Source organism: Uranotaenia lowii, chromosome 3 (assembly GCF_029784155.1).
Source record: "Uranotaenia lowii strain MFRU-FL chromosome 3, ASM2978415v1, whole genome shotgun sequence".
Taxonomy (NCBI): domain Eukaryota; kingdom Metazoa; phylum Arthropoda; class Insecta; order Diptera; family Culicidae; genus Uranotaenia; species Uranotaenia lowii.
Window position 1 is genome coordinate 264,945,370 of NC_073693.1, and position 144,179 is coordinate 265,089,548.

The following is a 144,179-nucleotide window of genomic DNA, read 5'->3' on the forward strand; positions in this document are numbered from 1 at the left end:
GTAAGAGGTCCTTTTAATTGCAATATCTCCCTGAGCAAAGTTCAGATGTTTCTCACAAAGCAAGCTGTATAAGATGTTGTTCAATAGAGGAGGCAGACCCCGGGAGTGCAACTTGTCTGACAACACCTCTATTGAAACTGCATCAAAAGCTCCCTTTATGTCTAGAAACACTGAAGCCATTTGCTCACGTTTTGCGTACGCCATTTGTATCTCTGAAGACAGCAAAGCAAGACAATCGTTTGTCCCTTTGCCCCTTCGAAACCCAAATTGAGTATCTGAAAGGAGACCATTTGCTTCTACCCATTTATCCAAACGAAACAAAATCATTTTCTCCATCAATTTTCGTATACAAGACAACATCGCTATAGGACGGTACGAATTCGCATCGGACGCTGGTTTTCCGGGCTTTTGGATAGCGATAACCCTCACTTGTCTCCACTCTTGGGGAACAATGTTATTCTCCAAGAATTGATTAAATAAATTTAACAAGCGAAATTTTGCGGCGTCCGGAAGGTTTTTCAACAAGTTAAATTTGATTTTATCAACTCCCGGAGCTGAATTGTTGCAAGAGAGGAGAGCAAGTGAAAATTCGACCATCGAGAAGCTGGAATCCAGACCACACCTATCAGGAGGCACGTTCCGGATTATTTTTTGCACAAGTGTAAAATCTGGACAGACTTTCCGTGCGAAGTTGAATATCCATCTATGTGTATGTTCTCCACTTTCATTTGTAGATGATCGATTACGCATGCTTCGTGCCACTTTCCATAAGGTACTCAAGGAAGTTTCCCGTGATAAACCACCCACAAAATTCCGCCAATACGCCTTCTTTTTCCCTTTGATTAATTTTTTGAACTGATTTTCAAGGGAAATATAAGCATCAAAAAGGACGAGAGTTCCATAATTCCGAAAATCTTTGAATGCTTTTGATTTGTCCTTATAAAGCTTGGAACACTGCTGATCCCACCATGGGTTTGGAGGCCTTCGAGGAACTGATGAATCTGGGATGGGTTTTGTTTGTGGGCAAAGAGCACTTTTATGTATCAAACGTGAGAGAAAGTGGTACTCCTCTAAAGGAGGCAAAACATTCATAGAATCGATGGCTGTTGTTATTTCGTCCGAGTACTTTTTCCAGTCGATGTGTCTTGTAAGGTCATATGTCATATTAGTAGAATTCGAAGAGCTGACCCCATTGGTGATTGTAATTTTGATAGGCAAATGATCACTACCATTGGGATCAGGGATTACCTTCCACTGGCAATCCAATGATAGTGAATTTGAGCAGAGCGAGAGGTCAATTGCGCTTTGTCTTGCAGGAGGTTTAGGTACTCGTGTTTTTTCACCCGTGTTCAAAATTGTTAAATTGAAACTATCACAAATATCATAGATAAGAGTAGAACGACTGTCGTCAATTTGTTCTCCCCAGACAGTTCCATGTGAATTGAAGTCACCCAGGATCAACCTTGGCTCAGGGAGCACTGAGCACAGGTCCTCTAGGTTACTTCGATCCACTGCAACTCTATGAGGCCAGTACAAACTGACAACACATAAATCCTTACCTCTTATAGTTGTATGACATGCAACAGCTTCAATTCCTCCTGATAAAGGGAGGTGGATTCTATAAAAAGAGTGGCGCTTATTGATCCCCAAAAGCACCCCTCCATAAGAATCGTTGCGATCCAAACGGATAATGTTAAAATCGTGGAATGAGATGTTTGATTGAGAAGAAAGCCATGTTTCTGAAAGGGCAAAAATATCGCAACTAGTTTCATGAAGAAGAAATTTGAACGGATCCAGTTTAGGAACTAAACTACGACAATTCCACTGTATAACAGTGATATCTCCGACCTCTCGGCGTAAATTAGCCATCGAGAGAGATAAACATTGAAATGAGGGGCCAAGTTTGCATCAATTGCTTCAAAAATGTCTTTAATACAGGAAGCATTGTTGTTATAATGCTTTTGATGGATTCAGAAACGTTGAAAAACGAAAAAAATCCATTCAGAATGTCAGTCAACTTAAACAATCCTGGCTGGGAAGTTGATTCTGGAAAAACTGCATTCGTCATAGGGGCCTTTGAGGTCCCTGCTGGTGTTGAATGGTTTTGTGGTGAAAACATCGTGCGGAATCCAGGAGGATTTTGTTTTTGTTGTTCTGCAGCATTCGGCTTTTTAGGGACACTGATTGGAGGGCTCATTGTAGGGATTTTCTTTGGTATTTTGGGTGTCTTGGGAGTTGTTTTAGCACGTTTCCGGGAGTTCGCAACGAAAACAAAAGGGTTTTCCTCATCCGTTGTTTCTTCGTTGTCAACTGGCAACACAGAAAAGATGTTACTTGAATGAGGTTGGGCCAGTGGAGAAGCGCTCTTTAAGATAGAGGCATAAGAACGTCTCGATCGTTCTTTTAAAGAGCGCTTCTGTTTATCCCAGCAACTCTTGAATGCCTCGCACGAAGAGATTTCATGGGGTGAGCCCCCGCAGTAGACACATTTCTGCTCTATTGCTGAGCATGCTCCAGCCCCATGATTCTCCCCGCATTGGGGACAGCGTGGCTTATTGCAACAGTGCGACGCTGTGTGCCCCAACTTGATGCAATTTTGACAATGCATGGGTCGAGGCACGAAGAGTCGCACAGGAAGCCTTAAAACTCCGTCAATCAAGACGTAGTGAGGGAGGGCGGTACCCGCGAAGGTCACACGAAATGAAGCTGAAGGCGAGTACTTTGTAACTCCATTTACGACGTTGGCAGTATTGAGTTGACGGCAATCCACGATTTCGACAGAAGTCGAATCGAGGCTCTTGAACTTACCAATGCCGTTGGATTTAACGTACTTCGCATACAGACTCATTTCTGTGATCACGCCCTCAATCTCTACGTCTCGAGACGGGATGTAAACGTGATACTCTAGAATTAGAAAATTGCTAGCCACAATCTCGTTTGCAGCTTTCGAGTTAGCCACAACAACGCGCAGCTTGTTCGCACGTAATTTTGTAACACTGGTTACAGAGGTCCACCTCGCCAGATCTTTGGTGATCTGTACCACATTAAGAGGTTTACCGTTCTTTTTGGGCCGGATGAAAACCACCCATGGCCCAGAGGAAGATGAGCCTTCAGCATATTTTCGGAGCCGGGTTGTTCTACTCTCAGCTGGTAAAGATGATGAACCACTTTCCGTCTGAGGAACGTGAGCATTTGAGGGACCAGCAGCATCGGGATCCTCCAGATGCTCTTCATTCTCGTAGGTCATATTCTCATCATTACAAGTTGAGGGGTTTAACCCCCCGCCTTCGTTCATATTTCCGCACGGGGGCACGAATGCCTTCCGTGTTAGAAATATGAACGAAGCTATCAATTATCGAAATATAAATAGGGAAATAAAAATAGAAAAAGTAAAGGGAAAAAGAATAAAAAAGTACTCACAATTGTTTTTTTTTATCAAAATTTTTTCCTGAGTGCCTGTTAATTGACTCGAGCACGTGGTTCTCCTTAGGAAAAAGATGGCGACGTCAATCGGGGAGCAACCAAACACCGAATCGACCCGTAGCGTAGCTCTGCAACTCGGTCACGGTAATTAAATTTGAGGTTTCCAAGTCCACACTCCGACGGTAGAAAAATCCGGATTCTTGGGTGAATAGGGGGGCGCTATCTGATGATGGATATTGCCGTTGATGGTGATGGTAAATATTTGCTGTAGCGAACCAATTTGGCGATGGCTGATTTTTGCCAATTATTGTTGCGCGCGAGTCTCGGCAATTGACAACCGAGCGGGATGAGCGGGAAAATCACTCCGGGCGAACAAACTGCACTTTCGCAAATAGCACTCCGACTTGGTAAAAAATTCGACACTGCGGTGAGAAAAAGCGTCCGAACTGGTCGAGCGATTGGAACAGAATGAACTTCACCTTGTTTATCAAAAACGTTGTACCACGTTATACGGTTCCTCAGAAAATGTCAACTGAAATGAAGAACGGGAGTTTGCTCAAAAGAAAGACAAGAGCTCTTCTGCTGACTCAGATGGTGTTTGGTTACTGAATTTTGTAAAATCTTAGAAAAATAAGATCACTTAAAAACTATCAATCGACTTTAGGAGGACAGTGGAATCACTGATGGTTGGAAAAATGGTTTGGTAAATCCCATGGCTGAAAAGAGACTTCATTTCTACCTCCAAAATAACTAATAAGACCTATTTATTTGTCTGCTTCTGAAATATCATAGATCATGGATCATCAAGTTCAATCTATTATCAATTTTCCCAACATTAGACTGGCTAATCTTCAAGCTGACTTGAAGTGGTGGCTCCAGAGATTCCTTTAAAAGGCTTTAAATAAGTTAGGACCTTGAAAGCACAAAAAAAATCTTTACATCTGGGCTGCCTGGGGCTTGGAATACGTCGCATGTTCTTTGTAAAACCAATTTCGATTTTTCCAAATCATCAGATGATACAATTGAATGTCCTGAATTCCTGCATCGTAAAAACAAAAAAAAACATATACGTTACCTTTTATTTTTTTATTTGGTTGTAATTAAATTCAAACTACTTTCATGCTTGTTAATTTACACCTTACTGTTAAGTAACGTTTTGTACTACTTTTTTTTTATTTTCAGGTTCAACCAATGCTACGGACTTTTCGGTTGGTGGGACACCCTCCACGGCACGAACGAAGAGTTCCGGAAGAAGAAGCAATACCTTCGCCACAAGAGAATATTCTCGCTCAAATCGGCTCGCGAATTGGTACCAGACGAGGAATAGACTCTTGTTGGCTAAGCGAACAAAAAAAAATCTATCACAAAACATCCCTAGATGGCTTACTTTAGAGGTAGCTAGTTACTTGAACATATTGGTCACTTTTTGGTGGACTCGTTAGACTTGATACATAAATACATGTGTAGAGCAAGTTGGACGGGATAATTTTTACTGTGGATCTTCAATTCCTGATACGAAAAGACTAGTCTGTAAGCTGTAATTAGATTCTCCTGTAAGTGATGGTGTAGCGCAAGTTCCAGTGAAGAGATAATTTTATCGAGTGAATTGCAAAAATTGATCCTATAAGGGTTTTAGCTGTTCCATGTGAAATCCGATCTGTGGATTTGAGAATGTAAGTTTTAAAGAGAGGAACACAAATCGCGCACCTGTTATTTCTAGCAAACTGCTATTGTACATTCTCTATTCTATAATTGTTGTAGCTCTACGCCAAAATTTTAAACTTCTTGCAGGTCAAACCTGCTGTTACCATTTACATCTAACTGGTGGAGAGTTAATAGTTCTAATTTCTCAATTTCACCGAACAACTGATTACCAATTAGGATTTCCCTTGTGTCTGACACTAATCGAGCTTGTTAAAGCATACGCCTAGAATGTACCGAAACAATTGCTCAAAAGAAAAATTTAAATAATCACTAAGTGTCTTTCAAATATTTATATAAGATATGCCCAATAAATTCCTATCTACAACTATCTTATCAGCTTTAATCATTATTTAGAAAGAATTTTCCCTTCTGAACGAGCTTTTTGAATCCTGGAGTTCACAAACATTCTATCACAACGTGTTGATATGGTCAGTATCCATCAATTCTTGTTCTGTTTTGTTTAGATTGACAGGTCTAATTAAAAAAAACCAGTTAACCTTATTGCCGTTTATCAACCCAGCAAGATAAAAGTAAGATCCTTTAGTTCAAAATGCATTCAGCTCAAAAATTGGCAAACAACTAATCCGTTAAGATTGGCCAAATTTCAGAACGTTGCTCCCTAATCCGCCTTGCCAGGTAAATTTTTTGACGTTTCGGAGTTAGGACAAATGTATGGCCGTTTTCAAAAGCTTTCCAAAAGCTCCCTAACTAATCGAAACTTTTCTATGGAGGACATGGTGTCGCTAGTGTTTGCTTAATAACTCCCATCGGGAAATCGGTTTGACGGTTTCTCACGAAAGCAATCATTGACCGACTGACTCAGCTGGAGATAACCTTGTTTGGAGTTTGTAGCGTTTTTTTTTGGAGAATCAGGTATCCAATGATTTTTGACTAGCATATTGATTCTGAATGCTGCCCGCTGTATCAAAAATGCATCGTCCAATGTCAGGAAGTAAGAAGAGGAAGTAGGTACCTGTAGAATCGAATACTTATCATATGTTGTGCAACAAATTTGATGGTTTGATAATCATGAATTTTGTTTTGGAAGCCTGAAATGTCATTTTAAAACCGCTGATGTGGTTTAATGAAGAAAACAATATTTCAAGTTTATTCTTCTTGATTTTGACCAAATTTGCCCGGTTATTGCCCGGATTTTGGGTTGAACATTTTGAAATCAATTGCCCGGATTTTGTCAGTTTTTCGATAAAATTGCACAGATTTGTCCGGTTCTTATACGTCCGGAAAATAATCTCTTAACCTTATTTTAAACCCACAATTCTTTAGGGAGCTTGAAAAGATTTACCTTTTTTTATCATAATACGATAAGAATGTATTTTTTCTCTTTTCCATGTGTTATCTAATGAAAATCCAGTAAGTATCTTAAGTTTGTTAACATATGCGAACGACCTCTTTTAAAAATTATGGATTATTTATCCCACTTTTCAAGATGGATGATCTCCTTGTAGATTTAATTTACTAAGAAATTCCTTAAAAGTCGCTGCATCTATGCTGAAAACTGACTCTGTATGTTTTTAATAAATTGTGAGTGCTTTTTTCGTTGTTTAATTTAGTTTTTCGAATTGGGTACCTTGTTAAACATTTTTTATTTCTGAATATTGACGAAATTCACTAAAGTTTAGCAATGAACTCTGCAAACGATTTTAGATTTTTTTTATCAACATGAATCAGCCGGTGTCAAAGCTACCGACAATAGTTATTAGTTTTTGATAAAAACAAATGAATTTATTGATTATCAATGCCTATAAAGACTGCTCCTGTAAAACAACTGATAACATTTTTGACTAATAAGATACAAAATTAAAGACTTCGACAAAGTTGTTCAGCGAAAATTTTCCTTTGGAAAATTTTTTAATTGACATAACAACCACAGAAGAAACAAAACTGATGATGATTTTTCAGTACAAAATATTCAATTTTCCCAAACAAACCAAAAAGTTAAAACGAAGCTTTTTAGGCCCCAGGTTTGAAAAATACAAAAATGACCCCAAATCGACTCAGTCTAATGTGGTAAGCTCAAGAAGATTTTTAAATTACTTCGACGAATAGTAGTACCATCGGTTTTAATAGGAAAGTTGAAAGTTGTAAGCACGAATTTTTTTTAAGGTTTATTTATGACACTTTACCACCTTGTGGTAAGCACGAATGTTCGCCAAAAAATACTATTAAAAAATTGATATAATTTGAAAAATGACTAAGGCCGCGTTTTCACAAAACTAACTATTCCTGTAAACGTATTGATGCGTTCATCTTTAAAATTTTATACGTAATCTTCACACTTTTCAAGATAATTTAGAGTTTCAAAATATCAGAATATTTTTTTAAAAATGAAATTAACTTGTTTTTATACTCATAGAAGTTAAGCCGCCGGTAGTGGCCTAGAGGATAGCGTTCCAGTCTTCTAAGCCAGAGTCCATGAGATCGAATCCCGATCACGGCACACATAGTACTCTTTCTGTGGTCTGGTGGTTTTAGCATTTGTAAGATGCTAGCCATAATATCCTTGAAAGATGTACGCCTTAGAGTTAAGTAAATTACCATCAAGTCACCATTCACCGCCCAGACACCATTTACCGCCCAAAATCACCCTTTTGTGTGTATTTCGAAAATTACCGGTTTGTGTGGGTTCCTAATTACCGGTCACGCACAATTTCTTTGTTTTTAACGCATGTATTGTGTCAAAAGTGTAAATTGTAAGAAGCATTTAGTTTAATTACGTTAGAAAATGATGTTTTATCGCTGAAAGTAACCGATTACTTGAAGCTGTTTGCCGGGAATCATCATTTTGTCAGTCAACGCACTTTGTTAAAATTTGTACAAAATTTGCGGGAAAGATTTCACAAAATGAATTCTCTCAAGATCCAAAATATGGTTTTGACAGCTCGTTACATGGACAATATTAAAAAGAACAGTTTCCGTGTTGTTGGATAGTTTTTCCTTAAGAAAACATTATCGATACCCGAAAAAGTCGAGTGGGCGGTAATAGGGCCAGTTGAACACCTCAACGTTTAGTTAATTATTTGTAAAAGCGTACATTTTTCGCATTCCACTAATTTTTTTTATTTAAAATAGAGCAGTTTTGAGATGTATTGGAAAAGAAAGCGAATAAAAATCTGCCGTCGTTTTTTTATTACACATGTTTGAAGTTGAAAAACCGCTTAACTGGGCGGTAGATGGTGACATGATGGTAGATCTCTTCAAAGAAACATGAAGTTTCACTGAGATCCTATATGTGTGTGTTCGTTTTACAAAAAAACACTGTATTCAATGATTTTTAAAATCATAATTTAAGTGCATTTAATGCACTCATCAATAGAAAAAGCCCCTAGATGTAGACTTTTGATGTCTGTATAACAGTTGAAGGCTCTGCTGGAGCTTTCAAATGAGCTGTCAAATCTGACAAAAATTATGCTTCTCTTTCCACCATAGGTGAATTTAGGCTAGGGAGACAAAGAGAGACAAAAGCTCTAACTGCTCGTTTTTTCGACTGTTATAATGTTTGCAACATTTAATTTATGCACGCATCAATAAGAAATTTTGTGAAAACGAGGCCTAAGATTCAGTGATGTACCGTTTCAATATCGGGTTATTTAAAAAGTCGTGTAATATTTCTGTTTTAAACACATGAATTCGTTTTATCTTTCCTTTTTCAGATTTGTTTTCGCTAAAAATTTGTGATTATAAAAAATGATATGAAGCTCTGCTTCATTAGGCCAAAACAAATATCCAATTCTTCTTTTGCCACCCCCCTTAAAAAATTTCGGAAAACCGGAAGGGGGAATTAAGGGTCAGGGCATCCTGAATTAAGGATCAAGTCTCCTTTAGTTAATGATCAAGTCTCTTCCCGCATAATCTAATACCGTTCACCTAATCGTCTAAATTATTTGGTTCTGATTACATTAATCGTCACGATTCGTTTTGCGACTTCGCTGATGGTGCCTTTGCTGCGAACGATAAAAAAGGATTTATGAAAGATACGGTTAATGATCTTAAAAAAATTGATATTTTGGCGCATATGAATGTAGTGTGTGTCTCGAGTGAGCGTCAGCGTCAGTGTGTCTCAACTTCTCGACGATATTGCATCATTTTGTGACCAAACAAAAATATTTTTAAAAGAAGTGTTTTTTGAATGTTAAAAACCGTGGATACCAATGAAAAATGCCTGCTCAAACTACATCGATCGGTAGAGAAAACTATGTCCCCAGAAAACATTCCTATGCACCTGGAATCGCAGTACCTGAGAAGCAGGTGCTTCAAGCAGCGAAATATCAATGGCGGAGGTAGCAGTTTATGATTGTTTGTTCCGGATGTTAGTCCGATTGTTCCATTTCGGCCGAAAGAAAATCGCGAAATATAATTTGCACGCCGGTCGCTTGAAGACTTTAAAAAACATCAGCTTTCTTCAGAACCGCACTCGCACCATAGGGTCCAGCTCGGAAGGAATCATGTTGCCTGTAGGATAACTAAATGTGCACATTTATAGTTATTGCTTAAATTATTTTGTTTTTAGGTTAAGCATTCGGATCTGGTTTTCAGTTTCTCGTAACGATGTCGGACATCCAGACGTTACAGGACATGAGTTTACCAAAAGAGAAAACGTACGGATAATGGTCAATATTCTGAGTAGAATTAATCATACCTATCTATGTTTTCTACATTAAAAGAACCAGCTCCCACGAGGTAATTTTGTTGGACAGTTGACGTTGTGCTAGCTGCAACTTCGAAGGAGGGTAAACCACCGGTGGCCAAATCACTGTCTAGGCCAAGTCGTTTAAAGCAGTGAGCCATTTGGGGCTACCTTTCTCTTCCATTCTTCATATACGTAACTATTTTTAAACAATTTTTACTCGTTCTAGTCTTTATCATCCATCATCTCCATCTGCAATCACCTCGATGTAAACAAACTTGAATCATCAAAAAGTGAAAGGAAATGTTTTTAGCGATCTGCATTTAATATTTAATTATAGCAGTTTTTCAACAATGATTCAAATTACGGCAACGCTGGTTTGTGTACAAAGTGCCGTTTTCCTTTGTAGCGAGGTAGTAGTAGTTGAATGCTTGACTACGTTTTCCAATCCGTCGCATCCGGAGCATCGAATATCACAGAGTAAGTTAAGCAATCAACCAATAGTTTACCTTCGAAAACTAAATAAACTCTTGTATTTAATTCACGTTCTAGGAAATATAGCCTGAAAAACCGTCCATATATACTCTCGAGAAACGTAGTGCAGGTAGAGTTGGAACCGTAGACGGGATTGATGGCAGTGGACTTTACAGTTCAAATAGTGCCACGGTAACCGCGCTGGCAATCGACAAAAACATAAGCAGCGAATCGACATCGCTGAATACCAACAATCAACTCAAGGGTGAGGTGATTCGTTGCAAATGGTGTTCCGTTCTTTGATAAGATTGTAATAAACGTTACCCATTTCAGTATTTTTTGTGAGTCCCTGACCACAAATACCCCGCCCACTTACCGCGGAGTTATGGTTAAGTACTGCTACAAAATTACCGCCACCACCCAACGAGCTGTTTCCACAGTGCAGGCCCTGCATGCCCCGTTACGAGTACTTCAATTGCCACCGATTAACTACAGTGACGAAACAATCACCCTGAACGACTTAACTAACGAGGAGCTCGCCCCGAGAAATTTTTTCCTGGGCAAAAAAACCCTATCAAACATTGAGTATGGTTTACAGTACAGAGCATAACCGCCAGAAGACGATCGAACTTCTGAACGTGATTTCAAACTAACTCGGCAAAGTGGGTAGGAACATTACACTCCAGCTGTGGCACTATAAAACGCGTGCACCTTTCGATAAATTTACTATGTGAAGAACGAGAAATACCAAACTCCACATCTACAAACAAACACACAGGAGAAAGATGTACCAAGCGGAAGTAGAAGTAGGAAAAATCTTCCCAAAATAATCGATTGCACTGCGATGAACAGATCCGGATAACCAGCAGTACAAAAACCAATGGCGCAATGCAAACTGAATTGTTTGGACTGTTTCGAATCACGATATGTCGGTAATGTTTCTGTAAATTAAGAAATTTATATATTTTAATTTTTTCTTGTTATTTCAGGTTAAATATTCTGATAGGAACCCCTGCTTCTGAATTTTGCACATTGTTCGAAGTTGTCGGTATGCTGAAGGCTTGCCTCCCATAGTGTGAATAAAAGACGGAAAGGCAAACCCTGCCAAAAACTCATAAGTACATCTTTCCGATACCACTTTTTAACAGGAAATGCCGTCTAGAAGTCGTCCCAGTCAGATGCCATCAAGTCATCATCTCACCTGCTATTTTCTTTCTTCGAACATACCAACGATGCGAGTAGAAAATATCATAATATTTACTGATGCAACAGTAGGGTCACATTATAAAGGATTACAATAAGTTGTTTATCAATTGACCGTTTTTGTTATAACATAAATGTTAAAAATTAATTAGTGTTTTTCATAGGAGCAATTGCAATTTTTCATTTCATAGTTGAATTCAAGAGACACGAACGCCACAAACGTGGTAAAGTCTATAATTGGAGAAAAACAAAATAGTTGAATTCAAAATCAGGATTAATTTAAGATTTCAGGATGTTCAATTCAGGTTTGGAAGATAATTTTCTAATTAATTAAATTTCTAATTCCTTAATCAAAATCCGTAGACAAATCAATATCCAATGTTGCTTGTCCAACATTTGAATTTATTGATCCGTTGTTTTTTTTGTATACAAAATTGTGATATGGATCAGTTCTCTTTAAAATGTTTTTGGAAATTGATAGATAAAAAAATTGACTAGGAAGTGCAGATTTAATTTCCAAACATTACTAAAAGTTTATGTAAAACATTGCAGGAAAAGTTTATGAACGTATAAATAATGCAAACGAGTTTTCTAGGCCGATCTATTCATGCACGTTTGCATCTCATGAAGCTCTCAAATGTTAACCAAATTTTAAAATATTTACTACTTATAAAACGAAAGGAAATAAGAATGTAGAATTAAAAAATGACTATTATAATAAAAGTTTAAAAAAAATACAAATATTCTAATTTTTTATTTATATTTCTATCAATTACCAATCATACCACGAATCGTCCCGCCTAGATTATTTTTTGTCTTTTTATTATTGTTTAAAGATACGTACTATCGTCATTATTTTCTAAAAAGATCATAAAGTAAAGATTACGCGTATCGTATGACCCGGGCCACGGCTGTTTTGGAAAAGAAAAAAGCCAAAAAAATGAATCGTTTATTTACTTAACAACCCGTTCCCTGTATCGTTATTTGTGTCTAAACGATTCCATTTCATGAAAAAACGATTCGTATAATCGTTCTTTAATAATCCAAAACTATAAGGAGAATCTTTTGGGTGTCTTGGGAAGAAGATAATGGGTATCGTTATTGTATGATACTGCTCCATGCGGGTTGTAACTTAAAAACATTACAATTTTTTTAGTCTCACGAATATTCTTCTAGTTTATCTACAAGCTTATGTATCGTTCTAACTTTTGGAGCATATAAACTTGAAATTACACGCTATCAGAAAATGCAAAAGACGGTAGTTTGCAACATTTTCTCAAAAAGATATGGTGTAAATAAAAATAGGGGATCAAATATCCCCATTCTCCCCTACTTTTTTGCAATAATTTAGAAGGTTACACATCGATAGATTCGCAAATTTATCGTAAAGTAGCTGACTCTTGATGACAAACTCTAGATTTAAACAACCCTTGCATTCAAAATAACAAGTTAGGAAAACAAACGGTGGTTAATATTGAAAAAAATGGATTTTTTACAAAATACTTAAAATTAGTTTCAAAACCCTACCTGGGGTATGTGAGGACGACTTTATATTGATGTTATAACATTTTTTAAATTTTCTTTAAGTTCTCCTGATTTTTTGAAGATTTTTTAAAGTTGAACTATACGAAAAACTGTCCCCACTTATCCCGGCGTACCTTATAGTAAAATACATTTTTACATAAAAAGCTTATATTTCAATTTTTATAGATTCTTGGAATGGCAATTATGACACGAAAGGTTTTTTTTTAAACTTTATAGACTTTGAGCCAACAAAGATAATCATTTCACATTTAATTGGCAAAGCTTACGCCAAAAGGAATTACAATCGTTTTGCGCTGGTAGTACACGGAATCCAGCAGAACCTTACGAACAAAATCTTCCGTAACCTTTCCGTACAATCCGCCAGGCACAATCTGTAGTCGATTTTCGGCATTGTAGTTCTCAATCTTATAGGGGCTGCTGATCATCTCATAATGTACATTTTTCTCATTTGTAACAAACGAACGGAGTTGATTTCCAAACTGGGATGTTGGTTTTCCCAAATCGTTAAGAGCTCGCTTATTATCCTCGAAAGAGTTGGCTGGGTTCACCGATGAAGGTACGAAGACTGATTTGACTATTTTCTCGCATAGGGCGTATTCGGACCCATAACTGTAGTCATGCTGACGGAAAGAATATGGTAAAGCTGGATTGAACACAGCATGGCAATTGACCCAAACACTTTGGGCGGCTACAGCATAGGCGGTCTCTAGGGAAAGTGACAATTCCTCGGTCCATAAACTTACTGATCCGCCGTTACTCTTGTTGGCTAGGCTAATGGCTTCCTTCGCAGTTCTGAAAACGTTCAGTACCACGATTGGGGTGGGTTCTACAGAATCCTTCTCCAGGAAGAAATCAATGCTCGAACCGAACACGACAACTGGTTTAAGATATTTAGAGTCCGTTGAGCCGTGAATCAGTCTCAATCCAGTTGCGAAGGCTTTTTTAACGGCTGTCTTCAATTCTTTTTCGAAAGCCACATTTTCCGTGAATGGTTTCAGCTTAGATTCCAGCAGCTGAATGAATTTTTCCTGAACAGTTTCCTGTACGAGAACATTTCTTATTACCCATGGAACTCGAGAGTTAACCCATGCTTTGCTCAGTACATCGGTGGCAGACTCCAGATCACTTGAATCATAAACGATCATAGTTGTATAGGCCAACGATGGATTGCTTGATCTCGGAACAGTCAGCTTAGGCTCTCCACTTTTTAGATTACCAAATTCCAGCAACTTTTTTACAAAAGCATCTTTGCCTGAATCACCGCCAATGAAGTACAGATCGAAGCCTCGACCCGTTACTCGCATAGCCGAGTGCAGATCCAGCAGAATTTCGAACACAGATTTCCGAGTGTCGATAACAACGTGCTGGATCGAATCATTTGCCTCAGGCAGTGAATCGGTGCTCTGATCCATGTAGAATTGCATGAATTTTAGGGCCAACTCAATCTGATAATTGACCTCCTCGGTCGGGATGCTGGCAATCGAACCGGCGAGGACATTTTTCTGCTGCGAAACAAACTGCAGGAAGGTACAATCGGGATTGACACGGTACACGGCACTGTGGCTGACCTGAAAGGAAAGAGAAACGGGTTACAAAGGAAAAATCAAAACTTATATTCCGAACTCCGAAAACAGATTTGGAATTCAGATTTAGAACTCCAGGATAAATTTTTCTGTTTCCATTTTTAATATGTATACCGAAGCCATAAAGGTATTTATTAAATGTTCCAACGTTTCAATCCATCGTTTGAAATTTCATACAAAACTTAGAATTCTGAATCCATAATTAGAATTCATAGTTCAGAATTTATATAATGCAGAATTTAGATTAAGAATTTTAAGATATGGAATTCCGAATTCCGATTCAGAGAAAGGTAGGATGCATAATTCAGATTAGAGTTCAGATTCCAATAACCGGAATTAGAAATGGCATTCATAATAAAATTTGAAATTAAGAATTCAGATTCATACTTATGACACTTTTCGAAATTCGGGAACAGTTCATCAGCTTTTCAGAAACGAAGAATTACGCGAACTACACGTAAGATTCTGCAACAAATGTTAATTTTATTAAAACGGATGACACAAAGAAATAAAAGTGTCTCAAATAAATTTGAAAAGAAAGGAATCATATTAAAATTCAGAATTTAGATTCGAAGTCCAGATTCATAAATATATATTAAAAGCTTATACTCAGCCAGCAGATCGAGAATCAAGAGTCCGAAATACGATTTAGTTTTTGATTACAGAAACAAGCTCCGTGTTTCAGGATTCAGATGCAAGAGTCCAAATTCAACAGCTAGAACTAGAATTTCCAATGCCATTTGAAATGGTATCCAAACGAAAACATTTATCAATCCGAAAAATGTTAACATACTTATAGACAAAAATTGACGATCAACTTCATCATTTTAGTCAAATAATTTCCAATTTATTAGTTAGTGACGTGACGTATACTGTTACCAAAAGGTTATCACATTTTTGTGTCTAAAGCGATAGTGAAATTTTGTAAGCTCTCTCCTCATTAGCTGTGTACTTACGGTGTTTTCAAAGTTGGAACCCATTTCGATGTCGAGGTAATTAAGCACTTCGATGTTCCTGAAAGTCAATTGATGGAATTAGGATAATCTGTTTTATTGTGACTAGTAACTAATTGTCTGAATCCTACCTTCCCAAAACTTAACAATGATAACGTGTTAACGATGGGATCGATGCTAGTATACTAACACCAGAGAGCACACACCGGTTTTCATACAGATCCCTGCAACGTTACACGTTTTCATATCACTATCACTTCTAATTAGTGTGGTGCTGGTGGTGAGTTAAGGATGTAAAAAGCTGATAGTGGAAGAATGTGCCACATTCTTCTTCAAAAAATTACAAGACATCAAATGGGATAAATTTTCATAAAAATCTTATTTTCATCAAATTTTCAAATCAATTTTAGCTTCAAAGCGTAAAAATGACAAACTTTTTTAAAATAAACTTACTCCCTGAATTGATTATAAAAGCAAACGAGAAAATAGATGATCAAAAATGTAACCTAATGAATAGTTTGAATTAAGAATATCATTATCAGATGTTACTTAATATTTTATCATGTCGATTTTTCATAAATATGATTAAATTAAATCTAAAATTTTTTAATTTGACTTCCTGTCGTGACGGCGCCCATGCTATCGTTGTTTTTCCAGTGGGCGAAGTAAACAGCACAGCCAGAGGTGCCAGGTGTCCAGATAAGTCAGAATTAGTCCTAATTTTATCAATCCAGAAAATATCCTGATTTTTGAAACATGCATGGAAAATGATATTATTTTATTGTTATTGCATTTATAGGTCAATTATCAGGATATTGAACAAATATGTGATAAAATGGTTCAACGCGATGCTTCTTCGGGTTAGATGATATTTAAATTGTGTTTTTCCATAAAAATTGCAGGCCAGCCGAGATTCTGCTCGTCTCAGTTGTATAAATCAAAGCTTCTACAGTATAGAGTTGTTTTTGACATTTCCTACGCACACTTGCTGAGCGTGTACAGATTAGACGGGACAATTAACCTCAAAAACTCTCGGTACAAAAAACAGGCAGCCGGACGACACACATGGTCGTTTTTGAGGTTAATTGTCCCAAAACTGGAAAGTGTTGGTGAAACAACCAGCATAATATCACGAACACTACCAGCGGCAAATAGGACTATACCTGTATTTCGCTTTTGTTTATTCCATTCAAGTATAGAATGGTGTCCTGAAAAATCCTGAGTGGGTTTTCCATGTTCTGATTATTGACAATACTACCTGGCATCCTTGAACACAGCTGACCAAAACGCCAGATGGCACTGAACGAAATATAGCTTCAATTTTCAATAAAAAGTACAGACTGTTTTTTTGGAAATGTTCTTACCGGAAAAATTAAAGTTTAGATTGATAACTAAATTATTTTGTTCACAACAAGTTTGAAATATCTGCATGATAGTATACATGACTTAAGATTTGTTCCTTTTAGTCTGTTTCTTTCACCTTGTTCTATAAAAAAAAATTTAAATGTTAATTGCACTTCCATAAAGCTTTAAAGGAAAGATTACTTTCAGTGCAAGAATAACATTTACAGAAAATTTCGCAACCAGTCATTTAAATGTGAAATTCCGTGCTTTTTTCGAAAAACATCATTAATTAAACATTACTTTTCCAACGTTTACTGGAAACCAAAAAAAAACGCAACCATGTTTAACTGCCTCCGATTGACGTCGTGCGCAATCCGGTCTTCCGGTTCCGGTTTTTCAAATCTCGCACTGCGCGGTTTCAGCCGTTCGTTTATGGGAACAAAATCAGGCATCACAACCGGCAGAATTTTACAAAATGTTAACAAGGTAAGATTTTTTTTCCGATTTTGAACTTACGCGAAGCAAAAATCGTCCCTTTGTTTTAGGCCAACATTCTTCCGACCGGGCGAATTCTGCAGACCACCCTCACCCGATACTGCACCAAACCGGATGTGGCAGAGAAGGGCCGCAAAGCCGTCGGCTACTGGCTGCTCGGTTGCAGCGGAATGGTTTTCGTGGCCGTCGTACTAGGTGGGACCATTGCTTATGGGGTTGTAGTGTACTGTGTATGCGTTGTCATAACGGAAGTTATCTATAAGACTGTTAAATAGGAAAATAAATTTTTAAGTAGGTACTTTTTGAATAATGTTGTTTTTTAATTCTTCAATTCCTCTTTTTAAAGGTGGTGTTACTCGATTGACTGAATCGGGACTCTCGATGGTAACCTGGAAGTTGCTTGGAGAAAAGATGCCTCGGACCGACCAGGAGTGGCAGGAAGAATTTGAAAGGTATCAGCAGTTCCCGGAGTTCAAAATGTAAGTTGTTCCTGATGTTCCTGACTTTAAAAAAAATATTGAAAACTGAATATCTTACAGAAAAAACAAAGACATCACACTCGGAGAGTTTAAGATGATCTGGTTCATGGAATATGGACACCGCATGTGGGGACGGCTTATTGGAGCATTCTACGCCCTTCCTGCAGCCTACTTTTGGTCCAGAGGTTATTTCGACCGAGGTATGAAAATTCGTACCCTCCTTTTTGGTGCCCTTATCGGAGCCCAAGGACTGATGGGATGGTATATGGTCAAATCGGGCCTAGAAGATCGCTTTCATCAAGAGAGCGATGTACCTCGCGTGTCGCAGTATCGCTTGGCATCCCATCTAGGATTTGCATTTGCCCTGTACACTTTGTTCCTTTGGTCAGCTTTAGATAAACTGTTGCCTGCCCAGAAGCTATTGGGACAGATTCCGGCAGCGACCCTTAAGTTCAAACGATTGGTTCACTTTTCAAAGGCGGCCGTTTTCGTAACGGCTATGTCCGGAGCATTTGTAGCGGGTTTAGATGCCGGACTGATTTACAACTCATTCCCAAAAATGGCCGACCGATGGATACCCAGCGACATCCTAGCCATGTCACCAGCATTGAAAAATTTCACCGAGAATCCCACGACAGTTCAATTCGATCACCGGATTCTAGGAACCGGTACCCTAACACTCATCACCGGACTTTTCCTGCTGTCACGTAGAAGGGTTCTTCCTCCGCGAGCTTACACGGCCACCGCTGCGCTTGCTGCCATGGGTTGGCTCCAGGTTGCCCTGGGAATTACTACACTGTTGACCTACGTACCGGTGCCATTGGCCGCTAGTCATCAATCGGGATCGCTGATACTACTTTCCTTGGCCATATGGTTGTCACACGAGATGAAACTTATTCGAAGACTACCAAAGTAAATCGATAATAGGAAAAAATGTTCAAATGCTTAGAGTAATCGACAGTGTAAGCGTAGGCATGAGCTTGATGAAATACGTTGCGATTAAATGAACGTAGAGTATTTTCTTTTTGTAGCGTTTAAATAGCTGTGAGAAGCTGACGCAACCCTTTCCTTCCCATAGTAGCACTCAGGTGATCCACAATTTTGCACAGCTCGCATTTTAAGTGGGCACCTTGGATCAACACCATTTCAGACTGAAGAATGAAAGCAATATATGAAGAAGCATTATACAAAATTTGAAGAAAATCGATTCACTAAGTTTTGGCTCGGCATGTCAAAAGTTGTGTAAAAGTCGAAATTTAAATCAACTGGTTTTATATGTTCATAATTCGACATATTTTCAAAACTATGCTCAGAGGAACTTTTGAGTTTGTGATCATTAAAGGTAATGAGAATTGCATTTTGTCGTTATTTCTTGTTTTTTTATTTGGAGACTTTGTGTTGTTATCTTCTCAATGAAGCATATATGATCGACTTCAAAAACTAACTTTATCGACTGAATCTTTAAGTAACTTAGGCATTTTTCGTTATAGAACTTAAGTTGTATTATTTCTATTTTTAAAACGTGGAAACCTTTTGGGAAGGAAAGGGTTAAAAAGAAATGAAAGTGGAAAAACACATAAATCTAGGATGCTAGTCCCTCGACCACTGGTGAGCGTCATTAAATGAACGTCAAGTAATAAAACAAAATTGCGAGGAAAACATGCAAATTCAAACGTAGAACATTGGCAATGGTTGTAGCCAGAAACGTACTTCATCGACAAGCTCAGGTATAAGTTAGTTTTTAACTTGTTTAAAATAAATTGGTTCCTTACTCAAATATATTGCATTTGAACATTAATGTTGTACTCACTAGAATTTACATTTATTTTTACCATAAAAAAAATACCATAATGCATTTTCAAAAGGCAATCAACCGAATGATGAAAAAAAAGTGAGGCAACAGAAGATTCAAACGTTTTTAAACCACACTTTGCTGACTTGCGTTCAACGGAACTTTGAAATACGTTTCAAAAAGCTGTCAAAACTAAAAAATCACATTGAACGGCCAGCTATCAAAGACTTTAAGGCATAATGCAAATTAAACAAAATTTTGAAAAAAAAATCACCTTTCTTGCAGAAGCATACTTTTCGCCGGGTCTAGCCAGCATTTCAATCGTTTGAATGGGAGCGGAGATCATGGAACTCGCTGAAATTATGAAGTCGTCTTTACGAAAATATGTGAAGGAAATGGGTTTTTCGCACGTAGGGAAGCACCAAAAACTAATGGTTTCTCTGCTAGTGCTTAAGTCGGACAAGTATCAGTAGCTAGGAAAGATGTTTCAGGAGCTGATCGAGATGGACTCACACAAACAAACAATTTTGTTTCCGAAAGGTCACTCTGTCATTGAAACAGCGGACAAACTCAGGCTAACCACAAAGGAGAGGGAACCAACAAGTCGTTTGGAAAGCGATAGCGTCTCCGCTCACTTGTATGACTGTCCCGACATATCTTTGTTGACTGTTGTCACAGCAGGTGTTTCACAAGAGTCAATACTTACTCCGGTTCTATAGAACATAACGTACGGCAAACTACTAACGATAAGCCTCCACGTATAAGACAAATTAGTGGGCTTAGCGGACGACGTTATTCTTTTGGCGATCGGCTTTGCCGCAAAGTAGGATAAACAGGAAGTACAGCTACCTGCTATCCTACCAATTGGGAGAGTGCGAAGCCGTTCCGAAAGACTACGTTTGACTCTCCATAAACACGAAATGCTATAAACTGATTTCAGGCGGGGAACATTTTGGCACGTACCTCTTCAAATCTTGGACAATAGAATATCCCGTGTTCGTGCCAAGATGTGCCCCTTGGTTTCACCCTATGATCAAGAGGTAGGCTGTGCTCATGCACTTATACATCTCACCCTTTTTCTCTTTCTCCTTGATCATCGCTCTGCTTTATCCTCTTTCTCCTTTTTCCTTCTTCTCCTTTTCCTCTATCGCCAACTTCAGACTGGTACGGAAGACCCCGAGACGTGTGCCGGTTAGGTAACGCTTTCATCGTAACTCACGCCCGTCACAGCAACCACTCCCGCAGGATTTCTTACCACCAAGGCATGGTCGATTGAGAAACTACCAAGCTAGAATCCCGTCACGACCACCCCGAATGGTATCTCTGCTTCCTTTTGCTGCGGGAAAGATCGTAGCTGAGTACGTGAGACCTTTTAAGTCCCACCACACGGATGAGTCCAGATAAGGGTTATACCGCGCCCTAAGATCGCGTTGCTTTTGAATTGAAGTGTCATACGAGGCCCAAGACCTTCCATTAGTTTGTCAAATTTGGTTGACTATCTGGCTCTCTCCGTTCATCATCTTTCCTGATTCTTATCAGATCGCGCATGATTTGCGAGATTTCGTCGAATATAGCACGCCACGACTGTTCGTCGCGACACATTTCACTCACAATATTTTCAGCGTTCAAATTTTGAAGCTGTTGACGCCTAGAAATGAACCTGGGATAGACAAAGATAGCATGTTCTGCCGATTCCTCCGTATCTACGCATTCCGGGCAATAAAGCGAGCTGATAAGCTTAAACCCATGAAGTTATTGCTTAAAGCACCTTTGACCTGAAAGGAACTGCGTCAGGTAGAAGTTGACCTCTCCATTCTTCCGATTTACCCAGTTTGAAAGTCACGGGATTAGCCTATGCGTCCATCTTACGTTGTTCGATGCGTCCCATTGCTCCTGCCACTTGAGCATTGACGCTGCTCGTTGAATTTTACGCACTCCTCTAACAGCTCTTGCTTTGTAACACTCCATATCCTCCGCCAGAGTTATTTCGATGGTAACCATGCCCTCGATGACAAAAGCTGCATCTGCTGATATGGTCCTGTACGCACAGGAAACTCGCATGGCTATCAGCCGATGTGTGCTCCGTAATTTGGATCTGTTGCGCTCTACCTCTAGCGGAGCTCCAGGCCGCTCCTCCGTATCTTAGTTTCGACAGTGCTACGCTTGCAAGGAGACGTCTCTTGCTACTCTTTGGACCATGGCAGTTCCGCATAATCCAGGCCAATGAATCTATGACTTTCGATGCACTTTCACAACAGTATTTGATGTACGCACCAAAACTTAAGCGATGGTCGACCATTACTTCAAGGTATTTCAGCTTAACTCCCTCCATCCAGATAATAACCCTTTCTGCGGACACCGTTGCAAGGTCTTCTAACTCCTCGATTGTTTCGCCAGTGATCATGAGCACGATATCGTCAGCAAATCCGACTATCTGCACGCCTGCTGGTAGTTTCAGCGTTAACGTCTCATTATATATGGCATTCCAAAGCACAGGTCTGAGTATGGAACCCTGTGGAACACCCGCTGTTAGGGCAGTAGATCGTAACCCAGTTTCGGTTTCGTACGTCAGGATTCGATTTTCGAAGAAGCTTCCTATTATCCTGCAGAGGGTATTGGGAACACGCGTCCTGTGAAGCGCTTTGGCCATCGCTTCCTAATTTAATAGCTCGCTTAAGTGCCACCCTGGCTGCTCGGTTCTCTCGTTTCTCTGTCGGCTTCGTTTCTCGTCCGTTGAGCTCGTCGCCTGGCTTTTAGACAGCTAGTACGAAGCTCAGCTATTTCTGAGGTCCACCAGTAAGCTGGTCGTCGCCACCACTTCGGTGTATTCCTTCTGGGCATGATCATGTCGCACACCGCTACCATCATTTTCGTCAGCTGCTCAGCATTATGGACCATGACCAGTCAGTAATTGCGTCATGTAGTAACCCAGTTCGCTATGTTTTCTCTTTTAAATTACCCGTTATATACTTCGGTTGTAAGGCAGCTTGGTCCGCGTATTACACGTTCAATGAAATGCGATCTTAGGTCTCGACTATACCCCAATCTGAATGAAGTAGTTAAAGAGTTCCACTTACTTAGCTACGAACATTCTCATGACTGGATGCATGCTTTGAAAACTGTCGATTCTCTAGCCGGTCAAGTCTCGGTTGTTTGCCACCCTACGGGAGTGTACCGTCTTCTGCACCAGCCTGAAATAGAAGGGTGAGAAATTTAATGTTAAAAAGGGATTTCGGATGACCAACAGGCGCCTCAAAGCTATGTTTATGGAAAACTTTATTAGGTACATACTTCTTATTACACAAATCAACATAAGGTTGCCAAGGTTTGGTTTCACCTTACAAGAGCAAGCGCGTAATCGACTTTGCATCGATGTTAGGATATCTCAATGTTATCTGCAGGTTATCACCCCATACTTTGTTTGCTTATCATAGAACTTTATAATTTATGGTTTCATGGATTCTATTTGTGTCTATAATTTGAAGTGAGGGTAAAATTCTCAAAAAAATCCTTGAAACAGAAAGAAACTATTTTGCTTTGTCTTTCAGCCGTGCACAATAGTTGCGCTAAGATTAAATTACAGAAAATATCTTTTTATTGAACTACTTGCTACCTTCAAACACAGTTTTTGATTTTAAAAAATAGTTTAAAAGTAACGAGTCTATAAGGGCGTAGCTAAACTTAACCATTGATGTTTTCTAGATACTCAGTTTTCTGTTTTCAAATAATTCTATGTACCTTTGGGATAGGGATTAAGGAGAAATGTCTACCGGATAGTTGTGAAAAATAGCACAATATCATCAATATCAACGACTGACTTTAATCTATTTTCTCGAAATAGCTTCGACACACATTGGTTGTCAAATTGTTCTTCTTAAACTTTGTTTTTGTAATGTGCGTGCAGCGTACATTACCATTAGTTATACCATCTACATAGAGCTTGCGCCTCGTGCAGGTTTGGGATGCCGGATCACCGGTAACCGAAGGTATAGTTAGGGCGGGGCAGTTTTCTTTTATTTCCGGGTCATCCACATGAAGGTTTTGAGCAACAGATATGCCAACCCGGCGGCGTAGATGAGCTTTTCCCGTTGCTGCCGCTGTTCGAAGTTTAGCTCCAGCGTCAGCAGTCTTCGGTTCATTTTGGTCACCTGCCGGCGTAGATGGGTCAGCTCTTCTGAGGGTGCCAGATTTTCTACACTGCCACCAAAGGTAGGCGTTTCATCCCGGAAGCTGCTGCGATAGAAATGAACAAATTTAGGGCAACGTTAATATTAAACGGTCTCGTGGGATATCATTGTTTTATATCGTTATAAAAACGAACTTGGATTAATCGTTCTCAAAACTGTCAAACAAACCTACCTTCTGCCAACGATCAGCTCCGAGTTATTTTTCGCAAAAGTGGCCCGCTTCTGCGTTTCTCCACCCCGTCCGGCATTCCCGAACCGTTGCTTGTTTCCTACAACGAAACTACCATTTGCGTCCGCTTCGATCGAATCCAGCGATCGAGGTTCGTAATCGTCATAGGTTGCCTCCTGTTCCAGGGATCCCTTCTCGCGGGCACCACCGTATCCAGAATCCTTCTCCGGTTCATCGGATGCCGACGGAAAATGGTGCTCGGCCAGCGAGATGACCCGCGGAGGTGTCAACACCCGCACCATGCCCGGATCCTTCGGCAGGATAGAATTCTCCAGCATTATCTCCCGGGGGGCCGATTTGGTGCCTGACGTGAGAACTGATTTCGGTTAGTTCCGGATGGATTATGGGATTTTTATGTGTGTTTGTGTTTTTGGGAGGGAATACCGTTGGACACATGAAGCGTTTGTTAGCGGACATTGTTACGTGATTGTGATATCGTGGAAGAGAAAATAAATTTATTTTGTTGTTAATCATGTGCTATTGATGTTAATAATATAGAGAATTTAAATCGATTTAGTAACTCATCAAAACGATTTTAGTTCTTTTAGAATTAATTATGGTTACCCGAGTTTTTTTTTTCATTTCTTATTAACAATGACATAATAAACTGTGTTAAACAATTGAATAAAAAAAACAGATTAATTAAACATTTGAACAAATCTCAGATAAACAAAAAAAAGAATTACAACTTATAAATGAGACTAGGGATGAATCATCACTAAGAATGAAAATTCGAAATTAAAAAAAAATGCATTTAAGTTTATCAGTATTTACAGGCTTAAATTTGATGTTTTCTAATAGATGGCGTTTATAAACGTACAAATATTGGGTGGTATGAAAAAAACTTAGTAATTGCTTTTGCTAAACTGAATCGAGCAGTCGAGCAGTCGCTTAAAGCAATTGCTTCGGTTGTTATGAATAAAGTTTTTTTGACAGCTGTTTTCTCAGTCAGGAGCTTTTACTTTTAGAACAAGCTAGTTTGGTATGAATAAAGCTCAAATCTGAAGCAATTGCTCGACAAATCTCATAGCAATTGCTTTATTTTCTAAGTATGCTCGGTAGCAGACTTTTCCAATAAAAAATTCTTTAATAACGTCATGAACTTATCAAATTAGCAATATTTCACTTCAAAACAATTCAAAAAGGTATTTTCAACATGGATAAAGAAAAGTCGAAGTGATAACCCAACTTTTTTCATATTCCTGTCGTTGTATAAAATCATTCGTCTAAGACGACAATAAACAAATCAATTAGTAAATATTTCAAATTAAAAAAAAATCCGGCTATAGTGGAAGAAGTCCCAATTGGCTCAAAGTAAGAAATAAATTGTAATAATTTGAAACATTATACAGATCTCTAATTTTTATATAATTTTTAATAATCCTAAGATTTAAAAAAATCTAAATTAAAATGCGCGCCTATTGCCTATTTTTTTATACATCGGATTATCCCGATCCGAATACATGTGGGAGAGCTTATGATAAATATTAAAGTTAGGCCATTTTTTGTTTGACAATATTCGAATATGTATTCATTTTTCTTTAAACATCAACATACGAGCACGCATTAACAAAAAATTCCGGTCGTTCTTACACCCACCACCCGCTTCGTCGACTTCAAGGCTACTTTAGCCGTACTTTTCAATTTTCTGATCGTCTTCTTTCATTTTACTTTAGAAAACTTCAGATTCTGCTGGTTGGATAGCTCTATTTTTCGAAGCAAAAGCTATGTTCTAAGACTTTAGTACACATCCGCTAAGCAAATTTTTATTCATACCAAATTAAGCAAATGCTTTGGACTTTTGCTTTGATTGATTTCGAGCTAAGTAAAAGCTACCGAAGCAATTGCTAAACCTTATTCATACCACTAATTATGTGTACCTGCTATTTGTTAACAGTAACACCAGGCAACAAAATTCGCACATTTTTTTCGAACGAGGTGCCAAGAATTTGTAATTTGCAATGCAATTTCTGGCACAAAGTAAGGTAAATTTTTAGAAAATCAAAACGCAATTGCATAGTGATCATGACGGATTCGTGCGACCTTCACAAGATCACTAGCACCATCTATGAACAAAAAGGAAATTGAGATTACACATTGCACCTGATAGCAGACCAAGCATGAACGAACACAAATTTAAATGTTTTAATGGAATAACGGGTCAGTTTTAAGCTATGTTGAAGCGTACTTTCGAACAGCTGACTCACCTAAATGCTGATCCTGCCCCAGGACCACGATCCGGTCCGGAACGTTCATCTCAATTTTGTCCCGGTAGTTCCAGGAGTTAAGATCCCCGTTCCCATTCGAGAGCAGCTCGTGATCGTCGTAGTAATCGCCGGTGGCCCGGATTCTCTTCGGAACCCGCATCTGTTCTGAAATGTCGTGGGTGAAGGCCGCACCCTGGAATAGTGCGTCGTCCTCGTAGTTCGAGTAGCCGCCGGGACTCATCGAGTGGGCCATTTTTCTTATTGTTACTTCCCTATTCGAGATCTAATAAGGAATGAAAATTGAAGATGTTTATTTCAACTCACCCGAGCAGTGCTTATTGCATAATTTACCTACCAACAACGGCCAGAAATTTTCTGTCGATTGACGGAGAAGCACACTTCCCCGGAGGATAGATCTAATGGAGGAGATTGAATAATTTTTCACTGGAACTTTTACGGGAACACAAAAAAGAAAAGCTGATAATCGTTCCGTTCTGCTGATGGCTGCTTTGCGAAACTTTTTTCAACCTTTTTTTTGCTGTCATCGTTTTCGAATTTTTTTTTTACATATTCGAAATGTATCGTTTTCTCACGGTTAATGAAGTTTGTGCCTTCGCCATCTCAAATTTTTTCGTGAGCTCAGCTGTTAAAAAAATTGAGGGGAATTCGATTAAAAAAGAGGAAAATTAAATATTTGATATTTAATAAACATAAAACGTGATATTTTTTTTTATTTTGTAAAAGGATAATGGAATGTCTGGAAAAACTGTGGATTTCTTTGATATTGTCAAGAATTGGCATGTAATAAATTGGAGAAACAAAATTATGAAAATGACATGAATATCCCGAAAGATAAAAAATATCAAGCAAAAACAAACTTACAAAAAGTTTTAAAGTAACAATAATAAAAAATAACAAAAATTGCAAAATTGAAAAAATCGTAAATAACAAAATTAATATAAAAAAATTGAAATTTTTTTAAAATAAATAATTTTTGTTGTCAATTTGATTATATTTGTCATTTTCGTCATTTTTGCCATTTATCGTTTTAGTCATTTTTATCACTTTTTAATTTTATCTTTTATGTTATTTACAACAATTGTATTACACCAATTACAATCATTTATAAAATTAAATAATTGGTGTAATAGTTGAATTCAAGTTAGTATTACTTTGGTAAATATTTCGAAATATCAAATCATATTTTCTGGAATAAGTCCTTAATTAATTTTTTTTTTTTTTTTTTGTAACATCTTTATTTGAAACGGCTCATACCTTTAGGCTTTAAGGAGCCAAACTCATTTTGTTGGTTTACAAATGTGTGCTTAAATCTAGTTCATCACTTTTTATTAGAATAGAAAAGATGATAGATATAGGGAAATATGAAAATAAAAAGAATTATAGACGAAGATCAATAGCTTTTAGAAAAAGATATATCTCGAACATGTAGTCCAAATCTATCACGGCCAGCACATCTCTCACTGGAACATAGGGTGGTTTTCCTCGGGCCCTAAGGGAGTCTATAAAATTCGTTCTAGCGACAAGATGGACCTCACACGACCAAACAATATGCTCGATGTCATGGTAACCTTGGCCGCAACCACACAAATTGCTGCCAGCAATGTCAAAACGATAGAGTACCGCGTCTAAGGAACAATGATTGGACATGAGACGGGAAAATATACGAATAGAATCCCGACTCAGGTCCAATCTATTGAACCAGGGTTTAAGGCTTACCTTTGGGATAATCGAGTGGAGCCACCGACCATCCTCATCCTCGTCCCATTTGCGCTGCCAGTTAACAAGAGAGTTTCTTCGAACCAGATAGTAAAATTCGTTGAAGACGATTTCACGTTGATACGTGTCGCCTTCCATCGCCCCCACCTTTGCCAGAGAGTCTGCCTTCTCATTGCCCACTATCGAGCAATGAGAGGGAACCCAAACAAAGGTGATGGTAAAGCGACGTTTTGATAAAGCACTCAAATTATTTCGTATCTTCTCGAGGAAGTACGGCGAGTGCTTTCCCGATTTTATCGAATGAATTGCTTCAACAGAGCTCAGACTATCCGTAACAATATAGTAGTGTCCAACTGCCCGTGAAGCGACGCTGTCCAAAGCCCAGTGAATAGCTGCTAGCTCCGCTACATATACAGAGCATGGTGACTGGAGACTGTGAGAGGCGCTAGATATTTCGTTGAACACTCCAAATCCTGTTGATTCCTCTGTAAGTGATCCATCGGTAAAGTACATTTTATCAGCATCGACGTGTCTATATTTAGCTTCGAAAATTCTTGGAATCAGAAGTGGACGATGCGGATCCGGGATTCCACGAATTTCCTGCTGCATAGACAAATCAAACTGGACAGAAGAATTATCGTAGTCTGGGATGAAAACACTAGTTGGAGAGTACGAAGAAGGGTTTACCTGCATTGACATGAGGACATGGTATATAGACATAAATCTAGTTTGAAGATTTTGCTCAAGTAACCTTTCAAAATTCACAATCACCAATGGGTTCATGACCTCACACCTGATGAGGAACCGAAGTGATAGTAAATTGAATCGATCTTTCAGAGGGAGTATGCCTGCCAAAACTTCCAGACTCATGTTATGCGTTGAGGGCATACAGCCCAAGGCGATGCGGAGACAACGGTACTGGATACGCTCGAGTTTGATGAGGTGAGATTTGGCAGCTGACTGAAAACAGAAGCTACCATATTCCATCACTGAGAGAATTGTTGTTCGATACAATTTTAAAAGATCTTCTGGATGAGCTCCCCACCAGGTGCCAGTGATTGATCGGAGAAAATTTATTCTTTGTTGGCATTTTCCTTTCAGATACTCAATATGGGCCCTCCAGGTACACTTGGAATCAAACCAAACCCCAAGATACTTAAAACACCTCGATTGAGTGATCGTTCTGCCTAGGAGTTGAAGCTTAGGTTGAGCAGGTCTATGTTTCTTAGAGAAAACAACCATCTCCGTTTTCTGTGGAGAAAACTCAATCCCAAGCCCCAAAGCCCAGGTTGACAATCTGTCTAAAGTATCTTGTAAAGGTCTGTGCAGAAGAGACTCAGTTGATCCTGTGACAGACACTACGCCATCATCTGCAAGTTGTCTTAGGGTGCAGCCTTCAGAGAGACAACTGTCGATGTCATTTACGTAAAAGTTGTACAAAAGTGGACTCAAACATGAACCCTGTGGGAGGCCCATGTAAGAGGTTCTTCTAACTGCAATATCTCCGTGAGCAAAGTTCAAATGTTTCTCACAAAGCAAGCTGTATAAGATGTTGTTCAATAGAGGAGGCAGACCTCGGGAGTGCAACTTGTCTGACAACACCTCTATTGAGACTGCATCAAAAGCTCCCTTTATGTCAAGAAACACTGAAGCCATTTGCTCACGTTTTGCGTACGCCATTTGTATCTCTGAAGACAGCAAAGCAAGACAATCGTTTGTTCCTTTGCCCCTTCGAAACCCAAATTGAGTATCTGAAAGGAGACCATTTGTTTCTACCCATTTGTCCAAACGAAACAAAATCATTTTCTCCATCAATTTGCGTATACAAGACAACATCGCTATCGGACGGTATGAATTCGGATCGGACGCTGGTTTTCCGGGCTTTTGGATAGCAATGACTCTAACTTGTCTCCACTCTTGAGGAACAATGTTAAACTCCAAGAACCGATTAAATAAATTTAACAAGCGAAATTTTGCGACATCCGGAAGGTTTTTCAACAAGTTAAATTTAATATTATCAATTCCTGGAGCTGAATTGTTGCAAGAGAGGAGAGCAAGTGAAAACTCAACCATTGAAAAGCTGGAATCCAGAAGGCACCTGTCTTGGGACACATTCCGGATAATTTTTTGGTTCGGTGTGGAATCAGGACAGACTTTCCGTGCAAAGTTGAATATCCATCTATGTGAAAATTCCTCACTTTCATTTGTTGATGATCGATTACGCATGCTTCGTGCCACTCTCCACAAGGTACTCAAGGATGTTTCCCGTGACAACCCACCTATAAAAGTCCTCCAATATGCCTTTTTCTTCCCTTTGATCAATTTTTTCAACTGATTTTCAAGGGAAACATATTTTTCGAAAAGGACGAGAGTTCCATGTTTTCTAAAATCTTTGAATGCTTTTGATTTGTCCTTATAAAGCTCAGAACACTGGTTGTCCCACCATGGATTAGGAGGCCTTCGACGTACAGATGAATCTGGGATGGGTTTCGTTTGAGCACGAACTGCGCTATCATGTATCAAACTAGCTAGAAAGTTATACTCTTCCAAAGGAGAAAGGATATTCATTGAATTGATGGCTGTTGTAATCGTGTCCGCATATTTTTTCCAGTCGATGTGTCTTGTAAAGTCATATGCCATATTTGTTTGGTTTGAAGTGCTGGCCCCATTGGTGATTGTAATTTTGATTGGCAAGTGATCACTACCATTGGGATCAGAGATTACCTTCCACTGGCAATCCAATGATAGTGAATTTGAGCAGAGTGAGAGGTCAATTGCGCTTGGTCTTGCAGGAGGTTTAGGTACCCGTGTTTTTTCACCCGTGTTCAAAATTGTTAAATTGAAACTGTCACAAATGTCATAGATAAGAGTAGAACGACTATCGTCAATTTGTTCTCCCCAGACAGTTCCATGTGAATTGAAGTCACCCAGGATCAACCTTGGCTCAGGAAGCACTGAGCACAGGTTCTCTAGGTGACTTCGATCCACTGCAACTCTATGAGGCCAGTACAAACTGACAACGCATAAGTCCTTACCTCTTATAGTTGTATGACATGCAACAGCTTCAATTCCTCCTGATAAAGGGAGGTGGATTCTATAAAAGGAGTGGCGCTTATTGATCCCCAAAAGCACCCCTCCGTAAGAATCGTTGCGATCCAGACGGATAATGTTAAAATCGTGGAATGAGATGTTTGATTGAGAAGAAAGCCATGTTTCAGAAAGGGCAAAAATATCGCAACTAGTATCATGCAGAAGACATTTGAACGGATCCAGTTTAGGAAATAGACTACGACAATTCCACTGTATAACAGTGATATCTCCGACCTCTCGGCGTATATTAGCCATCGAGAGAGATAAGCACTGAAAAAAGGGGCCAAGTTTGCATCAATTGCTTCAAAAATGTCTTTAATACAGGTAGCATTGAGGTTACAATGCCCCTGATTGATTCCGATGCGTTAAAAAACGTAAAAACTCCATTTAAAATATCAGACAATTTAAAAAGTCCCGATTGAGCAGATGGTTCTGACAAAACTTCATTAAGCCTTTGGGTCTTCGAAGTCTCCGGTACTTCTGGTTTATTCTGGGGTACAAAATTCATGGAGAATCCGGGAGGGACATGTTTTCCTTTTCCAGATATTGACGGTTTTTGTGTGACGTTAGTTTGGGAGCTAAATGTGGGAACCTTTTTTTGAACTTTTGGGGTCTTAGGAGCAGGTTTTGCTCGTTTTCGGGAATTACCAACAAAAATTACTGGGTGTTCTTGGTCAGTGGAGTCTGTGTCATCATTGTCCACTGGCAGCACTGAGAAGATGTTTGAGGAGTGAGGTTGGATCGGAGGCGCCGCGCCCTTTAAAATTGCGGCATAAGACCGCTTCGACCGTTCTTTTAAAGAGCGCTTTTGACTATCCCAGCGACTCTTATATGCCTCACACGAGGAGATATCATGGGGTGAGCCCCCGCAATAGACACATTTCTGCGCTATTGCTGAGCATGCTCCTGCCCCATGATTCTCCCCGCATTGGGGACAGCGTTGCTTATTGCAACAGTGCGACGCGGTGTGCCCCAACTTAATGCAATTTTTGCAATCCATGGGTCGAGGCACAAAGAGCCGCACAGGCAGCCTTAACATTCCGTCAATCAAGACGTAGTGAGGGAGGGCGGTACCAGCAAAGGTCACACGAAATGAATCTGAAGGCGAGTACACTTTAACTCCATTTACGACGTTGGCAGTTCGAAGTTGACGACAATCCAGGATTTCGACCGAAGTCGAATCAAGGTTCTTGAACTTGCCAACGCCATTGGATTTTACGTACTCTTCCTTCAGGCTCATTTCCGTGATTACACCCTCAATCTCTACGTCTCGAGATGGAATGTAAACATGGTATTCTAAGTTTATGAAATTGCTAACAGCAATTTCATTGGCAGCTTTCCGGTTGGCCACTAACACGCGCAACTTGTTTGGTCGCACCTTTGTTATACTGGTCACGGAGGTCCACCTCGCCAGATCTTTTGTGATCTGTACCACATTCAATTGTTTTCCGTCTTTTTTGGGCCGGATAAAAACCACCCATGGACCAGTGAAACATGAGCTCTCCGTGTAGGCTCGGAGACGGGTTGCTCTACTTCCAACTGAGGATGATTCCGAATCCATCCGAGAATGAGGAGCATCTGAAGGACCAGCAGCAGCCGAATCCTCCAGATGCTCCTCATTCTCGTAGGTGATACTCTCATCATCCCCAGTTGGCGGGTTTAACCCCCCGCCTTCGCTCATACTTTAAAGCAGGGACACAAGTGCCTTCGCTTTTAAAATATGAGCGAAGTAATCAATTATCTAGATATACAAAAATAGGGAAACAATAGAGGAAGAAACAGAGAAAAAAGATTTAAAAAAAGACTCACTATTTTCTATGTAGTTTTTGCACAGAGTTTTTCTTCAGTGATCGTTAATCTCTCCAACCACGTGGTCCTCCTCCGTTGGTTGAAGATGGCTGCCACACCTCGGCCTTGACGATGATAAGTTTCTGGTCGACAACAATCAACTTAACAATGGCACCAAACAATGGCTGCGGGCCTGGTGGTGACCAAGGTCACAATAATGTTCACTTCCACCAGCACTTGATTTTTTTCTCATCTGCCCTTGTCGATGGCAGGAAAACTGATGTCCTTTGCTACCACACACGGAACAAAACACCGGATATGGGGTAACCGTCCGGACGGTATGAACACCCGAATATAGCGAACGAACAACGGACACTTTTTTTGCACACTACGAATCACGAGGTTAGAGGCACTTGAAACCACGTCTGTACTCGATGAGTGATGCGAAGAGAATGACCTTAATTAATTTTAAAAAAAAAAAAAACAGACCAAACCTAGTCAGAAGTACGCGGACAAATTACCAATAAGTGGAATAACGTTTTTGAGCCAGCTCTGTTTGAAATTCGTCTGGATAAATGTATTAAAATAAAAAGCTATTTAAGAAAAGATTATTTTCAATCTGAATCATAATTTCACGAAGAAACTTGAAAAAAATTAAGAGAAGGAAGCTAGTTTTTCTAATAGCTTTTGGTTCAATGTCAAACAGACTACAAGAACTCAAATTTGGGTTCCCGGTTGCAAAAGATATGTCTGTTCAATGAAGTCTTTTTTTCGATTATATAGTCGTTTTACCAGCTGTCTTTTTCCAATAGACTTCGACCGATCTCTACCAGGTCGAAACTAATCCTGCTGCCGAGCTGGATCGATGTCGACTAATTTTAACTTGCTCCATTGAACAACGACCTGACTAGTTTCGACCAAAACATTGGCTCGTTGAACATCTACCAGTTGACAGAAACCAGTTGAAACCGATTTTTACAAACGATTGAACGAAGCTAAATTCGATCGGTTTCAACCTTTTCAACTTGCTTCGTTGAACAACGACCTGAATAGTACCGACCAAAAACATTGGCTCATTGAACAACTACCGGTAGACAAAATCCAGTAGAAACCATTTTCTACCTACGACTGAACGATGCTAATTTGTTTTGTTGGTCCTATCTTATCGTTTGACTGTCTGTTTTGATGCATTTTCGAAATTCGATGTCCTTCCCGTTCCTTCTCTATAGCGCCATCCTGCTTATGCGTCAGTAAACCGAAACGGGCGAAAGGGAGAACGAAAACAGGTTAAGGCTGTCAGTCGTTCACTGGCTAATGCCGGAAAGAAAGATCCGAAGTAAGTTGCTGCTGGCTGGCTCGCGCGAGTTTAGTTGGTGGCCATCAAAGTCAAAAATTTATTCAAAGAACACGGTCATTCTTTTCAGCAACGCACCATTCATAGTTCAATTCGAGTGAGTAGTTTAACGTTGAATGTGGTGCGTATTGCAGTGAGAAAAGCCTCGTACTGTGAAATCGGTTCCGCGTTCGGGTTTGTGCTAGTTTTGTGGGGCCGCAGGTAGTTCTAAAAACACCTAAAATGGTACTTCCTGTGGTGATAGTGGTGATTGGTGCGATTATGTGAGAAGTTTTCCCCCAGGAATTCCGGTCGATCGCTCCGACGGCGACGGAAAATGCGAATCAATAGCCCTCGACGTAGCCCGATTATTAGCAGGATCTTACCATCTACAGTCATCGTCGCCGAGCTAAGGCGATCATCATCGAGTAGGAAATCATCGAAAGGAATCGAAAGGAATCGAAAGGATCGAAAGGAGATTCTTGAATAACCACTACTACAACCGAAAGAAAAAATCGGCTACACAAGAAAAAGCGAGAAAGAAGCAACAGCAACAAGCAAAAGGCATCATCTCGACATCGACAGGCAAATCGACGACGACGACGACGTTCAGCATCAGCATCGCGGCGGCTCATTATTATGGAAGCGAAGTGGCAAGCCTTGGTTTTCCCCGTTGGTTGTTGCCGCCGTTGTCAAGGCAGCAGCATCAACTTCGCCACCAAGATGGTCAGGGAATTGTTTTCAATCGGTAGAAAAGTTTAGTGATAAACAGTATATCAAAAAATTACGTTGTGCAAAACAAAAAAGTTCCTCTGATCCGCGAGAAAAAAGGTAGAGCAACACAATCTTAAGATTTCAGTAGTGTAGAAAAACGGTGCAACCCGGAAGTGATATATCCTCCGACAAGTGTAAACCGGAAGTGAGAAAAGTTTCTCAAACCTCATTGAAAAGAATATTGAAACGAACAACACAAATCAAAGTGGCCAAATTTCATAAAAGATTTCAATATTCCAAGTCCAAGAAGCAAAAGTTTGTATCCTCATTCAAAAAACCATCGAAGCCTGTTGCAGATACTCCTCCCCAGCTGATCACACCTTGCTGGATGTTTCTACCTGCAACTTTCGATTCCTGGAAAACCGGCAGTCTATCGACGAAACGAAAACAACAAAAATTCCCACAATGGGAAACTGTATCGGAATTAATCGGAACGAGCCCGAAACGCTGGACACCGGATCGTCCAACGTTACTAGACCAGTGACCGGTAAGTTGTTTGAATCTTTGTGATCAATTTTTGATTTTACAGCTGATATTTATCAAAATGTTCAGGCAAATTTTCAGTTTTTGTTGACATGACACCATGGGAGATCGAGTAGCCAAAAATCTGAAATCTCAATCTGAATTTGGAACCTTAATCAGAAATCTCAATCTGAAATCTGAATCCGAAATCTCAATCTGAAATCTGAATTCGAAATCTGAATCTGAAATCTGAATCTTAAATTTGAATTCTGAATCTGAATTCTGAATCTGAATTCTGAATCTGAATTCTGAATCTGAATTCTGAATCTGAATTCTGAATCTGAATTCTGAATCTGAATTCTGAATCTGAATTCTGAATCTGAAATCTGAATTTGAATTCTGAATCTGAAATCTGAATTTGAATTCTGAATCTGAATTCTGAATTCTGAATCTGAATTCTGAATCTGAATTCTGAATCTGAATTCTGAATCTGAATTCTGAATCTGAATTCTGAATCTGAATTCTGAATCTGAATTCTGAATCTGAATTCTGAATCTGAATTCTGAATCTGAATTCTGAATCTGAATTCTGAATCTGAATTCTGAATCTGAATTCTGAATCTGAATTCTGAATCTGAATTCTGAATTCTAAATCTGAATTCTGAATTCTGAATCTGAATTCTTAATCTGAATTCTGAATCTGAATTCTGAATTCTGATTCTGAATTCGGAATTCTGAATCTGAATTCTTAATCTGAATTCTGAATCTGAATTCTGAATCTGAATTCCGAATCTGCATTTTGTATCTGCATTTTGAATCTGCATTTTGAATCTGAAATCTGAATCTGAATCCGAAATCTGAATCTGAATCTGAAATCTGAATCTGAAATCTGAATCTGAAATCTGAATCTGAAATCTGAATCTGAAATCTGAATCTGAAATCTGAATCTGAATCTGAAATCTGAATCTGAAATCTGAATCTGAAATCTGAATCTGAAATCTGAATCTGAATTCTGAATCTGAATTCTGAATCTGAATTCTGAATTCTGAATCTGAATTCGGAATTCTGAATCTGAATTCTGAATCTGAATTCTAAATCTGAATTCTGAATCTGAATTCTGAATCTGAATTCTGAATCTGAATTCCGAATCTGCATTTTGAATCTGAAATCTGAATCTGATACCTGAATATGAATCTGAAATCTGAAATCTGAATCTGAATCTGAAATCTGAATCTGAATCTGAAATCTGAATCGGAATCTGAAATCTGAATCTGAATCTGAATCTGAATCTGAAATCTGAATCTGAAATCTGAAATTTGAATCTGAATCTGGATTCGAAATCTGAATCTGAAATCTGAATCAAAAATCTGAATCTGAAATCAGAATCTAAGTTCTGAAATCTGAATCTTTGTAAATTTATTTTTCGGCATATCGGTAAATGTATATTCTTGAAGAAAGAATATCAGAAATGAAAATTGATAAAAATGGGTAGAGAAGTGAGGAGAAAATATACAGATGTTGAAAAGAGCATTTTTGCGAGGAAAACTTATTAACGTACACCATACTTTACCTCGCAACATTTCATTATTTAGTAGAAGTAGGACCGGGATAGATGTGGCACTACCTTAACCTATACAATGAAATCAGGTTGGCTTTTTTCAAGAATATACATTTCACTGATATGCCGAAAAATAAATTTGAAAAAATTAATGACCGCACACACGTTTTTGCGGTTGATTCTCATCAGGAATTGAATATCACCAAAAAAACTTATAAGAGAAAGTCGGGTAAGACGGACACTTTCAATATTTCAAAAGTTACAATGTTTGTCACAAATATCATGATTAGAATATGTTTGCCCAAGTGAATCAACAGTTTAGAGACCCTTTGTTTATTTACATTAAGCTAGGTTTCATAATAGTAAACAAAACAAACTAAAAATTGGAGGATCCATTATTAAATGTTATTTTCTGTACTCAGAAAATAGTTCAGAACTCGCTACATTTTCGAAAACTTCAACTGTTTTCAAAGGAGGAGTATTTATAAGGCTTCTCTTTAACCATCCAGAAAAAATCAGCGAATGAACAACGAACGTTTTGAAAAAAAAAACGCTTAGGCGGGTAAGAAGGACACCTTGTTCCACCACTTTTCCATTTGAGCGAGTTACTTCATGGTTCTGCCACATTTCTTCAGTTTGCCCTTAACTATTGCCCAATATTTCTCGATGGGACGAAAATCCGGACAGTTTGGTGGATTGATACTTTTTTCAACAAAATCGATCTTGTTCTCCTTATACCACTTAACGACACCCCGGCTGTAGTGGCGTCTTCCAGATCTGACCAGAACTCACCGGACCTTTGTGGGACCGAATGAATGGCAAAACCCTCTTCTGGAGACATTCTTCTTTGTAAACATTTCCATTCATTGTGTCCCCAGTGATGAAAATCTTAGTCTTCTTCCCACAACTACAGATCCCTTGACAAATCATCAACTTACGAGCAAATTTATCTGCGAAAACAAACTTGAATCTACCCGCAACATTCCCTTTACGCTTCGCAAGGTAATATTTGTTACCGGGTATTTGCCTAAAATCCATTTTGACGTAAGTTTCGTCGTCCATCAAAATGCATCCGTTGTACTTGGTCAACACTTTCTCGTACAACTTCCTTGCCCTGGTTTTGGCAACCAGGTTTTGTTTCAGCGTCCTGTTGGGGTGTTTGCTTGCATGATACGACCGCAAGCCTTCTCGCAAATAAATTCGTCGAGCTGTACTGTGGTTCGTCTTGAACTTTTTCGCCAAATCACGCAAGGAGATTCCAGGATTATTTTGAACTGATCGAATTACCTTTGCTCGCAGCTTCCGGTCATATGTTCCACTTTTACGCCTGGTTTGTTTTGCTCGATTCACCGTAAGGGTCTCCCGGTAACGTTGCAGCACCGAATTTACAGTCGATTTTGGATATTTCAGGAATTTCGCGATCTTTACCCCTGACCACGTCGGTTTCTCTACGTGAGTGTGCAGAATTTTCTCTCGCCTTTCGCGTTCCATCGTCGATAACTTTTGACTGACTGCTTCAATCTTGATGAAATTTTCACCACTAATACTGTATTTGTTTTCTCCACTCGTGGAGTGTTCCACCGTATCCGATAAAAACAAACACAAATCGTCGCCAGTGTATTGCTACCTCGCTCACTCACACGCTCTCTCGCAACACTGGCAAAATTATCGGTGGGCCACCGTCCGTAAGCAGCACTCCACCAGGTCAAAACCAGCGCAACGCCGTTCGAATAAACAAACAGTTTGACATTTTGTTTGTTTTTTTGTTTTTCTGGGATTTTAACACTTTCGCGTTATTCATCCCTTCTCCTCCGTGTCTAGTGTTGCCAGAAATGTTTGGCTGATTATATTTGTGATAGGAGTTTACTTTTTCGAAGGAATTCCAAAAGTTTATTTTCTTCCGTGGGGCAGTTAGAAAGAACTTGTCTTAGGCTGATTCCAAGATTTGCTTCTTTGCGGGCTTGTTGATATATTGGACAATATAGGAGGATGTGTTTTATGCTCAGAGGTGTTTGGCAAGCAATGCAAAATGGGGCATCTTCCTTGCCCATCAGGTATCCGTGGGTCAGTCTGGTGTGACCTATGCGAAGACGGGTCAATAGTCGTCTTTCGTGGAAGAGTAAACGATCGTTCCATGTATCGGTTGAGTTCTTGACTTCCCTTAGTTTGTTGTTTTGAATATTATTCCACTCCTGGGACCAAGTTAGAGTGATGTGTCGTTTCAGCCATTGAATGGCATCGCTATGTGGTACTGCCTGATCTGGGGGATCGAGATGCCCACCTGCTGCGGCGAGTAGATCAGCTTGTTCGTTCCCTATTATATTTGAATGCCCGGGAATCCAGCACAGAGTGATGTTTTTCTGCAAGATAACTGCGGAAAGCTCGGCTATCCAAGGGTGCTTAATATTACCGGCAGCAGTAGCTTTCAACACGCTGGCTGAATCAGAGACAATAACTGAACCGCGTGGACATAGATTTTGAGCAGCTGACAATATTGCGAACGCTTCAGAGCTGAAGACAGAGCAGATAGCAGGGAGAGCAAGTGATAAACTTGTGTTTCCGCTGTATACACCACAACCTACTCGGCCGCTAAGGGTTTTTGAACCATCGGTATAAAATTTTGGTGATGTACTGTACTTCTTATTCACTAAGTGATGAAAATGGGGAAGCACTATAGACGGATTTACGCCAGCTTTTATTTTTGAGAGTAAAGATAGGTCGATTTTTGGAGTTGGAGCGTTCCATTTGAGCATTCTTGGATCATAACGAGTACAGATGGGTGGGATTAAGGCATGTATTTCCATGAGGAGTTTTTTGGCACGTAGAACCAGTGGTGCATTTGTACAGCGATCGAGAGATATCCATCTAATTGCTTTTGTGGAGATTATCTTGGTAAGGATAAGTTTAAATGGCAATTGGCCGCTCTCGGCCATAATGGAGGGTATTGGGCTGCTCTTAAAGGCTCCACTGATAGAGCGAACAGCCTGATTGTAAACGGGTTCCAATTTTTTTAGAGTGAAATCATAACTACGGCCATAAAATCCAATACCATGAAGCATCGTTGGTAGGAGCCATCCATGGAGGAAGAGAAGTAAAGTTGAGCGGGATCCTGCTCCATTTGGGGTACATAGTTTCTTTAAGATGTTTAGTTTGTTGTTCGTTGCCTTCCGAACACGATTGATGTGGTTCGTAAACTTGAGTTGATCATCTATCCACACTCCAAGTATCCTGGTTGTGCGGACGAGAGGTATAGTTTTGTTTTGCAGAGTAAGTGGGGGTATTTTACGCAATTTTCTTCTGTTGGGGCCAAAGTGTAATAATTTGGATTTATCGGGGGCGAAAGTAAAACCAACAGAGGGTGCCCAGGCTTCTAGTTTGTTTACAGCTAGTTGCAATTTCTTTCGAGCAAGTCGTGAGTAGGGGGAGGAGGCTAGGATGATGAGGTCGTCAGCATAGGCCAGTGTTTCGACTTGTTCGGGTACTACTCCGAAAACAGATTGCAAGCCTATTAGGAAAAGAGTAGGTGCTATCACAGAGCCTTGGGGTACCCCGTTGCGTATCACACTGGGAGACGAGTATACTCCGTCTATAAAAACCCTGGCTGTTCTATCTGTGAGAAAACTTTGTATGTACTTTCCCATTCTGCCAAGAATTCCCCATTTTTTAATCGTTGAGAGGATTTTCAGGCGACTGACACTATCAAAAGCCTTTGAGATGTCTACAGAGAGACAGCCCACGTGATTTCTTTTGGAGAGAGCTTTTTCCAGATAATTTTCTAAATGTGTCAAGTGGTCATCGGTAGAGAAGCCGGGGCGGAATCCAAATTGTCGACTGTCAAGACGATTGTCTGACTCGATAATAGACACCAACCGACGTTTAACCATGCGTTCAAGGATCTTTCCAGAACAATCCAAAAGTGTTATTGGTCGGTAGCTGTTCAATTGATGCAAATCTTGATTTGGTTTGGGTATGGGGATAACAAGTCCTTCCTTCCACTGTGTAGGTATAGTTCCACTTTGCCAGATCTGATTTAGGATGTTCAGGAGGATGGTCTTACCAAGAGGTGGCAAGTTTTTTAGCAGAGGATATCCGATTTCATCCATTCCGGCTGAGCGACCTTTGACTTTTTCGAGAGCTTTCTCAAGCTCAAACATGTCAAAATCGGTGTTATAATCAAAGTGTTGGAGGGTATGGAAGTCAATGGTCTGAGTTTGAGGGGAGTTGGATTCGGGAGAGGATACAGAGGAAAAGAAATTACAGAATGAGTTAGCTAGTAAGGAAGGGTCATTGGAGTATTGTTGATTGAGCAGTAGATGGAATCGGCTGGATCTATTAGAGCCGTTCAACCGTTTTATTTTGTCCCATATTTTGACGGATGGAGTTGAGGGGTTAATTTCTTCGACAAATTGTTTCCAGCACTCTTGTTTGGCCTGCTTAATGGTAGAGCGAGCTGTGGAGCGTGCAGATTTGAATTCACTCAGTGCAACCTCCTTTCGGGGATCGTTATTAGGGAGTCTTTTCAAGGATCGTAACTTTTTCCTGCGAAGTTTTACTGCGTCTCGAACTTCCGAATTCCACCAGGGAACGGATGCTTTTCCAGGTGTTCCACTGGTTCTGGGGATGTACTGTTTGGCTGTATCGAAGAGCAGCTTCGAAAAAGATGTGATGTTGTGGTTGGCCTCCCTGTGTAGATTTTTCTCAATGTCTATCTGATACCCGATCCAGTCGGCTTCGTCATATTTCCACCTGGGTCTCGTGGAAGCTTGGGGGGTCGAGACCTCAAGGGAGATTGAGATGGGATAATGGTCACTTCCGTAGGTGTCTTCAAATACCTTCCAACTAATTTTTGAGCTCAAATTCCACGAAACCATAGTAAGGTCTAAGGCAGATGTGTTTCCGGTTGAGGGACAGATTCGGGTGGGAAGTGAGTTGTTAAGGATATGCAGGTTATTGTTGGCAGTAAAATTTTCGATAAAAGATCCTCTTCTGTCGGTTTGAGTTGCCCCCCACAAGGTGGAGTGCGCATTGAAATCGCCCATAATTAATACTGGTTCTGGAAGTTGGGTAATTATACTTTCTAATTCCTCGCAAAACTCTACGAATTGAAGTTTTGGGGAAATGTAAATAGATGCTACGGTGATTTCGACGGGAGATCTTAGGCGGACTGCCACTATGTTAAGGGTAGAGTTTATCACTAGAGGTGCATAAGGAAATCCTATTTTTATGGCTAATCCGGTGCCTTGCATGCCCGGATGGTGGTTGAGGTGAAGATGATAGCCTTTTATGAATTCTTTTGGGATGTGTTGTGGTTGTGCCATAGTTTCTTGTAGGGCAAAGATGATTGGAGAATACTGGGTGGAAAGTATTTGTAGGTCGGATGTACGTGCTCGTAAGCCGAAAAGATTCCATTGAATAGCTAAAAGCTGGTTGTTTTTTCTGGTGGGATAGTTATTCGGTCTATTGTTGTTGAGAGAACTATTGCTGTCAGGCGTCATTATGTTGTATGTTTGGGAGTTCATGTATGAAGCCATTAGGAAAGATTAATTGGAACGGACTTACCATTCTCTTGTTGGTTGTGGGGTCGATTTTTCCGGGGGTAGGAGGAGCCTGGTTCACAATCTGGTTCGAGGCACTGTTTCTTAGGAGTTGAGTTTGTTTCGGGAATTTTGTCATCGTTGGACTTGCGGTTGCGACGTCGGCTGCGTTTTGATGATTTTGAGTTTGCATGGCTGCTGACTGTAATAGTTGTGGTTCCAGAATGATCCGAGTTATCAGTTTCGGTTGTCGATTCCAATTCCGGGCTAGCTAGAAGAAGTTGTAGTTGTGTGGTGAGTTGGGCCACTCGCTGTTCCAATTCTTGTATCCGGAGGTCTTTAGCGTTTTCATGTTCGGATGATGTGGTGAGGCGTTGCTGAATTTGGCTGATGTTTTGGGCTGCTTTTTGGCGGTTTCGGTACTCTCGTACTGCTGCACCCTGGGAAATCCCCAAATTCACCCGGATTTTGACGATTTCTTGTTCCTCCTGCTGGACAGGACAGGAGCGACTCATAGCGGAGTGCGTCCCATCACAGTTAAGGCAATGTGGATCCTGGGAACAATCACTATGTGCAGGGGATTCCCCACAATTAAGACATTTTTCTTGTTGTTGACATCTGACCTTAGAGTGTCCGAATTTTCCGCATTTTCGGCAGAGGAGAGGCCTTGGATAGTATGGTCGAGTAGGTATGCGGATGAACCCGAAATAAATATAATCCGGAGCGACAGTTCCACTTATCGTCAAGACCATTGAATTTGTTGGTACTGACTTTCCGTCAACTTTTCTGATGAAACGGTACACCTTGGTAACGCCTTGGTCCGCCAAATTTTCTTGGATCTCTTCGTCGGACAATCCAAGAACTTCTCTACAGGATACCACTCGTTGGCAGGTGTTGAGTGTTGGGTGTGGCGCAATTTTGATTTTGGTTCCGTCAATCAGTTCCGAGAGTTGTTGCAGTTGGTTGAATTGGTGGATGCTTCGAATTTTCAGCAGGTAGGCCTCACCGTTGTTGATAGGATTTGCCCCATCAATTTGTCCGACAGCACGGTCGATGGACTTGGCAACAACAAATGGATTGTTTGGGAGTTTATAGTTTTCTTCAGCTCGCAGCACAAGAAATTGAATATCGCCATGAAGTCCTTTTGGATCCATCCATGAAGGGAGCGTCCTTCTGTGATTTTGTTTCTGATTTTGGGTCCGGTTGGCCCAAGGTGGATTAGGATCCACCATCCTTTTGGTAAGATATCCGAAAAATTCACTCTATTTGTAGGCGGTTTTAATTTTCACGTCGGGAGAACAACCGCCAGAAACGGGATGTTATTTGGATGTCCCTGATAGTGACACCAGGCCAACAAACACACGAGCGTAGAAGAGCGAAATGAAAAACCGTCCGAACTCAGTGACTATCGCCGAGTGAATGAACAGTTTGACAGCACTTAGTGGTGCACTAGTGCAACACTCGGCATAGACAAATACAGTATAAGTAAACAAACGATCCGAATCAAAACACTGTCAATAGATTCGCGATGTGACAACTAGGGGCGCTGCAGTAAATGAAAAGATGTGACCAGATTCTATGTGAAACAGACTTTAGCAAACAACCTTTACTGTTCATCTGCGCAAAAACTGAGATGAGAAAAGCAATATCTAATTTTCTATTGCGATTCTACGGACGACTCGGGATGCAACAGAGATGAAGAGATTGTGGAACAAAAGGGCCGCTGAGGTCAGCGAATAGGGTGTCCCAACTATGATGAGCGGTATTCGATGAAAAGTTCGAAATTTCATCAAAACAACATCGGGATATTTTTTTTTTATTATTTTCCTTTAAAGTGCAATAAAAACCCTACTTTTTGAGTACAAAACATTTTTATTTCGTTTACATAGCTCTGAGATAGACCCTTTCTAATGCGTCCAGATTTTTGGTGACCGTTGCTTTATATTCGTTTTTTGACCTTAAAACTTCAAATTAAGATTTCTCGAAACTTCGACTTGGGATTTTTTTTTAAAAATTTGCCCAGATGTGTAGAATTATCTAAGGAATCGAGCCCTATACTTGGTTTTGACGGTCACTTTTTTTATAATAACGGTCCAGGGGGGCACCGTGCATACTCAAATATAAAAAATGCGGGAAACAAAAAAAAAATTAAATTGAGCTTTCACCATGTTATGTGATTAATTGAAAGTTATGGTGAAAGAAGATAATAAGTTCTAAATTGATTTTAGTATACATTCTGCGCTTTTACTAGTTACCAAATTCATTATAAGATGAAAAATGTTGAAAATTGCAGATCATAAGTGATTGAATTACGGAATCACATTTGAAACTTCGTAATTTTATTCTTTAAAATTTATCCCCCGAATCAGAATTTAAAAAGCAAATTTCTCCTAAGATTTTTTTTTAAATTATCACTTAGATTTCATTTGTGAAGTTCGAATAGAAAAACACGCTAGAAATTTATTCTCAAAATTCGAATGAATAGCCAAATTCATATGATTCGATATTTTTTTTTCAAATACTATTCCAGAGTATACAAAACATTTTAAACGTGTAAAGAAGTCCAGTATAATGTCTTAAAATAGCGTCTGCGTAGAAGATGGTTTCTTTCTGGTATTTGCAAATTAAAATTGTTAATTAATCACGGGCAATCATTGCGGAGGAGTTTAATTTAATTAATTTAATTCTCAATTTTTTTTGAAATATCTTTATAATCAAGTAAATTTCTCTGATTTAGGAAAATGACCGGAAAGTATGTTTTTCATTTCATCGTTGATCGTCTGGTTTGTGCTTCATCCAGAAATATTTACCTAATGACAATTGGAAAGTATCTTGAAGATTTGAAACATAGAATATAAAATTCAAAAAATAAAACAAAATAATTAAATTAAAATTCCATGGAGGTACAGATATAAGAGTTTAAGAATTCAAAACTTAAAATCAAGTTATATTCAGAACCACAATTCAGTGTCTCAAATCTAAATTATAATTTCAAATCAACCTTTAAGAAACAAAATACCAATTAAATTAAAAAAAAAGAGATTCAAAGTTACAATCAGAGCCAAAGCAGGAATTGCACCAATGTGTATTTCAATTTAATATCTTTGAAACACTAAAAAAAAACGTTTTCATGAGATATTCAATATGATTCTCATCAGATGAAAAAAATATTATCAAATTGTTATTCTAAATGCCACAAAAGATTCATTCGATGCCCTCAAAGCCGGGTATAAGTGCGAAAATGATCAATTGAAAAAAAATCAGAATGAGATTAAATGTTTAAAACACAAAATCAGTTATCATTAAAAAAAGTCAGGTAAGAAGTCCAATGAGTTTAGTATCTTAAAGGAAGATCCTGAGTTCTCAAAATTCAGAAAAAAAACCATGAAACTGAACTTCAGTAACTAAAGAGACAACACAAGATTTGAAATTCCCAATAAATTAAATCTGGAAAAAGATAACATTAATAACATAGAAATATTCATGATAAGAAAACCACTCATAGATACTTACTAGCAACTCAACTATGAGATCGTTTCTATAATAAAAATAATTTGAGAATGATGTTATGCTGAGTTCAGGATATTCACTTGAGTAGAGGATAAAATTTTGGTAAAATCAGTTAAAAATGTTTCGATTCGAATTTCAAGTCTAAAACAGAAATTGGGATGGAGATTCAAGTTTTTCAGTTTTTTTTAAATAGATTTTATTTTCAAAAAAGGTGGGAAAAAGGTTTAGAATTTTAAACCAACGGAAATTTTAGTAATAATGGTTGAAAAGTGAAAATGTTTTAACTCGGATATTGCCCGGGTAAAATTCTGAGATGTTTATCATAAAGACTTTAAGTTTAATGGATGATCGGTCAAAATTTGGTCAAGGGACAACGCGTGTAAATCAGTGAAATCGTTTATTTAAAAAATCATATTAAATTGCTTTTTCAGGTTTAATTAGTATGAAATCAGGAAAAATGTGCAGTTAGGCTTCCGCTTTTCCAAATCCGAATTGCCAGGCCTTACGCTTAACCCCTGCCATCAGATTTTGTACAGCTACCTTGTCTACCTTCTTCGCCGCAGAAAGCCAGTTTGCCTTGAACTTGCTCGTCCTTAGCAGTTTTTTTGGTCTTCTTTAGGTTCCGCTTGGCAATAGCCCAGTATTTCTCAATTGGGCGGAGTTCTTGAGTGTTGGGAGGGTTCTTATCCTTGGGAACCACCTGCACGTAGTTTGCGGCGTACCACTCCATGGCCTTTTTATCGTAATGGCAAGAAGCCAAATCCGGCCAAAACAGTACGGAAACCGTGTTTCTTCAGGAAAGGCAGCAGACGTTTATTCAAGCACTCTTTCACGTAAATTTCTTGGTTGACAGTCCCGGAAGCTATGAAAATGCTGCTTTTCAAGCCACAGGTACAGATGGCTTGCCAAACCAGATATTTCTTCGCGAACTTTGACAGTTTCATGTGCTTGAAAATATCTGCTACCTTTCCCCTTCCTTTTGCCGTATAAAACTCCTGTCCCGGAAGCTGCTTGTAGTCGGCTTTGACGTAGGTTTCGTCGTCCATTACCACGCAGTCAAACTTCGTCAGCATCGTCGTGTGCAGCCTCCGGGATCACGCTTTGGCCGTCGTATTTTGTTTATCATCGCGATTTGGAGTCACTGCCTACTTGTAAGTCGATAGTCCGGCTCGTTTTTTGGCTCGATGCATGGTTGTAGACGATACACCTAGCTTATTTGCGGCATCTCGGAGAGAGAGGTTTGAATTTCGCTTGAAACTACTGGCGACTCTCTTTGTCGTGTATTCTAAAATCATATATCAAAATTTGATTTGGAACTTCAAATTCATGGGTTCTGAATTTATAATTGAGTTTATCGAAACAGTTTACTTAAATTCGATTTTCAACCAATCTAAACTGCAAAATTGTAAATTAAAATTGGACCATGCTACTAAATTAAACAAAGAATTTTCCCAATTTTTATTGGTTCAAAAAATACCCAAATCTGTAAATACTAGACTATGGAACTTGTTGTCCATATCATTTTTTAACTTTTGAAATCAAAATTCAAATTTGAGATCGTGTTTTTATAATTCTGCAGTGATAACTTAAAAAAAAAAAACTTTAAAAACTTTAAAAAAAAACAATGTTTGGTCGAATTAGATTTTTTTTTCATGTATTGCCTTTTTCAAAATTAATCAAAACATTATTAAACTTTAAAGGAAATATTTCTCTATTCAAAACTTTTCGGAAAATGGTAGAGTTAACTGAGATAATAATGAGCCGCTACTACTTGTTCATAGACCGAAATATGTAAGTTCCAAATTCTTCTGTTTCTCGAAAACCGAAAGGGGACTTAAATAGTTTAAAGAATTTTATGAAAACAATCGATGAATTAGTACAATATCAAACAATTCCAAAGAGGAAAAAACAAGCGGTGAAAGTTGGGATTAATTTCACCGTTCTTATTCATGATTTTTTCATATATGTACCTATTTGAGCTCAGTTTTTAGATTCTGTTGGTAAAAACATGTTTGGCATGTTTGTGCGGCCCGCGAAGCTTATCTCAAATTAAATTAAATTAAATTAAATTAAATTAAATTAAATTAAATTAAATTAAATTAAATTAAATTAAATTAAATTAAATTAAATTAAATTAAATTAAATTAAATTAAATTAAATTAAATTAAATTAAATTAAATTAAATTAAATTAAATTAAATTAAATTAAATTAAATTAAATTAAATTAAATTAAATTAAATTAAATTAAATTAAATTAAATTAAATTAAATTAAATTAAATTAAATTAAATTAAATTAAATTAAATTAAATTAAATTAAATTAAATTAAATTAAATTAAATTAAATTAAATTAAATTAATTTAAATTAAATTAAACTTAAATTAAATTAAATTAAATTAATTTTTTTGTTTCTTGTGTTATGTGTGATGCTTTTTCAAAAATTTCATTGGCAAATCATGCCAAAGATTGAATAAATTGAGTCATTTAATCTTAAAATTAGCAATCCATCCAGTCATTAGATTTTCATGATACAGCTCTAGAAAGCCTATCCCAGAGGTATCTAAATTAATTTAATAGAATTTATAATATCTGTAAAAAATTTCTAGAATCAAAAATGTAAACTGTAACATTGACAAATCTGGTTAAAAAAATTTTTTTTCTTGATTTTGAAACCTTGCTCAACATCTCAATGCAATGATTTCATACGGAACTTCCAATTAAAAAAAAAACTCGCCGTTTATAGAAAAAAAATTAAGGCTTAACGACAAAACTTAAATAAATTGTGAAAAAACTTTTCGAAAATGCGCAGAGAAAAAATCGCTATGGTTAAGCTCTATGAAACTTTTAAAGGGCAGTAATGATGAAAAATACCATCGCATTGATTCAAAAGAAAGGGTTTTTCTCAGGAAATGGTTCAAATCTTTTTACGAACCATAGAAAGACTTTCACGATTTTTATGTTTTTTTTTAAAAAAAGGGAAACAAAACATGTTTCTTCTTTGTAAAAATAGGAATGTTCACTAAACATTTCAGATAAATGAAAACATTTCAATTATTGTAAAATGATCAAGATTTGGTGATGAACCTATTCAATTTCGGCTGGTTTAATCACCTTTAATTAAAAAAAAAAGTTTATGCAAGTACATGGATTCGTTTTATTTATTCTTTTACAGTTTTTTGTTGCCAAACTTGTCTTAATAAAAACTTACATAAAGCTCGGTCAACTATTATTACCTAAATTTTATTTAAATGTGGCCCGCCGAAAGAATTTCAAATTAAAAGTGGCCCGATGCTTCAAAAGATTACTCACCCCTGATCTAAACAATGCGTCTAGATAAGATTCCAATATTTACCAATGATTATGGGTTATTTCCGTTTTGACATAGGAGAATGGAATCTCCTCTTATAATCTCATGTCTACAGATTTAACAAACTGGTTCATTTTTCCAGGGTGGAAATGCGGGAAATGCGTCCCGTCTTTTTCCCGCATTTCCAAGCGGGAAATGCGGGAAAAAGACGGGATTTGAAATCCAACGGGAAAATAGCGGGAAAAAGCCGGGAATTCTTTCGAAAAGTCGGGAATTTTTGGCTTAGTGATAGTCTGTTCAATGAAGTTTGGTCAAAATAGGTCGAAATAAGTAGAAATGGATTGACAGTTGATCACCAGTCTCTTTCCAATTGACTTCGATGAATTCTACCAGGTTGAAACGGATCTTCCTGCCGAGTTGGATCGGTTTCGACTAGTTTCAACTTGCTTCATTGAACAACCGGAATAACCGTAACGAAATCGTCAATGCAGTAGGCTCGAAATTCCACTCAAGGTATGTCGAGTCCTTAAAAGCAAAAAAAAAAAGAACAATCTGAAAGAAACTATTGCAAAACGGAAGCGAGAGGCAGAAAATAAGGCAAAGGAATTGGAGGCGAAAAAATTGAGTTATCTGACGCTCAGAGAGATGCAAGCTTGATGGACGAACAATTTAAAATACTTAAAAATATCTGAGAAACAAATACAGCGAAAAAAAAACGATTATCACACAGATTTTAATTAATATAAGGTCCACTGGGGTAAGTGTGGACGGTTTTTCGTATAGTTCAACTTGAAAAAAAAAAAAACCATTTAAAAATCAGCAGTGTTTCAATTTTTATAAAATTACGTTCAATTTGATGCAGAACATGTTGTCGCTGATGAGCTGAGCTTGATAGACGCAAAGCAAGAAAAGTTATCTCGTAAAATGTTGCTGGTGACTTCACTTACCCCGCTTTATGGGGTAAGTGGGGAAGGTAAATTTTCCCTTTGATTTCTCAGAAATTTTTTTGTTTTCTTGGATTAATACGTTACTTTATTGTTCGAACCGTCAAAAATTAAAAAAAATGTTCATGGTACTTTTAGTAAGTGTCTTTCAACGATTATTACGAGTAATTTATGTTGGAACACGCGATTTTATCGAAAACATATACTTATTTCAGAACAAACAAGTATTTTACAGAACTTTTAATGATCCGAATGCTAAATATAGCTAAATTGTATTGGATGAAGGAGAGAAAATTGAAAAAAATATGTTATTATCAAGTCTATATAAAGTGCTCCCCACTTACTCCAGGTAGGGTTTGGAGACAAAATTTTAGTTTTTTTAAAATAAAATCTTTTGTCTCCATTTTAAACCGCTGTTTCCGCTAGTTTACGAGAAATTTGCCATTGAAAAAGATGCACATGAACTCGACATCGTAGGTAAAAAAAAAAAAAATTAACAAAAAGTCGTTCTTTTACAGTTTTTGGATAGAATACAAGTAATTTTAACATTCTGCATTCAAAGTTTGAAAAAATAGTGCATAGCATTTTATTTTAACATCCATCGTCTCCACTTACCCCACGTCCACACTTACCCCGGTGTACCTTACCCTTTTTCTTTTATGAACAATCATATTTGTTCAACATTTTCGACTCAAGTGACGTAATCTATATATATAAAAAGCAATTATCTGTATGTTTGTTTGTTTGTTTGTTTGTTTGTTTGTCCTCTATAGACTCAGCCGTCTTTAGAGCTAGAGATCTGAAATTTGGCATGGATGCTCATTAGGACCAGGAATGATGAAAAATGTTTTTAGATTTTTGGACGACCCCTTCTGAAGGGGGTCGTCCATACAAGACAAATATTGTTTTCACGTTATTGACGTTATTTTCCGTCGGATTGTGATGAAAATTTGCACATGAGTGTTTTGAGAGACGAGCAATTGATTACAGTTATCAAACTTAGGGTCAGGGGTCGGCCAAAGGGGTCGTCCATATCAACTGATTATTCTTTTTGCGATATTGGCTTTATTTTACATTGGATTGGGATGAAAATTGGCCCATGAGTGTTTTGAGAGACGAACAATCGATTTCAGTTATCAAATTTAGGGTCAGGCGTCGGCCAAAGGGGTCGTCCATATTCACTGATTAATGTTTTTGCGATATTGGCGTTATTATACATCGGATTGTGATGAAAATTTGCACATGAGTGTTTTGAGAGACGAGCAATCGATTGCAGTTATCAAATTTAGGGTTTGATGTCGGCAAAAGGGGTCGTCCATATTCACTGATTAATGTTTTTGCGATATTGGCTTTATTTTACATTGGATTGTGATGAAAATTTGCACATGAGTGTTTTGAGAGACGAGCAATCGATTACAGTTATCAAATTTAGTGTCAGGCGTCGGTCAAAGGGGTCGTCCATATTCACTGATTAATGTTTTTGCGATATTGGCGTTATTATACATTGGATTGTGATGAAAATTTGCACATGAGTGTTTTGAGAGACGAGCAATCGATTACAGTTATCAAATTTAGGGTTTGAGGTCGGCAAAAGGGGTCGTCCATATTCACTGATTAATGTTTTTGCGTATTGGCTTTATTTTACATTGGATTGTGATGAAAATTTGCACATGAGTGTTTTGAGAGACGAGCAATCGATTACAGTTATCATATTTAGGGTCAGGCGTCGGCCAAAGGGGTCGTCCATATTCACTGATTAATGTTTTTGCGATATTGGTGTTATTATACACTGGATTGTGATGAAAATTTGCACATGAGTGTTTTGAAAGACGAGCAACCGATTTCAAGTTTCGAATTGCAGATCAGAAACTGGCTGAAGGAGTCGTCCATACCCAACTTTAATGTTTTTGCGATTTTGACGTTATTCTACATTGGATTGAGATGAAAATTTCTGCATAGGAGTTTTGAGGGACGCTCTTTTGCTTTCAGGTTTCAAATCTTGACTCAGGGGTCGGCAAAAGGGGTTATTATCTGTTCACTGTTTTTACGATATTCTCTTGATTGAGCATAGAATTGTAATGAAAATTGGCACATGGGAGTTTAACCGAAAAGATAATTGATTTCAGGTGTCAAGTTTTGAATCGTGGTCAAAAAAAAGGCCGTCCATGTTAGTTGCTCACTGTTTTCGCGATATTGTCGTGATCATGCATCGGATTGAGATGAAAATGTTCAGATGAGGGTTATAAACTATGAGCAATTGACTCCAGGTAGCATGTTCCGTGTCAAGGGTCGGCGAAAGGGGCGTCTATATTCACTGATCACTGTTTTAAAGTTCCTGACGTAATTTTACATATAATTTGAAAAGAAAAAATGGCACAAGGGAGTTTTGAGGAACGTAAAATTGGTTTCAATTATCGAATTTCGGGCCATGGGACAGAAAAAGAGGGTTTAATTAAAAGTTCAGTGTTTTGTGCAATAATTTTGTTGGAGGCAGTTAACTGATACCAATTTAAGTGTGAAGGTCAAGCAAAAGAGTCGTGCACACAAACAAATAGTAAATGTTTCTGCCATAATGTCTAGATTTTGCAACCAATCGAGAAGAAAACACTCTCACATAAATTTTAATAAAAAGCCAATCAACAGTTTAATTTGAATTTCAAGTAATAGTAATAGTAGCGACTTTAAACACTGTTGAATTTATTCCCCAAAATTGTCTAAAGAATGTTTCGAATTCATTTTCTAAACCCATTTTGACGTACCAATGATTTAAAGCGAAACGAAGTTCGTACGGGATCAGCTAGTCTATATATATAAAAAGCAATTTCTGTATGTTTGTTTGTTTGTTTGTTTGTTTGTTTGTTTGTTTGTTTGTTTGTCCTCTATAGACTCAGCCGTCTTAAGGGCTAGAGAGCTGAAATTTGGCATGGATGCTCATTAGGACCAGGAAGGATGAAAAAAGTTTTTAGATTTTCGGATGACCCCTTCTGAAGGGGGTCGTCCATAGAAGACAAATATTGTTTTCGCGATATTGACGTTACTTTTCGTCGGATCGTGTTGAAAATTTGCACATGAGTGTTTTGAAAGACGAGCAATCAATTTCAGGTGTCAAGGGGTGTGTAAGGGGTCAGCCAAAGGGGCCGTCCATATTAACTGTTCGCTGTTTTTGCGATATTGACGTTATTATACATCGTATTCAGATGAAAATTGGTACACGATAGTTTTGAGTGACGTGCAATCGATTTGAGGTATCAAATTCAGTGTAAGGGGCCGGCAGAAGGGGTCGTCCATATTAAATTTTCAGTATCTTAGTGATATTGACGTTTTTATACATCGGATTGGGGTGAAAATTTGAACATATGAGTTATTAGGGACAAACAACTGATTTCACTTATCCAAACTAAAATCAGGGGTCGGCCAAAGGGGTCGTTCATATTAACTATTCACTGTTGATGCGATATTGTCGTTATTATACATTGGATTCAGACGAAAATTGGTACACGAGAGTTTTGAGAGATGAGCAATGGATTTCAGGTATTAAATTCTTTGTAAGGGGCCGGCAAAGGGGGTCGTCCATATAAACCTTTCAATATTTTTGCAATATCGTCGTTATTTTACATCGAATTAGGATGAAAATTTGCACACGGTAGTTTTTAGGGACGAGCAACCGATTTCAGATGTTAAATGCTTTGCCAGGGGTCGACAAAAAGGGTCGTCCATATAAATTAATTTTTCATTGTTTTTAGCAATATTGACGTTATTATACAATGGATTGCATTGAAAATTTGCACACGGGAGTTTTGAGGGAAGGGCAATCGATTTCAGTCATCAAAGATTGTATAAGAGCCCCCGAAAGGAGTTTAGCTTTTTGGCAATAATTGCGTTGTTATGCAATGATCGAGTCGAAATTTATAGACGTGGTTTTTTGGCACAGTCAAAGTATTTTTGATTTCAAATTTAGTAGCAGACGACAGAAAAAGTGATCGACCAATATTCTTGCAATTATTACTTAACAATGAACTCAGAAGTGCAACTGGAAAATGCTTGGCAATTGGCTTTGATACAAACTGTTCATGACATATTCCAAGTTGAAAGCGAAACGGAGTTCGTATGGGATCAGCTAGTTTGAAAATAAAAAAAAAAAACTTTGCGTATCAATCTAAGGATTTGTAGTTTAATTGGGAAAAATAACCGTTAAAAATCATTCAAAGATCATTTACCACTGAAAGAAATAAATATTCAAAAAAAATATTCGGAATTTTGCTTGGTTTACTGTTTTACAAAATCGGGAATTTCGTTAGACCATGCGGGAAAAAGACGGGAAAAATGCGGGAAATCAAAAATCGATTTTGAGTGGCCACCCTGTTTTTCGCAAAAAAAGATGCTGTTACTGAATGTGAAACGGTTGAAAACAACAATTCAATTGGATTATCTGTGACGAAGGAGTTACATGATTGTACGCCTCTCACAACTATTGTGGACTTTCAGAGACTTGAATTTTATGAATCGTAATATGTTAATTATTACAATTTTAACTGGTAGTTTATAATTGTATGTTATCAAAAAATGAATATCGCATTTGATTACTGTTTGGTTCCTACCATGACCATAATGACGACTGGTTTATTAAAAAGTTCTCTTCAACACAGCATTTTTATATTTTAATTATTAGAATTCTCAAACTTTCATAAAATATGTTCTAAATTCATTGTAATGAGTCGTTCAATTCAGCTATTTCATAATTTTAGAAAATAATGATGAATTTTAATATGACGATTTTATTCAATTATATGAGTATGATAAAACAACAAAATGAAATAAGTTTAAAATTTTGCTATATTTTGACCTAAGATTTTAAATAGGACGCAGAGCTAGCTTATGACTTGGCCGCTTCGGATAATGATTCTTTCCCTTAACAAATAAATAATTTAATATTTGTTCCCAGGGGCTTGTGATATAGCTCAGTTGGCAAGTCAGTTGCCTCATGAGCCGATATCCGCGAGTTCGAGCCCAAGAGTAAACATCGAACACAGTTGCACCGGATAAGTTTTTCAATAACTGTCCGCCAACTGCAACGTTGATATAAAGTCGCGAATGCCATATAGATGGTGAAACGATAAAAATCGAAACAAAAAATCTGTTTCCGACACATATCACCGTGAAATCGTCTTCAACGAATTTTACTTCTTAGTTCGAAGAAATTCTCTTGTCAACTGGCAGCGCAAATGGGATGAGGATGAGAAGGGTCGGTGGCTCCACTCGATTATCCCAAAGGTAAGCCTCACACCCTGGTTTAATAGATTGGATCTGAGTCGGGCTTTTATTTGTATATTTTCCCGTCTCATGTCCAATCATTATTCCTTAGACGCGGTATTCTATCGTTTTGACATTGCTGGCAGCAATTTGTGTAGTTGCGGCCAAGGTTACCATGACATCGAGCATATTGTCTGGTCGTGTGAGGTCCATCTTGTCGCCAGAACGAATTTAATAGACTCCCTTCGGGCCCGAGGAAAACCACCTAATGTTCCAGTGAGAGATGTACTAGCTGTGTTAGATTTGGACTACATGTTCGAAATCTACCTTTTTCTAATAGCTATCGATCTTCGTCTATAATTCTTTTTTGTTTTCATATTTCCCTTTCCTACCTTCTTTCTCTTTAAAATAAAAGTGTAAGGCTAAGCAAAATATTGTAAAAACAAAAAACGACTTTGGCTCCTTAAAACCTGAAGGTATGAGACGTTTCAAATAAAGATTTACAAAAAAAAATCTGTTCCGACCTAATTTGGAAAATTCAAAAGATAGCTTGTATTAAAATTGAAAATCTGTATGAGAATTTGATAAAAATAAACCATCTTACTATCTGCTGAACAATTCACACACTTCTTGGTCATTCCTTCCAATTTCCGAAATCGATACCAACCGGCTGTCCGGGGATTAAGTGCAGTACAATTTTCGAATCCTTAGGCGCTAGGGCATGCACGTGATTGTTTTGGGACACCATGTGTCAAAATGATATGCACGTGATAGGAGGTACCTCTAGTGGGTAGATAGTTGTTTCGCGCTCAGCGGTCTCTCTGTACGTGTGTTGGGCAAAAAAGTGCATTGAAACCCTGCGATTCGGACCAACCTTCCTTCCTTCCTATCGACTCAATGCTCTACGGTCTCTCTCTCTAGAGGCGAATCGACAAGTTGGTCCGCCGTCGTCCGCAAGTGTTTGTTTATTTTTCGCCTCCTATTTTTGCACAGGGCTTATAGCTAGCGAATTTACCACGTTCTATCGGCTGTTTGTAACCAGAGCAGGTTTAGCTTTTGTTTCCTTCTATTTTTGTTGTTGTGCAAAAGCGCCACTCGACTCGTTTATGTGGAAGTAAATATTGATCGATTGATTAGCGACAGCAGCAGCAGCAGCGTATCAGGAGTGGGTTTGTTGATTAAATTATATTGTATTGGGCTGCTGCCACTACTAATGCAAAAGCGCCAAGCAACGTTACGCATTCGAGAGAGGAAAAAAAAAGAAAAAATATAAATTCACCTGATAGCAGCGGTGTGCTTTTTTTTATGGCGCAGTTTCATCCCTGAAGGAGGTCTGCGGAGAGATTCAAATGGCACATTCAACTATATGTCATCTGAATGTGTAGTAGACAGAAGTGGTTCCTCAGGCTAAACCTATAGTTATTACTAAGTAGCAGTAGTCATTTAGTTTCTGATTCCGTGGAACCGCACCAAAACAGAAATCTGCAAAAGACGAGTTCTGAGAGTGTGTCTGTCTGTGGATGTTGCGAATGGTTTGGTTTGGTTTGGAATTCGACTGTCCATGTTCTGATTATACTGCTACCGCATTAGAACGGTTCAAGGTTTTCCGCAGCTTTAATTTTGCATTTGTTGAAATTATCCATATAAGGGGCCGTTCACAAAATACGTATGCATTCAGTATTCAGTTTAAATTTCCTATACGGTTTCTTAAAAAGGTAGATAGAGGGAGGGGAAGGGATTCCCAAAATCCTACGTGAGAAAACATACATTGGTGATCATTTTTATAACGATACTAGCTGATCCCATACGAACTCCGTTTCGCTTTCAACTTGGAATATGTCATGAACAGTTTGTATGAAAGCCAATTGCCAAGCATTTTCCAGATGTACTTCTGAATTCATTGTTAAGTAATAACTGCAAAAATATTGGTCGATCACTTTGTCTGTCGTCTGCTACTATTTTTGAAGTCAGGAATCCTTTGACCGTAACAAAAAATCACGTGTATAAATTTCGATTCGATCATTGTATAACAACGCAATTATTGCCAAAAAGCCCCTTTCGGGGGCTCTTATACAATCTTTGATGACTGAAATCGATTGCCCTTCCCTCAAAACTCCCGTGTGAAAATTTTCAAAGCAATCCATTGTATAAGAACGTCAATATTGCTAAAAACAGTGAAGAATTAATTTATATGGACGACCCCTTTCGTCGACCCCTGGCAAAACATTTGACATCTGAAATCGATTGCTCGTCCCTTAAAACTACCGTGTGCAAATTTTCATCCCAATCCGATGTAAAATAACGACGATATTGCAAAAATATTGAAATGAACGACTATGATTATATGGACGACCCCCTTTGCTGGCCCCTTACACTGAATTTAATACCTGAAATCCATTGCTCATCTTTCAAAACTCTCGTGTACCAATTTTCGTCTGAATCCGATGTATAATAACGACAATATCGCATCAACAGTGAATAGTTAATATGGACGACCCCCTTGGCTGACCTCTGATTTTAGTTTTGATGAGTGAAATCAGTTGTTTGTCCCTGATAACTCCTATGTGCAAATTTTCACCCCAATCCGATGTATAAAAACGTCAATATCACTAAGATACTGAAAATTTAATATGGACGACCCCTTTTGCCGGCCCCTTACACTGAATTTGATACTTCAAATCGATTGCACGTCACTCAAAACGAACGTGTACCAATTTTCATCTGAATACGATGGATAATAACATCAATATCGCAAAAACAGCGATCAGTTAATATGGATGACCCCATTGGCTGACCCCTTACACAAAATTTGACACCTGAAATCGATTGCTCGTCTTTCAAAACACTCATGTGCAAATTTTCAACACGATCCGACGAAAAGTAACGTCAATATCGCGAAAACCATATTTGTGTTCTATGGACGACCCCCTTCAGAAGGGGTCATCCGAAAATCTGAAAACATTTTTCATCCTTCCTGGTCCTAATGAGCATCCATGCCAAATTTCAGCTCTCTAGCCCTTAAGACGGCTGAGTCTATAGAGAACAAACAAACAAACAAACATACAGAAATTGCTTTTTATATATATATAGACTAGCTGATCCCATACGAACTCCGTTTCGCTTTCAACTTGGAATATGTCATGAACAGTTTGTATGAAAGTCAATTGCCAAGCATTTTCCAGTTACATTGTTAAGTAATAATTGCAAAAATATTGGACGATCACTTCATCTGTCTGCTGCTACTAAATATGAAATCAGGAATCAAAAACCACGTGTATAAATTTCGACTAAATCATTGCATCACAACGCAATTATTGCCAAAAAGCTAAACCCCTTTCGGGGGCCTTTATATAAACTTTGGAATCTGAAATCGATTGCCCTTCCCTCAAAACTCCCGTGTGCAAATTTTCAAAGCAATCCATTGTATAATAACGTCAATATTGCTAAAAATAGTGAAAAATTAATTTATATTGACGACCCCTTTCGTCGACCCCTGGCAAAATATTTGACATCTGAGATCGATTGTCCGTCCCTGAAAACTACCGTGTGGGAATTTTCATCTCAATCCGATGTATAATAACGTCAATATTGCAAAAATGTTAAAAGGTTTATATGGACGACCCACTTTGCCGGGCCCTTAAACTGAATTGAATACCTGAAATCCATTGCTCATCTCTCAAAACCCTCATGTACCAATTTTCGTCTGAATCCGATGTATAATAACGACAATATTGCATCAACAGTGAATAGTTAACATGGATGACCCCTTTGGCCGACCCCTGATTTTAGTTTGGATAAGTGAAATCAATTGTTTGTCCCTATTAATTCCTATGTGCAAATTTTCATCCCAATCCGATGTATAAAAACGACAATATCACTAAGGCACTGAAAATTTAATATGGACGACCCCTTTTGCCGGCCCCTTACACTAAATTGGATACCTCAAATCGATTGCACGTCACTCAAAACTATCGTGTACCAATTTTCATCTGAATACGATGTATAATAACGTAAATATCGCAAAAACAGCGAACAGTTAATATGGACGACCCCTTTGGTTGTCCCCTTACACAAAATTTGACACCTGAAATCGATTGCTCGTCTTCCAAAACACTCATGTGCAAATTTTCAACACAATCCGATGAAAAATAACGTCAATATCGTGAAAATAATATTTGTCTTGTATGGACGACCCCCTTCAGAAGGGGTCATCCGAAAATCTGAAAACATTTTTTATCCTTTCTGGTCCTAATGAGTATCCATGCCAAATTTCAGCTCTCTAGCTCTTAAGACGGCTGAGTCTATAGAGGACAAACAAACAAACAAACAAACAAACAAACAAACAAACAAACAAACATACAGAAATTGCTTTTTATATATATAGATGATTTTTGTTTAAGCAATGCACGAATAATAGAAATAATTTTTTTTACTATTTGTTTATTCAATTTTGAGTTCTTTACATAAACAGATTTTCGTATAAAGTAAAAACTTTTATAAATACATCCTTAAATCTTTGAAATGGTGAGCAAATGTATACATTTAAGAAACCCTTTAGTTAAAAAAAAGAAATCTTTGAGTCGTCTTGCTTGCTTCTCATTTGATTTTAGCATAGAAAAAGATTTTTTTCCAAGGAACCTTGCAACATAAATGAAATTTTCAAAAGTTCAAGTAATAGATTTAAATTTTGTGGCTCAAATCTGATTCTTGTAAACTCATTCCAAGTTTTAAATTTTAGTTTGAAATTTGGCATTTGAAAAAACTGCACCTGCAATGTTAAATAATATACAAAAATATGGGATTCCCTGCAATTTTTTACAGGATGATAACAGAGAATATTTTTCATCGAAAATCAATCCCACAATAAAAACCCTGTAGATGATTTTAAGAAAAATAAAAATCGCATTTTCCTTAACAAATGACAAAACTAACTCGAATTTTACATTAAATTTGTAATTTGAATTCTGTTTTCAAAATGAATTGATGAAGAATTTGATATTTTAAAATCAAACTAACAATTAATTCTTGCAAGATAAATTTCCCAACGAAAAAGTCATTTGGATAATTTTATTTTGATTCTGAAACTCATTAGCTGAATCTGAATGAACATTTTGAATATTAGTTCTAAATTTTTATTCTGCACCTGAACTCAGAATTTGAATTTTGGAGTTGGAGTGTTTTAGAATTTCAATGCGATTTCTGAAATATAAAAAAACTATTCCTGAATTTGGATTCCAAATCAGCATTTCCATTCCAAGCCAAGAATTGGAATTGGTTTTAGACTCTCATCCATGAACCTATAATTTAAATTCTGACGTTTTGGTTTTCAATCAGAATTTATTATTTTTATATTTATTTATAATTATAATTTGCATACGACTTGCAAATCTATATATATATATAAAAAGTAATTTCCGTTTGTTTGTTCGTTTGTATGTTTGTCTTCAATAGGCTCAGCTGCCTTAAGAGCTAGAGAGCTGAAATTTGGCATGGGTGCTCATTAGGACCAGGAATGATGAAAAATGTTTTTAGATTTTCGGATGACCCCTTATGAAGGCGGTCGGCCATACAACAACGGTTTTATTCCCACGAACCAAAAGTCATGGCACCCATTTTGTGAACCGACTTTCGTTTCCGTTCGTTCGTTGGCGGGATTATTTTCACCATCACCATGGGCAGGCTATTAGAAACGACCATCCAGAGCTCACATGTACTGGATAGCAAATCAAAGCTTGCTGAGCATTAAAAATTTGAAAGTGAAAATTTTGGCGGGTGTTTTTTGTACCTTCTACTGTTCAAAGCACATGCTACCGGTACGAGATATTTGGATACAATTATAAGCCTACATTTTGATTGAAAAATACAACTAGCCGGTTAGGAATATATTGACTAAAATAGTAGTGGCTTTCAAGTGCTCTTTACCGGCTTTAAGTGTCAACCATTTTTATATTTTTGGAATTCCTCATGGAGAAAGAAATTATTTTTAGATTTAGAGTTATAAGTTCAAGGCTGCGATTTTAACGCTTCAATTGGAATTTTGATGGGGGATAAGAAAATCGATCAGATAATAAAATTTGAGGTTTGTGTTTTATTTTATACAACTCGATTTCACTGACCAATTTCTAACTTTTGAGTGACCATTGATGACCAATGTGGTCGATTCTACCATTTATTAATGGGATGTTTGTGCCCATGAAAAAAAAACAGATCTCATAAAAAACCTTTTTCATGATATAAAAATGGTGTTTTCGAGATGATTTGTTTTCGATATCTTCAAAAAACTATTAGTAGAACTTCCAACATTTAAGAAAAGCTAATAATAAAACAGTGCGAAATTGAAAAGCGAAAAAAATACACACATGCAATTGAAAACATGCAAAGTGAGTTTCCAACATGCTCAACAAAATCATCCATATTGAAAAGTGGGATAATCTTCAACAGATATTTTCATTAGATAAGGGATGGAAAAAATAAAAAAAAGCAGTTTAATCTTTTGAAGATAAACTATTAGGCCAAATCTATTCAATCTTCCTAAGAAATTATGTTTGTAAAAAAATGAGGTCAAAATAAGGGGCCGGCTAAAGGGGTCCTCTATATAAAGTTTTCAATCTCTTCTTAGTCATTTTTCCGTTTTTATACATCGGATTGGGTTGAAAATAGGCACAAAGGAGTTATTTGGGACAAACAATTGAATTCACTTATCCAAATTAAAGTCAGGGGTCTGCCTAAGGGGTCGTCCATATTAACTATTTACTGTTTTTGCGATATTGTCGTTATTATACATCGGATTTAGATGAAAATTCGTACACGAGAGTTTTGAAAGACGATCAATCGATTTCAGGTATTGAATTCAGCGTAAGGGGCCGGCAATGGGGTCGTCCATATTAACCTTACAATATTTTTGAAATATCGTCTTTATTATACATCGGATTGGGATGAAAATTTGCACACGGTAGTTTTCAGAGACGGACAATCAACTTCAGATATCAAAGATTGTATAAGAGGCCACCAAAAGGAGTTTAACTTTTTGGCAATAATTGCGTTGTTATGCGACAATCGACTCGAAATTTTTACACTGGTTTTTTTTGGCACGGGCAATCAATTTCTGATTTCAAATGAAGTAGCGGACGACAGAAGAGGTGTTCGTCAAATATTTTTGCAATTATTACTGTACAATTAATTCGGAAATGTATCTGGAAAATATTTAGCTATTGACTTTCATACAAACTGTTCATGACATATTCCAAGTTGAAAGCGAAACGGAGTTCGCATGGGATCAGCTAGTTTAAAATAAAATGTGAATAAAAAAATATGAATATTATTCAAGTTTTCAATTCTGGATCGCCAGTTTGAAGCTTATAATGTTTGGATTTTGCAAAAGAAATAATTTCTAACTTTTTATAAAATTGGTCTTCAAGGAATTGAATTTGAAAGCTTTGATTAAAAATCAAACAAAACCTAAGATGGTTTTAATTTCATTTATTTTAAAAAAAAATGAAAATTATCGTCTAAATATTTAAAACGCATATAAGTTTCGAAAATCACGTATCCAATTTTGAATGAAATGCTGGAAAAACTGGTTACAGAATCCGAAATATTAAAACTGAAATGCAATTAAGATTTTAATAATATGGAACTAGAACCTCTGGAATGAGTATAATCTTATTGAAAATTTTATTTTAGGAAACAAATTTCTATCAACAAGCAAGAAAATTTTGATAAACTGAAGCAGAATTCAGAACCGCGGATAAGTTTTCGAGGTTTTCCACCGAATATTAGAAATAAATGCCAGAATTGTTCGAAGTTCTAATTTCAGAATAAAAATTGTGGATTCAGAATTGATTTAGAAAAAATTTGATTAAAAATTCCGGTTCATTATGATATTTGGAATTTAGATTCTAAACACAGATTTCATTCAGAATTCAGAGAAGGTAGAATAAAGCTCTCTGTCCTAAGACTTGAATCATGCATTCAGTCAGAAGCTGGACTGAAAATGCAGATGAATTTTCAAAAAGATTCTGTTATAAGTTTGAGATTTCAAGTTTTTAAATTAAATTTTAAAATGTAAAAATATACCTAAGCTTGAGATTCTTAATTTTCACTCATTATCTGGATTTAACATACTTATTTTAAAACAGAAATAAAACCAAAACTAAAAACTCTTAATCTTAATCCATAATATAGTAACCAGTACACAGTACTATGATTTCGGAAATAATTGTTCAAATTACATTCGAAAATCATATACCCATATTCAGAATTTGAGTTCAACTTTTCAACTCCGAGTTTAAAAGTAAACTTCATTAACAGCATAAAATAAGCTTGTATATTTATCTGAATATACTGACAATTTAAATTTAGTTCATTCTGGCGATTTTTATAAATTTTATGTTCTGAGATTTTTGAGATTGATGAACCCCTTTTCAAATACACATTTATAACTTCATAACTTCCCAAGTGAAATTAAATAATAGCATTAACATTTTTCCAAGTTTTGAATTAAAATATATTAAACTTCTAAATGCGAAATCTAAAAAAATATCTCCTGTATCATCAAATATTCGGTCAAATATAACATTTTTCTGCCCTTTGATGTTGCAGCTTTCACTTCAAGACATCATTATGGGCTTTTCATTCTTTTTAGAGACATGTAGGAAATAATGACAACAAATCTCTACTTTCGCGTCCAACTCTTACAAATCTAACATGGTTTTTCGAAGAATTCATAAAGGTTTTCAATAAAATACCTTAAACTTTTTTAATTCCCCCCGCAGTTTAAAAATGACTAAATATTTGCATTTTAAATATTGTTTAATAATTTTCAAGAAAAAATTTAACCTCAAATGTCTCAAAAAATATATTTTATTCACAATAATTTTCAACATTTTGGAAACCTTTGAACCCCAAAATTGTTTTATTGACAAGTGGAAGTTTCGATTCTGATTAGTTGAACGAACTTTGAAATCTCCTAGAGAATTTCAGATCCGGAACGTCAACCACATTATATCATAATGTGGATTTAAAATGATACAATGCTGTGCTTCAAGATTTCAAAATGACGTCCAAAAATTTTAAATTATAAAAATAAAGAAGTTTCCGTAAAAAAAAAGTTGTCAAAGTTTGAAAAATGTTGTTGTTAAAGACTAAAGGCAGAAACACAATACAGCGTCGGTCGTCGCGTCACGTCAGCGGTCAACGCTGTCGATAAGTACTAAAACGCGGACGCGACGCACCCGACGATTTTTGCATTACAATTCAGCGTCAAGAGACATCTAAGATGTCTAAGACATCTAAGATGTCTCTTGACGCTGAATTGTGATGCAAAAATCGTCGGGTGCGTCGCGTCCGCGTTTTAGTACTTATCGACAGCGTTGACCGCTGACGTGACGCGACGACCGACGCTGTATTGTGTTTCTGCCTTAAGACGAAGGTGACATTTTTCTTTGAACAAATGAAATACTTAAATTACTTTCTTACCCTTTTACATTTCAACATTTAAATACTTTATTATCGGTACGAAATGTAACGAGTTTCACCACTATTGTTGCAGTTGTTAATAATTTTTGAATTAAAAAATTGATTCCCTGAAAATTTTCAGTTTCCATGCACTTTTATTTACAAATATCATAAAATGTCTATTTGTTTGGTCAATAAATGTTGTAAAAAGTACCGTGAAAAACATAACATCTCACAAGAGAAAACCGGGAAAAAACGGGAATTTAGAAGTGGAAACTCGCTGGCCACCCTGCGTTTGCTTAATTAGTTCTCGAATTGTGCGAATATTTGTATGGGGACCCCCCTCCCCGCTTCCTATTTCCTCATTGAAAGGAGGAAGGGGTACCAAATCGTTAAAGGAACATTTCTCGGAATCAAATACAATCCCATACCAAATTTGGTTCCATTTGCATGATCGGTTCTTGAGTTATTGAAACATGTTTCTTCCCCTTCCCCCCTTCCAGAGAATGGGAAGGGTCCCGGAGGCTGTAAAGGGTGATACGGTCGAAATTTGGTCAATATCAACTTGACGTATTTCTTTCAATGTTGCATTTAAAAAACCTGAACACTCCTCATTTTGAAGTTCTGTGTGTGTGTGTAGAATGTTGCTCCTATTTTGATTTTGGAATTCACTTTTTAGTTGTCAAAATGCCGTCCAAGAAAGAAGAGCAGCGTATCAAAATTTTGCTCGCGCATCGCGAAAATCCGAGCTACTCGCACGCAAAGCTGGCAAAATCGCAAAAAGTTGCCAAATCAACCGTTACAAATGTAATTAAAGTGTTTGGGGAACGTTTGTCGATAGCCAGGAAGTCTGGATTTATTCCATTATAAATCATCTGAATTGTTTTTGTCCTGTACAGACATTTGAAGGCCTAGAAAACGTCTTCGAAACTGAACCAGTCCATTGTTAGCTCATTTGAATTGGAATTTATGAATAATCCCGGGACAACATGGGAATGCCGAACCGAACCAAACCGATTCACCGAGATGGTGACGATTGGTTGGTTACTTTGTATGGCAGCTAGTGCGTAAGGTTCTCTTTCTCTCTCTCTATCGATTACGGGCCTAAACGCCACAAAAGAAAATCGATATCCTCAAACAGTCATTCGATTACCTACGCGCAAAACCATATTTACGTATTATTTGTTGATGGTGACATTTGATGCTAATGACATGGCACAACTGATTGGGAAATGCCTTTGATACGTACAATATACGGTTGCCCACCCATAAGACTGCAAATCATTCCTGGATGTCATAATGTGCTGGATTTATGCAAATTAGTCCTCGTGGGATGCTATCGTGTGAACTAATTTCCTACGGACGATACAGCGGATGAAAATACTAATATCATCATTCACGTGAATGTAATCTTTTATTCCTGTAATGTAGTGTTTGAAGATAAATATTAAAACAAATAGATTCAGGCATAACATATTTGGCTTTTGTTTTTTTAACGGCAAACTTCAAAAGAATGGAAGTGTAATTGTGTATGTTACTCAAAGAACCTTTTTGGTAAATTTGAAATATTTGGTTATCGATTCCTAATTTTTCCAGAACAAGAATAAATAAAAAAAATTGACAGTGACCGTCGAGGTCAAAAAAAGGCATGTGTTGCAGCCGTTTCACGTATCAGTCATATGCATTCATTTTTGAATATTTTATGCCACTTGCGTCGATCGGTCGTCCGTCCGTCGTCTGCCCGGCTAGAGCGTTAGCAATAATGGTGATGTGATATTGACAAAAGCTTGTAAACGCACAGTACCGTGACTCAGGCAAGCCGATTGGCAGTGGATAGTTGAAATCGAAAGGCCAAGCGGGGCGCGGAAAGAACAGTTATTTTTCCAAGACCAGGAAGTGCCAGGAAGAATGACGAAAAGTTTCCCCCCAACCAACACCCACTAATGGAATGAAAGTCATTACGCTAAACACCTCGCGCGCGTATAAGGACTGTACTCGAAAAAAACGCGACACTGTCTGTTCGGTCGAATTATTGATAGGTCGAATTGACAACAGGTTTAATGGTTGAAGTCTGAATAGTCGTTAGGCCGATTGGTTTTTACTGTTTTACGGCCAAAATGACGGTAGGCCGAAAAAACATTCTTTAACGCTAGGCCGAATGGATGCTAGGCCAATGGGACATTTTTTGACCCACGCTTGCATGTATGTTTGGAAAAATGACCGTAAGGCCGAAAGGATGTTAGGCCAGATGGGTGTTAAGCCAAATTAGCTATTGTCTTCGGCTGGATAACCTTCGGCCTGAAAATTTATTTGGCATTATAACCAATTCGGCCTAGCATCTATTCGGTCTAACGTCCATTTAGTCTAGCGACCATTCGGCCTAGCATCCATCCTGTCTAACATCTATTCGGTCCAGCATCCATGCAAACTATAGTGTCAAAGGATGTCCAAATCGTGTCAACCCAAGTAACACAGATTAAGCCAACTGGCTTTTTTCTAGTTTTATTATTTTTTTATGAAGACTTTTCTATAGCATCCAATTTTTAAAACTGTTTTATTGTTACATAGAAAATGCTTCATTTATCGTGTGTTTTAAAAGAGCCCGGAAAGTTTTGCTAAAACTTCAATAAAACACTATCTCAAGAGTGTAGCAAAAGTATTGTTAAAGCTTCAATAAAACATACTCTCCTGATTTTATTGGGGCTTTGATACCTGTTTTTATAAAGCACTCAATGCTCTTTTAAAACTGTTTTATTGGAACAGTGGATGTAGGCATGATAAAACTAAATGACAGATAATTGAAAAACGAGAAGAACTTTAACACGCTTTCACTTTTTTACCTCTTTTTGAGGTAGCATAACCTGTTTTAAAAGGATTTTGAGTGATGGTTTTGAGAAAAACGGACTATCAAAGTGATATAAATTAACACAGCTAAAATCATCTGAAAAAAAAACAACTTTGTTGCATCCGCATTCAAATTTCAAAAGAATCGCAAATCAGTCGACATCGTTAATCGCTAAATTCTAAGCGTTCTGATAAAAGCACTAACAGTGAACAATCGTTTTTTGTGATTCGATAAGAATAAATGTATTAGACAATTAATGTGTTCTTGATTGAATAATATTTATTTGTAATTCTGAGTATGCTCTTTCAGTTAAAGAAAAAAGAGTATTTGTAGTTCATATTTGTTTTTTTTTATCTTGATATCATCTGGAAAAGGTGGGTGTCTGAATGAATAAAATAACTGCAACTCACGACAATATCCACAGACTAACAATTGCAATTGAATCCAGTGTGAATGTAGTTTTTATCCTGAAGACATAGTCCTCAGAAAAACCCTCATTCAATGCCAAATAAAGTACTTGTTTTATTTGTCAATCTCTATCTCTCACTGCGAAGTTAATCTGTATTCATGTCATTCAATCAAGAGTTAACAAAATTCTCTCCGGATAAACTGACCTTGAAATTTTCTAGAAGACTGCAGCCATCGGCTTCTCTCCAGCAGAGACGGAGAAATGGAGCTTCATCACAAGCGAAAATGCTCATTCTAGGCTTTTATCAGCCTCAACAAGTTTCAGATGATATAGTCAGAATGAAGACCACTAGCACTGGTCGATCATTGTACATTTTCTACAAGTAAGAATATGTTTCGATTAAATTGAAACATTTGATTACTTGACAAACATGGTAAGGAATTTACATGTGTGCGGAATCCTATTTATAAATGTTAAAATTTGCATTTCAGAATCCACTGTAGATTGGACTATAAAGATAAAAAGTTCAGTTGACATAAGCAACGAAAACACTTTTCGATTACACCATTGCTGAATAATGCGGAAGTCTTGAGGCCTAACGGATTGAGTCTCCTTTTCAGTATTGTGCTATATAACTTATACTGATTGAGTTTTTTTTGTTTAAATAAATTATTGGCTTGAATTGGATACATTTTTATGTTAGAAACACATTTAATATCTGACTTGTATCAAATCAAGAAAATAGTTTTATTAACAATAAATTTTCACTTTTAAACTAGCAACTTTCAGAAACAGTTAATCAAACAAGACCCGTTCTCCTTTATTACCCACTTAATTGAAAACCCAAAACAAAAATTAAACTGATGGATTATTTAGTCCACGGTTCGCTAGTTTCTACAAAAAAACATTAAGAGCAAATACTAACACTGGCTAAGGTAAATCTTCTCAGAACGATGATAATACGAATTATTATTATTTAGCTTTCACGGAGAAAAAAGTAGGGGAGAGTGGGGTATCGTGGGCCATGGGGAAACGTGGGCCACTTTTAATATCTCAGATGTGTGTTGAAATAAAAATCTCAAACCAACTGTCATCGTCGTCGCTTTGCGTGAGCATGTATTCCTATATGTTGTTGACTGAAATACGCATCATATGCTTCTTTTATTTATCAAGCTAAAAAAAGTTCGAAAAATTTACTTGCATAATTAAAAAAAACACCCGCTAATTTTATCGATGTGGAACCTAAAGTGCATAACAAAAATATGCTCATACGGTTATGATCTTATTTTTGTCATGATCTTTCACGTGGAAAAGGAATATTTGATGAAACATCAATAAGTCACACAAACGCAATCCATTTGCAAATCATAGCTTGTGGGGAATCGTGGGCCACACATCTTAAACCACCTATATTTTTATGATTTTACACACATTCTGAACTTAAAATACGTTTTTCCTATCTGTAAAGTTTTCTTATGCCAAATGAAGAGTTATGAAAAATATTTTGTCCATCCTATATAAGAAATTTTGCCAAAACGTTCGCGAGCCAGGTTTTGGAATCTATGCGATCATACACAGCTCTCTTTTTTATTTCATCATCTGAAACTGCTTTAAAATAACGAAATGAATTAATAAATCACAGTTTTGGGTCAACTCATAAACTTTGCATGTCATTTGGTCAATTTGAATTTGGTGGCCCACGATTGCCTACCATTTTTTCAGAATTTGGGGGAAATAACTTATAAATTTAAAAAAAAAACCTTATGATACCTTGAAAATGTAGAAAACCATACCATTTTTTATTTTCATTTTATCTTTTATAATAAAGAAGTTATGGAACAACGAAAAAAAGTGGCCCATGATTCCCCACTCTCCCATATAGTATTTCCAACAATAATATATATAAAAACAATCATATATCTGATTGATTCTCGACCAACTATAATTATCAAAAATAATGTACGATTGATGTTATACATTCAACAATAATTATAGTAGATTCAAATATGATAATCTGATTGATTTGATTGTAAATATTATAAATTCAAATATAATAATATGATTGGTTTAATTATAAATATGGTAGAAGCAACTATGACAATATAATTGATTTAATATTAAATATGATTGATTTAATTATATTTCTATGATTCAATGAGGTAAACTATAAATATTGTAATTTTAATTCTGTTTATATTGGAAGTTATCATATCTTAAGATTCAGAATAATTTTATGGCTGGGTTTTATTTTCTTTTAATTAATCATTTCAGCATTTTGCATCTAGTTCGTTTTAGCCGCCACGATGCTAGAAAAGCTGACCGGAAATCCCGATGTCCGCGTCCTGGTTCCTCCGCTGTTGTTCTTTTTGTATCTTGCCCAGCAAATTGGGCGTCTTAACTAATCGGTCCCGGATGACGTCCTTAGAAGTCCGTGCTTCGGCACCCGGCGAAGATTGACCTTGTAGGGGGAAAGTTCTATTGACATTTACACAATGAAGATCAAAATTGGCCACTTTGAGTTGTATATTGTTTGAAAGGCGATACGTTTCTGATTGCAAAACTGTAAAATATGTAACCGAACTCGTCCGAACTCAGGAGATATAACCAGTTCAAAATGACTATTTTTGTTAAGTATTTTGCAGATATCTCGTTTAAACTTCAAAATTTTTATACAGTATATTAAGCAAAAGTGTAAAACTTTTCTGTCTTCAAAACTCTCTAGAACATATTTTATATAAAAAATCACGCTCAAAAAAGTTATGTTGAAAAAACTGAAAATTGATGTTACTTTTCTAAAAACTGTCATAACTTTGAAACGATTAATGTTACAGCTATGACTTCTTTAGCAAAGTTGCTAGAATTGGTACAAGCTAAAAACTTTTTTCAGACAATACAGCTCTAAAATGGATATTAAAAAAGTTAGTTTTTCTAACTCACTACTAAGTGGATAAATCAATTTTTCCAAAAACTAATTTTTTAGCCCTTGTAATGCTGGTCATTTGTCTCGAAGACACTATAGGTCTAAAACAAACAGTTACGGCAGAAAATAGTTTTGATCGCCTTTTTCATGTTATACCCCTGTGTGCGCTGCAGGGAACACGTTCTGGTCTCACACTTACGATTTTTTTAAATTTTAGCTAAAGAACACGGATGAACACTATAGTATTCAAGTATCACACAATCAATCATAAAAATATATTTTAATTTACTATATCTATAGTTCAATACCTAGGATCAATCAATCATGTTTACAGATGAATCAATTATATCACTACAGTTGAGTCTGTCATATTTATAGTTGAATGCGAGAGGTCATCCAGGAATATATTGTTGAATCTATTATATTTATAGTTGAATGCCTAAAGTCAATCATACATTTGTAGTTGAATCTACCATATGAACAATTATATCAATTATACCATTACAGTTGATTCTATTATATTCATAGTTGATTGTGTTAGGTCAATCAGCAGTTTATAGTTTAATCAAATATATTTATATTTGAATGCTTAAAATCAATTATACAATTGTAGTTGAATCTATCTCATTTATAATTGAATCAATTATACCATTACAGTTGAATCCATTATATTAATAGATGTTTGTCTAAATTCAATCATCAGTTTGTACTTTATTATATTGATAATTGGATGCAAAAAAATCAACTACGCTTTGATGATTGGTATAACCAGCTGAAATAATTAGAACAACTGCAGTCTTTTTTCCGTGTTAAGGCCAGGCTTTTGATGGCAAAAAATGATCTATTCCAAAACAGTCTGAGGTTATTTGAAAACAATACCTACTTGTTATTTATAGCTGATTGACCATCCTTATAGTCAAAAGGAAACAAAACAAATAGTTGCATGAATGCCTTTTGCCAAGCAACAAATCGGAGTGTTCTCATTTATTTCGACAAACTTCTCGTACTCAAAAATGGATAAATTCATCATGAACGTGTATTCCATTTAGAGAAAAGTCAAACGAATCTGTGATTCAAACTCTCTTAAAACTCTCATAAAACTGTTTATTGAAATAGTTTTATTACAACATTTTTCTGACAGGCATAAAACAATTTTATAACTGCTTTAAGATATTCAATATTACCTTAATAAAAGCCATGTTGATTGAGAAACTCAATCGATATTACAGAAGCCATCCTGCTGGAAATAATATTATAAGATTTAAAACTAGACATTTTGCAACAAATTTGACAATGTTTGCGGTACTATTTGTTGTATAGGTAATGAATTTCAATGTTAAAAAATAATTGCAACATTTGAGCAAAAAAATATTTTCCCTTAATTATTATTTTTTAATTACAGAAATGCTTAAAATGTGGTCAACCTTGATTTTTTTAGGCGCGGCGTTTTGATGATATTTCGTATACATTTCATCAGAAAACTTAGGTTGCAGGAAGTTTCATGCCAAGATATAAATAAATGAAAATATTTTTAAAACTATTTGAATGCAATCTTCACCAATCACCATTTGTTTGGGAGAGTAAGTGATAATACGAGAAAAAAAACACGGACCAGAAAGCTCCCACAATAAAATTCCTATCAGATTCCATGACATAGTTTTAAAAGAGCTCTGGGTAGTCTTAAGAGAGCTCTGAATGGTTTCTCAAAGCTATGCTATTCGACCTAATGACTATTCGGCCTAGCGACCATTTTATCGGTGGACGGGTTTTTACCTTGTTGTCGTGAATTCCGGCCTATATGAGCTTCTTTACTTTACCACTCTCCAATCGAAAAGATCCGATTGCGCTTCATAAAATCCCACACCTTCCGTGGAATCAAGGGTTTACGCTTTTATACAAATCTTAGTTCACCGTTAAATCATCTACATCTCACAGAAATATTTTGTCTAATAAACTAAGCTAGATTTTTGGTCGATGCATTTCTTCATAAGAAGGAATCTCAACAACAGATTAGTGTTGCACATGTAAACATTACATTTCTATAGGGAGCTTCATTAAAAATATCCACAATTTCCCTCGATAGTGTTGCATTTTTTTTCGTGTACAGTCTTTATTGACGGACGACGGGCGCTCTTTGCTTGCAGTCAGTCCTTTGGCGGTAAGCAGGCGGCCACAGGCTATTGGCCGGCACTAATCGTTGCCACCCCCGCACTACCACCTACTATTCGCCACAATTACACGTGGCTGGGAACAAACATGGACTGCGCCAGAGTGTATCGTGTGTGTACCTATGTAAAATGGGACACGACAATTGATTTGTTTCGAGATACTATCGCGCCCGTCATTACAACGGTGCTCGGTTCCGGTGTTGATGTGGAGCCAGTCCTTGAGAGAAATGATTGTCCTTTTTTTTCCTCCTGTCCCTTGACAGAAGGTTATTTCTGTACCATTTACGATAATGATTATACGCCCCAGCTTTCGTATTAGGATTTCACAAATGATAAATAATAATATCGGATATTCTCGTTTTTTCTGAATTTTCCAGGAATTATCGCAGGATCGGCCACTGGATATGTCGGTGCGCAACGCAAAAATCATCCGCTGTGTCACGAGACGATCCGCTGGAAGTCGGAGGTGCCCTTGACCGAAGGTCAGTTGCGGAGCAAACGGGACGAATTTTGGGACACGGCTCCGGCTTTCGAGGGGCGCAAAGAAATCTGGGACGCCTTGAGGGCGGCCACCAGTGCAGCAGAGGCTCTTGATTTCCAGCTGGCGCAAGCTATCCTCGATGGGGCCAACATTACCGTACCCAATGGGTACTTAACGGAGTGCTACGATGAGCTCGGATCCCAGTATAAGCTACCAATCTACTGCTTGTCCTATCCGATCAACATCGTCAAAGAAGACTATGGACGTGATTCGCCGGCCGAATATTCGGAACCTGTTGATGGAGGTAAATGTTTTCATTTGTTCCAATTTTAACAGTAGCATAATCTGTTTTTTTTTTTTCTTATTTGCTTTTCTTACAACAGGCACCGAAGTCATTCTCAAGCTGCGGCTTTCGTCCACCTGTACAGATGTTAAATTAGCAGTTTATTCTAAAGACACAATTGGCCAATGTAAAAAGAAGCTACAGGTGAGTGATTTTTCCTGTGATTTACTCTGTAGATCTAAATCAGCGACCGAGAAGGACTTTATTTTAATCAATTGAAGTTTTTTTAAAGACTATTTTACACTTAAAAGGTCAGCAAACGTTCAACAAAGTTGCTGTGTATCATTTCAAATGAATCATCCTGTTTTCGTACCTGATAATACCTAACCTACACAGTAAACGAAAATTACCGAGTTCGGTAATTTTTTTACCGAAATCCTAACATGTGTAAATCGTTAAACTATTCGGTAATTTTTTTCGGTAAAAAATATACGAACATCGGTAAATCGATTCTTCATTTACCGATGTTCTTTTATTTTTTACCGAAAAAATTACCAAACAGTTTAACGATTTGCACATGTTAGGATTTCGGTAAAAAAATTACCGAACTCGGTAATTTTCGTTTATTGTGTACTATAGGGTACAGAAAACAAATGCTGGTTGAAACTTGATTACAAAATGCAATTTACTCACTTAAGGTTTCAGTTTCGATTTTCTGATTCTTATGGTCGAAATAAAACAGGGTGGCCACCCATCCGGGAAAAACGGGAAAAGCGGGAAAAAGACGGGATTTGAAATCCAACGGGAAAAAAGCGGGAAAAAGCCGGGAATTTTTTCGAAAAGTCGGGAATTTTTGGCTCAGAGGAAATCTGTTCAACGAAGTTTAGTCGAAATAGGTCGAAACGTGGAAATGAATTGACAGTTGATCACCAGTCGCTTTCCAATTGATTTCGACCGATTTCAACCAGGTCGAAACGAATCCTCCTGCCGAACTGGATCGGTTTCGATTAGTTTGAACGTGCTTCATTGAACAACAAAATGATGTTCCCGAAGAGCTAGATTGCTTATCGAATAGAAATGGGAAAGAAGCTATTTGATTCCACACGGTATTGCTCTATATTTTTTGAATGAAGTTTTCAATTTACTACAGAATTGCAGCGAGTTCGTTTTAGGATTTGACGAAACGTTAAATAAGATTTTGCATAAGCAAAAAATGGATATTAGTGTGCGCTTCTGGAATCAAAACACAAACCTTGTTGAAGCATGGTATATTGGTTCTACATTCTTATCGCCGACGCGCTCGAATGACCTTCTGAATGGCGTGAAACTATGTTTTTCGAAAAATCCTGATCTACTGAAACGAGTGATCCAGTCTTCTATGGATGGTCCAGCAATTAATTGGAAAATGCTCAAGGAACTCTAGCGAGGTTCGCGAACTTGCTTCGAATCCGGCGAACGAGATTCTTACCATTGTGAGCTGTGAAATTCACACTGTTCATAAGGCGTTCAAGAAGGGACTGAGGAAAAGTGAATGGAATTTGGATGAATTTTTGAGGACGTTGTATAGCCTGTTCAAAAACATTCCACTAAGAAGGGCAGATTATACTGCAGTAACGGGTTCAACTATATTTCCGTTAAAATTTTGTGACGTTCGCTGAGTGGAAAATGAACGCGTTGCAGAATGTGCTGCCAAAATGCTACCGTACCTCAAACGGTTTGTCGACGAGGTAAAAAAAATCAAGAGAAGAAAAAGATTAAGAAAACCATTCAAATTTTAAGCGAACTTTTCAATTGATTTCCCGGTCGAAGGTATTCGACATTGTTACTAAAGCTGTAGATGATAATTTGCTGGGATCAAAAATGAGTTTTTTTTTTTGTTACGGCCACTTCGACTGTTGAGTTCTTTTTACGCGAGTATCAGACAGAAGCACCGATGGTTCCGTTTCTCTTAGATGATTCTACCGGGCTTGTAAGAGATTGATGGAGAAAGTTGTAACGTATAAAAGCCTGAACGACTAAACTTAAAATCAGAAACACTTATTGGAATTGAACTCTATACTCTGACAGCTATAACGATAACAAAATCGTTAATCCAATATGCCCGCAATTTTCACTCGAGATATGTCGAGTCCTTAAAAACAAAAAAAAAATGGAGGAAAATCTGAAAAAAACTAGAGCAAAACGGAAGCGAGAGGCAGAAAAGGAGGCTAAGGAACTGGAAGCAAAAAAAATTGAAGGTGCTTTCCGATGCTCATAGAGAGGCAAGCTTAATGGACAAAAAATTAAAACACTTAAAAATATATGAGATACAAATAAATTTGAAAAATGATAATCATGCGTATTTTAATTGATAAACTCTTTTTCGAATCGAATTATATAGTATTAAAAATTGAAAAAAAAATCCTGCTTACCAATCTAATGATTTTTAAGTTAATTGGTAAACATTACTGAAACAAAAACCATTTAAAGATCATTTACCACTAAAAGAAAGCTTAATCGATTTTCGTTTATATGGTTTCAAAAATGAATATTCGGATTTTTGTTTGGTTTTCTGTTGTATAAAACCGGGAATTTCGTGAGACCATGCGGGAAAAAAAAACGGGAAAAATGCGGGAAATCAAAATTAGATTTTGAGTGGCCACCCTGATAAAAGATCGCTTCCGTTGACGATTCGGAGCCATCGTCTTTAACAGCCAATCAAGATTCCCGTCAACAGTTCTGAACTTAGGATTCTGTGGAATTGCTTTTTCGATATCCAACTGTATTGCAGTCAAGCCTCTCAGCAGATTTTGTTCAGATTTGTTTGCATCGTATGTTCAATTCATCTTCATTTAAACTTTAGAATCTCAACTTTTAAAGCTTTTCATGACATTGGCAATGTAATGGAAATAGTTCCACATCAATTCCATGAGATACAGATTTTCGGTCGTAGAGAGATCAGCCGTTATCGCCAGTAGTTTCGGATCCAAATTCAGATTACCTTCTTGGCACCGTGACCGTAGACTTACGTAGACGAACTATCTTGTACTGTTATGTAGATAGGGATAATCGAACCCCCACTTTCCGTGGTTTTCTTTATCACTTTCTACCGGCCAATCAACGATGCGCACCAGCAAAGGAAACGTTTTGAAATTTGCTGATTTGCTACAGGATTATTTGAACCGATGTGATATGTTCAAAAAACTACCAGGTCAATTTTCAGTAGAATCCTGTTAAAATTCAATTTGCACTGTGTGAAGATCAACGTTAGTCTTCTTTCTTCGGTACCTTTACTCCGCATATAGTCGGTAGTAGAGATGTACCGAATATTCGTTCGGCCGAATATTCCGCGCCAAATATCTCCGTTAAGCCGAATATTCGGCTCACCGAATAGTTGAGCTAATTATTCGGCAGAATAGGCCGAATATTTATTATTTAAATTTATACAATAACAAACTTGACAAATTTTTCAAATGATTATGGATAATTTATGAAATATCCTAAAGTAATGTGGGAAGAGCTACACATTCATCAAAAACTTATGTTTCAGCAATACATATTAGGGGTATCTGTATACTTTTCACTGTAGATCATACAGAAGAATGCTGACGAACATCGCTTGATGCTTTATTTATTGTTTATTCCATATTTTCTTGAAATATCCATTCTAGCCCATGAATCCAGTGAAGAATTCAAGAAAAGTTTAATCTTGCCGAGATGATCAGATATTGTTTAAAACTTTCCGGATTTTGCCCGGGTTCATTTAGATCATCTGCTAAATCAAACAAAAAACTAAAAAATTCTATTTGAAAATTTTTAGATTCTATATTCAAAAAATGAATTCCAAAATGAACATATTTTTTTGTTCAATCCTTCGATACGAATTTTACACTGCTGCTGTGATTCAACAACGAAAACATGAAATTTCAGGTTTTTTTTTTCTTTTTTCTCTTGCATGTTTAAGAATGAAGCCTAGATGTCGTTCAGATTTGCCCTTTTTTTTATTTATTTTTTTTTCAAAAATCGTTCTAAATTTCCGATACGTTGTTTTTAACAACTATTTTGAAAATATCTTACTGAAATTCGATCTTCAACTTATTCGCTATCAAATAAGCAATATCAAATTACTTGGCACCTGTTTCGACATATTTTTGTCCCAGATTTCACAGGAACTCAATCACCTTGTTGATAAATACCCTAGAAGCAACAAGTCATCTGATGTCTTTCCTGTCTTTCCTGGTTGAAAATAATCGACTCAAAACACGAGGGACATTAGAGGAAGAAATAGAAGGAAATGGCAACATTCACTTTTGTTTTTTTCATTAAATATTCAATAGAATATTCGACCGAATATTCGAATTATAGTTTGAATGATAGAAGTCCAAAAAGTCCAATTTTCGTAGAATGACTGTATCTCAGGCCAGCTCATTTTTTGTGATATAATAGTTTGATAGTTGATCTAAATATCGTTCGCGAAAAATTTGATCAAAAAATATCACCAGAGTAAAAAGTTGTGGAAGTTCAAAGTCGAAGTTCTCAACGGTATTCTTGTGTTTTTTCAAACGAACTTTAAATTTACGGCGGGTTTGGCCGATGTGAAACGCCGGGCAACCTTTGCATGAAATTTCGTAATTTCCGAATATATCTCCGCTTGCGGAATCTTGCCTTTGAGACAAGGAGATCCTTCAATGTGTTTCCGCTTTTTTACGCAACCCATGCTGTAGAAGAATCTGACTTATGCCGTTATTTAATCTCGGATAAAACAATAAAATCGTTTTTTGTATCTAAATAACATTACATTACGCTTTATTTGGCTGATAAGTTTTCAAATTATGCCAAATATAATATGAATAAAGACCTGCATCCTTCTTTCCGACTCCACCCAGAAATGATGGAGGGTCTCAAATTAATAGTACACAAGCAACCTCTCTTCCTTTTACTTGTTAAGTTCTCGATTTATGCCAACAAAATTGTATGGAAGCCCTGATTGGTTAAGTTAAACAGTTTTCAAGCTATACAACGCAATTTATGTGGAACTCCCTCTGTCGCTCCCTTCTTCACACTGCAATGCAGAAAGGTTTGTAAATAGAAACATATCTCGTACCCCAATACCTTCCCCTGTTGAAGTCATGTTGATATTTTTTTTCGCTATTTACTAAACTTGTAGACATGACACATTACAACTTGAAGTGTTGCCAAACAGCACTTGTCATGGTATGAAATCTGGCGACTTTTTATACTGCAAATTACTAAATTTTATTTGTTTTAGCAAAAAGTGCAAATTAAATTCATATGAATAATCTGTAACTCAATGAGTCAAGGAATAGAGTGGTTTTTAAATGAGTTAAAATATGATTAAAATTTGTTATTCGGCTGAATCACACCAATTTTTCTTCTGCTAAGGGTCCTTTTTAGACATTTCAAGATTTCAACTTACTGACCTTATCTGTTCATTGACAATCGATTGAAAACAAATTTTAAAAAATTGAATGGGTCCAAAAAAAATTTATGCTTCGACGGTGGTGTGAATATTTTCTAAAAATTAGCATGTAAACATAACACAAAACCTCAAAATGACGATTTTTCGCCGAGAAGGGAAAGTTATCAAAGTTTCTCTTGTTTCTATTTTTTAATTTCAATCTTCAATTCAAATTTCAATTTCAATACAGATACACCGGGGAAAGTGCAAACAGATTTTACCATAGTTGAACCAGTTGAACTATTATAAATCTAAGAAAAATCTGTTATTCTTAAAAACAAAGCAATTTTCGTTTATTGCATAACTAAATCAGTTCTCAACAAAATTTAAATTGCTGGAAAAAACAGCAAACGTTAATGCTGATTTCCAGCAATTCGAATTGCTGGAAAATCAGCAATCCAGATAGCTGGAAACCAGCTATTTCTTCCAACACCATCGGCTGTATTTAGTATCAAATTTATGTTTTAATTCAAAATTATTACTGGCGGTGCATATAATAAACAATAAAAACAATTATTTCCTCCAATTTTCAATAAAGTGATATGTATTTATTACCAGAAACACGATATTTTTTTATAAAGACTCTATAACACCGGCTCTGGGCTGGCAGCTTTGTGCCAAAGTGTTGATCATCTCCCACCTGTAAAAATAGTTTTGTTTAAAATATTTTAGAGAATATCTATCTGTCCAATAAAAACTCACCCTTGATTTGTTATCTGGTTGCTAGAATATAAAGGAGAATAAAATAATTATATTAATTTGACCAAAATTTGTGAAATAGAATCTTACCTCAGCGTACGAAACAAAAACAAAGTCCAAATTGACAACTCGATTGCTGATTTTCCAGCAAACTAGATCAATTGCTGGAAAGTCCAGCAATTTGAAAACCGATTGCTGATTTTTCAGCAAAAATGACAAGAACAAAACCGAATGCTGAAAAATCCAGCAATTCGAAAACCGATTACTGGTTTCCAGCAAAAATTTGGATTGCTGAACTTTTCCAGCAATTTTTTTTGCTGGAAATCGAGACAAAAATTTACAGTGCACTTTTATTGAATTCTGTTCTAAGCAAAAAACCTTAAATCTTAAAATCTTGTTTTTCATGAATAACTTTGGTCCCCTTCGGCCGATTTCTTTTGAAAATGGTTTTTCTTAAAGCCTAAACTATGCCAAATATTCCATCCGAAGACTGCATTTCAATTGGACTTATGATAAAAAAGTTATTAGACTTCAAAAATGGGCTAACTTTTTTCAGGGTGATATTCATCTCTATCAATGACTGAGAGACATTGCTTCGAGCATTTTGACGCAGCATTAACAGTGATGAATATCACCCTGAAAAAAGTTACCCCATTTTTGAAGTCCAATAACTTTTTTATCATAAGTCAAATTGAAACGCAGTCTTCGGATGAAATATTTGCCATAGTTTAGGAGCCTCTCTGCCTCTCGTAGCACTGTGAGCCAGTTTAGTATAAATTTACAGCTATTTTGGTGCTTATGGTTACTTGGGCTTTTTGGTCTAAGTTTGCTAAGAATGCGAAAGATCACTTTCGAAACCAGATTTTCTCATGGAATTAGGTGGTAGCTTCCTGTGACAGGGTTTTGATAGCTACTACAGGTTAAGTCTTTCTTCGCAGCCTACTTTCCGATTTGGTTGAACACTTCGATTAAGAAGTTGTTCCAAGCGTTTAGTAATATACGAACAGAGGGAGTCAGATAGTTGAGAATAATCGTGAATTTGATACATAAATTCTAAATCTGTAGCCCTTTTAGAGTATTCATTAGCCAACCCATGGAACGATTGTATCGCTCAAACAACCGATCAATGTCGTGGTAACGAATTCCACAAGCACCAAAAAATTTGAGGGGAGAAAATTCATCATTTCTGAAAATCTCATGCGTTGGATCATGTATGAAGTCTTGCTCACATCTTTCAAAACCAGAGCAAAATTCCACTGATTTTGGAACTTAAATGAAGATTACGAGTAACCTCACCTGTTACAAACATCCGGCCTAACCTTCAGTGTTCGCAGTACTTAATTAAAAAAATCTCATATTCCATGAAAATTATGCTCCATCCATTTGAACATTTCGTGCAATTGAAAAAAAATGAATTCAAATGCAAATAATTCAATACAAATAATTATAATGACATGACTGACAATATTTTTTTCCCGCTCTCTGCCCGGCAGGCCCAGGAACGGATCGATGCATTTACCCAGCGGTGGTTCTACGGAGGCAAGCTACTAGGTGATAAAATGCACATCGACGAAGCCAGCATACAGCCCGGCTACATCGTGCAAGTAATTGTAAATACTGAAAAACAATCGTCTCTCGCGATTAGCTAGCCGAGAAACGCCAGCAACCGTAGCCAAAAATCGAAGAACCAACAACTACAACAACGGCAACGCTCCAGGCGCCAGCCCGAAATCGGCGAGGGAACAGATGGCTTTCGGATGGCCGACGGAAGGGTGGCCGCAGGGCTGGAGATTGCTGTTCTGGTGCCGAATCCGAACGCTGGTTGCCGGATTCATGATGTGTTAATAAACGTTAAATACTATTCAAATTAAGAGGAGGTGTTCTGGGGCACACGGATTTGCAACAAGTTGCAGCAAACTAAAGCTGGAAGATGATGATGATGCTCGAGAGGATCGTAGTGCCTGACTCTCGGATTAATATGATTCACGACGACAGTGAGGTGAGAAATTGAACGCTGAGGATTACGATAATAATAATAATAAAAAAAAACTAATTTAAATAAGTGAATAGTTATTACTATATTGCTAAGGAGTAATTAATATATTATTGAATGATAACAAAGCATATTTAAATTTTGAAACGCAGTGTTGATAATTTTTGTGATCCGAAAGCTTTTCGTAGAGGCGTGAACGTTTGAGAAATCCGAAGAAGAAATCCGGTTTCAATCTGGTCGAGGAACATTTACCCTTCGGTCATCCAAAAAAAGGACAAAATGATCGAGATTAGACCAGACCGAACTGAACGCCATCAGTAGTTTTTCGAGACACTTGAACTTCATGTGCAAATATTTTCATCTTGAAACAAAATCTTTGATGTTTGTGAGCTAGAATCTATAGCTTTCAATTCAAAAAATTCATTTTAATCATTAGTATTTGGTTTTGGGATCTAGGATATGAATAACTCGAGATTTAGTTTCTGTTGTTTTTAAATTTTCTAATGGCGCTCAGTTCGGTCTGGTCGAAGGCCGACCAAATATTGTAGAAGATCTTATAAAACGAAAAGAAAGGATAAACGTTATTGGTTGATAAGGCCTGCAATATAAATGACTCAATCCATCAGGAAGAAGAACACTATAGTTACGAAAAGAATCGAAAACCTCGAAAGAAATACCTGAGCAGAAGAATCGGATCCGAAGTTTTTTTGTGAAGCTCACCGAGTGGGATATTTTCAGAAACCTTTAAGATGGTAAGTACAAAAATTTCTTATTTTTTAACCATATTTGCGTATGTCCGCATACTCTGGAAAGATAATTTAATGTTTAGATAACTTACCTTTCTTCATTCCTCATTGAATACTAAGACGTGGCTGGCGCCATTATTGATCGTTTGGAAAGAGAGATCATTATATATGTATTTATCTATACATACAAAAAGCAATTTCTGTATGTATGTTTGTTTGTCCTCTATGAAGAGTGATAAGGTCAAAATTTGGTCAAGGGAAAACTCGTGTAAATCGGTGAAATCGTTTATTTAAAAAATCAAATTAAATTTCTTTTTCAAGGTTAATTAGTATAAAATTCAGGAAAAATATTCAGTAAGGCTTCCGCTTTTCCAAATCAAAATTGCCGGGCTTTACGCTTAACCCCTGCCATCAGATTTTGTACAGCCACCCTGTCCACCTTCTTCGCCGCAGAAAGCCAGTTTGCCTTGAACTGCTGCTCGTCCTTAGCAGTTTTTTTGGTCTTCTTTAGGTTCCGCTTGACAATAGCCCAGTATTTCTCAATTGGGAGGAGCTCTGGCGTGTTGGGAGGGTTCTTGTCCTTGGGAACCACCTGCAAACAGTACGAAACAACCGTGTTTCTTCAGGAAAGGTAGCAGACGTTTATTCAAACACTCTTTCACGTAAATTTCTTGGTTAACAGTCCCGGAAGTTATGAAAAGGCTGCTTTTCAAGCCACAGGTACAGATGGCTTGCCAAACCAGATATTTCTTCGCGAACTTTGACAGTTTCATGTGCTTGAAAATATCTGCTACCTTTCCCCTTCCTTTTGCCGTATAAAACTCCTGTCCCGGAAGCTGCTAGTAGTCGGCTTTGACGTAGGTTTCGTCGTTCATTACCACGCAGTCAAACTTCGTCAGCATCGTCGTGTACAGCCTTCGAGGTCGCGATTTGGCCGTCGTATTTTGTTTATCATTGCGATTTGGAGTCACTACCTAAGTTAGTGTTGATATTGACCAAATTTTGACCGTATCACCCTTTAGAGAGCTGAAGCTTGGCATGGATATTTATTAGGACCAGGAATGATTCAAAAGGTTTCCAGGTTCTCGAATGACCCCTTTTGAAGACGAACAATTTTATGTATCCAATTGAGGAACAGGGGCCGGCCAAAGAGGTTGTCCATACCAACTGTTTATACTTTTTGCGATATTGGCGTTATTATACATCGGATTGTGATGAAAATTTGCACATGAGTGTTATTAGATGGTCGAAGAATCGATTCCAGGTATCGAATTCCGGGTCGAGAGGCCGCCAAAGGTGTCGTCCATATCAACTGTAAAATGTTTCTGCGACATTTACGTTACTAAACATTGGATTTAGATGAAAATTTCCACTTAGGAGGTTTGAGGAACGCTCTATTGCTTTCAGGTTTCAAATTTTGGATCAATGGTCGGCAAAAGGAGTCGTCCATATTATCCGTTCACTGTTTTGCGATATTGTCTTAATTATGCCTAAGAGTGAGATAAAAATTAGCACAGTTTACAGCACAGTTTTACAGCACAGGAAATTGATTTCAGGTGTCAAATTTCGGATCTTCATCCAAAAAAGGGGTCGTTCATATTCGTTGTTCACTTTTTTTGCGATATTTTCGTGATTTTGCATCGGATTGAAATGAAAATCTGCAGATGAGTGTGTTTTGTCCCGCGTTATTTAGGGAAACAAGGGGAGTGATATCTCGAGCGAACGATCCGGTCAAATTGGGAGTCTAACTAAGATTAATTTTATTATTCATTTCTTAAGCCTACATTTGGGTGGCGACCTACACGTAGCTTACGCGTAGTCAGCATAAACAAACATCGGACGATCGAAGTACAGTTTCCTTTTGCTTGTGTCAGCATAAAGGACTGAACCTTAGATCGTCGCGATAGAATGTTCGCATGGGCGTAGCTAGTGGGGGCATCCACCACACGGCCTTTCTTATAAAATTTAAAAATTATGCTATTGTTTAATTTTTAAATTAAGTTTTAAGTTGTTATAGTCTTCTTCTTATTTATAGTAGTATAATAAGCAATAAATTGATTTGTTGATAAATTGTTACTAATTGATATTGTTATTGATTACATTGAGATATTGTTTCTTGAACTGTTAATGCAAAAACTAATATTGTATAAATATATTTAACTGAAGATCATCTAGTGTTTCGAATAAAGTGTTACAATGATTTATTATGGTGAATTACAATTATGGTTTATTGTTATTATTACTATTATTATTATTATTGTTATTTTCTACACATCCACCACACGTCCTATGTATGGTTTTACTCTACATTTGTGTACAAAATCTTGTTTTCCTTGAATTGAAATTTTTATGTTTGGATCTAAATCTTCCAATACTTGGTATGAACCTACATATATATTTTCCATCTTGGACCCAGTTTCATTTTTTAATAACACTAAGTCTCCTTTGTTAAAATTCATTTGTTTCGCCAAGTTGTTGAATTTTTCAACTCGTTTTATTTTCTCTTGTATTATTTTGTCCCTGATTGCTTGTTGCGAAGATTTCAATTTAATTTTTAAAATTTTTGAATAATCCTCAATGTCATATATTGGGTCAACTGTCTCGGCGTCAGATAGGTTTGATGGCAAATTACAGATTTTACCGAAAACTAGCTCAAATGGTGTTTTGTTTGTCGTTGTGTGGACTGTAGTATTGAACGCAAACTGGTAGTATTTCAACCAACTGTCCCAATACAAGGGTGATTTCTCACTATATATACGTAAGAAATTTCCCAAGTTTTTATGAGAATTTTCTAGTCCACCGATTGTTTCGTGGTGATATGCCGTTGAATTCAGTTTTTCTATTTCGAGTAATTTGCATATATCTGAAAATAGATTCGACATGAATTCCTTGCCTCTATCTGTAACAATTCTTTTTGGAATCCCATAGTTTAAAACAATGGTTTCTACAAAAGCTTTCGCTACAGTTTCTGTCTCTTTGTTCTTAATGGGTGTTGCCGTAATAAACTTTGTAAGGTCGCATTGCGTTGTTAATATATATCGGTTACCTTCTGCACTAGGCAGTAAAGGACCAACTAGATCTAAGTAAATTATTTCAAACGCAGTTAGCTGTTGTTGTGATTATCATTGGTGTTTTTGGTTTATTCATGATTCTGATTTTTCTGGCATAACTGGCACGAATCAATGAAATATTTGATACAGGGTGGCTAGCGAACCGGGAAAACCGGGAATACCGGGAAAAACTTTGGAATTTCATCTCGTCACCGGGAAACCGGGAAAAAACCGGGAATTTCGGCACCTCACCGGGAAAATTGTCATGCTTGAGATTTTTTCACGGAATTTCAAAAATATTTTCAAAATTATTTCTAAATTTAAGAATAGTTTTTGGCAGTCTTGATATAGATTTATCTTATAAACGCTTATTTTCGTTCATTAGTAAACAAACAAAGTTTGAATCGCTTTTTTAACAAATTGCGGGGCAATAAGATATCTAATTTACTGCTATACTTACAAGCATAACTCCAATGTTGTAAATTTAATAATGAATCTTCTGTCGACAAAACTTACTACAGTCGAACCTAGATAAGTAAGAGTCCAAAGAACTGAACATTTTTTCTCGTTTATATATCTTATGTAAAAATTGTATCGAAAACAAGCTCCTGCCGAAATATAAGGTCTTTACCCCTTTACCCTACAGAATAATATCTCACATTCAAACGATAAAAGTTCAGCCCTGTCTTATACACGATTTTCTATATTTTTACGAATCTTTAGTTCAAATGACTAGGGCACTACTAAAGTTATTAATTGTTTTGCATAGAAAAAAACTTTTTTTTTTCAAATATGTCTTTGAAATTCCTCAAAGAGTTTAACCGCATTCAGATAGTAACTAAAATTTTTCCTGCAATCTAATGATTATGAGTTTTGTAAGACAAATCCCCATTCAAGTTGACAAGCTGATTTGATATTATGTTTCGATGTATTTTTTTACATATTTCTATACGAGCTATACAATTTTTTTTTTAGAACTCGATATTTTTTTTTATTCACCATGGTTTTATTAAAAAAACGAGAATATTAAATAGAAAAATCATCATTTATAACCGGGAAAAAACCGGGGAAAAACCGGGGAAAACCCGGGAAAAACTTTGGAATTTGAAAACGAAAAATCGCTAGCAACCCTGTTGATATCTTTTTTCATATTCTTCCAATAGAATCTTTGCTGGATAGTGTGCAGAGTTCTATTGATGCCTGCATGGCCTGCCGTTGGTAGTACATGATAGTCGTTCATTATTATCTTTTTCTGTATGTCTTCTTTTATCACTTTTATGTGTTCCCCTATAATAATTATATCTGGTATATCCTTTATTTTTATTTCATGGATATTTTCCATTAGATGTTGAGCGCTCTTTTTTCTTTTTAAAAGTATGCATACGTTCTTCATTCTTAAATTTTTATATAATTCGCTACCTTTTTCATTACTCCCCGTAGGTGAGTTAATGTTTGAGTTGGCGGTATTCTTCATTTTTAAATTTTTTATATAATCCACTACCTTTTTCATTACTCCCCGTAGGTGAGTTAATGTTTGAGTTTGTGGTATTCTTATTTTTTGTGGGGTTATTTCAATTTCTTTTATACTTCCATTTCCATATATTCCACATTTGACTCATGAGGCTGATCAGTTCCTTCCGTGTCAGTGATTTCTTTGATTTGTTTTGATTTTGACCGTGTTATCATTGTCATTGTTGTTTCTGTCATAGTTTTTAGATCGGAAATCGATATACGTGATAACGCGTCCGCTATCACATTATTCCTTCCGGGAATATAGTTAATTTGAAAATCGTACTCCTCAAGTGCCAACCGAAATTTGGTTAGTCTACTTGAAGGATCTGTTAAAGAAAACAGGTAAACTAATGACCTGTGATCAGTATGAACAATAAACTTTCTTCCGTAAAGGTACGGTCGGAAATGTCTGATTGCCCACACCAAAGCCAATAGTTCCTTCTCTATAGTTGGATATCTAGCCTCAGCCTGGTTTAAGGATTTACTAGCATATGCAACCGGTCTGCCATTTCCATTGGAAAGAACTGCACCAATTGCATACCCAGATACATCCGTATGTAACGTAAAGGTATTATTTTTACCAAAATCAGGAAAATCAAGTACAGGTGGATTTATAAATTTTTCTCTTAAAGTATTGAAGGCTTCATTGCATTCAATGCTCCAATTGAATGGTGTATTCTTTCTTGTTAGGAGATTTAGAGGTGCACATATTGCTGCAAAATTTTTAACATGTTTGCGATAATAATTCGCAAACGCTACGAAACGCTTCACCTCGTCCGCATTTTTTGGAATGGGCCATTTTTTCACTGCTTCTATTTTAGCAGGATCAGGCTTTATTCCTTCAGCGGATATAAAGTGTCCTAAGTAGAGTAACTCTGTTTTAAAGAAATTACATTTCTTAGGATTCAATTTTAGATTGACTTTTCGAAGTTTTTCAAAAACTGCAATGAGGTTCCTATTGTGTTCCTCAATTGACTTACCAAAGACAATAATGGACAATAGACAAGACATTTCGTCATATCCAACCCTGACATCGCTATCGTCATAAGACGGGAAAATGATGAGGGGCTTATTTTGAGACCCATCGGCAGTCTCGTCATTTGATACTGTCCGGATGGTGTCGAAAAAGCTGTCACTGGTCTATCTTCTGGACGTAGGGTGCATTGATAATATCCTTGTGACAAGTCTAAATGCGAAAAATAACGAGCACCTGAAAGTGTATCTATAATGTCTTCAATATTAGGCAAAGGGAATTTATCATCCTCAATTACCGTATTTAGCTTCCTGTAATCTATAACAAGTCTCCACTTTTTCTTGTCATTTGCAGATTTTTTGGGCACTAGCAATATTGGACTATTCCATGCGGAAGTGGCCTTTTCAATAATTTGGTCCTTTACCATCTTTTGAATTTGCTCTTCTACTTCCGACTTTTGCATTTGCGGCAATTTATAAGGTTTACTATAAATTGGCTGGGCTTCTTTATTTATTTTAATCACTGGACTGTAGATATCTGTTACAGTCAGATTATCGTTTTCAAGACAAAATATATCAGCATATTTTGTGCAAATTTGTTCCATATGTTGTTTCTCTGTTTTTGGCAAAAGACTCAAATCCAATTCTTTGAAAAGCTGTTGCATTCTGTCTGACTTATCATTTTTATAATCCATCGCCAGTATCAAATACTCGCTGGCTGGCTTGATTGTTGGTTTTAGATTTGAAATTCGAACTGGTTTGTTTTTAACATTGATCATTCGTATGGGTATTTTCCCGTTCGAAGGTTGTACAATAGCATTTGCAACAAATACTTGTGGTTGTATTTCCTCATTCAATACAACACACGTTTCAAAAAAATTAGTTTCGACGTATCTAACAATTTCCGTTCTAGCCGGTATTGTAAAATACTCGTGATTTGGATTTTTGAATTCCAGCTTCATTCTTGCGAAATCAATGTTTGCTCCGAATTCCTTAAGGAAATTTGTACCAATTAATCCTGACACTTGGGATGGTAGTTTTTCCATAATATGAAATCTTATTGGATATTCGCTCGAACTGTAACCCAAAAATGTATCAATAAATCCTAACGTACTGGTTACTCCGTTAACACCACTAACTTCTAGTGTTAAGGAATCATCTATAAAAATTTCTTCAGGGATACACCTTTTGTCTAAAAGACAACAAGATGCTCCAGTGTCCACTATCAGTTCCACTTCTTTGTTAAATAGTAGGAATCTAGCTCTGAGAGCCTTTTTTGCATTAAAATCAGCGAAAAAGATTTATCAGATTAGCTTCCTCTCTCTGTTGGTTATCATTTTGTTGTTGTTGTTGTTGTTGAGGCTGTCTTTGAGGACATTCTTCGGCAACGTTTGCAGTGTGTGAACCTCCACGTCCACGACCACGACCGTTACCTCTGGAGCTTCCGTAATAGTTATTTCGATTGTTGTTAAAATTGGAGTAGTTACCGTTGTTAAAATTTGAGTAATTGCCTCTTCCTCGGTAACCCTCGTTTCCTCTGGAGAAACCGCGACCTCTAGGGTTTCCCCGGCCTCTCCAGTAATTTCCGTAATTGCTGAAATTTCCTTTATGGTGTCTGTTTCCAGCAGTGCACCATAGGGCCATCATGTTCTCAATACTTACATCCGCGTTCGGAGCACTTTGGCACTCCAAAGCATCGGATATGGCTTTGTTTAGTGAGGTAGGGTTTCTCGCTTTCAAGAAAAATTTTGTCGAGGGATCTTTCAGCCCTTCGACAAAGGCCTGAACCGCTACGGGTTCTACTATATTTAATGCCGCTGCCTCATTTGGGAATGTTCCCATTGAGACGTGAGCGGCGGCTAGTTTAGCGGATAGTTTTTCTAATTCTGATCCATAGTCAGAAATAGTCTTGGATTGTTGTCTCTTAGACAACATTTCTTTTTCCACCGCCCTCGGTGTTACTTTGATCGAGAATTTGGCTTTTAGTGCATCGAATGCCTCCTTGACGGATTGTGCATTGTCGATTGCACCATGGGCTGCGCCCACTAACCTTGTTTTCAAAAATTTGATTATGGCTGATGGTGGAACATCCGTGGAATATTCCACCAAGAGCTCTACTGTCTCTATGAACAGAGACAGTTTCGATGGTTCTCCATCGTATTTATCAATTAGCTTCATAGCTAACGATAAATCGAGGATGGCTACCATTTTTTCTTCAGTTATCTCGTCGTCTGATAGAAAATCAGTCAACTCGTCTTCTTCTTCTTCTTCTGATTCTTCGAGAGGATCTTCTTCCTCGCTCTCTTCGTTTGAGTCTTCTTCCTCTTCTTTCTCTACTCCTTCGGGTTTAGTGCTTTTAGAAGTACCTGGTCCTTCAGAACCTTTGGTAACTTTTGTTCTGTTTTTTCCAAGTTATCTGATTTTAATATTGCCAAACAACTTCTGGCAATATTTTTCAAATATACGTATCTTTTCTTTATATCCTGTTCATTTTCCTTTCCTCCTTGTTTTATAGCAAAGTTTTTTGCATCAGACAAGGTATCTTTAATCTGTAAGATTTTAAGACTCCTTGTCTTTTTGCTTAACTTACTATTCTTTTTGAGGTTTATCAGAAGCTGGTTAAGTAAATCTCCCGCTTCTAAAAATCTATCCATTCCCTGAGTAGGGAAGAAGCACTATTTCTAAAAATAGTGCTTCTTCCCTACTAGCGGCCCTTGATTGCCGCTCCTGTTCCGATGTTGTATATTGCTTGTATAATTTCCTTCTTGGCGTTCAGCTCCTCCTCTGTGACTTGTCGCTGCTTGTCCACCAGCCGCTGCCAGTATTTGCGCTTCCTCGTTCCGAAATCCTTATTGGTCAGTTCACTCGTTCCGAAATCCTTATTGCTCAGTTCACTGTTTCGTAAAATGTTCTTCAATTTATTGTCATTGTTCGCTCACAAATCACACTGTTCGTGCTCAGTGCACTATTTCGTAAAATGTTCTTTAATTTATTGTCCTTTTTCACTCACAAGTCACACTTTTCGCCAATGTGTTCACTGATTTTTATGTTATACATTCGGTAGGTTCGCGTGTCTCACTACCCGTTCGGCCACCCTTTCGGTGTGTTGACGTTGCAATTTTGATACAATTTTAAACGCCACGTATCCTACTGCTAGCGCTGCTAGTACACACAGCGCGACAGTTTGAGCTGTGTGATTTTGCTCTATCGTGTTGTTCGCCGCTGCTGGGGCAACGATCTCGTCTGCCGAGAACCATCCCATGGCGAATATGCGTTGCTTGATCGTTTAATTTAACAAACACTCACTTTTCACACGCTTTGGTAATTAGATTGTTCGTTGCGATGATCAGAATACTTTTCTTCATTACTTTGATAGACACACAGTGAACGTTATAACATATCACTCCAACTTAATTAATTACTTCTTCCACTGCACTGCACTGGCTAGGATCGCCATGTTTTGTCCCGCGTTATTTAGGGAAACAAGGGGAGTGATATCTCGAGCGAACGATCCGGTCAAGTTGGGAGTCTAACTAAGATTAATTTTATTATTCATTTCTTAAGCCTACATTTGGGTGGCGACCTACACGTAGCTTACGCGTAGTCAGCATAAACAAACATCGGACGATCGAAGTACAGTTTCCTTTTGCTTGTGTCAGCATAAAGGACTGAACCTTAGATCGTCGCGATAGAATGTTCGCATGGGCGTAGCTAGTGAGGGCATCCACCACAAGTGTTATGAGATATGAGCAATTAGCTTAAGGTAACAAGTTCCGGGTCACGGGTCGGTAAAAGGGGTCGTCTATATTAACTGTTAACTGTTTTCAAGCTGTTAATGTTATTATGCATCGGATTTGAATTGAAAATATCGCACAGTGGAGTTTTGAGGGATGAAAAACATGGAAAGAGTCTGTCCGCTTTATTTTGATGGTTTCTTTTCTGCTGTTTTGCTAAATGAAACACTAGCTTAAAAGTGTATAAACCTACAATATTTTATTTTATTCCATTTGTATAATTACCGATTTACAATCTACAATGAAGGTTCTAATTTGGACAAAATCTTTCATCAGGGGCATTGGAGAATATCATACAAAACAAGTGAGTTTACATACAACGAAAGGAATGAAGAAGGATTGCTTGCTGGATCCACGAACGACGCGAAAATTATTTACAATAATACAGATACTTTTTGTTGTTACCTTTCCTTGTGTAGGGTAATTTAATTAACCTAAAAAAATACGCGCGGTCAGTCGTGTCTTTATGGTAAGAAGGCCTAAACTTGTCTTTATCGTCTAACAAATAAATATGCAATAGGCGTTTTTCGAAATCAATTTTGCACATGTTGCGTTTTCAGTTGGTTCAGTTGCTTTGCGCTGGAAGGTTGTTGTTTGTTGCCTTCGTCTCGAGTTGTTATTAATGCTATCCTGTGATTAGTACATTACATTATTGAGTATTTGAGTTTGTTTTCGATTCAGTTTCTGTCGTTCAATATTGCAGTGTTTCTAGGCAGTGGGCGGTTTCCCCTAATATCTAACGTTTGAACAATGTAAATTATCGGCAGTTGTTTTTGAATGCTTGAGGCATTAAAAAATTGGTTTAAGAGTACTTTAAACTCGTTCTACTAACTTAACGCACTAGTCAGCTTATTCGCGATTCTTTTTTCAGAATAGAGTGTAGTCAATCACAATACGTCTCAATCTAGAGTGTATTCCTCACTTTCGACTTGTTCGGTCTCGTCGACCGACATCGGCGGCAACGGCACGGCGATGCACATGGAGGCGCTTCTGGTTTGTCATAGTCTGCCGTTGCTGTTGCTCCAGGTCACCTGGTTACGAGGTTGTAGTCGTAGTGAGTTTCGGTCGTCGTCTTCGATCACAGGTTCGTATGCTTGGTTGATCTGGCCCCCGGTTACCCCGTAGATGTCGCCTCCTGGGCCTCCGTTCACGTTGAAGATGTCCTTAACGCTTACCCCGGCGTTCGAGGTTCGCGTTGGTCGTGGAGGAGCGTTGTTGTTTGTTTGCTGAAAAACGGAAATTAGGATTAAATATTGAGTAGGATTGAACGCTAACTAAAACTCTGCTCATATATTAGTCGAACAGTTTGCGGTTAAAAAATTGTCTTCCGCAAGCTTTTCGAAATAATCAAAGTTATCAACTCGTAACATTTGAATTTCTACTCCATATACTTCGTCCCAAACCGTGATTTTCGAAAACCGAACATCACCTACTTCAGAGCAATGCGTTTCATTTCATCATACTCATTTAACTCCTCTTTCTGGTCTCAAATAATCTGAAGATGAGCAGGTATTCAACGTGGATTCCCCATCGGGTTCTCCGATCGGCGATCCGAATCTAGCTCACTGTAGGCCAGGTCAGTAGGAGCTAACCTCCGAGCTCTGAGTCAACCAGACCAAGCCTCGGTAGTGCTGAAGCTGTTTGCTTCAGATCTTCTCTAGACTATAAGACTTTCAAACATTATTATATGAAACATTTACAGTTTAGTTCGACCAAACAATATGGTTTGCAAACCCAGGTTAAATAGCCTCAGGTTATAATTACGATTTTAATGTTATACTATGTTATGTTTTGATTGAGAGCTATCGAATATAAAGCTTAAATGGTATTTTATGAGCATTTTGATTAATGAGCGAAGCTCATTTGGCAAAGTGCACTTTGCGTTTTGGGTTTTGCCTAGGAGTATTTACAGGGTTGCTAGCGAACCGGGAATACCGGGAAAAACTATGGAATTTCATCTCGTCACCGGGAAACCAGAAAAAACCGGGAATTTCGGCACCTCACCGGAAAAATTGTCATGCTTGAGATTTTTTCACAGAATATCAAAAATATTTTCAAAATTATTTCTAAATTCAAGAACAGTTTTTGAGAGTCTTGATATAGTTATTTATTTACATAGTATTCCGTCTCACGACATAACTTGACGAACATAATTCCTAAAATTCACTCGGTTCATAGCAACCGTTCATGTCTTGATATAGATTTATCTCATAAACACTTATTTATCTTATCTTATCACTTATCTCGTTTATATGTCTTATGTAAAAATTGTATTGAAAAGAAACTTTTGTCAAAATCTAAGGACCCTGATACAGAATAGTATCTTAGAGTCAAACGATTTAAGTTCAGGCCTGTCTTTTACACGATTTTCAACATTTTCACGAATCTTTTGTTCAAATGACTAGGGCACTACTAAAGTTAATCATTGTTTTGTATCGAAAAAAAAAAAACATTGTTTTTCTAAACATGTCTTTGGATTTGCAGTAAAAATATAACTGCATTCAGGAAATAACTTAATATTTCCTGCAATCTAATGATTTTTGGTTTTGAAGGACAAATTTCCATTCAAGTTGACAAGCTGATTTGATATTATGTTTCGATGTAGTTTTTTTTTACATATTTCTATAAAAACTATACAGTTTTTTCTGGAACTCTATAAAAATTCTAGAAAATTTCACAGTGGCTGAAAAATGCTACATAATAGTTTCAAGATCAATTCACCTCGATTTTTTTTTGAAAAAAACTATTGAAATAGTGGAGCAAACCAACGAATAGATGCCAATTTCGTAAGATTCATTTTAAAAAATCATGAATAGGGTGAATGTACCCAATCTTGGCCCCTAAGGCATGGTTGACTAGATTTCCCATGATTGCAGTCTACCTGTAATGTGTACCTTCAAAAGTCCTTCGACAAATATGATTGCTTACTAGCCTGAAATGCAGTAAAAATATGTCCTTGCTTGAAAATGGTTGATAATTTAAGATAAACCTGATCAAACTTTCGATCGAAATGCTCCTTATTGTAGCCCCCGCGCCGAATTTTGGCCCTTTATGAGTTCCTTAAATTGGCCGTCTCTAGGAAAAACTTGCCTCACTAATACAACAACAGCCCCCACGAATTCATTGAAAATATCCCGGAAGGAAGCACATCAATGTTCTGTATTGTTTTCAAAAAGTCGGAAGTACGAAATGTCAATCAATTTTTATAATTGATATTTGCATGTAAAATTATAATCTTACGTCAAAAAGCATTACTAGTTTATTTCAGTTTTTGTGTATTCATAATTTCTATTATAAGTTCCAAACTATGGCATAAACATAACATAAATATGTTCATTAATCAAGCAAACAAATCGTTTGCTAAATCTGTAACATGCAATCATGATAGATATGTTTCCAGTGAAGTTAACAGGGTAACATTAGATAGTAAATGTTCATATTTTTTTATTCCGGTCCCATAAAAGGAGGAACGACATTTTAAAAACTATTATGATCGAGGCAAGAAGCAAGCTAAAGCTAAAACTTAAGTCATCGAAAGATTCTTTTAATCATACATATTCAAAATGTCGTCCTTAGGAATTTTCTAGCAATCGTTTGCGTACACCGGGAAAGCAAAACAAGACAAACTTTCGCTCACTCCAGCCAGTCTGATAGAAATAGATTGCATCTCACTCATTCGTTTGGAAACTATAGGCAATGGAAGCGAACAGCAAATTCAAAAGCTGGCTGAAATTCGTGCTGCATCCCACTCGCACTCATGCAAAATCATCACCCAAACTCGGCAGCGCTTCTTTCGCAAATTCCTTTCCAACAGAGACCAAACATCATCACCTCCTGCTGATGCACAGTGATCTATAATTAAAAACAAACTTGGTCAAAATATTATTTTTGATTTCACATGAAACTGCAAACAATAAAAATTCAAGTTCGTTACAACATAGTATTCCAACATTGCAGTGCAATAATTTTTTTTAAATAAACATAATATTTAGAGTGTCATGATTTAAGCTTTATAACAATTTCTTTCAAAGCGACACATATGCAGCAAATCAAATTAAATCAAAATACGTTAAACCTCATTTCCAAATGTGGAATTTTTTGGGTATAGATATAGTAACTTTAACATTGAGATCCAAGATATCAATTCGGATTCGGATCCGGTAAATTTATTTATTGAGAGGTAAATTTTATTGAGAAGAAAAGTTCTCGAAATTTACCATAAAAGAGCAGCTCAAATTGTAGCACTATAATTCCAACTAAGATACCAAATAAGCTTGAGTTGACTTGAAAGATAAATGAATTAATTTTAGTCCAAAATACATTCATGATATTTTAAATTTATTTCAATCATTCATTTTACTTTTGACCGGCTTTTCAATTTCCAGACCACTGTGCACCGTCGGCCTACGAACGGCCGCCGGCTGCCGGCTGCCGACTGCCTGGTGATGTCGTTTTCACACATACATACATACTTCTATTTGTGGAATTGCATGCCAAGATTAGGCAAAAAAAAATGTTTATATTTTCTTAAATTCTAGATAAAAATGTACGTAGTTTGGAGTAAATAATAATTTTATATTTTTTGCCATGTTTCGCTATAACCAACGGTGATTTTTAGTGATTTTTCCGTGAAGAGGTGTGTTTTTAAAATCAATCCGAAGTTGGCAGATGCACTAGCAAGGTAGGTTCATTTAAGATTTTTTGTGAAGATCATAATTTTATTTGCAGTTTGTCATGTGAAAAAAATTTATTTCGTAGTCATTTGAATTCCATTGTGAACAAATGCTATGCAGAATGTTGCAATATGCGATTTTCTGTTATGTTTGATTTTTTTTTCATTTTTTGGCGTATGTTTGACATCAAAAACACCAAAATGCATTTTGGCAGGCCAAGATAAGGAGCATGCCAAATTAAGGCTCACTTACCCTACCTGTCAATTTGATACAAAAAGACTACGTGTTAACCCTTTCCTTCCCATGGTAGCACAGGTGATCCACAACTTTGTACAGCTCGCAATCGAACTGGGTGCTTTGAATCAACACCATTTTCTCACCGAATGTGTAGATATGAGTGAAGAAACATTGCACGAAATTTGAAGAAAATCGATTCGCCAAATTTTGCTCGGCAGATCAAAAACTTTAAAAAAAGTCAGTTTTTTCTCGAATTTAAATCAAGTCATCATTTGTTGTTCAATAACTTGATGAGTTTTTAGTATTTTCCTTAAATAAAAATGCTGACGTGCAGAAGGTTGCTTATGCAAGCAGAATCAAATGATGGTTTACTTAGATTTCAACAAAAACATATAAATTTTCGAGTAGGTAAAGTGGATCACTGGTGATACACTGGGAACAAAACGTACTTTTCTTCTTGCGGAGCTTTTCATCAAAACTCATGAAAACTATGCCGTAAAAAAATTTTCGCTTCAAGATAGTTATTTCATCTTCTAAAATGACCACATGTCTCGAAATATCTGTTAAAGTTCGTGATTTTTCGAAAAACGGCATGTTTACCTTTCCTGGCGCAAAGTGTCATGGCGGCCATTGTTCAAGGAAAAAATGAAAATTTCAAATATTTCAATAAATAGACTATCGAGGGATGGGTATACCAATGAAGTTTTTTATCAAACAGGATCGTTTTAGTTTCTGATCAATTAGGTAATGGAATTCCATGTTTTTTTTGCAATTATTTCTTGTTTTTCATTTACACCCTATGTGTTGCTATCTTCCCAATGGAGCATATATGATCCACCTCAAAACCCTAATTTATCGAATGGATCATTAAAGTAGCCTTAAATTATGCATCTTTTGTTCTAGAACTTTAGTTGTAAATCAATATTTCTATTTTTAAAACGTGAAAAACCACGTGGGAAGGAAAGGGTTAAAAGACGCCAAGATATTTGTCATGATTTCTAACCGATTAACAAGTGTTGGGATATATTTGTTAGAAATTTGAGGCCCTTGAAAATATTTTTTTATTCACCATGATTTAATATAAAAAAATGAGTATACTAAATGGGAAAATCATCATTTATAACCGGGAAAAAACCGTGGAAAAACCGGGAAAAACTTTGGAATTTCAAAACGAAAAGTCGCTAACAACCCTGTATTTATACCTTTCCGTCCGCTTAACCCGCCCTGAGAGAAAGTGTAACTAGCTGGGCATCCAACACGCTGTCTCATAAGTCACAAGTGAGGTGGTCATAAGCAGTGCAGGTTTGCGGGACATTTCTGGTAACAACTTACTCTATTCGGGTTACATTCTCGGGTTAATGTGATTGCACCTTGAGTCCAAGTGCCTTGTGATACCAACGCAAGAATTATCGCAAGAAAAGGTAGGGGACAATGGTATTCAACTGACTGAGCTGATTCTCTGTACCTACTAAATTTAACGTTTAAATCTAAAATTTCGAATCCGAGCTCGGAATCAATAATCATATTCGAAATTGGAGTTAAAGCTTCAATTGCTAAACACGCAGTGAATGGTAAATTCAAAATACTCAGAACATTTGCATTCCGAGAACTATTGGCTACCTAAGTTAAAATTCCCTCTAGGTTAAGAAATGCATAACAGAGTTTTATCTTTAAATATGAAGATTGCCTACTTAAAGTGAAAATTGGATTCATTCACAATAAACGGGAATCGCCGAAACCGGTAGTTCGCTACAAATTTTCCACATGTGTAAAGTGGCTATCGTAGATACATGCGAACAAAAAATGTTCACTGAACAATCTGCAAAAGTAAGTGGAGATTGGTAGTTATTACTGAAATATCGTGATTTTTATCGAAAAAACCTTTTAAAATATTTTTTAGAATATTTGATTTTTGTTAGAGATTCCTGTTACGAGATATCGACGGTTGAAACTCGGGCACGGGAGTTCTACGAGAAGATGCTGATGATGGACGACGAAACGTATACAAAAGCCGTTTTTGCGCAGTGGCCACACTTGGCGTGAAGAACGCCTTCAACAACGTCAGTTCGGCAGCGATTGCATCGTCGTTCATCCATATGAGGATTTCGGCATATATCTGTAGGATGGTGGAGTATATGACCAGCGAGGAACTGGAAACAGTGAGTGTCTCGGATCGCTACTTGGCCCGGTATTATGGAACATTGTCTACGAAGAACTGCTGAGACTGCATCTCCCCACGGGAGTGAGACTTGTGGGATTCGCCGACGATGAGGTTCTCCTGGCATCGGGCCCATTAACCGGAGAGGTTCAGCTACTTGCCACAGTAGCGATTGAGAAGGAGGAAAGGTGCGAGCACAGGCACTTGCCCGATGTGCGGAAACATGCCAGAGAGGCCTCGATGTCCAACTGGCAGCACCAGTGGAACAGCTCGGAACGTGGTCGGTGGACCCATCGCTTGACCCCTAACGTCGGATCCTGGATGGACCGGAGACATGGAGAGGTGAATTTCTGCAGGACACAGTTCTTGACTGGTCACGGATGCTTCATGCAGTACCACCATCGGTTTGGACACGTGACCTCTCCATTCTGCCCAACCTGCGGTGACACAATAGAGACACCAGAGCACGTAGTGTTCAACTGTCCGAGGTTCGAAGGGGTATGCGTAAACAAGCTTGCCGCCTGCGGATCAGACACGACAGCCGATAACATCTTGCGGAGGATGTGTGAGGATGCCAATCATCATTCACCCGGATCATGACTGTCCTGCAGAGGAGTTGGAACCAGCACCAGTCCGCGACCGGTGTAGGGTGACTCCTTCGTCGGGGAACATCTGAGTAGTGTGCGTCCGATCGTGTCAGTAAAGCATACAATGACAAGACTCTATCTTCTGCGTATGCCGAGCTGCCTGGTACGTCGCGCGTCTGTGTAGGATAGCTTTAACGTTACCGTCGCGGAATATCCGAGTCGAACGCGCCCTTTGCGACGGAGGCTGTGGCGATAAGACAAGACCTTCTCGGCGGTCTAACTCGTAGGAGTATGCACGTCGCGGAGTACTCTTGGGTAGAGTGGTCTCACGTCGGGATTCATCTGAGTCGCGAGCGTTAAACACCCGGACGTGTGCTGTGACAGGCGCGAATCTAGGATAAGCTGTTCTCGATTCGGCACACGACGGGTAAAAAGCCTAGGGCTCCCAGCCCCAAAGTTGCAAGCCGAAGGAAGGAGGAATACAAATATAAGACTCTACCTTCTGCGTATGCCGAGCTGTTAGGTACGTTGCAAACGTTGTGTTGGATACCTCCACCGTCGCGGAGTATCTGGGTAGAACGCGCTCCCTACGACGAAAGCTGCGGGGATAAGACTTGACATTCTTCGCAGTCGAACTCGTAGGGGGAAGAGTAATTACGCCGCGAAATACTCTCGGGTAGAGTGACTTCACATCGTCGGCGGGTGAGTCACTCGAGCCGGTGTCGGATGACGTCATCGCCAGGAATCATCCGAGTTGTTTTTCGTAAAGCCCCGGACGTGTGCTGTGACAGGCGCGGGTCTAGGATAAGCTGCTCTCGATTCGGCACCAAACGGGCAAAGTGGAGAGGGCCTCGAGCCAAACCAAGCGGAGCCAAGATCTCGAGTCGTTAGAGGAGAGGTTATTGGTCTCTTGCAGTGGTCTCGAACAGAAGCGGAGCGCACGATAGCCGTACAAACCAAGCGAGCTTCGAGTTACGAGTAAGGGCCGGACCTCGAGTCGTCAGAGGAGAGATCCTCAGTCTTGAATCGTAACAAGAGGCAGGGTATATATGCTGGAGTTTCGACTTAAAATTGAGTTAGTCGATGAGCGCTTAAGCGCGGACTTGGTCTCCTATCTCGGCTACAGCCATCGATGCAAGTCCGGATGGGAATTATGACCAGATGCTCCAGGTGGAGTTTATGGCGTAGGGGTACTTAGTATCATGAGTCGTCCAATTGCACCCATGGACCCAGAGTAGCATACTGGAAGGACGCGGTGGCTCGCCGTTCCTTGAAATGCAATCCGTAAAAAGGATTTACCACCTGTGTGATCAGCCAATTAAAAAAATATGGCTGCTGTGTGATGGACGACGAAACGTTTATAAAAGCCGATTTTAAGCCAATTCCGGGATTGGAGTTTTTCACTGGCAAGAGCAAGTTCGATGTGGACAGAAAATTTATGAAAAAGAAAATGTCGAAGTTGGCCTCCAAATATCCGGTTTTTCAGGCCATCTGCGCTTGCGGATGGAGCCTTTCGTGACAGAAGGCACAGTAAATGGAGAGATCTACAAAGAGACATGTTAAGAAAAGGGAAAAAACTAAGAAACTGGTTCCGAACGATACCGTAAAGACTTTGATGGAGGGCATCAAGCAAAAATGCGTTCAATTGTACACACAAGGCTCCATCGATCAATTTTTCTTTTGATTTTTGAAGTATAGATATATGTATGTATAAAACTACCCTTAAATTTTGGTTTGATTCTAAACATTATAAGAAAATTTTTATGACTTTTTCTGTGTCGCAATAGTTTTGTGTTCGCCTTGGTGGGTCTAGGTTATCTGATACCAAGATACCGATAAATTCATTATTCCTGATTCTAAACGGACATAGCTTCATTGCTCGCTTCTCACGATGTTCAGTGCAGCTCGAAAGCCTTATTCTTCGAGTCAAGTGACGTGACTCGTTAAATTTCACCTAAAAGTTTTGACTACTGTAAATGCTCATGAAAATACAGTTCAAATGAGCTCCGAGAACCGATCAAAGCACATCTGTTTCTTACCTCGCACTTCGCACAGAAAGACTCGATGTTTTCGATTTTGAAGGTAAAACATTTCAGCTGATGGCAGATTACTTTTTCAAATTGATACACGAGCAGAACTGTGATTGGGTAAAACGGGATCCCTAGGATAAATAGTTAGATAAACTTACATTATTCATTCCGGTAATTCCATACTCATTGTTCGCGCCTAAGGTCTGCATCTGCGATTTGCGCCTCTCGGCCATGACCGAGTTCTTGCGCACCTCCAGCGCCCGAATCGTTTCCCGACGCATCGTCATCCGCCGGGTCAGGATCGGAGTGCCACTGTTGTTCTCATCGGCCGTCAGTTTTAGGAACCGCTTCTTGAACGCCACATCCAGCGTTCCGATCTGTCGTCTCGGCTGCCGGGCCTTCTCCAGATTCTGAATCGTCCGACGGCGCGCTATCCGGTCCGGTCCGCTGCCCGAATCGTTATCGTAGTCCCCATCGATACCCTGCAACCTCTGGAGATTCTTGACGATCTCTACCGCGTGCTGTTAAAGAGAAAAGGGTATCAATCAGGAGGTCATCTCGCCTTATCATCAATTTCGGTATCGTTGTTAACCTTATCTATCAGCGCATCCTGCGAGAGCTCTTCCGGTTTCTTGTTGCAGCCCCAGTTGAGCTCGGTCGAGGCCAGAATATGGGACAGGGTACCGAAACGATGGAACATCATCGCCACGAACTGGATGATCAAAATCAAAGCGAAGAAAAACACAAACACCAACCCGATAGGTTCCAGCTGCAGATATTCCTTAGATATGTGGACCTGCCGAGGCGATTCGGTTTTTTTTGAACAAATTGAATTGTTAGAATTTTTGTTTTGCACAATTATTTCGAATGAATGACAGGTTAGTGAGTCTGACTTAGCGGAACATTTTTATCTTTCTATAGAACAAGCTCCCGCTTAATCAGACGTTAGGTGAAGTTAGTAGGATTTTTGGGTTTGATGGTAAAATTTTGAAGACAGATTGATTATTAACATTCAAACAGATGTGAATTGTCCGTTAGCCACGTGAAAATGATGAGTATGGGAAGGGGGAAAACATTCAAGGATGGTCTTAATTCTAGATTGCGAAGTAGTCAAGTTTGTTAAGTCTTTTCATCCGACAGAGATGAAACCAGAGTCCAATCCGAACATTTGAACATGCACTTTACACCGGTTATTGAGCCTGGTTTTGATGGTAGCTCTTAATTTTTTCTGTGTGTTTTTGACCGATTTCCAGAAGTGTTTCTTTTTTGTTTCCGTAGCTGGATGCTTGATTTGTGAAGCCAAGCCATGCTGTTAACGTATTAAAAAATCGTTTTCCCCGGTGGTGTATTTCTCGTTTTTTCCGTTGGGTTCATGCAGCTGTAAGCTTTTTTGTGTTCCATTTTACAAAAATCACACCAGGGATATTTCAAAAGGACTGTTATTGTTGCATTTATTTTTGGAAACCCTTGCAATGTTGATAAACTTTGAAAAAGATTCAAAAATAGACTTTAAAGTGCACAACAGAATTTCAAACTGTTTTATTCCTGAAAATCCGTAACGGAATCGCTTTATTACTATTACTGGAAAGTGTCATAGTACTCTTTTGCAAAAAAATTTTTAGATGCCAAGTTTAGATTCTCTCAACTATCAAAGTTGGGGGATAAAAATGAGGCGTTTGGAGGAAAAGGGGTAAAAGGCCAAAAATCATCGATTTTAAGTGAGTAACGAACAAATTTCCTAATAACTTAATCTTTATCTAGTGCCAATGTCAGATTTTTAGGATTTTCTCTTCATACTTTTTTAATCGAGGGATAACTACAACTTTTTGAAAAATATCTGAAAAACGGAAAAAACTGGGTTTGAACCGCGTTTTCCGAAAACAGCTTTGATGTACTTATACACTTTTGCTTTAAAGAGCATCAAATGGTATTGAATATCATTGGAAAAGACGAGGTATAAAACTTATAAAATTGAAAAATATGATTTCAAACAAAAAGATAGAATAACTGAATTGAAAAGATGAGTCTCAATATGGAATGTGAATCGGAAGCTGATCCTTGAATCTAACTCTGAGTTCTGATTTTACATCTGAAATCGTAATTTGAAGTTGAATCTGAAATCTGAATCCGAGATCTTGGATCTAAATACTGCATCTGAAATCTAATTTGAAATCTCAATCTGAATCTAAATCTGAAACCTGAGTCTGATTTTTTAAATCTAAAATCTGACCAAAGATTTACATTCTGAGAAATGGATCGAAAATGTGAAATGCGAAAGTAAGAAAAGATCTAAACCTGAAAATTAAATTTGAAAACTGAAGTCTGGAATCGAAATCTGGAACAAAAATAAAAATCTGAATCTGAAATGCCAACCCGGATATAAAGTCTGCAACTTAAATATAAAATCTGAATCCGGGATCTAAAATTAGAATCTTAAATCCGAATCTGGAATATGAATTTGAATCTGAATCAGAATGTGAAGTATTATATCAAAAATCGGAAGCCGGTATGAAAAAAACTAAACCCTCAATTCTCCAATCTGAATTTAAAAAAATAAAAAAATAAAATAAAAAAAAATAAAAAAAAAATAAAAAAAAAATAAAAAAAAAATAAAAAAAAAATAAAAAAAAAATAAAAAAAAAAATAAAAAAAAAATAAAAAAAAATGAAAAAAAAATAAAAAAAATAAAAAAAAAATAAAAAAAAAATAAAAATTAAAAAAAAATTCAAAAAAATTACAAAAAATAACAAAAATAACAAAAAAAAAAATTACAAAAATTAAAAAAAATAACGAAAATAAAAAAATAACAAAAATAAAAAAAATTACAAAAAAAAACAAAAATTACAAAAAAAAAATAACAAAAATAAAAAAAAATAACAAAAATAAAAAAAGTAACAAAAATAAAAAAAAACAAAAAAAATCACAACAATAAAAAAAAAACAAAAATAAAAAAAAAATAACAAAAATATAAAAAATAAAAAAAAACATTTAAAAAAATAAAAAAATAAAAAAAAATTAATGAAAATGAAACAAAAAACAAAAAAAATGTGTAATCTGAATAAGATACTATCATCTGAAATCTTAAATCAGAAAATAAATCTAAAGGAATCTTAAACTGAGATCATAACATCACAATGTCATCCATCTCAATTAAAACACGTAAATTTGTACTATAGGCGAAATCTTCATTTAAACTTTTGCATTTTGATTATAAATTTTAAATTTAATTTATGTGAGGGTATCCTTATTTGAAACTTCGGAATCTCAAATGTGAAATCGTTATTTTAAATCAAAATTTTTATTTTTTATTTAATTTACATAGTATTCCGTCTCGCGTCATAACATGATGAACATAATTCCTAAAATTCACTCGGTCCATGGCAACAGTCCTCTAATTTTATTTTCATTACACAAGGCAACAAAATTCGAATTTTCCCAAAATGCAAAGATTTCAAGAGCTAATTGTTACTTCTAAGAAAAAATTTCCAGATGTTTGCATTTTGTTACTAGAGTTTTGACGATATTTTTAAGGAAATTTCGAGAGAAACCTAGATATTTTATGAAGCATAAGTTAAAACGTTTTGAAGTCTTCATCGCATTTATAAAATAGATAAATCTTCTGCATCAGAAACGTAAAACAAGCAGTTTCGAATATATAATACCATTTTTTAAAGCAATATTTCTCTGAAACTAAAATATTTCAATCGAAGATTTCATGAAAGATTTATTTTACTCAAAACTTATATACTTTCAAAATCCACATCACCAAAACAAGAGGTCAGAAACATAATCGGACAAAAGCTTCGAATTCGGGACGCCAAAATCTTCTAAAATCAATTATCAACTCTTTAATACAGAGGCTTGTTTGAACAAAATCAAACTATCTCGGAAACGCGTTTATGCTTTTGAGTCCTATGTTTACAAGAAAAAATCTTGAAATTAAAAGCAATTGACTTATGGTATTTTTTATAACTTATTTTTATATTTTTGTATAGCTTTTATAAAATAGCTGTTATTTCTACAGTTTTGATAATTTTAACATTTTTTTACTCTCAACCAATTACAAACCATTATTGGGAAGAAATTTCAAAAATCGTATTGAAAAAAGTCAGCAATTTCAAAAACGGGTTTTCAACTTGGATGACTTATAACTCTAATTAAGAATATTTATCCGGTATCACAGTTCTCATTCCCAAATTTGAGACTTGATCATAATTTTTATTTGCAGTGCAATATTTTATTACTGATTCTATTTGACGATTTAGTATTTCCTGTAAGAATCTTGTCTCACACTGTCACACTGTCAAACAACTCTTTCACGATGTTTAAAAGTATGCCATCATCAATTTGTTATGACTCAGTAATAACTTTATTACAGTATATTGAAATAAATATTGAATAAGTGTTGTGGTATACAAATGTTGCATCTAACCCTGCTTTTGCATGATGCCCCGTTTGACGGTATCCCCAGAAATCAAGTAAATATCCCCATTCTCCCCTACTGATTTACAATTTATCAGTAAGATTCAAACGCACATATTATCGCATCGTTATTGACAAAGAGGTTACCCAAGTTGTGCTTGCGTAGATACGCCTCATTTTGCGTAGTAGTAACTGTGCAAGGTGTGTGTTTGTGTTATTCTGAGCTTTGGTAGACACATGCTGTCTGCTTCTTCTGGAGAAGTGGGGGATCATGCAGATTTTCAGTTTGCAAGTTGGGTGATTTAGAAACATAGAGTGTGTTACATATGTATGTGACCTGGTAAGATGCCTTAAATCGGTGGGGGGATGCAGTTAGCTATGGGGAGGTTTTCCGAAAATAACATTGAACAAATAACATTCACACAGGTAAAAAGAGGCAAGAGGAATCAGAGGGATGGGAATATTTTTCGGCTCAAGATAGGGGATTTTGGATTTTAGGAAAGTGTGGGGGAAAGGGTACCATCACTTTTGTGTGAGAACTTTGGGTCGGGTTGTGTTTAAGGTCAGCGGGTAGGATTGGTTTTTTTTCGTTTTTGGTGGGTCCAGGATTTCGTGTGATCAAGGGGAAGTTGAAAAATTAGCCAACGTGTAGTAGCCCTTAGCGCGTATTTGGGTTGTGTGTTTTTAGGGGTGTAACCGGGGGTTTGATAAAAGGTTGACAAAAAAAGTTCAATTGTAGCAAACCTCAGCCGTCACTTCGTCGTAGGTAATATTGGTCTTAACGCCCAACGGCCATACGATGTGTAATTTATCCTTGTTCAACTGGAGCAAGAACACGATCAGTACGAACAGGGCGTTGAACATGAAGAACGCAAACACGGACTTATTCCGCAACTCGATCAAATCGGATGCAATTCGGGCCTATTTTTTTGTTTTTATATTGGTTTTGTGTTGTTTCGTTTTTTCGGAATTGTCATGATCGGTTTAAGGTCATTTCGATGGGAGTAATGTGCGTGAGCATGTACAGTTCATGATCAGTTCGATTGAAATTTACATCGATTTTGATTTGTACAATATTCGAATCCGTAGTCCAAATAGGATCGTCCAAGGCAAAAAGAAAAAGAGAAACGAAAAAAGAAAGATTATTATCTGTGAAAGTAGGAGACATCCGGAGGTGGCTCTGATCGCTGGATTGATTGTTGTCGGTGAAAGAAAAGTCCTTGGAGTGATCGTCAAGTTGGGTAGAAACTTCATCAAAGCCAAACCATTCCGGATGTCTCCCGTTGGTTACCTCTTGAGTGGCTTCGTCGTAGGTGATATTAGTTTTGACACCCAGCGGCCATTTGACGTGGATGTTGTCCTTGTTCAACTGAAGCAAAAACACAATCAACACAAAGAGAGCATTGATCATGATGAATCCGAATACGGATGAATCACGGAGCTCCTTTAGATCGTGCGCAATACGTGCCTGTTGATGGAACGAGAAGTTAAAAATAGTTGCTCAATCTTCAGTGATTTCTGAGTGTTTCATACCTGTTCTTCCTTGTTCTGATCGATGGGGTACAAATACTGGTCGATAAGATCCTTCCAGAACTGAATTTCGGTGCTAGAGATGAAATCAACCTCTCCTTTGCGAAGATCCGGATCCTCAATCCAATACGGGTTGGTCAGGAAATCGCGTTCGTTCCGTTGCAGTGTGGAAGTTTCCGACTCGGACTGCTCCTCTTCGTCTTCGGTGTCCTCCGCTACCGAGCCCAGATGGTGGTCCTTCGAACCGGCTGATGCCGTCCGTTTACGTGTGTGGTGTCCATGAGGATCGATGTGCTTTTCCAAGTTTTCGATTTTCTTCGTGATAGCTGTCAACGCATCGCCAATGTGAATCAGTTGAGCCTTTTCGTCGGTCGTTTTTCCATGAGTACACAAAAGACACCGGAACAGCCCTGCAATCGAGACCTCGATCGACCCTTCTTCATCAGCGTTTGATCCAGCGCCGCCTTGTAAGAATCCAAGCAGAGATTTCTGCTTCACACGTTTGGCCGCTTCTTCGGCTTCCTTTTTCTCTTGTTCCATTTCCTTTTTAGTCTTCTTGGCAACTACTTCACGAGTTCCCCAGGAGACGACGTTCAAGTTGATGATCGAGTACAAGATCAACAGCAAGTACATAGATGGAATGGACAAAAGGTAAATCAACCCGGAAGCTATACACCAAAACTCTTGCGGATGGAGACATGCTGCTATAAAGAATGACCCCGTCATTGCTATCAAGAAAATGGCCGAAGGGCTTCCGATGCCGTCCTCGCCTAACTGTAACGCTGTACCGACTATTACCGCCATCATAATCAAAGCATAAACCGTTGATAATATCTGTGCTAGAAGTAACTGTATGTTTGATTTACACGTAAAACAGACTAACATGAACAGTAAAATCGGTATAATATTGTAGTAAAACGAGGTCCAGTTGTCAATCTTGAAGGCCGCCACGAACGCTCCCACCAACATAAGGAAAATCGTACCGGGACCCAGGATCGTACCACCCATCAACATCATCTGGTAGAAGATATACAACAGCGAGATATTATCGTTAATCTTGATCGTACGTTTGTAATCCATAAGCAGATCCATGATGTTGGCAATAGTGGATGGCACCCAGCGACGACGTTGGTTGTAGAACTCGTTGAAACCTTCGGGACAGTGAGTGTAGGCATCGGATGCAGCTGAGTATTCGACACGGTAACCTCGTTGAAGCAGCAGGGTACACAACCAACGATCTTCTCCCTGATCGTACTGCACGTAGTGCCGAGCCTCATCCGAACGGGTCGTATATTTCCGCATAACGTTATCGTCCATCAAACCCTTGGCTGTGAAGGTAGATAAAAAGTGAAAATTTTAAGAATGAGTTCACGCGGAGGAAGTCTGTCTCTTTTACATTTCAATGGGATATAATGGTAGCATTTTTAGGATAGCACGTTACTTGCTAGCTAAGTCTTCCTTAAAAATGATGCTTGTGGCATCTTAAGTATGCCTATGGCTCTCTCAGCTATAATGTAGAGTATGCCTTACGCGGTATGGAAGACAATCACTCAATATCTACGATTTCAGAAATCGCAAGAGCCAAAAATATGGGTCACAGGCGTCAGTTTGACATACTTTGTATGCTCTTGTCACTGATACCTTCTTCAATAGCTGTGAGAATCATAGGCGTAAATACTTGAAATGCCACACTTTATTCAAATTTACCCTGCCTTTTGGCCTTTGAATAAACTCACCTCTGAACAGCGAGAAGCACCCGGGGCTACAAAGTACGCATCCAATCATGTGTTCGGTGGCCTTCTGCAGCCAATGGCCGATAGCGTACTCGAACTTCTGATACCACACCATCGGACCGGATCCAATTGGATGGATACGTCCACAGGCGGCTCCCAGATTCTTGTTCTTTTTCATCAAATCTACCAGCAGCGTAACGGCACTCGGATTGAAATCGATATCTCCGTCCAGAGTCAGTAGGTAGGTGTTCTCGGCCATCACGTCCTTACGGTCCACGGAAATCGGAAGCTCCATCAGACGATGTCCCAGCAGGTAGTACATGTACATAACCTTGAAGAAAATTTGAAACGTTAGGAAGGTGTGTTGAAGACAAAGCGAATCTCGGAAATACCTGAGACCATCGCTTACGATGCCGAATACGATCCTTATCCTTGAGATGGGCAATCAGTTTCGTTTTACCGGGTAACGTCCAAACCAGTCGTCCGCCATATGGTGTCGGGTATTTCTTCGGTGGCCGCAGCCGAATGTTGGTTTGATGCACTTCCGAGGCCGCTTCGTCAATGGTGTCAACCAAAATCTTCACGAACCTATTGCACTGGATGTCCTCGTCACTGTGATCGGAAATTTCGAACGCGTCATCGAAGAAGATGTGAGCTGTTGATGAAAAAATAACAGTCATTCATGTTCTTTTTACAATTTTTTTTTTACTAAACGTACTTTCGAACTCATAATAGTCAGGATCCACGATTCTCAAGTACTTTTGGGCCACTCGCCGAGCGCACTGGTCTTCATCCATCCGAATGATCGATTTAAGGAACACCATCATCTCTTCCTTGGTTTCGTGCCATAGGGTTGCACAGGCGTAGATTCTTGTAATGTGATCCGAAGACTTAACACTAGGGCGAGGCAGTGCTGATCCATCGGTGTGAACGGAAATGGTTTCATAGTATTCGTCACCCTTCTCTTTTTCGATCTCAGCCAGATCTTCGGTCTTGACATCGGCTTGATCATCGCGCCTCCTGTTCATGGCCATAGATTGATCAATCAGCAGTGCGTTGTACATGGGCGTTACGAAAAGTTTCTCGGTATTGGCGAGACGTTCGCATTTTGGTGTCCAAATGTGCAAGGTGATCCAGGTTTGTGAAAGCAGCCACAGTAACCAGGCCCATGCCATTTGCCGGGAAGCAAAGTCGCTGAGCCGGAACACCGGAGGACTCTCAAAGAACAGGTAGTCCGGAATCGATCCGTGGAAGAAACACGGGTCGTCATTTCGAATTCCGCAAGCCGCAATCAACAGTGAAATTGTCACCGGGATCGTTAGATTAACCGGGAAGGCATAACTGAACCCTTGGATAAGAATTTTACAAGCGAACTTTCCAAAGATGTAGCACAGGTATGCTCCAAGAATTTGAATGATCAAAACATAGGTAACGGTGTTGTAGGAAGCGTCAATATCAATGGTATCTCCAGCTTGAGAGGCTTCCACCAAATCGGGAAGTGCCGAGCTAAAGGCTACCGCAACTTCTTCAACAACAATTTTGTGAGGTCCAAAACCGGCTCCAAACAGCGAGAAAAGGTTAGAAACTTCATCACCTCGTGTGAACATAACTACCACAACGAAGCAGAAGAATAGGATGATTTTCCAAAGTGATAGGAACATGTAAGTGAAGTAACGCGTCTGCTTCAGATCTTCCTTAACCCTGCCCATGGATCTAATGAATCCAAAAGGACTCTGAGGTGAAACGTAGTTCTCCCACCAACCACAAGACGTGAGCAAAGCCGTCACCGGGATCAGCCATAGGACCGGTCTATTCTCCAACAACGGCCACACAACAAATCCAGTAATCTGTGCCGCTATGGCTGCCAAATCAACTATCGTCTTTACGGCTCGTTTACCTTCCTTATTTGTTCGCGAAAAGAGCCCAAGCATACCTGAAAAATAGAACAAGAATAGATTAAAAATTCAATAAACCAATTAATCTAATGTCATTCCGCGCTACTAACCCGGTATCACACACAAGCAATTGGTCAACATGGCCCCTTTCACCGAGTCGATTTCCGGGAGGATCACAAAGAACATCAACCCCAACCCAATGGTGTGGAACGATTCCATCAAAAACACAAGCAAAAATGCCATCTTCTGCGGCTTCTTCATCGATTTGAAGAAACATATCCTAGTGGATCGAATGAACGCTCCAATCTCTGGCACCGCAAAGGCAATCATCAGGGCCCACATCCACGCTATCCGTTCCTCTTCCGGTAACGATACCACAAACTGCTTGTCCCGAGCCAGATCCCGATTGCAATAGGTTATCTTCCGGTCCCGCCGGAGCTGGGCCGACATGAACAGGACACAACCCTTGGCCACCACCCCACCCGCTAGGACTATCACGAAGGTTAGCAGGTAGGCGAAGATTTTGAGGATCTTTATCGTCAGCTCCAGACAGGCCTGGTCCGCCATCGATCCAGTGTCCTCCTTGATCGGAGGGTCCCGGAAGACGTCCCATCCTTTGGTTTCCTGGACCGTTCGTTGGCTGAAATTGAAAGAAAATAGGGAAAATAAATAAGTTGCATGTTGATGGAAAATGTTGCTCCCCAATGAATTTGTCAGCAAGTATTGATGATTCAATGCTTAATTGTTTTGAAAATTATGATATAACGATAGTAATAGAAAATCAGAGAATCACAATACAGATCTTAACTTTAATAATATCAATAATTAACAATCTAGATTGGAAAATACACAATTTAAACCTTTACCAGTACTACCTCATTCCGCTTCACATAACTACAGGTTTAAGGAGTGTAATCGGAAAAATTGTATTCAAAATAACTTTTGAATGCATGAATGCAAATTGATGAAATTTTCAGCGAAGCTACCTAGTGTTATGTTCACATGTGCAAATTATGTGATGTTTTTCAAGTGCCTTTCGAGATAGCGTCCAATGAAGAAGTTTTTCGACTTTAATTTTTTGGAACACGTGAACCATCTATAATACATACTTTTGACCACCCTTTCTTCAAATCAAGGCTATTTTTGATAACGTTCTCTATTTCCTGAAACTTGATCTTCATAATAACTAAAAAAAAATTTGGTCGATGTTATAACGAATTTAGCCGATTGTGCTCCTTCGGCACAAAAACAACACATTTGAATTTTTATAACACCATCACAATTTTTTCGTAATGGCAGGATTCCAGATTCAACTATAACAGAGTATAAACTTGCTGGGACCTATCGAACTGCTTTGCAGGGAAAACAGTCGCATTTAAAGGTAGTTTTTTTTTGTATATTTATCCATTCATCGTGTCAATCGTTATGAAACACTGAGTGATTTGCAGTTTCCAAAGACCGTTTGCCTCCTCAAGTACTAGACATCAAATTTTTCAATTTCTCCTCCTTGCAAATCTCCGTAAAATACAGGCAAGACTTGTCAACGGAAAGTGTCTGGCTGGAAATCTGCCAGGTGACCGCTAGAGAGTTCGTTTTGCTGTCCATTACGATTTTTTTTTCAAAATATCTCCTCATTAGCAGTCTAAATATTTTGGGCATGATTCGACCACGGTATCTTGTTTATTTTACCGGTGGGCAGCTTTTCTTCCTTTTAGAAATAAAGTTACGCCTGTTTATTACTTCCTCTTTTGATATTTTCGGATTGAGCTTGATAAAAACTTCTCAAATTCCTTAACTTCATGGGATCGATCACCTCCACTTTTATCCAAAGTTTAGCTCACTTTTTTATCCTCTAGGACTGTTTATGTGAACTTTTGTCGAATAGTTGATTTCTTGCTGTTTTCGGGCCTTCCACTGGAACTTTCCTGGATGTTTCTCGATCCTGCCCAAAAATTTTGTGTCAATGAACATAAGTTGTGAGCGATATTTCAAAATCCACTTGATAGATTGTCACCAAATGTAGTTTCACTGAAAATTTCACTAACAATTGCCATCCATGCATTCAAAAGTTATTCAGAAAAAAAAGTGTTGCGTTTTTTTCGAATACACTTCTTAAAATAAACCTACTTTCATTCAACCGAATTTCGAAAAAAATGGAAATTCGCACACTAAAAATAGCTTTTTAAATATATGTACAGTTCCGGTCATAATTGTATAGAAATTGGAAGCACGCACACTGTCACTTCGATTTTGAACTTCCATAACTTTTTACTCTGATGATATTTTTTTTATCAAGAGAGCAACTATCAAACTATTATATCACAAAATTGAAGCTAGCTAAAATGTAGCCTGAGATACAGTTATTCTACGAAAATCAGACTTTTTGGACGTTTACCATTCAAACTGCAATATTTCAGAAACTACGCTACGCTTTTTAATTGAAATTTTGCAGAGTAAGCATGTCTGAAATGTTTGAAAAGTTCTATCGATGGGATCAAAATTTTCTATAGAATTTCGGACGAATGTTTCCATAGGTAAATCATATTTTATGTTCAACAACCAGTAAATCTATTTCAATCAATAACTCAGAACAATATCGTGAGATTCTAATTTTAAAACACAAATGGATCATTTATTCCATTTTTTTTTTTCAAATTAAATTTTTTCCAATAACTTCTGCCATGCTAACATTATATTTCAACAATCACTCTGAAAAATTTCAATAAAAAGTGTAGCGTAGTTTCTGAGATATTGAGGTTTGAATGGTTAAAGTCCAAAAAGTCCTATTTTCGAGGAATAACTGTATCTCACGAAGTTTAGAAACCCAGCAAACATGAAATCGTAAAAGAAATGATAACTTAAGTCGTTTAGAATGATGTTGCAATCTCAATTCCAACTGCATAGTGAAAAGATCTTATAAAATGTCGTCTGAAGTCAGTTCAAATCGGATATGATAGAAAGTCCGCCATGTTTGCAAATTTTAAATGATATTGCTCCCGCGCAGGTTTCAAGTGAGAAAATCATCGTCATGTTTTCTCTGCAAACAGCAGTGCATCCAGATGGCTAAAAATCAGATGGGAATTGAATTATATTGACCAATGCCTTCTCTAGCATTCATCTGATAGGTACGAATAAGGTGTCAGATAACGCACGGTTATATTTTCAGTCATTAATCTTCTAGTCAAATAATGTTTATAAAAAGGACATTTCCCTCTGTTGCTGACTTTGATACACAAATCAATCATTCATTTCGTGTCTATACTTATTATTTTAAACACTATGCAATTGGTTGATTGTTGGGCGAAAACATGATATGTTTTTTTTCGTAAAACGTTTAGCTTTTCATAAGGTGTTTCGCAACATCTAAGATAAATATTGTCATTTGAATGAATTTTAACATACTTACAAGTACTGTACCATACAAAGTGCGATAACACAAGACAACAAAATTCAAATTTTTCCGAGGTGCCAAAAACGTGATTTTTAATATTAAAGTTTTTTTGCAATAATCAAGTTTCCCGAATATCGCAATTTATTTTGACTTTGAGGTTATAGACATTTTATTTATTTTTCCACGCTCTGTTAAAATGGAATTCTAGTGAAATTTCAAACCAAAATGAATTCTAGATATTTTTCAAAGTATAAGTTAAAACGCTTTGCAGTCTTCAACTACAAATTAAAAAATAATAAAGGTATCAAGGTATCAATGATTGATTTATTTTTGCTAGAAGATTTTAATCCAACAGAGTGTCAAGTTATTGAGTTCAAGGTTGGAATGGCGACAAGCAAGCACTGAATTTCTTTTGAGGTTTGAACGGATCTGTACGAATTTTCTGTAAAAACCAAGAAATCAGGCTTATTTTAAAAAATCAGGAAAAAAAACGAGGCTACTAGGTTATCAGGATTAACCTTAAAAAATCAGGCAAATCCTGAAAAATCAGGCACATTGGCATCTCTTCTTGGAAGGAAAAAATTTTGGTTCTCTCAAAACCTTCATTGAAATAGAATTTTTATTAACATTTTTTTATTTGTAATATCCTCGATTTAATTGCTGTTGTCCAAATCGATTTATACTCATGTGCGTATCTCTAGGAGAACTAATTTTGGTTAAATGAATTTTTAAGATTCAACAGTCCAACATCCTTCGATTGGATTTCAACGAAATACAAAAATCTTATTTTTTCAACTTGTCCTTTTAAGAAATTTCCCGAATTTTACCAAAGTTTCTCAGCATATAATTCAAAATATATAATTTAGTTACAAGTAAAAGAACTGGCACTTAAATCCTAACATCTTCGGCTTAAAGCGTAAATTTGAGATTTCTTTTTCTCACATTGAAGGTGAATAAATTTTTCATCAATTATTTGAATTTAATTTTTGAGTGAGAATGATAGTATGTAGTGTTGACATTTGTGTATAATTGATCAACAAAAGGGTAAAAACTAATTGTTTTAGAAGAATTTTATCGACGGTTTTAGACCCGATTTAAACATTTAAAAAATTTCAATTTCTATGAATCTCTATGATTAATTCCAAACAATTTTTTGTTTATGTTTTATCACAATCTGTATAAAATAGTTTTACTGTTACAATAATTATTCTATAGTAAATTTGCCAGAATATTTTCAGCACGTATCCGGACCTTTTATGTAAAAGTTTATGTAAAAACCTGGCAAAATCCAGGCATAGATTGACAACCAAAAATTCCGACAAAATCCGGGCAAATTTTATCAATACCCAGAAATTGTAAATAAATTAATCAACTTTTTTTTGGCGAATTTTCGAATAACTAAAACGTTTTTACCAGTGTCCATAGTGTCGAGCTACTGTGGCATTCGCTCCTCTTCAGTGGACACTTAAATTATATTTTAAAAGATAAATTTAAAACTTAATTACCAATTTTAAAATCTTAAAATTTATTGGCCTCCGCCTATTTACACGAGTCCCTTTGTCTGTTTACTACATTATCATCAACTTTAAGTTCAATGTAAAAAGTCTCAGCAGTTATTCTAGCAATATAGCCTGGTATTCTTTCTAATATTTTATCTAATATTCTAATCAAATAGATGACCAGTTTCTATACTGTGTTGTGTTAGTCCTGTTCTCATTTGTTTTGTTGATACATTTGTTTTATGTTATTTTAATCGCCTTTCTAGGAATTGACTAGTTTCATCTATGTATGTCTTGAAGCGAATTGAAATCCAGATAGCGTCCTTTTTCGTCCTTCTGGACTTCAATGCTTTAATCTATTTTCCCATAAAAAAAAAACAAATATTGATATTTGTTAATTTAAGATCGATCGTAATGTGAGGAAACGCAAATTTATCAATTTTTAACGGGTCGTTTACTTTTGAATATTAATTTTTTTTATTTTCCTAGTGCTGAAATTGAGACAAACGGTTAAGCTCCAGATAGCATCACGATAAGCGTTATCACAAAAAGTTATGGCGGTAACTAGTATTGAGTGATATTCCCAATCTTTGAATTTGAATTTGAAACTGATTTAACACTAGAAAGACCGCACCAGTCAAAATGACTGGTTGGACACTTTGTTTGTTGAATATCTTTTAAACACTACGCTTTAAAAATTCGCAAAAAATACGACTTTTCATGAATTTTGAATCTCTACAAAACTGTGTATTTTTTATTTCACTAGCTCTTTTAATCTCTTTTAACCCTCATCCGCATTTGATTTCATTACCCTAATCAGCACTAGGAGTGTCAATTTGACACCACAAGCTCAAATCGTTATAACTTTTGACGTGTTCAACCGATTTGAACATAACTTATATCAATAGAAACCTTGTAATGTCAGTAAAATATGTTTAGAACATTATATATAGCTAAAGTTACTAGTTTTCTCGTTATTCAGCATGAAAGAAAAAAAATCCGAAAAAACATACCTCACGAAAACTGCTGTAGTTCATATATTACACGTCAAAAAAATATTTGCCTTAAGCATATGAAAGCTGAAGTAAATGCCTACATCATGAAGACAAGAAATGTTTTTTAAAAGTTTTTTTAATGAAGTGGTCACAAAAAGTTATAAAAAGTGGTCTAAAAAACCTACTTTTCATTCGATTGCTAGTAAATACTGTTTGAGCGATGGAAGAGTTTTGAAAAAATATGAATACAAAATCAATTAAAATTCCAACATTCGCTGCCTTTAGATTTTTGATGCAACAAAAATTGAATTTACTGGAATTTTCCAAAGTTCACTACTTTGCACGATTTTTTTACAAATTGAAATTTCATCTGTTTTTGTGGTCCACCGTCAGGTTGTACCCGGATTTTCAGTGCTTTTACTTTGTTTGGACCAATCAAAAGTATATTAATTGGAAAGCACATTTAATCTACATTCATCATTATTTATTTATTTTTTTTTTTTTCATCTACGCATCATTATTTCGTCTGTCGGCTTCGCTCTCTGCCCGAATCACCACCCACCGTACCTACTCGGAGAGCAAACAAACACGTTTTGCTGGACAAGCTGCTTGTAGTTCTAGAAATTCAGGAATGATTTTACGTTTGTAATTCTCATATTTTTGTGAAATCTCACAGCGAGAATTGTTGCACCTCACTAGAATGTAGATTAAATGTGCTTTCCAATGAATATACTCTTGATTGGTCCAAACAAAGTAAAAGCACTGAAAGTCCGGGTACAACCTGACGGTACCCACAAAAACAGATGAAATTTCAATTTGTAAAAAAATCGCGCAAAGTAGTGAACTTTGGAAAATTCCAGCAAATTCAATTTTTGGTGCATCAAAAATCTAAAGACAGCAAAATGTTGAAATTTTAATTGATTTTGTAGTCATATTTTTTCAAAACTCTACCATCGCTAAAACAGTATTTACTAGCAATCGAATGAAAAGTAGGTTTTTTAGACCACTTTTTTTTTAACTTTTTGTGACCATTTCAGTTAAAAAAATTTAAAAAAATATTTCTTGTCTTCATGATGTAGGCATTAACTTCAGCTTTCTTACGCAAGTTAAAGTTTCACGGATGTGATAACCTTTTTAAAAAAACCGAACTTATCTACTTGCTAGTCTAACACGAACTGATTTATTCAAAATTATTTAATGCAATTGCAGTTCACACTCAAGCTGCTTCTGCCAAAAAGGTGCCAGGTTACATGATGGTTCCCATCGACTCGAAATGATATGCTCAGCAACTTCGCCGTCCTCGTGCAGCCACGCTTTTTCCAATAACCAACGTCAGCAACCTATCGATGTCGCCTATCGGCTAGCTCCGTTGCTAACTCGCATAAGGCAAATATTTATTTGAACGTGTAACATATGAACTACAAAAGTTTTCGTGAGGCATGTTTTATCAGATTTTTTTTCTTTCATGCTGAATAACGAGAAAACTTGTAACTTTAGCTGTATATAATGTTCTAAACATATTTTACTGACATTACAAGGTTTCTATTGATATAAGTTTTATAGGAGTTTCATAATAATTCAAACGACTTAAATAGATTTTACTTTTGTTGTGTCAAAATGACACCGAAAGTCGGAAAAGGGAGTTTTTTTGTCCAGGCTTCCAGGGTTCGTCCATAAAAAAAAGTAAAGATGCAATATTGAAGAACTTTTGAATTCATTTAGGGCCCCCAAAGAAATTTTTGTATTTTGAAGCTTCTGAAAAAAGTTACAAGCTTTCAAACTTGCAATGGTGTCAAAATGACACCCTAATGCGGATGAGGGTTAATAAGCGAGAAAAATTTCGCCATGGACACTCGGACCGTGACCAGTCAAAATGACTGGTAAAATTCACATCCCTATAACTCAAACAAGGTAAATTTTTTTCGCTTGCTTTTGGTTTCATTTGCAATCTACATTCAATACAATGAGCCCGAAGTGATTTGTGGTGGGCAGAAGTTTTTTTTTTTTTTTTGTTTCGATTATAGTCGTTTTACCATCTTTATGGCATTCGCGACTTTATCAACATTACAGTTGGCGGATCGTTATTGAAAAACTTATCCGGTACAACTGTGTTCGATGTTTACTCTTGGGCTCGAACTCGCGGACATCGGCTCAGGAGACAACAGACTTGCCAACTGAGCTATATCACAAGCCCGGTGGGCAGAAGTGTGTCATTCGTAATGAAATTATTGATTTCCGATGCGAAGTCATGAAAATTTGTAGAAAAAGTTCTCGGATTAACCGCTGTGTGGCGCTCCAAGCACTTTACTCCCAATTTTTTTAGTCCGTTTTGTTGCTTAATCAAACTTTCTGTCAAAATTCGGCAAAATTTCATCAAGATTTGTAAAAGTTATGTTAGATTTAATACTGTCCATTCGAGTAATTGAGTAGTTTTAGGTGATAAATATGTTTTATACTAAACTGGAATGAGTAAAATTATTATGAATTGTGTACTCATTTATTCAAATTTGAAGACATCAGCTATAAAACTGAATAATTTAAATGATATTTCAACATGAGTGCACGGAATATTTTTTATATGTTGGTTATCCACCATGGGTGCACGGATTCACCGCAGTTTCTGCCCAAGTATGTATTCACATGCATTCTTAGATTATTAGGTTCGACAAATTTCCAATGCAAGTTCACTTATAGGTATTCCGGCACCCGTGTTTATACCTGGCCAGCTGGCAACTGATTGAACATTCTTATTGTAAGAGGAAACACATCTCACCTGTCGGCAACTTATGGGGTTTGAACCCGAGTGCTTTCTTGCCTATACCGGGAATCGAATCCAGTATGCCTGGCATACCTAGACCAGACTCGCACCAGCCTGTCTAATAGACCACATCGGAGCTGGGGATTTTTTTTTATTATCTGACGGGTTTGCGCCGGGGGTCTTCAGATTTTCCCCAAAATTGAAAATTTGGTTCATTTTTGCGACTTAAAAACACATGTATTTTTTCAGATTTCTAACATTTTTATTTTTTGAGTTAGCTTCGGTTAGATTTTTTTGTAAATAAAAAATAACCATTTTTCAAAGCTACATAACTCTGTTGTTTCTCAACGGAAATTATAAAATAGCACATCAAAATGCATTGAAATTTTATCAGCTTTCCAAATAGAATAGTTGAAAAAAATTAAATAAAAACCTTCAACATGAAAAGTTGTAAATAAACTTTAAATGGCGTCTAAAAGTACCGTCTGCACCACCGAATATTTTGCAAAAAATACCATTGTATAGCTCGATTCATGATGCAACTTTCATCTGAAGACACCAAAGTGGGCCATTAACACCTTGAAGAGTTATGAAAGAAATAATGACAATAAATCTCTTTTTTTGCATCAAAAACAAACAATGGTCGAACAACTGCACTCACATATGGAGATAGCAAGCACTTCTAACAACATGGAAACAAAAGAACTTATCAAAGCTGGTAAAAACACTATTTTTTTCGTCCTTTTCAGACTGCCCTTACTCGCATAACAGTCCCATATGAATTTTCGTCATTTTACGTCAACATAAGGCTTCAACATAAAAGACTAAAAGAAGAGGTTTTGTTCTAGAAATTTCGAAAAAAAATATCAATTCGTGAAATATACCTGAATAACAGTCCCATATGTGAAATACCATGGATTTGGTTACTTTTCAATGTTTCTTTCGGCGAAATAGTCTTTGGTTCATTGCTTTGAATCATTTAAACATTTTTTTAACTCACTTGATGTCGAATGATGCACACTAGTTTTCGAAGGCAGGTCTGACTTTCTTAGGAATGACTTCCTGAGCGAAACACTATCGGATGCAATCAAAAATCGTAAAAAAATTCAACTTACAATGTGGAATTCATGATATTTTTTGCAAAAGTATGTTTCTTTTTCTGACAATTTCATTAAGAAGTTCAAAAATGATCAAATTTAAGTCTTTGAAAGTAGCTTGGTGAGAAAAATATATTTTGTATGGGACTGTTATGCTAGAAGATTCGAAAAAGGTTTCAAATTTGGTCGATTAACAGTGCCATAATGAATAAAAATGGTGCTCTCGACCTTACCAATAACCCAATTTCGAAAATTTCTAGCCTAACGATTTATTATGACAACCTAGAAACGATTTTCGTTTATGCTGAAAGTGGTGGTCACAATTGAAAAATATATTCTAAAACAGAAAAAGCTGATTGTCTCGCTTGCTTATTTTTGTATATGGGACTGTTATGAAAGAAGGGTAGATTGTTGCAGCTTAACTGACTTCATGTTATATCCAAAAATCTAATAACGTATTCGTTTATACCCAGTTTTGCACCAGGTCACAACAAGTTATGCACTGTCATTTTTAGAAGTTTATGCGCGAAGTTTTGCATCCGTAATTCCCCAGATTTGATTTAAAATGGACGGTGGAACACTGAAGATTCGTGTGTGTGAGCGATCGAGGTAGCAAAACACTGACGACGAATTATGTTCGTTCTAGTATGGTAAACCTGTGTTCGAAGAAGGCAACGGGGCTCTCCAGCCTGTGCTGTCAGGAAAGTATAGTAATTCATCTTCCGATTCGTCCAGTGACTGCCGTTTAATTTGTAGCTCGCATCATCTTGACTGTCGACTGAATGTAAACGGAAATGCATCAACTAACCGAGGACGTTGCCGCTCAACCGAGGACGTTGCCGATCATTTACCTGTTGGATTCCCGGGACGCACCGAAATGAGCACAATGGAGGCCCCCGAGCCCTTCGTCACAGTCGCGCAGTTTCCAGCCAGCGGCAACAGTCGTCCCGGCCCTGTGTTCGAAGAAGGCAACGGGGCTCTCCAGCCTGTGCTGTCAGGCAAGTACCAATTTTTAAATTATGATGCGTTAAGTGATCGCCCCTCGCCTTGCAGAATCCGCCTCGATCAAGGAAACTTTGCTGACGGTGTACGCCTCTACTATCAGAACGTTCGTGGGTTAAAATCGAAAATCTCTGAATGTTTCGTCTCCACATCAGAGCTCGGTTATGACATCTACGCTTTCACCGAAACCTGGCTTGACGCAACAGTACCATCCAGTCAACTTTTCTGTCCGGATTACACCGTGTTTCGATGCGATAGAAATGGCTCTAATAGCTGTCGTAGTCGGGGCGGGGGAGTGCTCATTGCCGTGTCAAGTAAGTTTAGCTCGTCCATAGTCACTTTTTGTAATAGCAGTAGTATAGAAAATTTATGGGCAAAAGTTTCCTATGAACAAAGTTCATTTTTAATCGGTTTATCGTATATCCCACCTGAAAGAAGTCAGGATAGCTCAGTGTTAAATTTGCATGTTGAGACTTTATCAGAAGCAAGATTGAAAGAGCCGTCATGCGGTATTATTTTTCTTGGTGATTTTAATCAACCACAATTATTGTGGGTTCCAAGTCATAGCAACAAATTGGTGGTCGATTCTGCATCAGTACTCAATATGGCTAGTGCTACTTTTTTGGACGGCACTGTATTGAATGACCTTCATCAACGGAATGGTGTACAAAACCTTCAAAATCGGACGTTGGATTTGGTTTTCACGGACGAATCAATCTTGAACAGCCCAGTTATTGAAGCAAGTGATGCCGTTGTAAAAATTGACGTGTACCATCCTCCGCTTGAGTTCATCATTTCATTCCCGAATCCAGTCGCTTTTGTAGAGGCTTTCGACCCATCTGCACGTGACTTCCGTAGGGCCGATTTCGATCTCATGAACATAGTTCTATCTGAAGTGGACTGGACAAATCTTCAACGATGTACTAGTGTGGATGTAGCCGTGAATTCATTCTGCGCAATATTGGACGATGTGTTTGACAAATCAGTGCCCATGGCTCGCCCTCCACTTAGACCTCCTTGGACCAATTCTCGTTTAAAACGATTGAAACAGCTGCGCTCGAAATTTCTACGAACATTTAGTAATTCTAGATGCCCATACATTAAAATGAAACTTAACTATGCTACCAGACAATATCGAATCTACAACCGATTATGCTATAGCCGTTATGTAAATCGTACTCAAAGTGAGCTTCGTCGGAACCCGAAAAAGTTTTGGAATTTCGTGAACAACAAACGGAAGGAATCCGGTCTACCTGCGGAGGTACGCTTAGATGACAGAGTTGCTAAATCACCTGCTGACAAATGTGCTCTTTTTGCAAAGCATTTTTCCAGTGTATTTTCAAATCAATCGCCAACTGGAGATCAAATTAGCGCAGCTGTCACACGATTGCCCACCGATGTTTTAAATCTCGACGTGTTTGTTGTTACCGAGGAAATGGTTTTCGAGGCTATAAAAAAAATTGAAGTACTCTACCTCAGCTGGACAGGATGGAATTCCTGCGTGTGTGTTAAAAAAGTGTTGCACTTTACTTGTAAAGCCCCTTACTTGTATTTTCAATAAGTCCTTACAACAACAGCAGTTTCCTGCCTCCTGGAAAAGATCCTTCATGAGCCCAATCTTTAAGAAAGGTGATAAGCAAGAGGTGCGCAATTATCGAGGTGTCACATCGCTAGCTGCCTGCTCGAAGGTCTTAGAGAGAATTGTCAACGATGTAATGTTTTCAGCTTGCCGGAACTGGATTTCGGACAATCAACACGGTTTTTTCCCGAAACGCTCGGTTACATCAAATCTGGCAGTATTTACATCATTCTGCATATCCAATATGGATTGTGGCAAACAAGTCGACGCAATTTATACGGACATCACTGCGGCATTTGATTCAGTTAATCACTTGATTTTACTTTCAAAATTGAAACGCCTGGGATTATCTGAGAGATTATGCGCCTGGATCAGAAGCTACTTAACTAATCGTCGTCTCGCTGTAAAAATCGGATCTTCTGAATCTCCCGATTTCATTCCGACTTCAGGGGTACCACAAGGAAGTAATTTGGGCCCTTTATTGTTCACCCTGTTCTGTAATGATATTAACATGCTGCTTGTTGGATGCGGAGTACTCATGTACGCGGACGATTTGAAATTTTTTTTGGTCATTAACAGCTTGGCAGATTGTCAGATATTACAGCGATTCCTCGATACGGTTGTAAATTGGTGTGCTGATAACTTACTGGCCTTAAGCGTCTCTAAGTGCTGTATAATAACATTTGGGCGCAAGAAACTTCCATTTTTGTACAACTACAATATCCAGGGCGAATTCCTACATCGTGTTGATCAAATTAAGGACCTTGGCGTTGTTTTGGATAGTCATATGACATTTAAGCGTCACTACTGTGCTACACTTGAAAAGGCTAACCGAATGCTGGGATTTGTCATACGTCTGAGTAAAGAATTTACAGATCCTATTTGCCTACGAGCTCTGTATTGTTGCCTGGTCCGTTCAATACTAGAATCTGCAAATCTTGTGTGGTGGCCATTTGAAGCTACATGGGTAGCGCGTTTTGAAGCGGTTCAACGGAAATTCGTTCGTTATGCTCTGCGTGATCTACCGTGGGATAATCCTCGAAACCTGCCACCTTATGCACAACGTTGCGCTTTGCTTGGCCTTCACACGCTGTCGGATCGCCATTCCATCGGTCAATCACTATTTGTAGCGAAAATTCTCAGAAACGAAATCGACTGTTCTTGGATACTCTCCCGCTGTTACATTTATGCCCCAGAAAGAGCTCTGCGAAACCGTGACTGGCTTTCACTGGAATCGAGAAATACACGCTATGGCAGCAACGACCCCTTACGTTCCGCAAAAATTAGCTTCTTACGCCATTATGCTCTCTTTGACTTTAATGTCTCAACTGCAACATTTAAACGCTTGATCGAATCTAACATAAGTGACCAGTTAAGAAGCTAGAAATCTCAAAATGTAAGTTTAGATAGACCTAGATTTAAGTAAACCATTAAGACGCTTACGTCAGATGGTCTTTTTTTATAAACAATAAACAATAAACAACAATAAAACCTCAAAACTGGGCGAATGTAGAAAACGAATATGGTAAAAGTATCATATTTTCATCATTTTACAGCCTGGGCTGGCCATACTGAGCTCTTCGATTATTTCTTCAACATTTGTGCCACTTTCTCATACTTTTTTGATCAATGGGAAAGAATTTTGATGTCCAGTGCTTAGCTCCCTATATAAAAACTATGTAAAGCACGTCTATATTTAATTTTTTTAATCACATTTTTGTGATCCCAAACACAGGAACTGAACCTTCTACTATTGGCATTGATTATGCTTCACAATGATCTTTGATCGAAAAATTAATAAGTTACATAGTATATGACCAGGTTGTAAAAGCAACGTTCCCATTATTAGTTATATCACTTAAGGGGGGGGTAGGGTCTAACACTTTAAAAAAATCGATTTTTTTATTTTTTTATTTTCTTATTGTAAAACATTTCAAGAATGTTGTGTCAAATTTTCAAGTCAATTGAAGCAAAACTGTAGAAGTTATAGGCATTTATCTCCCCCTATCTAATACTGCAAGAAAGCAAGAGCAGAAACTTCAAACGCGTTTTTCTCGAAAGCACATTTTTAAAGTCCGTGGACATCGTCATTTGAAAACGTCTTATCCGATTCTTTTCAAATTTGGAACATATTTTCTACATATGAAATACCAGACCCCAACGTTTTCCTTTTTTGTTTTTTTTTACTTTGAGGAGATTTTACAGGTGAAAAATGGCGGATTTTTTCGTGAAAAATCGTACTTTTTACTTCAAACAGCCACAAAAATTTCATAAAATTTTTTTTAAGTTAAATAAAAACGTTGGGGTCCAGAAAAATATCTATTAAAAATATTTTGCTTTGATTTTTTGACTTCAGATGATTCTGTGCTGAGATACAGTGTCCACCGCAAATCCTGTTTTCTAAAAGGCATCTTCGAAAGTGTTCCGTCACCGGCTCATTTTTCAATATTTTTCTACGAAAAAATTACTAAATGTTCTTTTAACAATGCTTTGTATAATGCAAAAAATTTGAATACATTTGTTTGAACGATAGCTCTAGAAAAAAAATCGTGAAAATGGTGTTTTTTTATACCCGTTAGACCCTACCCCCCCCTTAAACAATACGATACTCAGAACTTTGGTTAAAATTTTAAGTCAGTTTTGCTGCAAACACTCTACAAAGCACGAAAAAGTAGTGTTTTTAACCTGCTTTGGTAAGTTATTTTGTTTCCATGTTGTTAGAAGTGCTTGCTATCTCCATATGTGAGTGCAGTTGTTCGACCATTGTTTGTTTTCGATGCAAAAAAAGAGATTTATTGTCATTATTTCTTTCATAACTCTTCAAGGTGTTAATGGCCCACTTTGGTGTCTTCAGATGAAAGTTGCATCATGAATCGAGCTATACAATGGTATTTTTTGCAAAATATTCGGTGGTGCAGACGGTACTTTTAGACGCCATTTAAAGTTTATTTACAACTTTTCATGTTGAAGGTCATTATTTAATTTTTTTCAACTATTCTATTTGGAAAGCTGATAAAATTTCAATGCATTTTGATGTGCTATTTTACATTTTCCGTTGAGAAACAACAGAGTTATGTAGCTTTGAAAAATGGTTATTTTTTATTTACAAAAAAATCCAACCGAAGCTAACTCAAAAAATAAAAATGTTAGAAATCTGAAAAAAATACATGTGTTTTTAAGTCGCAAAAATGAACCAAATTTTCAATTTTGGGGAAAATCTGAAGACCCCCGGCGCAAATTGTCAGATAATAAAAAAAAATCCCCAGCTAAGATATTTCAACATGGGTGCACGGATTGGCTCTTATCTCGCCGTTGAAAATTATATAGAAATAAATAGTTTTCAACTTGCTTCAGAACACAAAATATTTTTGAGTTAGATATGATAGGTATTTGAAATGCAATATTGGTCAATCGAAAAACTTTTAAGAAAAAACAAATCAACGTGTACATTTGACAATGTTGATTCATTATTTTTATTTTCACTGTTTTCCGTCGCACGACATAACTTGATGCATATAATTCCTAAAATTCACTCGGTCCATGGTAACCGTTTTCCAATTTCTTGGATGTTGATCAGATCTTACCAGATAAATATACGATTGTAAAAACCTGTTTTTTAATGATAAATAAATAAATTTATTATTTCAAGATATAATTAAAATATTTCTTTTCCAGGAATGAAAAAATGGAACTTAAAATAAAAATCGTTATTTAAATCATTATGTCTCAACATGAAAGACGTGGTTTCGACTTTGGTTTAGTTAAGATTTGTAAAAATGCTTTTTAAAAATTTGCAAAAAGTCCAATATTTGATTAAAACGCAGTGAATCCGTGCAACCATAGTGAAAAACCATGTATATAACAAAATTTTTCATTTGAATCTATAAATTACTATTCTTTACCTTCAGCATGCAAAAAAATTGATTTTGGATGAATGGCGGTAAATCCGTGCACCCATGGTGAATTGCTCTGCTCATAGAAAAAGGATGCTTCAAAACCTACAATATCAGGTATAATTTATAGGCAACGTGTTGAAAAATTTCAGTGCAATGGATGCTGGAAAATATCTACTAAAACAAAACTGAAGTGAAACTGTGCACCCATGGTCAATACCCATAGCCATCTAACATGATTTTATAATTAAATTGATAATGTGTTTTAATTTTTTGATAGTTATTTGAAATATTCATTTTATGACATACACGCATTCGTCAACTATGCCACAATGAGGTGATTCCGTGCACCCATGGTAAAAAAATATTTCCATTTTATAACAAAAATGATATCAAATAAGTAACAAAATAATTCCAAATGAAAAAAGTTAAAAATATTAGGATATAAAAAAGTTTCCTTTACCAGTCATTTTGACTGGTCACGGTCCGAATAGGTATATTCAATTTGCCGGTCCTTCTAGTGTTAATAAAATAACCTCCAATGTTTTCACAATCAGATAAACATAAGATAATGGATTCAGATGGATTCATAAATTGATAAAAATATAAATTCATTTAATTCCAGATAATTATTAAAATTTCAGGTAATTTGACGCTTTCAGACTGCTGACAGGATTTGCCAGCCGTTTTTTTTAAATTAAAAAAAATGAATATTGTTCAAGCAATTTTGTTTTAATTGGATATTTGCTGTAACTAGCTTAAAATAATTTTGAAAAATTTTCACAGTTTTTGATGAGATTGTTAAGTTTATCAGTTCAATTTAATAATATTAGGGTCAAAATTAAAAGAACAAGACACTTTAAATATATTTTTTTTAAGATTTCAAATAGAATATTTTCAAAAAAAAATGTGTGAGGGGAGGGGTCACCGACCAATTATTTCAATTTTTTTTAGGAACCTGAAAAAGCTCTACTTTCTGCACGTGCAAACACTAGAGTTACTGATTTTTTTTCTTTAAGTTCTTCTACGAAACACACCATGCCCTCCCATAATTCGTTAAAAAAAAGCAAAATTAAGAACTGTTCTAGAAAAAAAGGTCACATTCTTTTGTGTATAACTTTGTTATGCATTTGCATTATATGCAATCATAAATATTCGCAATCTAAAAAATATCAGTTTCAGTCCTTAAGGTTGATGCTGAAATAGTTGGTACCGTAAAACGGGGTAACATTGATCACTGGGGTAACTTTGATCAATATGAAATTTTCCAGATAATCACCAATAACTAAGTCAAAAGTTAAAATATCTCAAAACTTTTTTCGACGATTGTTGAGATAAAAATCCCAATCCAACTGTCATCGTCGTCGCTTTGCGTAGGCATATTTTTCTATATGTTGTTGACTTAAATACGCATCATATGCTTTTTTTATTTAACTAGCCTAGAAAAATGTTCTTACATAATTGAATAAGCACCCGCAAATTGCATCCGTGAGAGACCTAAAGTATATAACAAAAATATGCTCATACGCTTATGATTTGAAATTTGTCATGTTCTTTCACGTGAAAAGGGAATTTTTGATGAAACATAAATAAGTCACACAAACGCAACCAATTTGCGAATCATAGCTTGTGGGGAATCGTGGGCCACATTTTGTGGGTTATCTGGGCCACCTATGTTTTGGTTTTTTTTATACACATTCAGAACTTAAAATACGTTTTTTCTATCTGCAAACTTTTCTTATGCAAAATGAAAAGTTATGAAAAATATTTTGTCCATTTTTTCCAATACGATAGAGATGAACATAAATCCTATATGAGGACTTTTGCCGAAACGTTCGCGAGCCAGGAATTAGGAACTATTCTATCATAAACAACTCTTTTTTTATTTCTTCATCTGACATTGATTAAAAATATCTAAATGAATTATGAAATTTCAGTTTTGGGTCAACTCATAAGCTTTGCACGTTATCTAAGCAATTTGGATTTGGTGGCCCACGTTTCCCCACAGTTTTTCAAAATCCAAAAAAGAATCTTTTTTTTTATACTATTCAGAACTCAGGAAATTAATGTAAAAGCGGAATGATACCTTAAAAATGTAGAAAACCTTTACATTTATTTTTTTCTTTTCATCTTTCGTATTAAAGAATTTATGAAGCAAAGAAAAAAGTGGCTCAAGATACCCCACTCTCCCCTAATGTTTAAAAATTTAGCCCCTTATGCAGCACCATTGTTCATCTTTCGATGTTTATTATTGTTCGGCCTTTAGGCCATTAAGACCACGATGTTGTTTTTTTGGACCGCGAAGAAATCTAAACCAAGAAAAACAGAAATTCAGAAGATATTTTGTATCCTTTATGATCAAGAAAACTCGTTAAAAACGTCAAAATAGAGACTGATTAATGTTACCCCAAAGCATTAAATTCTAAACAGAAACGGAATCGATTTTTAAATCAAATTTGAAGTAGTCTAATAAATTTCTGCAACTATGTTTTGCGTTCATAGGAGTCCAGTATTGGTTTTTTAAATATGAAACATGCCACATTCCTCTTAACAGAAAAAAACCAAAAATATTGAAAATAATGATCAATCTTACCGGTAATTTACTTTTCAATCTTTGCCCGTTTGTCAGGCAATTTAAAATTGAAAATTGAAAATGAAAAAGAATTTGAAAAACTATCTTGATTCACGAAAAGTTAATCGTAGATTAGAAAACTTTAAACTTTACCTTAAACAATACATTCTACTACATTCACTGAAAATTTCATTGATTTTCATTCATGTTATCAGAAGTTATTCACTTATTTAGCAAAGTGTTTTATTTTTGTTCGAGTACAGTCCATAAGAAACATTCCACTCCAGAGATATGGTGTTCCGCAAACATTGATTATAGTTCTATTTTAGGTATGTCTTTTCAATATTTCTATAACTGATCAAAGTTTTATCAAGCTGTTAGATATCTGGTTAGTATTGTACAATTTCTGTTTTGCTGGTAATTTGTTTTCTATGAAACTTGATTGGATATTCCTTAAAAAAAGTCATAAATAACATTTGATGGATGTTATGATATTTTTCTTTATACTCCCGGTGTACAAGCTTTTGCTGTGTTACATTTCTGTGCGGTAATACATATTTTGCATCATCAATTTTCGCATTTCTTCAATGCACCACAAAGCTCACTTTTTCTTCGTCACTTTCGTTGTCTTTGGTCGTTCACCTGTTTTTGCACTGCACTCTGTGATGTGATGAGGAAATCACATTTTTGTTAAATTGCTACCCATTTTCACCAGTTTCGCGCATGGTACAAGAATTTTACGAGCCCTCTTAGCTACTAAATATGTTAGCAAGAGTCGGTGCCTGTGCATAGTTTGATTTAGTTATAAACACATTATTAACACCGGCACACTGATTGCTTTTGCGAGCTTCACGATTTCATCCACTTTAGACTAGACTAGACGATCAGTGTTTTGAAACGTATCCCTCAAACAAAAATGCACATTTACAAACCCTCCGCGTTGATCAAATGAAGCCAAGAAAAGTGTTAGGAAACGATCGAAACTTCTGCAACACTTTAAACCCATTACAGCACCGCCGTATTGGATTTGTTAGATTTGGTTTTCGATGTATGCGCAAATCAGAGCGAGTTAAATTTTTAATACAGTAAATCGTTCGCCAAATCGAGAGTGAAAGTAGCCGTTAGTCCATAACCTTGCACACCCTTGAAGGTTTTGAATTTCAGCTGGATCGGAATACTGCTAGTCTTTACCCTCTGGGGCGCGTACTTAGGCCTTAACCCTGTCTCGAAGCGTTATCAGACGCGCGCATCATGCATAGGTACGCCTCAACAACAATGGAATGGCTGTGCGCAAGTGGGTTTTTGCGTTCGTTAATGAACCGTACAAAAAAGTTCATGGGGCGTTGCATATTAGTATAACACACGTTCTGAATAATTACATCAGATATTCGTCTTCGTCGTCGTCGTTGGCGACCCGGCAGTAGTAGTGACTCTTGTAGCTGACATAGTTGCCCTCCCGACTGTTGTTGGGGGCGCCTGGACCCTGGCGATTTCTGGGCAGCGGGGGCGGAGGCGGAGGCGGCGGCAAAGGCACGTCTATATCGAAACTATCCAGCTCATCGACATCTCCTCCTCGCGGGTCGAAATCGATATCCTCGTCGTTCTCCGTCGATATCTCCGGACTAAGGTTAGCTGGACTGACTCTTCGATACATTTTTGACCAGCTTCACAAACATCACTTGAGCACTTATCCTTTTTATTTTCACTCTTCTATGCACTTTTCATCGCTCTTTTCCTTCAACACTTTTAACTATCCCAACCAACGTCCCTTCAGGACCAATATTCCTACACCTCTTTTCACACGCGTTCACGCAAAAGTTCGAACGCTACCGGAGCGTTTCTTAAAACAAACTAAACTCCTTGGGCCGATAATTCGCGCAACTGACCATCCTCGGCGGCGGTCAGCAAATTGGAAAGAAATTATTTAGTTCGATACGGTTGGGCCACCACGCATCGGACGCCTCTTAACTCAAATACACATACCCTTACCACCTGTTTGAAGGGGCTTAGCAAAAAATAAATCAACAACAACAAATCACCGAACCCATCCATCGGTGAGTATTTTTCTCACCATCCTAAGTCCCAAACACCTCTTCACTAGCTAATCCAACTTTGTTAGCAGGAGGGTAGAGTTTGAATTGATTTTTTACTTACTTTTGAATATTGAATAGACACAGACGCACAGTTTCAAAATGTTTTCCATTGTTAGTATTATAATTTAAATAATTAAAGGTAATCGTATTTTAATCTCAGTTCAATTTTGTAATCCTATTCCAAACAAGAAGTATTTAAAAAGTTCTTAATTTTTTCTTTCAAAATAGAGTGATATGACGAAAAAACACTTTAAACTCTACCATAAATTCAAAAAAAAATTTGAATATTGAGTAGTACCTTTCAGTAGCACCTTTAAGTAGGACTCCTCGAGAAATATCGTAGGATTTCCGTATACAGAAGCGTTGTTTTAAAAAGAATCCTTCTAACGAACATTTAAAATTTAATTTCATTCGATAGAAAATCATTTTTGAAGTGGACTTCACAATGAAACAGTATGGTGTTGAATGTAATTTTCGAAGAATAAAGGTTCTTCAAATCGTCTCATTACAAACGTGTCTTCATCCATATTCTTGCAAATATGCTGAAGTAAAATTATTGAATTTGGCACGTTCATCGTCAAGCGCATTTTGGTAGTTTTACTTGCCGGACTCAAAGATATTCTCGGAGCGTTAAAGTTAAGAGAGAGATCACTAAGATTTATTACGTTTGGCAAAACTGAGCGGCTGAGTAAGGGAACGTCAGTCATTTTTTAAGAGACGGGGCCATCAGGAAATACAGCTGTCACCAAAGTTGCCGAAATCACAGAAAATCTGTAATTTCACAGAATTTTTAGCAAATTTTCATCACAGAATCTGTGTCACAGAACACAGAATTTTTAAATTTTCACAGTTTTCACAGAATTTTTAAATTTAGAATGGATTTCCGAAATTATATTTTTTTATTACAGCATCAAATTTAGATTTACTACTTTAAATAAGAAAAGTATGATAAGATTGGTAATGATGATTGATTTTGCCCAACTTAAATGTGAAATAGACCCAATTTATCATAAATTTTCTATGGAATTCGAGGAAATAGCATCACAGAAATCCATCACAGAATTTTTGGGTAAAACCACAGAAAGTCAGAATTATTTTTCTCAAAAACACAGATTTTTTTTTCGGCAACCTTGTGACCGTCACCCGAATATGGCGGTCCCATGGCGACGAACGTGTTAAAATCTCGATTAGTTAATTATTTGGCTGATTCTATGTTCTACAACAATTTCTATGGGACCCTCCCGTTTTGAAAATGGGAGGTATTTTTCAGATAAACAATTCATCTCTCAATTCCTCAGAGTGGGGGAATCTTGGGCCTTTTTTTCATTGATTCATAGATCCTTTATTACAAAAGATAAAATGAAAGAGATAAATGGTATAGTTTTCTACATTTCTAACGTATCATTAGGCATTTTTTTTAAATTTTTTAGTAAATTACTTTCCCTAGTTCTGACTGTGAAAAAAAAAAGAATTTTTATTTTGGGTTTTGAAAATGTGTGGGGAATTGTGGGCCACCATATCCAAATTGATCAAATAACATGCAATGTTTATTAGTTGGCCCAAAACTGTTATTTCATAATTCATGTTGTTATTTGAAAGTTATTTTAGGTGAGGAAAAAAAAGAGATCTGTGTTGTATCGAATAATTTCAAAAACCTGGCTCGCGAACGTTTTGGCAACACTCCTTATACAGGATTTATGTTCGTCTCTATCGCATTGATAAAAATAAACAGAATATTTTTCATAACTCTTCATTTAGCATGAGAAAATTCTACAGATAGGTTTGATGTATTTTAAGTTTTGAACGTGTATAAAAACAATAAAATATAGGTGGTCGAAGATACCCCACATTATGTGGCCCATGATTCCCCACAAACTATGATTTGCAAATTGGTTGCGTTTGAGTGCCTTATTGATAACTTATAGAAAATTCCTTTTCCATGTGAATGAGCATGACAAAACTAAAATCATAAGCATATGAGCATAATTTTGTTATGAATTTTAGAATATACAGAAAAAATGCGTACTCAAAGCTACGACGAAGACTGTTGGATTGAGATTTTAATCTCAATACACAGCTAAGATATGTAGAGTGGTCCACGTTTCCACGTCCCCATGGCCCACGTTTCGCCACTCCCTCCTACTTGAACATGTTTTAGTTCAGTCGGTTCAATGCAATGATAAAACTTTAGCTTTAATAAAACTTAATATTTTCTCATTATTCATTATTCGTTTTCTGTGATCTCTCCTTTTTCAGATGCAAGAGGTTGGTCGATCAATCTAAATGGATAATCTCGTAATATTCAAATTTGATCAAAATCTTTTGAAAATTGTGAGCATTGTGGCTTACGTCACATTAGTTTTTAATTGAACTCCGCCGTTGTAAAAAAAATCAAGAGGTTTTACAACGTAATATATCATCTTGTCATGCCAAATTTAATGAATTTTTGTTCAAAAATTGTTCTAGCTGTTCAGTATTTCACATTGATTTTGTTTAAAAAACACTCAAATGTTAAAAATTTAATGATTTTAATGGCTAAATCATCTTGTCATGTCAAGTTCTTGACTGAACTAAATCTGATCAAAATCACTTAAAAATTGCTATAATTGTGTAATTTTGTATACCGTTTTTTCTAAGAGAAGCCCCCATCTTCTCATTTAAAAACGTTTACCAAAAGCTAAAAATCAGATACTGTGGGGGGCTGGTTGTGAACACCGTGGAGCAGAATGAGCTTTCTTTGAAACATAAGCTTGTAAGTTGTATACTGACTCAACTTCCTTTACAGTCCCATGGAATATATCGGTGACTGCAAGTTTTAGCATAAATGATAATCTTTTAATGGAATGTGTTCTAGGTTGTCATAATGAATCGTAAGACCTGAAACTTTCAAAATTTGAACATTGCAATGGGAAAGTCGGGACCACAATGTTTATTTTTTATGAGACTGTTATGCGAGCATATTCGAGACTATTTTCAAATCTACTCGCATAACAGTTCCATACAGAATATGTTTTGCTCACCAAACCATTTTCTAAGACCTAAATTTGATAATTTTTTATCTTCTAAATGTAGTATCGAAAATAGAAACATTATTTTAGAAAAAAAAAATCGATATAAGTGGAATCTTATCATGATTTTTAGTTGTAAGATATAATTTTCAAAAGATGTGTTAAATTAAAATTTTCAAAAGAAGAAATTCCTTCTTTATTTTTAGCCTAACTTTGAAAACTAATGTGCATAAATCGGCATCAAGTGAATTGAATCTTTTTTAAATGACTTTAAGCGATAAATCAAAGATTGTTTTACCGCAAGAATTGTAAAATAACTACATTCTTGGTATTTCACATATTTAACTGTTATGCGGGTATATTTTACATGGGACAGTCACAAGTTGATATTTTTTTTCGAAATTTCTAGAACAAAATCTCTTTTTTTCATGTTTTATGTGGAAGTCCTATTCTATGTTTAAAATAACGAACTGTCAGGTTGGATTAATGACGAAAATTTATATGGGAATGTTATGCGAGTAGGGGCAGTTGAGAGGTACTGAAACTATACATTACAACACATTACTTATGACAACCCGGTATTCCTCTTGTTCGTATGCACCATTACTGAAAATAAGTACTGATTAATAAACATCAAAATTACCCACCCACCGAGCTGACTAGGATGAATGATTCAACGTAGAAGGGGCCAAATCTACAAATACTAATGGTGTTCTTTTTGTCCCTAGCCATCAAGTTTAAGAAAAAATTAGATTTGACATTGAATAAAGCGAAAAACCAAAATTTGAATGGAAACTTGAGGATTTATGTGTACATTATGTGTGTTTATATTTTATCACAATGATACATCTTACTTGAAAGCTTATTTGCTTGCGCTTGAAAATTAAAGTTTTTTTTTTATGAATTGTTAGTTTTCTAAATATATATTGATGTATTTGAATATGAGATAACTTTTTTGGTAGGAAATAGGTACTCTATATCGTTCCGTTTGCTGGGTAAGTTCGCGACTAATATCATAGAAAAATTTCTCGTAATTAAATACTTTCTCACGCCAAATTTGGTTCCATTTGTTTGTTTAGTTTTCCAGTAATGCTGAAAATAGTAAAGAAGCCCCCTCCTCACTTTCTATATCCTCACTGGAACGAGGGACGAGTACCAAATATTCATAGAACTATTTATCGTACCCAAAAACCCTTCCAAGCCAAATTTGGTTTTATTTGCTCGAAGAGTTTTCAAGTTATGCAACAAAAAAGTTATGAATGCCCCCCTCTTTCCTTCCTGTATCTCCATTGGAAGGGAGAGGGGTCTGAAATAATCATAGAACCATTTCTCGTTTTCCACTAGCCTCTCATGCCACATTTAGTTCCATTAACTTGATTAGCTTGATTGTATGTTTGGACCCCTCCCCCTTTCCTATTTCCAAGCTGGATGGAGGGAGGGGTACAAATTATTCTTAGAAACATTCCTCGTACCCTAGTGCCAAGTTTGGTTTGATTTGCTTCACCAGTTCTCGAGTTATGAAGACTTATAACTTTTATATGTGAGACCTTCTTCTCCTTCCTAGAAGAGGGAGGGGTTCTAAATTATTATGCGTACTTCCGAAGATGCGTACTTTCGAAGATGCGTACTTTCGTTAAAAAGATGGAATCTCATTTTGCCTCGGGTGCTCGTTATGCCCTTATCTCCCCTCATTTTATGGAAATCTGTTCAAATTTTATCAGTTGTGTCTTATTTGCATAGATTCTGTATATTCTTCATTCAGTTTCCTGTTTCTAAGGAAATCAGTTCAAATTTTATCAGTTGTGTCTTATTTGCACAGATTCTGTATATTCTTCATTCAGTTTCCTGTTTCTAAGAGCGCAAGTTGGTTTGTGTTGGGACCTTCATGAATTTTGTATGAGAGCCACTTCCATTTAAAATACACTCAGCCGAAAATGGAGCGTTAAATTCATCTGGATTTTCACGTAGCCACACATTACGCGAATTTTTTCCTCGATTAACGTGAAGTACTTAGAAGGTAATGAAAAACCACTTGATTCTAACTTAAAATTCACGTAGTCAAACAAAAAAGAGACACATTTGATCTACGTGAAAATCCAGTGATTTGTCAATGGCTAATTTTCGTAGGTACAGACCCCGTTCGATTTTGCCGACCCCGAAAGTCGTGTTGCCAAAATCGAATGTTGCCAACATGGAATGGTTTTTTCTCAACGTTTTTTCACTTATTACTACTAGAAAAACTCATTAGCATTATTTTTAGTCAGTTTTTTTATCCTTTTAGTCATTTATTTTCTTATAATGTTTTTGGTGCATTTAGCATTTTTTGTTTGTTTTGTTTGTAATATTTGTTTTTATGCAATATTTGCTATTTTATTCATTCGACATAATTTTTTTTTGTTATTTTTTTGTCATTTTTTAGTCTTTTGTTTGTATTTGTTTTTTTTTTTTAATTTTATCAGATTTTCATCATTTTTGTTATTTTTGAATATTCTTAAATATTTTTTAATTTTTTTGTTCTGGTAGTTTTATTCTATCAACATTTAAGAACGTTAAAACGTTTTTATAATGCTTGTCTAAATTATATTGATCCTGTTTTAGCGAAAACTGTAAGGTAATGTCGTTTCAATAAATCTTTCTTGTGATACATGTGCAAAAATCGGATGTTGCCAAAAAACGAACGGGGTTTGTGAGATTAAAATTTTCTTTCTGTCGTTGTTTTTTACATTTTTTGCTATTTCAAAGGGATTTGAAATTTGCGCAGCTAAGACAGCAAAGCTAACTAGTGAAGAGATAATTGTTGATTCTAAAAGTTTAAAAATGAAGTGCATATATTGTGTTAACTGTTTACTTTGGAATTCTTGTATATTTCACATGATTTTCAGGGTGGCAAAAATCTATCTATATTTACATGTAGCGATCACGGGAATAGTTTTTTGAGTGTAGGAAAGGTCATTGAATTTTGGATACATTGATTTTTTTTCATGTTTGAGTTCCAATTTAGATGAAAACCACTTGAAAATTGATTGAATCGTGTCAATTATTGCACTGATTTTATACATGACCCTTAGATCTGGTATTGGGTTATTTTTCTAATGTAATGAATGTTGAATCACTTCATAATTCTTCGAGTTTTGTTGTAAGAGGTAAGTAAGAGCACAGAGGTCCCATTCAAAATCAATATAGATTTTGAATGGGGCCTTTTACCTCGCTTCACCATTCTAAAAAAGAGTGAGGGTTCAACAAGTTAAATATATCATCTTGTTATGTCAAAACTTGTTTGTGTTTTCATTTGATGGAAAGGTCTCGAAAATTGTGCAATTTGTATGAAATTTAATATTTTATAAGGCACTCTCTGTGATTTGATTTTCCGAGGAACGGCCGTTTTTCAAAACGGCCCCAAACAGTTGATTTTTGACAAAAAAATTTTTTTCTAGATAACACCATATTTCGAAGTTTACCCTCTGCTAAAATTCAGACATAAATTTTCGTCTGAAACAATGCTTCACGCTCCTTTTTTTAAAGTCAAAATTAAGTTTGACCGAGGTTCAAACATAGTTCGATTCTATGAACTTAAATTTTAGCTCCCCTTTTCCTCCTTGCTATGGTTCAAAACGAAGTTCGAACTGCGAACTCAAAACTAATCCCATTCGTGCCATTTTTGCTGAACCGCATTTCGGGTAGCTACGAATAAAGGCATAAAAAAAGTTCAGATTGGAATTCGGTTGTCGAACTCAGTTTTGCGATTGTCCAGCCAAACTCAAAGTTGAGGGCTGCCACTGAAGTGCTGTTTTGACCATGGTCAAATCATAGTTCGATTGTATGAACTAGAGTTGACTTCCATTTTTCCTCCTTGCGAAGGTTCAAAACAGAGTTTAAACTGCGAACTAAAACTAATCCCATTTTTCCTAGGCCAAGGAGCAAAACTGAGATCGATCTAATGAACTAAAAATTGAACCCTCTTTGTGTATGTTGAATTAAAAGTACTTAGCGAGTTCGGCTGCCGATCTGCATTTTTAATAGCTGCCAATAAAAGCATGGAGAAGGTTTAAATTGCAGTTAGGCTGTCGAACTTAAGTTTGAGTACGCCAGTCAGAACTTAGTTTTGCGATTGTCCACCCAAACTCAAAGTTGAGGGCTGCAACTGAAGTGCTGTTTTGAACCAAAACAACTTAATTTTGAGTTTCAAAAAAGGAGCGTGCATGTTAAACTGAAACCATTTAGCAAGTTCGGCTGCCGAACTGCATTTTGAGTAGCTACTTAGCTACAAACAAAGGCATGAAGAAAGTTCAAATTGCAGTTAGGCTGTCGAACTTAGGATTGAGTGTGCCAGTCAGAACTTAGTTTTTGCGATTGCCCAGTCGAATTCAAAGTTGTAACTGAAGTGCTGTTTTGAACCAAAAAATACTTAATTTTAATTTTTAAAAAGGAGCGTGTTCAAACCATGGCAATTAAAACAATTTCATTAATCGACCTACTATTGCTACTGTGTAAGACAACCGTAAACACTTTTTGCTAAAATAAAAGAAAACTAGAGTTAGTTGCCCTAGCTTGGGCCTTTTACGCGGTGGTTTATATAAATCCATGCTTTACTCACAAAAGGACGGGTTATTTGTGTTTTTTAGAAAACCTTTGTTTTGGCAAATAGCAGTATGATAGCATGAAGGAAGAATAAGAGTGTATTTTTTTGCATAGGAGTGTATTAAATATATTCAAACAAAATGGGTTATTTACAATTTCCGGTATTTTAGGACCAAAGAAGGCTCTAGGTTCAAAATAGGCTAACTTTAGTTTAACTTTTAAATGAAACCCCAGAACTAGAAAATAATATGAGGAAAACAAGTAAAATCATCATAAAAACACATTCCAAGTCTTAAAAAATGAATTGATGAACGGTACTTTACCAGCATAAATTTTTAGAAATGCAACATTGTAAATTGAATAAAACTGGTTACCGAAACTGCGTCGGATTAGACCTTATATGCTTCGCCAAATAATACCCCTCTAAGGCGCCACTGCTCCGGAGCAGCCATCGACAGTTTTGCTAACGGGCTGTTTTTCGTACATTCAACTCCGGCTGCTAAAATAGACGCGTTCGTCGATAAGAGCGAAAACATGAAGAAATAAAAAATTTGCTTCACTAATTAAAGCTACCACGCATAAACAATACACATGCCAATTCTCACGTTTCTCTCTCTCAGCAAAGAAGCTACCAATTTGCACCTGCTGATGATTTGATTTGGATAGTTGTAGAAACGACTCCTATTTGTGTGCTTACTCTGTTTACTACCCCCAGCAAGCAATTAATATAAGATGAAGAGCAGCCCTCCCAAAATCTCTGATGATGATTTTTTTTCTTCTACAGGGGTGGTTTTTTTTTTATTTTGAAAAATTGCATATACAGGTACATATGTATTAAACCTAGATACGGTTTGGTGGTTCGCAAATAACTTTCGCAAAAAACCTTTATGCAGAAGTAATTTGATTACTTCAGTGAATTGCACATCAACTTATTCTAGCTACCCATTTAATCACAGGCATGAAGCTGAGTTTTCGAAAGGTTTATTTTTTCTTATGTACAAAAAATGCTAGAAAGTGTTTGTCACAAGAATTTCGACAAAACTATTTGCGAGTGAAAAAGGATTTCTGAAGAAAATTTGGGGTTGCTTTATTGTAACACTTAAAAGTTTTAAAATACTTACTTAGGTGAGGAGTATAAAGCTACTAAACTAAATGTTTGCTTACAAAACCAGATTTCATGTTTTGGGGTTACTTTGATCACTATCGTTTTAACGTATCTTAACATCTTCAAAATTGTTGATTTGATGTCAATTAGCACAGCAGGATCAAAACATCAATAACAGTAATTTTTTGTTTGGACTCAATTAAATTTTTCAACGTTTTTTCTAAGAAACAAATATACTCAAAAGATGGACAATGTTGCTGCATACATTTAGGGACAAAAATTATAAACATTTCTCAATATTTTTTGGCCTCAAAAACAAATGAAATTTTACCTTTATGCAACTCCCTTGGTCCTCTAACTGTTGCTATGTTCTTTTTTTCATTCAAATTAAACCATTGATAGAGTTCTTTGTCATTTGTTCTATACAGGCTTTCTCATAAAAAATGTCCGTTTTTTTATATCCAAAATTATCATAGAATGACCATAAAAATTACATCAAAAACTATTTCTATACATAGGTTTAAAAGTTTAACTTTCATGTAAAACAACCCATTTGCTTCTAAAGGCTATCATTTTATCAGGAGAGGTGTTTGTTTGTGAGTCTTCGAAAAAACAGGTATTTTGGAACTTTAAACCTGCATTTTGAGTTATATAAAAAAAAATTCCAACTATAAACCAAACTTAACCTATTTACGGTAAATATGAAAAAATTAAAATACTTTTGTAATGGCTTTCGTAACTGGGTGAACGAAACGGATCTAGCCAGTTCAAGTGTCTCAGGGAATATTGCATGAAGCGCCGCTGGATAGCCTCTATTCGTTTACCTCCATTCTGGGAAAATGGACACCAAACTGCAGATGCATATTCGAGAATTGAGTGAACTATGCTGCAATACAAGCTTTTTAGGCAGTACACATATTAAAAATCCTTTGCTACGCGAAATAAGAAGCCAAGACTTCTAGAAGTTTTATCAACGATGTAGGGTAACGGACTTAATTTTGATCAGAGGACCAATTTTGGAACATCTTGTCTAGCTCTCTTATAAAACAAATAATCATGAAATATTTTAGCAAATATTGTTGAAGCCCGGGCACTTAGTGTAATGCGCTAATTTTTTTCATTATTAGTTGCTTTATATAAGAGCTAGAAAAGGTGCCCAACTAACATGAAATCGAACATGACAGAAATGATAATCCAAATCGAATATCAAGACATTCTCATTAACCATCGTAAACAAGTTAGAATTGAGTGATTTTCTACTATTCATTTACGACAAGCTTTGCCCAAAAATGGTTGAGTCGGATAGCAGTTTAGTCAATTCGTAAATATGTCTCCAAAAGGTTGGGAATATGCTAATTCGACATTTACGATACGAGTGAACTGATTTACGATAAATGAGTGGTACATCGATTAAAACTCTATCCGATCTCTCTCTTTCTTCCTAGGACCGGTTCGTAAAAATAAAATCTCACATATAGAGCTCTAGCGTGGATTATATCAACTGATGAGTTGGCATCGTAGTAAGATACCGAACTGTGAACTCGGAGGACTGGAGTTCAAATCTCGATCGGGGAATTTTTATTCGTTTTATTCAAATTACTTAAAATCGTTTAATTTGCATTTTGAGGGGCTTGTCATTGTAAATATATTGCCTCCACTTTTGTAGCTATATGCTATTTTGGTATGTTTAATACAATCTTTTCATCCGGTATATTTGTTTGAATAATTCTGTTGTTCCTGCGTTTGCTGGGTGGTCCAAAATAGGTTCCCTGGTCTAAAATAAGTCCATTACCCTAATTCGTATGAGTCTTAAACTCCAGCTGATGGTCTAGGACAGGGGTGAACAACCTTTTGAACCCACGGGCAAATTTGAACTTATTTTTTTGTGGCGGGCCGCACTCAAAATAAAATTTATAAATAACAAACAGGGCTTTACCTTTAAATACCATCATGTCACCATCTACCGCCCTGTTAAGCGGTTTTTCAACTTCAAACATGTGTAATAAAAAAACGACGGCAGATTTTTATTCGCTTTCTTTTCCAATACATCTCAAAACTGCTCTACTTTAAATAAAAAATTTAGTGGAATGCGAAAAATGTACGCTTTTAAAAATAATTAACTAAACGTTGAGGTGTTCAACTGGCCCAATTACCGCCCACTCGACTTTTTCGGGTATCGATAATGTTTTCTTAAGGAAAAACTATCTAACAACACGGAAACCGTTCTTTTTAATATTGTCCATGTAACGAGCTGTCAAAACCATACTTTGGATCTTGAGAGAATACATTTTGTGAAATCTTTCCCGCAAATTTTGTACAAATTTTAACAAAGTGCGTTGACTGACAAAATGATGATTCCCGGCTAACAGCCTCAAGTAATCGGTTACTTTCAGCGATAAAACATCATTTTCTAACGCAATCAAACTAAATGCTTCTTACAATTTACACTTTTGACACAATACATGCATTAAAAACAAAGAAATTGTGCGTGACCGGTAATTAGGAACCCACACTTTTTTTTATACACCAATTACCGCCCATCACTAAACGCTTCAAAAAACAACAACTATTGAAAAAATCGAAAATTTTCCGATGCAAATCTATTCTACAAAAATCAAACTATCGTTTCAAGTCGATTGTAGGACAAATAGGTACTATTTAGTAAACAAACCCCCGTTTTTCCCTAGGAGCACAGTTATGCTTAGTTCGCTAACAGGCGTCGAATTCAATAATTTGACCGGAAACGAAAAACCAAATATTTTATTTCTGGCTATAGTTAGCATAATTAAGTGATGATTTTTCAGTGAAATGGTCGAACAATGATGCCGACACAGAACACAGGTCTTATTTGTGGAGAAAAAATTCCAGTTTTTTCGAAATACACACAAAAGGGTGATTTTGGGCGGTAAATGGTGTCTGGGCGGTGAATGGTGACTTGATGGTAGTTGTTGACAAAATAAAATCTAAAAATGAAAAGATAAAACGATAAAGTTTAAAGAAACTTAAATCT

General features: G+C 36.9%; 5 protein-coding genes and 1 long non-coding RNA gene across 13 annotated transcripts in view; 3 read left to right on the forward strand and 3 right to left on the reverse strand.

Annotated features, from left to right (window-relative positions):
- The first annotated feature begins 9,668 nt into the window (after positions 1–9,668).
- Positions 9,669–12,096, forward strand: LOC129757453 (uncharacterized). The gene is made up of 5 exons (XR_008739706.1): positions 9,669–9,825; positions 10,002–10,252; positions 10,325–10,511; positions 10,580–11,178; positions 11,236–12,096. It is a non-coding gene; the product is annotated as an uncharacterized LOC129757453 (long non-coding RNA).
- Positions 12,097–13,092: 996 nt separating this feature from the next.
- LOC129755312 (uncharacterized) lies at positions 13,093–15,817 on the reverse strand. The gene is made up of 3 exons (XM_055751744.1): positions 15,662–15,817; positions 15,534–15,591; positions 13,093–14,562 (listed from the first exon to the last, which is right to left on the reverse strand). The coding sequence occupies exons 2-3, from the start codon at positions 15,555–15,557 to the stop codon at positions 13,243–13,245; spliced, it is 1,344 nt and encodes a 447-aa protein (XP_055607719.1). The 5' UTR covers positions 15,558–15,591; positions 15,662–15,817; the 3' UTR covers positions 13,093–13,242.
- A 998-nt stretch (positions 15,818–16,815) lies between these two features.
- On the forward strand, positions 16,816–19,646 carry LOC129751761 (cytochrome c oxidase assembly protein COX15 homolog). Its single transcript, XM_055747451.1, has 4 exons — positions 16,816–17,360; positions 17,420–17,564; positions 17,716–17,848; positions 17,909–19,646. The coding sequence occupies exons 1-4, from the start codon at positions 17,214–17,216 to the stop codon at positions 18,762–18,764; spliced, it is 1,281 nt and encodes a 426-aa protein (XP_055603426.1). The 5' UTR covers positions 16,816–17,213; the 3' UTR covers positions 18,765–19,646.
- Positions 19,647–22,899: 3,253 nt separating this feature from the next.
- On the reverse strand, positions 22,900–33,273 carry LOC129751762 (transport and Golgi organization protein 11). 4 transcript variants are annotated; one of them, XM_055747454.1, is made up of 5 exons: positions 32,900–33,273; positions 26,619–26,906; positions 26,264–26,546; positions 24,000–24,372; positions 22,900–23,870 (listed from the first exon to the last, which is right to left on the reverse strand). In XM_055747454.1, exons 3-5 carry the CDS (start codon positions 26,514–26,516, stop codon positions 23,654–23,656), a joined length of 843 nt encoding a protein of 280 aa, XP_055603429.1. In that variant the 5' UTR covers positions 26,517–26,546; positions 26,619–26,906; positions 32,900–33,273; the 3' UTR covers positions 22,900–23,653. The 4 variants fall into 4 exon arrangements, with proteins under 4 accessions (XP_055603429.1, XP_055603430.1, XP_055603428.1 ...); XM_055747455.1 differs by having other exon boundaries at positions 22,900–23,873; positions 24,000–24,360; positions 32,900–33,268; XM_055747453.1 differs by having other exon boundaries at positions 22,900–23,873; positions 26,615–26,906; positions 32,900–33,260.
- Positions 33,274–34,196: 923 nt separating this feature from the next.
- Positions 34,197–82,190, forward strand: LOC129756262 (ubiquitin domain-containing protein 1). The gene is made up of 4 exons (XM_055753071.1): positions 34,197–35,472; positions 73,724–74,131; positions 74,211–74,314; positions 81,761–82,190. The coding sequence occupies exons 1-4, from the start codon at positions 35,391–35,393 to the stop codon at positions 81,914–81,916; spliced, it is 750 nt and encodes a 249-aa protein (XP_055609046.1). The 5' UTR covers positions 34,197–35,390; the 3' UTR covers positions 81,917–82,190.
- Positions 82,191–92,507: 10,317 nt separating this feature from the next.
- The window catches only part of LOC129751826 (chitin synthase chs-2), a 145,308-nt gene continuing 93,636 nt past the window's right edge, over positions 92,508–144,179 (reverse strand). For 2 of the 5 annotated variants that reach the window (XM_055747561.1, XM_055747557.1), the window contains 9 exons: positions 111,710–112,239; positions 110,423–111,637; positions 110,097–110,359; positions 109,708–110,035; positions 107,975–109,299; positions 107,186–107,362; positions 102,612–102,815; positions 102,178–102,540; positions 92,508–93,560 (listed from right to left, as the gene is read on the reverse strand). In XM_055747561.1, the coding sequence (XP_055603536.1) occupies positions 93,333–93,560; positions 102,178–102,540; positions 102,612–102,815; positions 107,186–107,362; positions 107,975–109,299; positions 109,708–110,035; positions 110,097–110,359; positions 110,423–111,637; positions 111,710–112,239 (4,633 nt within the window). In that variant the 3' untranslated portion in view covers positions 92,508–93,332. Of the gene's footprint in view, positions 93,561–102,177; positions 102,541–102,611; positions 102,816–107,185; positions 107,363–107,732; positions 107,910–107,974; positions 109,300–109,707; positions 110,036–110,096; positions 110,360–110,422; positions 111,638–111,709; positions 112,240–131,764; positions 132,223–144,179 lie in introns of those variants that run through there. The other 3 variants (XM_055747556.1, XM_055747555.1, XM_055747560.1) reach the window with 3 other exon arrangements.

Coding starts and splice junctions, on each gene's coding strand:
- LOC129755312 (XM_055751744.1), bottom strand. CDS start 15,557: ATGGGTTCCAACTTTGAAAACACC. Junction 14,563..15,533: donor GTTCCAACTTTGAAAACACC/GTAAGTACACAG, acceptor CTTTCCTTTCAG/GTCAGCCACAGTGCCGTGTA.
- LOC129751761 (XM_055747451.1), top strand. CDS start 17,214: ATGTTTAACTGCCTCCGATTGACGTCGTGCGCAATCCGGTCTTCCGGT. Junction 17,361..17,419: donor TTTTACAAAATGTTAACAAG/GTAAGATTTTTT, acceptor CCTTTGTTTTAG/GCCAACATTCTTCCGACCGG. Junction 17,849..17,908: donor CAGTTCCCGGAGTTCAAAAT/GTAAGTTGTTCC, acceptor AATATCTTACAG/AAAAAACAAAGACATCACAC.
- LOC129751762 (XM_055747453.1), bottom strand. CDS start 26,516: ATGGCCCACTCGATGAGTCCCGGCGGCTACTCGAACTACGAGGACGAC. Junction 24,373..26,263: donor GGGGCAGGATCAGCATTTAG/GTGAGTCAGCTG, acceptor AACCGAAATCAG/TTCTCACGTCAGGCACCAAA. Junction 23,874..23,999: donor GAGCTGATCGTTGGCAGAAG/GTAGGTTTGTTT, acceptor TTTCTATCGCAG/CAGCTTCCGGGATGAAACGC.
- LOC129756262 (XM_055753071.1), top strand. CDS start 35,391: ATGGGAAACTGTATCGGAATTAATCGGAACGAGCCCGAAACGCTGGAC. Junction 35,473..73,723: donor CGTTACTAGACCAGTGACCG/GTAAGTTGTTTG, acceptor TGAATTTTCCAG/GAATTATCGCAGGATCGGCC. Junction 74,132..74,210: donor TTCGGAACCTGTTGATGGAG/GTAAATGTTTTC, acceptor TTCTTACAACAG/GCACCGAAGTCATTCTCAAG.